General features: G+C 44.2%; 4 protein-coding genes across 13 annotated transcripts in view; 3 read left to right on the forward strand and 1 right to left on the reverse strand.

Annotated features, from left to right (window-relative positions):
• Positions 1-8,921: 8,921 nt before the first annotated feature.
• On the forward strand, positions 8,922-71,081 carry Pogz (pogo transposable element derived with ZNF domain). 7 transcript variants are annotated; one of them, XM_048356608.1, is made up of 20 exons: positions 8,923-9,224; positions 13,826-13,912; positions 26,136-26,257; positions 27,207-27,365; positions 35,791-35,966; positions 37,052-37,160; positions 38,477-38,767; positions 38,847-39,065; positions 47,590-47,696; positions 48,728-49,065; positions 49,439-49,593; positions 58,723-58,823; positions 60,648-60,794; positions 65,189-65,323; positions 65,438-65,607; positions 65,774-65,914; positions 66,309-66,365; positions 66,808-66,920; positions 67,218-67,242; positions 67,365-71,081. In XM_048356608.1, exons 3-20 carry the CDS (start codon positions 26,137-26,139, stop codon positions 69,034-69,036), a joined length of 4,236 nt encoding a protein of 1,411 aa, XP_048212565.1. In that variant the 5' UTR covers positions 8,923-9,224; positions 13,826-13,912; position 26,136; the 3' UTR covers positions 69,037-71,081. The 7 variants fall into 7 exon arrangements, with proteins under 7 accessions (XP_048212573.1, XP_048212565.1, XP_048212567.1 ...); XM_048356610.1 differs by having other exon boundaries at positions 38,874-39,065; XM_048356611.1 differs by lacking the exon at positions 27,207-27,365.
• A 1,360-nt stretch (positions 71,082-72,441) lies between these two features.
• Psmb4 (proteasome 20S subunit beta 4) lies at positions 72,442-75,038 on the reverse strand. Its single transcript, XM_048357676.1, has 7 exons — positions 74,848-75,038; positions 74,510-74,716; positions 73,783-73,929; positions 73,552-73,633; positions 72,944-73,060; positions 72,696-72,784; positions 72,442-72,562 (listed from the first exon to the last, which is right to left on the reverse strand). Exons 1-7 carry the CDS (start codon positions 74,985-74,987, stop codon positions 72,550-72,552), a joined length of 795 nt encoding a protein of 264 aa, XP_048213633.1. The 5' UTR covers positions 74,988-75,038; the 3' UTR covers positions 72,442-72,549.
• Positions 75,039-101,307: 26,269 nt separating this feature from the next.
• Positions 101,308-111,656, forward strand: Selenbp1 (selenium binding protein 1). Its single transcript, XM_048357073.1, has 12 exons — positions 101,308-101,435; positions 104,767-104,823; positions 104,977-105,089; positions 105,358-105,543; positions 106,429-106,549; positions 108,259-108,441; positions 108,647-108,825; positions 110,172-110,250; positions 110,336-110,457; positions 110,733-110,825; positions 110,984-111,102; positions 111,259-111,656. The coding sequence occupies exons 1-12, from the start codon at positions 101,432-101,434 to the stop codon at positions 111,419-111,421; spliced, it is 1,419 nt and encodes a 472-aa protein (XP_048213030.1). The 5' UTR covers positions 101,308-101,431; the 3' UTR covers positions 111,422-111,656.
• A 24,069-nt stretch (positions 111,657-135,725) lies between these two features.
• Rfx5 (regulatory factor X5) overlaps positions 135,726-141,772 on the forward strand; it is a 7,582-nt gene continuing 1,535 nt past the window's right edge. The window contains exons 1-11 of one of the 4 annotated variants that reach the window (XM_048357312.1): positions 136,283-136,336; positions 137,032-137,066; positions 137,308-137,442; positions 137,676-137,709; positions 138,134-138,216; positions 139,337-139,456; positions 139,624-139,743; positions 139,884-139,965; positions 140,429-140,630; positions 141,185-141,285; positions 141,425-141,772. The exon at positions 141,425-141,772 is cut by the window's right edge and continues 1,535 nt beyond it. In XM_048357312.1, coding sequence (XP_048213269.1) covers positions 137,327-137,442; positions 137,676-137,709; positions 138,134-138,216; positions 139,337-139,456; positions 139,624-139,743; positions 139,884-139,965; positions 140,429-140,630; positions 141,185-141,285; positions 141,425-141,772 — 1,206 coding nt within the window. In that variant the 5' untranslated portion in view covers positions 136,283-136,336; positions 137,032-137,066; positions 137,308-137,326. Of the gene's footprint in view, positions 136,337-137,031; positions 137,067-137,307; positions 137,443-137,675; positions 137,710-138,133; positions 138,217-138,960; positions 139,050-139,257; positions 139,457-139,623; positions 139,744-139,883; positions 139,966-140,428; positions 140,631-141,184; positions 141,286-141,424 lie in introns of those variants that run through there. The other 3 variants (XM_048357311.1, XM_048357310.1, XM_048357313.1) reach the window with 3 other exon arrangements.

Genomic DNA, 141,772 nt, shown 5'->3' on the forward strand with positions numbered 1-141,772 from the left:
AGGTTCAAGTCCTCAGCACCACATATACAGAAAACGGCCAGAAGTGGCGCTGTGGCTCAAGTGGCAGAGAGCTAGCCTTTAGCAAAAGGAAGCCAGGGACAGTGCTCAGGCTGAGTCCAAGTCCCAGGACTGGCAAAAAACAAAACAAAAAATCCTTAACTATAGGATCCTTAACTATAATAGAAAATGGCTTCTGGGGCTGGGAATATGGCTTAGCGGTAGAGTGCTCGCCTTGCATGCATGAAGCCCTGGGTTCCATTCCTCAGCACCACATAAACAGAAAAGGCTGGAAGGGGAGCTGTAGCTCAAGTGGTAGAGTGCTAGCCTTGAGCAAAAAGGAAACCTGGGACAGTGCTCAGGCCCTGAGTCCAAGCTCCAGGACTGGCAAAAAGAAAAGAAAAGAAAATGGCAATGGCTTCTATCTCTCCCTTTATGTACATACTCAACAATAAGAGGTAGGTGCTGGTGGTTTATGGCTGAAATCCTAGCTATAGTACTTAGAAGGCAGAGATCTGGAAGATTGAGGTTCAAAACCAGTCCTGGCAGAAAAGTTTGTGAGACTCAGTATCAAAAAATAACCATTTCTCCAAAATAACCAAGAAAAACCAGGGCTGGAGGTGTGGCTTAAATGGTGGCCCTCAGTTCAAACTCTGGTACAGGAAAAGTGAACAAACAACACAAGAAACAAAACAAAAGGGGAAGGGAGAGGGGGAAGGAGGGAGGAGGTAGCAAATTGTATAAGAAATGTACCCACTGCCTTACCTATGAAACTGTAACCCCTCTGTACATCACTTTGACAATAAATAAGTAATTATTAAAAAAAAATAAGAGATGACCCCTTATCTAGACCAGAAACCTTTGTAATTTAATTCTAAGGATGCTTCATTCTTATCTTTGTAGATATATCTTCATTCTTATCTTTATAGATATATTAGCCTTCAGATTAGTAAATTATTTCTTGTCCACGGTTCCATTCTGGAAATTATTCATGACTACAATAAGATGTAAACACTAGTAAATTTAAAAAGGAATATCTTAGAGAAGAAAACGTTATTAAATTTACTCTGTAGTCCATTATAATGAACAAGTCAGATATCAAGTATCTATAAAATTATGTAATTTATTTCTTCATAAAGGTTTATGAAATCAATTAATTACTAGATAAGCATACCTGGTCAGAACCATAGCAATAACTTAGATAAAACAAGTATAGCCTTGCTTTGGAGTATCTCTTAAATAATGATAATTTGATTGAAAGTTAATCTACATCATTATCTCCTATGAAATCAGGCAGTAACTCTGAAATCTCGATGACTAATGAAGTTGCTGCTCATGAATTTCTTACAGCATATATTTTGAAGCCAGAGATCTTTAATTGCTTCTTGCTGACAAGTAATAAGAATTTTTTTTCCCTCCCTTTAGAAGCGCAGTCAGTCTAAGGGATGAGGAAGGAGGACCGCCACCACTTGCCTCCTGCTCTGCATGTTCAGCTATAGGTACACATTCTGGACATAGCAGCTACTCTGGCTGTAGCCTAGCAGTGCCTATGAAGTTAGTAATGGCACTGGAGTCTGAGTTTTCTACATGACTGTTTTCTGTGTTCCTCTGCTCTGCTTTCCTCTGGGTAAGGAGAATCTGGACCTTGAGTTTGCTTTCAATTCAGGAGATGAAATCAAATGTATACAGATCAACTTCAAGATGGCAGCTGAAGAAAATAAATAGTCACAACATGATATGGTTTGGCCGCTGTTGTCCCAAAGCTGCAGGCATTATTCATCTTGGTGCCACCTCCAGTTAGGTCGGAGACAATACAGATTGGATCAGTCTAAGAAATGCATTTGACCTGCTTTTGCCAGAGCTTGCCAGAGTGAACTCTTGGCTTGCTCTTGGCTCTTTGTTGAGGAGTACACATATCTATCTACCTTAGCTTTCATGCATTGCAAGTCTGCTCAGCAAATCACAGTAGAGAAGTATTGCTGTCCTTGGATCTCTGAATGGATGATTGGCTCAAACACAATACTATCCCAGAGGAACCTCATGCTGAGAGCCTTGCTGAGCCTTGCTGAGCCTCATCATAGACCTGCTGCAGAGAATGGCTTGAATGGCTTATTCAGCACAAAATACCATTTTCAGGCCACAGACAACATCATCATAACAATGGTCAAAGCTGGGGGTGGGGGACAGCCAGCAAGATGGCTGTGAGAAAATTGGAGTGCTTTCCTAGCAGGCAGCTACTGTGGTTAAGCAGGAGGCCAGCAGGGGAGGGAGTGACAATGATCTCATCCAGTGCATCCAGGCCATGCCTGGTTTAGGCCCTTTCTGTCCCAGCTGGAGCATTTGCCAGATCCTCTTCCCTTCATTAGTCATGTAGTCCAGCAGGTACAAGGATTCTTAGAAGAGGTATGTCCCCTGTACCCACAAAATACAAAACAAATAAAAGCAAGAAGTAAGTGGAGGTGTGGCCCAATGGAAAAGCCAAGTAAGAATGTGAAGCCTCAGTGGCAGCCTAAAAGGTAGCAGTGGCTTCTTCCTGTAATCCTAGATACTCAGAAGGCTGAGGTCTGAGGATAGCGATTCAAAGCCAAAAATGAACTTTCTTTGATGCTCTGCTGTGCTTCCTGGTGTTATAGAGGGTGAGAAGTCTACTTTTTAAAGGAAACCTGACGTTATCTTTTCAAAATTGCTTTCTGCCCCAGCTGAACTCAGGATCTGTTCTTCCCCACTCCTCACTTTATTTTCCACTCCAACTCACACTGATCAACCAAAAGGGAGAGAAACAGTGTCTGTATATTAGCAAATGACACCACAGGAGTTTTATTTATTTATTTATCTATCTATTTTCAGTCATGGGGCTTGAACTCTGGGACTGGGTGCTGTCCCTGAGCTCTTCAGCTCAAGGCTAGAGCTCTACCACTTGAGCCACGGCACCACTTCCACTTTTCTGGTGGTTAATTGGAGATAGGAGTCTGACAGACTTTCCCAGGCTGGCTCTGAACTGTGATCCTCAGATCTCAGCCTCCTGAGTAGCTAGGATGACAGGCATGAGCTGAGCCACCAGTGCCTGGCTTAAAATGGTTTGTTTTTCTGTCCTGACACTTTCCAAGCTGCAGATGCTTCCAATTTTCAACTTGTGACAGAAACCATAAGCCAAAGAAGCAATTATTTCAACAATGGTAGGAAAAGAAACCCTGTCCTACTACCTAATTGTGAAAAGCCTCATTAGGACTGCCATTAGTCTTCGACTTTCACTTCTAGAAACCAGATGGACTTTGGGAGGGTAAGGGTAAGTGGGGACACAAATGGAAGGACAAAGGGTGCACAAATGCAGCAGTAGACCCTGTTGAAAAAGAACTATACAACTTGTGGGTGAGGACAGGAGGGGAAAACTGGGAGAGAGCGAGGGATGGAGTAACATTATCCAAAAAGAATGTACTCTACCTGACTAATGTAACTATAACCCCTCTGTACATCACTTTTATAACGATAAAAATATTAGAATCAAAAAGTTTCCCCCCCCACCAAAGAAACAAAATGGAAAGGATTCAACGTTTCTAAGTTGTTTACTGAAGACTGGGTAGAATTTTAGGATTAGGGCACAACTTCAACATACCAAACATCATTGACTTCCAGAGCCCTTTCCAATGTGTTATCAAGGCACAAGTGAATTGGTTTCTTTTTCTTTTCTCTTCCTTTCTTCCTTTCTTTTTTTGCTGGTCCTGGAGCTTGAACTCAGGGCCTGAGCACTGTCCCTGGCTTCTTTTTGCTCAAGGCTAGCACTCTACCACTCAAGCCACAGCCCCACTTCTGGCCTTTTCTATAAATGTGGTGCTGAGCAATCAAACCCAGGGTTTCATGTATATGAGGCAAGCACTCTACCACTAGGCCATATTCCCAGACTGTGAGTTGGTTTCTAAGGATTTGACTTCAATTATTTGTCTTTCTGCTTTGGTTTCCTGTCACTGTCACCACCATCAGTCCTGTTACTTCACTCAAGGAACCTGTGCATTAGCTGATGACACAGAATGTCCCAACATTACCCAAGTTAAATGGACATTCTGTTTAGCACAGGGATTCTGTGTCTGGAAGTGGGAGCATGAGCTATACAGTTTTGTTTTGTTTTTTGAATGCTGCACCAGGGCTTTTAGATGGCTGAGTTCAAACTTTATGATTCCTCTAAAGTTACAAAATACCTTTGACCACAATTTCATTCCAGCTGTCATTCAACTGTAAATTAATTCTGTCCATGGTGGCACGGTTAGGATACTGGAGAATGGTATACTACGCCACTACGCCACTCCTTAATCACCTGTTGATATTTACCCACTGTTACCTCACTCACTTCCTTGAAGCTGCCTCCAGAACTTGCAAAGCTTCCCTTTTTATATTTGGTACAATATTCTTCCTTTATTCCTTTGTGGCAAGCACTGTACCATCACTCACACCATTAGCCATTATATGTCAAAAGAGTCTCCCAGGGCACAAATTAAATGACAGAAAAATAGGTCACAGGGGAGTACGCAACAAACCAAAGGACTCACTCAGCTAACGTGGAAGCTTCAGCACCGTCACAATGGCCCAATCCACTGTCATAGGTCACCGGGATGGTTGCAATAGACTAATAACTGGTCTCCTTGCATCTATCTGCCCTTGCCCTTACCAGTTATCTACCAGCAACAAGAACAATCTTTAAAAATGCTCCTCAGAGCCAGATGCCAGTAGCTCATGCCTGTAATCATAGCTACTTGGGTTGAGATCAAGAAGGTCTCAGTTTGAGATTAACCTGCATAAAAAAGTGCTTGGGACCCTTTCTCTACCAATAAATCACTGGCATAGTGGTATGTGAATGTTATGCTAGCTGTATGTGAGGTTGGGGTTAGAAGGGTCATAGTTCCAGGCCAACCTGGGAAGTACAGTCCACAAAATTCCATCTCACAGAAAGGAGCCAATGTCATGGCACAAGCCTGTCATCACAGCTATGGCAGGGAGCAAACTAGTAAGATCAAAGTCCAAACTCAAACTTTGGATTAAAAAATAATCAGTGCAAAAAGGGCTGGGAGGATGATTCAGCAGTAGAGCACCAGTCTAGCAAATAAGAGACTCTGAGTTCAAACCCAACTACCACCAAAGAAAAGAGAGAGAGAGAGAGAGAGAGAGAGAGAGGAGAGGAGAGAGAGAGAGAGAGAGAGAGAGAGTTATTCCACTCATAGGCTCAAAATTCTCTAGTGGCTTTCCTTTCACTGGGAGTAAATCTTAAACTTTGTTTTACTTTCTTCAAGTTTTTGCCCAAATGTTACCCTAATGATGAGACCTTCTCCAAACACTCCACATAAAATAGTAACTTCTCCACTCCTCCCTGAACCAGAGTTATAACCACTGTTCTATCCTACTCCATATTTATTACAGCATCACATTATATCACATTATATATTTATATATATAATATGTGTCAAATTTCATTTCCTGGGAGGTAGATGGATTCCCTGTTCCACATGCTTTTCTTACAAAGTGACATGTCTACTGTTCCCGTGTGCATGCATGTGTGTGTGTGTGTGTGTGTGTGTGTGTGTGAGTGTATGTATGCATGCACATGCTAGTATGGGGCTTGAATTCAGGGCCTAACACAAGGCTGATTACATACCGCTTGAGCCACTTCTGGGGTTTTTTTGTTGGTTAATTGGAGATAAGAAACTCTTGGATTTGACTCTCTGGGCCAGTTTCAAAAATCAATTCTTAGATCTCAGCTGGGATTACAGGCATGTGCATCTGGTGCACAGCCCTCCTTGGAAAATGTGTGTGTGTGTGTGTGTGTGTGTATGTGTGTGTGTAATCTTTGTTTCCTAGGCTTTTGAACTAGAGTGGGTCTATACCTGTGGTAGAAGTGAAGGTAGGGAATCTTTGAGTATAGGTACAAAAAGTCATAAATTTATGCCTGGTTCTCTTGGGACACTCAGTCTTAGAATCCAGCCACTATGATCAGCCAAATACTGGGACATTTATAAATGTTCAGGCCAACAACCCATGTGTGGTCCAATCCAACAGTGATTATCAACTTCCAGACATATAAGGAAGATTTTTATATGCTTTCAGCACCAGCCATTGTATGTGAGACAAATAAGAACTATTTAGGTTAGCCTAATCAACTCCCAGAATCTTGAGAGACAATAAATTGTTCAGGCAGGTGTGGTGGCATACTTCTATTATCCTAGCATATGGGAGGCTAAGGCAAAAGGATTCTAAGTTCCAAGTTAGTCTAGGATGTATAGTGAGATACTCTCCAAATACCAGAAAACGGACATAAATCAAGGGGGGTGCTGGGTATGGTTACATTACTGTGATCCTAGCCACCGGAGAGGCAGTTAGGTAGATCACAACCTGAGATCCTTTCTGAAAAACTAAATGCAAAAGGACTGCGGGAATGGTTCAAGCAATAGAACATGAAGTCCTCAGTCAAATTCCTAGTATCATTTTTTAAAAATGCTACTTTAGGCCACTAAGGTTTGGGATTATTATTTAATAGTAAATAATAAACTAGGCACCAGTAGCTCACTTTTATAATCTTAGGCACTCAGGAGGCTGAGACCTGGAGGTTCAAAGTCCAAAGCCAGATTAGTCAAAAAGTCTGAGAGACTCCAATTAATCAGAAAAACATTGGACTTGAGGTGTAGCTCAAGGGGTAGAGCAACAGCCATGATCAAGATAGCCAAGGGAGAGTACAAGGCCATCAGTTCAAGCTCCAGGACTTTGAAAAACAGAACAGAACAAAAACAAGAAAAAAGAATATTAAATAATGGAACACTTGACATGCATGTTTGATTCCTCTTCCCTTCTTGAGTTTTAATATGTTCAATTACTGTAGTCCCAGCACCTAAAAAAGTACCTGGCAAATGACAAATACTCATTGAATATTTGTTGAATGAGTTAAATGATGCATGGTACATTTTCTTTTTCTTTTTTTTTTAAGTGTGAGCCTTTATTTGGTATGAGTACTGTTTTTTGTTTTGTTTTTGGCCAGTCCTGGGGCTTGGACTCAGGGCCTGAGCACTGTCCCTGGCTTCTTTTTGCTCAAGGCTAGCACTCTACCACTTGAGCCACAGTGATACTTCTGGCTGTTTTCTGTATATGTGGTGCTGAGGAATCGAACCCAGGGCTTCATGTATACGAGGCAAGCACTCTTGCCACTAGGCCATATTCCCAGCCCCGCATGGTACATTTTCAATATGCTATTGTTTTTTATTTAACAGTTCATAGGATAGTCTGATTAACTAGACTTCACTAGCAGAGAGCATACAATTGGCACAGAGAGCATGGGAACATATATTGGACTATTTCAGAGGTAAATAATATAAGACATATAATGTATATATGTACATTATAAACCAGGTTTCGGTGGCTCATGCTTGTAATCCTAGCTGCTCAAGAGGCTGAGATATAAGGATCACAGTTCAAAGCCAGCTTGGGCAGGAAAGTCTATGAGTTTTGTATCTCCAAATAGCCACACATACACACAAAAAAAGCTGGAAGAAGAGGTATAGCTGAAGTGGTGGAGTGCAGCTTTGAGTGAGAAAACAGAAGGACCGTGCCCAGACTCTGATTTCAAGCCCAATATAGGTACAGGAACACATACATGTGCGCGCACAGTTATTGCAGGACAGCAAAAAAAAGTAGAATTAGTGTTTCTGTAGAATTCATCTATTGTCAATTAATTTCATAATCTCACTATGGTCTTTCCCAGATTTGCTCAGAAAAAAGCTTCAGAAATATTGTCAGGAAGGTTATTCTCCCAACCCAATTCATGAGGACCCTGAGAATGACTAATTGGAAACAAGTTTTGGGGGGATGAAATTGGATGAAAATGGGTGTTGTCAGTATGAGTATGCATACACACATACCTGTGCGATTTGGAAAGCTTATTCTCATAGCCATTGGAGTGACGAATGTATACAAAGGAATAAGTATGGCTCTGGATCTCATTCTTGCATCAAGTATTTTAATTTCAAATTTGGTTTGGGAGCAAAGATCTGTGTATTGCTTAATGACCATTTGGTCATTCTCAAATACCCAAGGAAAGTGTTAAATTTTTATCAGGAGGAAAAAAAAAGAAAAAAAAAGGACAAACCTTCTTTAGCTACTTGAAGAGCTTAATTTATGATTGGGGGAAAAATAATAATGAATGGACTGATCAATTTATTTGGGCCAATTCATCTTGGTCTTGACAGGAGCAAATCACACAAGGGGATGTGGAATCTATTGTATCTTGCATTGAGGAATCTTTGACACAATGGTTTCAAAGCAGCTCCCCATCACAAGAATAGTCTCAATAGACAATCATGGGCAACTTCCTTCCAGAATATGGAAGGGCTTGAGGGTAAAAAAAAAAAAAAAAAAAGGTTTTTAAAAGTTCATCACTTAATCCAGGCCACTGCCACAAGGCCACTGGACGAGACAAGCATCTTTTGAGGCAGAAAATAAGTGTTATTTTGTTCTCTTTGTTTCAGTGATAATTGTTGGTGCTGCTGGGCCTCACCATCTTGCATATGGCAATGGAAGCTCTCTCCATTGGGTAGAAGCCTTGAGTGGAAGGTGGGAAAACTCCCCAAATTCCCCAGCAAAGTTCCAAGAAGCAAATTGTAAAATATCTTTTCTTTGGAGGTTCCATGTTTCTCACCAACATCCAGTCATTTGCTTCTATAGCTAATTTTATTTTCCCATTTTTTTTCCTTTAAATGTTATTTATTTATTTATTTATTTGCAAGCCCAGACAAACTTGGGCTAAAAAAGAAGCCCAGGCAAGGGTTAGGATGAGCCCATGACGTACCCCACTCTCCAGCCAATTAAAAGGCTAGGAGAGGGGAGAGCGGAAGTGACGCGCCGTATCCCTCCGCGGGGCGAGAGGGTCGGTGGGGGGAGTCGGCGTCTCTCTCCCCCGCGCCATCTCCCGTACACGGAGCCGCATTCCGAGGCCCCCCCACCCCCCTCCCTCGGGGCCCCCCCGCCCCCCTCGGGAAAAAAAATCCACCCCAAATCACTCGAACCCGAGGGAGGCTTCCTTTCACCCTCAGGGAGACGAGCTTTCAACGGCTCCCTCTTCTCTGTCTCCCCCCCCCATCTCAAGCCCCCGTCCCCTCCCCTTCCCCAGCCCCCTCCTCCCGGCGCCGGGTGCAAGGTCCCTTTAAGGCGACGGCGCCTTCCTCGGGTCAGACTACCGGCGGCGACGACCACGGGAGGTGAGTGAGCGAGCGAGCCTCGGCGCTCCCCACCCCCTGCTCCCGGGGGTTCCGTTATCTTTTCGCCCGGCGAGGTTTTCCGAAGCGAGACAATGGGGGGGGATGGGGCGGGCGCGCGCGGGAGTGGGGGTGGGGGCGCGCGCCCGGGCCCGTCTGCCCTCCGCTGCCGGCGGCGCGGGCCGCCCGCCCGCGGCGGCCGTGGGGCGCGGCGCGCGAGCGTGTGCGTGTGAGCGCCGTGCGGGCCGCGGGAGCCGCTCGGCGGGGCCGGCGGGCGGAGGCCCCTCGCCTGCCGGCGGACCGGCTACCCTCGCCCGCGCGCTCGCGCGCGCGCGCGCGGCCCCGCAGCCCCACGGTCCTGCACACCGCCCAACGTCCGCACGCACGCCCGGGTGCGAGGCGTCTCGGAGGAGTGGGCGGCGCGGGCGGGCGGTGGCGGCGGCGGCGGCGGCGGCCCCGCTGGGGAAGGGGCGGGGGCGCGGGCGGCTCCGGCGAGACGCGGCGGCGGCGGCGGTGGTGGGGCGGTGAGGGGCGAGGCCCGCGCCGGGAGGGGGCGGGGCGAGGGCCCGGCGGCGTCCGTGTCCCCGCGTGGGAGTTCCCGCCGCCCCGGCGTGGGCGCGGGGTTCGAGCGGGAGTCGGGGCAGGAGCGATCGCTGAGCCGATCCCTGGTGTTATGTAACCCGGGCTCTGCTTTTCCCGGGCATCCCGAGCCGCGTCGCGCGCCGGCGGCCTCGCTGGGCCTCCTCCCCTCGGCCCCCCAAATGTATGCAGGGCTGGCGCCGTGATTTATAAAATGAGATCTTTTTTTTTTTTTTTCCCTTTCTGGTGATTATGTCCTGCCGCTGTGGGCGCCATGTTTATCCAAAGGACTATTTTCTGGTTATGATTCCGAAAACGACTGGCAAGGAATTGTGTCCTGGGAGCCACCTGCACCCTCCTTCGCGCGTGTGGCCCCGGCTTCCCCCCCACCCCCTCGCGGGGTGTGAAGTTCCCTCAAACTGCCCGAAACTAACGGCGCGTCCCTCCTCCAGTCCACTGTCCTCCGACGCCCCGCTCAGCGGCAGAACTGAAGGTCTTGTTAGTCATCTGATCCAGTGAGCAGTTATCATTGATCATTACTGGAGAAAACTGGGATGCAGTTATAGCTCAGAACGGTCAAATGGTAGTCCCTCTCTCAGCTCTGCCTTAGACCCCACCTACCCACTCAAGCACAAAACTCCACAGAACATAGTTTTTGTTTTCAAAGGAATTTTCCCAACACGAAGAGGGGGAAACGGGAAAGACTTCTGCTTGGTGAGCAGCAGTGAATTTAGAGACCCCAGTTGTGGTTTGGGAAGCTTGGGCTGAGAGCTACTTATTTGGCATAAACCATCATGGAGTGCATAAAAAGTTCCTCGAACTGTTAAACCTGCATTTTCCGGGGACCTCACCCCCCAAACTTCTTTGGGTGTGGTAAAGAAGGGACATTGTCATCTCCACGTTTTTAACAGACACTCCTTCAGCTAACTGATTAAGAAAACAACTACAGTGAAAACAATCAGCATTATTGGCCTTACATAAAGATACTCCAAGTAATGCTATTAAAACACGGGCCGGCAGTCTGTGCTCTTGATTCCCTTGTCTTATGTGGGTGGTGTTATCTCAAACTGAAGTGGTATCTTTTGAGCCCCCCCCCCCCCCCCGTGTGTGATGAACTTTACTGCAGCGCTTCTAGCATCAAACCTCAATTGTCAGATCTCAGCCTCCTGAGTAGCCAGGATTACAGGTGTGAGCAACTGGCATCCTGCCTTTTTCCACTCCTATCATAAACCAGTAGTGTAATCACTAGGAAAGCAGTTTGAAAAAGTGTGGTCAGTTGTTGGGGATTCCCCCAAGGCCCTTTTAGGAGAGCCTGAGGTCATAGACATTTAAAAAACAATAACTTAGAAGTTGCACTGTGGCTCAAGTGGCAGAGTGCTAGCCTTGAGCAAAAAGAAGCCAGGGACAGTGCTCAGGCCCTGAGTTCAAGGCCCAGGACTGGCCAAAAAAACCCCCAAAAAACAGTAACTTGAAGCACTATTTTTTTCCTTATGTCTTTGCTGAGTGTCCAAAAGTAATACTACCAATAGTCAAACTACTGGCAAGGCAGTTGGTCGTAGACTCTGCTGTACTTGAGTATGTCCTTAATGAAGTTGTATTGAAGTTAATATTAAATCTCGTGGGTTTTTTGTTGTTTTTTGTTTTGTGATACTGGGCATTAAACTCAGGGTGCTTGCCAGACAGGCACTCTACCACTTGAGCTAACCCCTCCAACCCCTTTATTCCAGGTAGGACCTCACTCTATCTTGCCAGGTCTTTGGTCTTCCTACTTGTGCTTCCTGTGGGCTGAAAATAACAGGTGCACACCAACCACACTCAGCAGCTGGTTGAGATGGAGTCTCCCAAACTTCTTTTTCCCTGGCTGGTCTTGAACCACCAATGTTGACTTTCCAATCCTTCAGATTTTTGAGAATCTCTCTCCTACTAAGCTTATAAGCTAGACAAAAAGGATTTACAATATGTACAAAAGCCAGGTGCCAATGGCTTACCACTCCTGTAATCCTAGCTACTTAGGAGGCTGAAATCTGAGGATCAGGGTTCAAAGCCAGCCGGGACAGGAAAGGCTGATGAGTGTCTTATCTCCAATTAACCACCAGAATACCGGAAGTGGTGCTGTGGCTCAAGTGATAGAGCACTATCCTTGAGCTGAAGAACTCAGGAACAGTGCCCAGGCCCAGAGTACAAGCCTCTCGACTGACCAAAAGAAAAAAGTACAAAAGTATTACTTTACCTTATATTTGGGGGAAAATAGTAATTTTTCAATGTTTTTGTTTTTTTTTTGGCCAGTCCTGGGCCTTGGACTCAGGGCCTGAGCACTGTCCCTGGCTTCCTTTTGCTCAAGGCTAGCACTCTGCCACTTGAGCCACAGCGCCACTTCTGGCCGTTTTCTGTATATGTGGTGCTGGGGAATCGAACCCAGGGCCTCATGTATACGAGGCAAGCTCTCTTGCCACTAGGCCATATCCCCAGCCCTAATTTTTCAATGTTATTTATGTTAACATGTAATATATTTGTTTGAAAATGTGGTAAATATTTAAAACATGTTTTAGTGTCTAATATATTAAACTTGGAAAGCTACATGAACTTGAATCTTTGCGATCATCAATAAAGTTTGAGAATTCAAGAAACCAGAATATTGGAAAACCATTGGAGGGCTGGGAATATGGCCTAGTGGCAAGAGTGCTTGCCTCCTACACATGAATCTCTTGGTTTGATTCCCTAGCACCACATATATGGAAAACGGCCAGAGGGGACGCTGTGGCTCAGGTGGCGGAGTGCTAGCCTTGAGCAGGAAGAAGCCAGGGATGGTGCTCAGGCCCTGAGTCCAAGGCCCAGGACTGGCAAAAAAAAAAGAAAACCATCTATAAGCTCTCCACATCACCCAGATCTGCCTTATTTAAGAACTTTGTAGAAAAATGTATAAATGCTAGTTGGGTTAATAGAAGAATGACTTGGGGAGGAGTTGTAGGGAAAAAAAGAGTCTGATTTTAATTTCAGAAATTATCTGTAGCCTTAGTGAACTTACATGGATTCTCTATATCTCTGTTTTGACCTCATGTGTAAAAAGTAGTAACTGAATATATAATTATTGGGAGAATTCATTGAGACAATGAATGTAAAGTGTATAACAATGTCTAGCATATCACAATATGAACATGTACAGATCATAATTCAGTTTCTCCAGTTTAAGTTTTTAGCTTTTGTTGAAAGTAGAATTTCTAATTTGGGGATTTGGGTTAATGTCTTTGTTTTATCAATAGGCTAAGACTGTTTGAGTCACCGATATTCTAGCTTGTGATAGTAAGCCACATCTATAAAACCAAAGAAACAGACAGAGTTAAATTAAACTGGGGGGATAGAAATGGGAACTGTTGGGCTGGGAATATATATAGCTTAGTAGTAGAGTACTTGCGTAGCATGCATGAACCCCTGGGTTTGATTCCTCAGTACCACATAAACAAAAAGTCAGAAGTGGTGCTGTGGCTCAAGTGGTAGAATGCTAGCATTGAGCAAAAGCAGCTCAGGGACAGTGCTCAGGCCCTGAGTTCAAGCCCCAGAACTGGCCAAAAAAAAAAAAAAAAAGAAAGAAAAGAAATGGGAACTGTCAGAGAAGGAAAGCCATAGAAGATGGAAAAGGGACAAAGGATTATATAACAAAGTATTATACTATACCGTTCTATACTGTACAGTTAGAGTACTATGGACAAAATGGGCTATGTTTGGCTGTTTATGGAAACATAAATACCTTTTTTTCTTAGGATTATCATTACTTAATTTTAAACACTGGAGTTAGAATGGTATTCTTAAGATTTTGCTTATGTCTGTAGTTTCAGTTACTTAGGTTGCTTGAATCTACAAGTTCAAGGTCAGCCTGGCAACATAACAAGAACCTGACTCAGAAATTTAAAAAGATTGTTTGCCCTGCTCCAAATGTTCTTTTCATCTTGATTTATGGACAGATTTGTACTAGCAGAGAATTAAAGAATGATACACTGAATTCTTCATTCCTGGAATTTTTATTACAGTATGAAAAACAAATTGAAGTAATTCAGGGATGGAGTTATGGGTCTAGAAAGCATATGGCCCTGAGTTCAATCCCCAGTACCAAATAAGATAATTCAAAGCTTCAAGAACTGTGTATGAAGAAGATGTATAAATATTTGTTGCCCACTAAATACCACAGTAGTAGGCAGATATATCTGCAGGGTTTTTAATTTTTTTTCTGCTTTTAAATAGTAATTTGTAAAGGGTCTGTTAGTATCCTATATTTTTAATTATGTAGACTTATGCCAATTCATTGGTTATATAGGACTTGAGGATAGGTTACATATTTGCCCACTCTTAAGATATGACCCTTTACTCCTAAAAAGTATTTCATCTTGTACTTCCAGCTTGTGGGTAAGATGGTGGGAGCCAAAGACAGGTGACTGTGGGTATTTTCCTTTGTGAGCTACAGTTAAAGCCTTCTGAGTGCACAAAAATCATGTTACCAATATAATTACTACTATAACGTACAGAAAGCAACTAGATTTACAAGATGTCAATAGTGGATTAATGGGAAAAGTTGGTGTTCACCTCACAATCTCTTCTTGGTTCCCTATAGGACCTTTCTTTTTTTTTCTTTATCATTTGTTTTTTATCTTTTAAGAACTGTTAGGAGACCAAGTATAATGACATATTTGTAAATTCCAGCTACTAGGAAGGTAAAGATAGCCTGGGCTAAGGGCAAAGTTAGCTCAGAAACAAAATACAAACAGAAGAACAGGAGCTTGGCTCAATAGTGGCCTTCTTGTCTAGAATGCTCTGGGTTCAATCTCTAGTACCACAAAAACAAACATGAAGGGAAGCTGAGGCAAAAGAAAATGGTAAGTTTGAGGCCAGCAAAACCCTATCTCAAGAAATAAGCTACAGGGCTAAGGATGTGGCTCAGTGGTAGAGTGCTTGCCTAGCATTCATGAATCCCTGGGTTCGATTCCTCAGCAGCACCACATAAAAACAGAAAAAGCCAGAAGTGGGCGCTGTGGCTCAAGTGGCAGAGTGCTAGCCTTGAGCTCAAGGCTAGCACTCTGCCACTTGAGCAAAAAGAAGCCAGGGACAGTGCTCAGGCCCTGAGTCCAAGCCTCAGGACTGGCAAAAAAAAGACAGAAAAGAAAGAAAGAAAGAAAAGAAAGAAAGAAACTACATGAATATTGCTCCTAGAAATAGGAAAATTTAACAAATTTTTGCCAACGAGGCTATCAGCTAAATTAGTAAATGCCAAAAAGATAATGGTAAAATAAAACATTTAAGAGGTCACACCTTAGAAAATGTATTACTAAAAGCAATCTTCAGATTCAGTGAAATCCTCAAAATTCCACTTTCATTCTTCACAGAATATAAGTCCTGAAATTCTGTGATCTTTGAGGAAAACACTTCAAGATACAGTCATAGTGTCTTTCTGAAGATTCCAATAGTTCAAGGAAATAATTGCAAGAACTGACAAATAGGATAGCATTAAATTAAAAAGGTTTTACATAGGGGGCTGGGGATATGGCCTAGTGGCAAGAGTGCCTGCCTCATATACATGAGGTCCTGGGTTCGATTCTCCAGCACCAAATATCCAGAAGTGGCGCTGTGGCTCAAGTGGCAGAGTGCTAGCCTTGAGCAAAAAGAAGCCAGGGACAGTGCTCAGGCCCTGAGTCCAAGCCCCAGGACTGGCCAAAAAAAAAAAAAAGGTTTTGCATAGCTGGGCACCTGTGGAACCTGTAATCCTAGCTGCTCAGGAGGCTGAGATCTGAGAATTGTGGTTTGAAGCCAGCCTCAGCAGGAAAGTCTGTGAGACTTCTTAATGATTAAGATTAGAGTCATGAGCCACTAGCACCCTGCCAGACACTGACGGTTTTGTTTCGTTTTTTTGGCCAGTCCTGTGGCTTGGACTCAGGGTCTGAGCACTGTCCCTGGCTTCTTTTTGTTCAAGGCTAGCACTCTGCCACTTGAGCCACAGCACCATTTCTGCCCATTTTCTATATATGTGGTGCTGGGGAATTGAACCCAGGGCCTCATGTATACCGAGGCAAGCACTCTTGTTACTAGACCATATCCCCAGCCCACACTGATAGTTTTAAAGGGATCATTTTTTATTATTTTATAGAACATTCCACTTGTGTGCTTTTTTTTTTTTTAGTCCTGGGGCTTGAACTCAGGGCCTGAGCACTGTCCCTGGCTTCCTTTTGTTTGAGCCACAGCACCACTTCCAGCTTTTTCTGTTTATGTGGTGCTGGGGAATGGAACCCAGAGTTCATGCATGCTAGGTAAGCATTCTACCACTAAGCCACATTCCCAGCCCCCCCCCCTTTTTTGTGATAGAATGTTCCACCTTTGGGTTTATCTCATTTCTTTATAGTAGTACTCCATTTTTCCTTTATTGTATTTCTTGTAATCCTTTATTTTATTTTATTTTATTTATTTATTTATTTTGGCCAGTCCTGGGCCTTGGACTCAGGGCCTGAGCACTGTCCCTGGCTTCTTCCAGCTCAAGGCTAGCACTCTGCCACTTGAGCCACAGCGCCGCTTCTGGCCGTTTTCTGTATATGTGGTACTGGGGAATCGAACCTAGGGCCTCGTGTATCCGAGGCAGGCACTCTTGCCACTAGGCTATATCCCCAGCCCTTGTAATCCTTTAAATTAAATTTAAATGCTTGGCTTGATTCAGATAGTAAACATTGTCAATAATATTGTGAAGATTTGAGGGTCTTCTGTTTTTGATTTTACAGAAGAAACTACACCAAATAGCTCATAATTAACATTTGGATTATTAGATAATTGCTGACTCACATTTTTCTGTTTAAACTTAATATATGCTATGAATAATTCTGGAAGGACCAGAGAAAATAATTATCTTTCTGGAGCATCTTGGTAGGAATATTAAACGCAGTATATTGTCATGTTCTTGAAGAGTTTTTTGTGTTTTTTTTCCAGTCCTGGGCACTGTCCCTGGCTTCCTTCTGCTCAAGGCTAGCACTCTGCTACTTGAGCCACAGCACCAATTCTGGCTGTTTTCCATACATGTGGTACTGGGGAATTGAACCCAGGGCTTCATGTATACAAGGCAAGCTCTCTTGCCACTAGGCCATATTCCCAGCCAGTTCTTGAAGAGTTTTAAGAGTTGGTGTTTTTTTTTTTTTTTTTTTTGTAACTGGAAAACTACAAGAAGGTTGCTAAATTTTTTGCTTTCCATTTTTAAAATTTGCAAGGATTTAGATTGATATTTCCCTTGCTTACCCTTTTGATCTGAAGCTGTATAGATGCTGCCATGAAAGGAATCACTTACTTTCTGGATGGTAGTAGTCTAGGTCAGAATTGAGGATTAAATGTTTAAAATATTTGGTCTCAATGTCTTTGTTTTGGGGGTGGGGACACCGGGTACTGGGGGCTCAGGACCTTGCACTCTTCCTTGGCTTTTTCCATTCAAGGCCAGTGCTCTACCACTTCAGTCATCTCCACATCTAGGTCTTTCCTGGTTAATTGTAAATGAGACTCGCAGACTTGTCTGCCTGGGCTGGCTTTGAACCACAATCCCTAGATCTCAGCCTTATAAGTAGCTAGGATTACAGGTATGAACCACCAGTGCCAACTTGTGTTTGTGTGTGCTGGGATTTGGCCTTAGACCCTCGCTTGGCTTGAGCTACACCTCTACTTTTTCTTTTTCTTTTTTTTTTTTTTGCCAGTCCTAGGGCTTAGACTCCAGGCCTGAACACTGTCTCTGGCTTCTTTGGCTTCTTTTTGTTTAAGGCTAGCACTCTGCCATTTCTGGTCGTTTTCTATATATGTGGTGCTGGGGAATGGAACCCAGGGCTTCATGTATAAGAGGCAAGTACTCTTGCCACTAGGCCATATTCCCAGCCCCCCCCCCCCCTTTTTTTAAGGCATTAGTTTTTCTTTCTTTCTTTCTTTTTTTTTTTTTTTGGCCAGTCCTGGGCCTTGGACTCAGGGCCTGAGCACTGTCCCTGGCTTCTTTTTGCTCAAGGCTAGCACTCTGCCACTTGAGCCACAGCGCCACTTCTGGCCATTTTCTGTATATGTGGTGCTGGGGAATTGAACCCAGGGCCTCATATATATGAGACAGGCACTCTTGCCACTAGGCCATATCCCTAGCCCCAAGGCATTAGTTTTTCAAGGGGCTTCTTTTTGACATGTTCAGATATGCTTATAATACAGTGTGATGATCCCCTCTGTTGTACCTGCTCATCCTTTCCCCTCCCCAAAACAGTCTCGGTAAGCATCTCTTTTCCATTTTCACAGTATGCATAAAATATTTCAACCATAATCATCCTCTTTCTTCGCCTTCTGCCTCCCACTAGTACCCATGCCCCCATCTGTTTTACATTTTTTTTTTTTTTTTTGGCCAGTCCTGGGCCTTGGACTCAGGGCCTGAGCACTGTCCCTGGCTTCTTCCCGCTCAAGGCTTCCCACTCTGCCACTTGAGCCACAGCGCCGCTTCTGGCCGTTTTCTGTATATGTGGTGCTGGGGAATCGAACCTAGGGTCTCGTGTATCCGAGGCAGGCACTCTTGCCACTAGGCTATATCCCCAGCCCTGTTTTACATTTTTGTCATTCATTTTTAAGTATATGTTAACTGTTTAAAGGAGTTTTACCATGGTATTTCACATATAAATGTGTTGTATACATTAATCAGATTGACCTTTGATTATTTTGTGAGCAAGTGTAAAATATGCTGAGTGTGGCAGACTTATTTGCTGGGTAACCATCATTATTAACTCAATTTTTTATTTGTTATTTCATTTTTTGTCAGTCATGGGGCTTTAACTCAGGGCCTAGGCACGTCCCTGAGCTCTTTTTGCTCAAAGGCTAGTGCTCCACCACTTTGAGCTGTGGTGCCACTTCATGTTTTCTGGTGGTTATTTGGAGGTAAGAGTTTCAAAGACTTTCCTGCTCCAGTTAGCTCTGAACAGCAATCTTCAGATCCTCAGCCTTCTGAGTAGCTAGGATTGCAGGCATGAGCTACCAGGGCTCCCCGCTTGTATTAACTCCATTTTCTATACTGTTTTAAAAAGGACACACACACACACACACATTCTCTCTCACTCCCTCTCTCCCTCCCTCCCTCTTCCCTCCCCCCCCCCCCATACCTGGATGCTCCTAGCTACTCTGAAGGCTGAGAATTGCAGTTCAAAACCTGCTGGAGCAGGAAAGTTCTGTGAGACTCTTTATCTCCAGTTAACCACCAAAAAGCCAGAAGTAGAGCTGTAGCTTACTTAAGTGGTAGAGTGTCAGCCTTGAGCAAAAAGAGGTCAGGGACAGCACCCAGGCCAAGTTCAAGCTCTAGTAGTGGGATTAAAAAAAAATCATTTGGGGGCTGGGGATATGGCCTAATGGCAAGAGTGCCTGCCTCATATACATGAGTCCCTGGGTTCGATTCCCCAGCACCACATATACAGAAAATGGCCAGAAGTGCCGCTGTGGCTCAAGTGGCAGAGTGCTAGCCTTGAGCAAAAAGAAGCCAGGGACAGTACTCAGACCCTGAGTCCAAGTCACAGGACTGGCCAAAAAAAAAAAAAAAAAAAATCATTTGGACATGATGTTGGTTAGAACATTCACAATTATGATACTGAGAAAAAAATCACAGTTTGCATAGTTCTATTTAAAAAAAGTCTATAGATTGTTCAGAATTATTGTACAGATTGGAGAGTTTGCTTGTAGGCTGGTCAGGAATATAGTTCTTAAAAATGACCTGCAGAGGTTATTGTTGTAGGGAGTACAGCTGACTTCATCTTGATTAGGGAAACATGGTGGGAAATGTTGGGGGGAGTAGATTAGGTCAACCTGACCCCAAAATTATGCTTCTGTAAATGGCTTGCTTAACTTGTTTGTTGCTTGCTTCTACCCCATTTCAACCTCCTACATCTGTGCTGCGCTTGCTTGCTTGTTTGTTGCTTGCTCTACCTCCTGCATCAATTCCCTACATTTGTGCTACGCTTTTACCTTTATAAACCCCAATTTGAGGACTGCTCAGGGTCATGGTGTTAGCTCCAAGTCTGTGCTGTGTCCCTGACTGGTCAGCCCGCTTTATGCTTCCCCAATAAACCCATCTTTTTGCTTGAGACTGTCTCTGAATGGTAGATTCTTAGAGAGATGGGGAATCCCCTCCCTCGAACCCCATAACAGTTATAAATTATAGTTTTATTATATTCATTCTTTTGGGTGTTTGATTACTTATGCATTTATTTATTTATTTATTTATTTATTTATTTATTTTGGCCAGTCCTGGGGTTTGGACTCGGCCTGAGCACTGTCCCTGGCTTCTTTTTGCTCAAGGCTAGCAATCTGCCACTTCTGGCCGTTTTCTGTATATGTGGTGCTGGGGAATGGAACCCAGGGCCTCATGTATACGAGGCAAGCACTCTTGCCACTAGGCCATATCCCCAGCCCGTTATGCATTTATTATTTGTTAACACAAATGATTTATATTATTAAGAAAGTTAAGTGGCAAACAATGGTATAACTTTAAGTAGTTAGGACAAAGGTTTTCAGAATGTTAAATTTCTTACTAGAACTAGACTGAAAAATAAAGGGACCTGTTTTGTGGCCTTTGGCTCAAACAATTCCTGTGATATGTTTTTTTTTCTCTTTTCCCTCCCTTTCTTTTCCTCCCCGCCCCACGTGTGTGTGTGTGTGTGTGTGTCTGTCTGTGTCTGTCTGTCTGTGTCTGTCTTTGTCTGTCTGTCTCTTTCTTTCTTAGAACTGAGGGCCTGAACACTATCCGAAGCTTTTTTTGATCAAGGCTAGCACTCTAATCGCTTGAGTCACAGCTGTAATTTGGAGTCTCAGATCTTAGTCTCCCCAGTAGCTAGAATTATAAGCTTGGTTTCCTCTCTCACTCCTCTCTCCTACTCCTTCCCTCCTGCCTGCCTGCCTGCTTGGGGCCTAGGTGCTATCCCTAACCTCTTGTGCTCAAGGCTAGTCTTGTGCTCAAGGCTAGTGAGCCACACACAGCTCACTTCTTTTTGGTGTTTAATTGGAGATAAGAGTCTCATGGACTTTCCTGCCCAAGCTGGCTTTGAAACTTGATCCTCAGATCTCAGCTTCTGAGTAGTTAGGATTACAGGTGTGAACCACCAGTGCCTGGCCCATTTATATTCATATTCTCATTTTCTCTCTGTCTCTGTCTCTCTCTCTGTCTCTCGATCTCTCACCAGTCCTGAGGCTTAGGCACACTGTCCCTGAGCCCCTCTGTCCTCAAGGCTAGCACTCTACCACTTGAGCCACAGTGTGCCACTTCCAGTTTTTTCTGTTTATATGGTACTGAGGAATTGAACCCAGGGCTTCATGCTTGCTAGGCAAGCACTCTATCATGAAGCCACATTCCCAGCCGCCTATTTACTCTTTTTAATTCAGTTTCTGTAGTTCAATTTCTGACAACCATTGTGTGTGTGTATATATGTAAAGTAAGAAAAGAGAAATTTAAGGAAATCCTTTAGATGCTCTTCTTTCTCTTTTTGGTTTTGGCAAAATAGAAGATTAGAGATAAGTTAAAATCAAGGTAAACACCCCTTGGAACTGTGGTTCCCAAACTGGGAACCTGGTTGTAGCTAGCTGGGGCATTAAAGGATATTTTAAAATTTCAAAGGAAGCAGCACCATCTATTGGGCCTTGCCTGAATTACTACTGTCCTTTGGTTTAGTGGCTTGTGGATGTGGTGAAAAATTATTACTAAGAGCCTTTGCAATAAAGGTTTTGTTTGAGCATTGAATGTAATAATATTCTAAGACAAACTGACCCTTAGTTAACTAATATTGGACAGCGGAATAGCAGCAGTAGCTCTTTGTAGGGATGTTTTAGACTTGATTTACTTTTTATTTTTCAATAGTTTTATTATTAAGGTGTTGTGCAGAAGGGTTACCATTTCCTAAGTCAAGGAACAACTAAACGCACGATGTCACCCCTTCTTCTTTCCCCCTTTCGTGCTTACTACAATTGCCTAGTTCATTTTCCGCACAGTGTATACTGAATACCATGACTACATTTTCTTCCCTCCCTCCCTCCATCCCTCCTTCCCACATCCTAGGGCTTGGACTCAGCAACTGAGCACTGTCCCTGGCTTCTTTTTGCTCAAGGCTAGCCCTCAACCACTTGAGCCACAGCACCCACTTCCAGTTTTTTCTGTTTATGTGGTGCCAAGGAATCAAGCCCAAGGCTTCATGCATCCTAGGCAAGCACTCTACCAACAAGCCACATTCCCAGTTTTCTTCTTCTTTTCTTTTTTTTTTTTGGCCTTTCCTGGGGCTTGGACTCAAGGCCTGAGCACTGTCCCTGGCTTCCTTTTGCTCAAGGCTAGCACTCTGCCACTTGAGCCACAGTGCCACTTCTGGCCGTTTTCTATATATGTGGTGCTGGGGAATTGAACCCAGGGCTTCATGTATACGAGGCAAGTGCTCTTGCCACTAGGCCATATTCCCAGCCCCTTGTCTTGTTTTCTTTTCTTTTTTTTTTTTTTAGAGCTGAAGATCAAACTAAGGGCCTTGTCTTGCCAGGCAAGTGCTCTTCCACTGAGCTAATCCCCAATCCCATGACTACTTTTGTTCACCCTTCCTCTGTCAATTTCTGCATTCTTCCTTGGCACCTCAAAAAGACCAAAAAAAAAAAAGCAAAACAACATCACCAAAGCAGAACACATGTTTTTATTTCCTGGATTAATTTTTTTTTTGGCCAGTTCTGGACTTGAAGTCAGGTCCTGAGCACTGTCCCTGGCTTCTTTTTGCTCAAGGCTAGCACTCTGCCACTTGAGCCACAGTGCCACTTCTGGCCATTTTCTGTATATGTGGTGCTGGGGAATTGAACCCAGGGCCTCATGTATACGAGGCAAGCACTCTTGCCACTAGGCCATATCCCCAGCCCTCCTGGAATTAATTTTGATAAATAGTATTTTATTTTACATTTTGGGGCTTGAACTGCGGACCTGGGCACTGTCTCTTAAGGTTTTTTCCACTCAGGGTGAGCATTCTACCACTTAACCACAGCTCCACTTCCAGCTTTTTTGAGTAATTTATTGGAGATAAGAATTTCACGGACTTCCCTACCCCTGGCTTTGAACCACAATCCTCAAAGCTCAGCCTCAATAGCTAAATTTACAGGTGTGAGCTACCAGCACCCAGTGATAGTGTTAAATGTCCAGAGGAGTTCAAGTTCCTCCTCCTAATAGTATCCTACTTTAGTCTGACTGTGTGTGGATGCGCAGTCCTGTATAAGTTACAATGGCCAGTTACATTTTAGATCTAGAATCCACATGTAAGAGAAAACATGCGTCCTTTGTCTCTGAGCGTGGTTTACCTCACTTAACTGTTGTAGGGAGTACAGCAGACTCCATCTTGATTAGGGAAACATGATAGCAATTGTTAAAGTTAAATATTAGGTCAACTTGACCTCTAAATTCTGCTTTTGCAAATGGCTTGCTTAACTTGTTTGTTGCTTGCTCTACCTCCTGCATCAACCCCCTACATCTGTGCTACGCTTTTACCTTTATAAACCCAGCTCAAGGACTGTTAGTTGTCACAGTGTCAGTGCCCGAGTCTGCACTGTGTCCCTGGCTGGTCAGCGCGTTTTTCACTATCACAGTTCAGCTCCCAAGTCTGTGCTTCGTCCGTGGCCTGTCAGTTCGCTTTATGCTTCCCCAATAAACCCATCTTTTTGCTTGAGACTGTCTCTGAGTGGTGGACTCTTGGAGGGATGTGTAATCTCTTCCCTTGAACCCCGTAATGTAACATGGTTTGTTCTAGGTCCGTTCATTTCCCTGCAAAGGACATAATATTCTTTCTAATTGATGAGTAAAATTCCATTTGTATATATGAACCACATTTAATCAATCCACTCATTCATTATAGGACATCTGGGCTGTTTCCATAACTTGGTTATTGTGATAGTGCAGCAGTGAACATGTATGTACAAGTGTCTTTCCGGTATCCTAACTTGTAATGTTCTGGGTAGATGCCCGAGAATGGTTATAGCTGGATCATAGGGAAGTTCCATGTTTAGCTTTTTGAGGAACCTCCAGAGTAGGCTTTATTTTTCTTTTTTTAAAGACATATAATAAAAGCAATGTTTTTAAATTAAAGGTAGCTTCCAAATTCATGATGTAATAGCTTCTAGAATTTACTAGACTGGAAGTACACGATAGTAATAGAACTGGGTCTAGAATATGGCAAATGAATTTCTTATCTTAGGTGCAAAATTTAAAGAAATACAAAAGTCTCAATTACTAAGTAATATTCTATCACACTATTTTATTTTTGCCAGTCCTAGGGCTTGAACTCAGGGCCTGAGCACTCTGCCTGGCTTCTTTTTGCTCAAGACTAGCATTCTACCTCTTGAGCCACAGTGCCACTTCCGGGTTTTCTGTTTATGTGGTACTGAGGAATGGAACCCTGGACTTCATGCATGCTAGGCAAACACTCTACTACTAAGCCACACTCCTAGGCCCTGTCTCTGAGCTTTTATGCTCAAAGCTAGCCACTGTTCCACTTCCTGCTTTTTGGTGGTTAATTGGAGATAAGAGTCTCACGGGATTTTTTTGCCCCTCTGGCTTCAAACCATTATCTCTAGATCTCAACTTCCTGAGTAGCTAGGATTACAGGTAGGAGCCACTGGTGTCTGGCTTATTTATTTATTTTTGTGTGTGCCAGTACTGGGCTTTGAGCTCAGGGTCTAGGTGCTGTCCCTTAGCTTTTCCACTCAAGGCTGGTGCTTTACTGCTCAAGTCATAGCTTCATATCCAACTTTTTGCTGGTTAATTGGAGATAAGAATCTCATGGATTTTCCTGCCCAGGCTGGCTTTAAACTTGATCTCTAGATCTCAGCTTCCTGAATAGTTTAGGACTATAGGCATAAGCCATCATCGTCCAACTTGTTGATGATTATTTTTTAACTTTTAAATTGTTATTATATACATAGGGGTTATTATATACAGAGGGGTTACAGTTGCATAAACCAGATTAAAAGTATGTGTCTTTTTTGACAGTGTCATCCCTTCTCTCTAATTCATTTTTTTTGTTGGTTATGGGGCTTGAACTCAGTGCCTGGGTTCTGTCTCTCAGCTTCTTTGTGCTCTAGGCTAGTGCCCTGCCATGTGAACTACAGTGCCACTTCCACCTTTTTTTCTGAGTAGCTTATTGGAGATAAGAGTCTTCACGGACTTTCCTGCCCTGGCTGGCTTAGGAATACAAGCTTGAGCCACCAGTGCCCAAGTGATTTTTTTTTTTATTGGACCTTTGCATATGGTAGGCAAACACTCTACCTCCACCTAGTCCTAACATGTCATTTTTAGAAGGCAAGTAAGAGCCAGGTGCCAGTGGCTCACACCTGTAATCTTAGCTACTCAGGAGGCTGAGAGCTGAGGATCACCTTTCAAAGCCAGCCTCGGCAGGAAAAGCCCTTGAGACTCTTATTTCCAATAAACTACTCAGAAAAAGCTGGAAGTGGAGCTGTGACTCAAAGTGGTGTAGCACACTAGTCTTAAGTGACAAAGCTCAGAAACAGCACCCAGTCCCTGAATTTCAGCCCATGACTCCCCCCACCACACACACAAAGGCAAATATTAATGCAGAGTTGTTCATAATTAACAAAATAATGATTTTAAAGACTGGATGCAATCCTACCCTTGAGTGACTCAGTCATACCACTCACCTTAAGTTTGGCCCTGGAAATGTAATATTTTATAATCCTGAATGTTAAAGAACTTTCCATGAGAGAGACTTTATTATATTTTTAATGAGTTTGTGGGGCTTAAACTAAGAGCTTGGGCACTGTCCCTGAGTTGTTGTGTTTTGGTGTTTTGTTTTTTTTTTGCTCAGGACTAGTGCTCTATGACTGAGCCATAAAGCCACTTATGGTTTTCAGTGGTTAATTAGAGGTAAGTGTCTTACAGACTTTACTGCCCAGGCTGGCTTTGAACCTTGATTCTCAAATCTCAGCTTCCTGAGTAGCTAGAATTATAGGTATGAGCCACCAGTGCCTGGCTGAGAGATTGTAACACTCAGGAATAAAAGTTGTAATTCTGATCCCTTGGAAATGAGTTGGGATTCACACAGGGTGTAGATTGCTAATGGAGCCAAGAACCCAATTTCATATTTTGTAAAAATAGAAGTTTCTCCAGGGAGGAGGGAAGGTGGGAGAAAAACGAAGGAGGTGGTAACAAGTTTGATAAGAAATGTACTCACTGCCTTACTTTCGAAACTGTAACCCCTCTGTACATTATTTTGACAATAAATAAATAAGTAAATTAAAAAAGAAAAGTTTCTCCAGTTCTTAGGTTGATGCCTTATTAAACTTTTTTTTTTCTTGTAGCATGGCGGACACCGACTTGTTTATGGAATGTGAGGAGGAGGAGTTGGAGCCATGGCAGAAAATTAGTGATGTCATTGAGGACTCTGTAGTTGAAGATTATAATTCAGTGGATAAAACTACAGGTAACAAAAGCTCTTGATCTTAGATTGTTGTTCAGATTAATTTGAATGATGTTTTGGTTGTGAAATGTGAGGTGAAGGACTTTAAGGATTCATGAGTGCCTCATTATGGCATTGGTGCTATCTTCTTTTCCATGCTGTAATATGAGTATCTCGGTTTCTTCATCTGTAAAGCTAAGGGAAAACAAAATCTATTCATTAAAAACATTGAGAGGTTAAATTGACTAATGTTTATCAAACATCTAGCAGTCCTCGTACCAAATGATGCATGAACACAAATCTAAGTGATAGTGTGTGTCAGAACTGATTTACAAACCCAGTAAAAAACAGGTTGCCTAGTTTGTTTTACTTGAACTTGGTTTTCTTTGTGAGTTGAGTAGAAATTGCTTTGTGTTTGCCTTTATGGACATGGACAATTTATAAGTTGAGGTTTGCTAACTTCCCTTTTGTAAAGGTCACATTGCAGGGTTAAGTTGTAGATTGCCCTGAATTCAGAAAGTGGGTAGCAGTTCCTTTTTTTCTCTCATCCTAAATTGTTGCTTTTTATTTTTAATCATCTTTGCCTTGAGACCTGAAGAAGGCATTGATTTAGGGTGAAAAGGGGATGTTGTAGGGTTTTACAGATGGCTTTATGTGAATACCAGTAGTGGCAGTAATAAACCTTTGAATCCCAAAGATTGGCTAGTGTTATGTAGGCAGAGTATTCAGATTTTGGCTCAGTAGGGTCAATGATCTAACTTAATCAGAAAATGTGAGACAGAGAAGAAGGGATTGTGTCTAAATGGTGGACAGAAGGACAGTTAGGAGGAAAGATCAGATGAACAGCTGGATTTATGAATGAAACAGGAAACTTTTTGGCTATAGAGACAAGATGAAAAGGGAAGATTAGAGCAGTGTCCTTTAGTATCATCTGTCCCTATCTCCAAGTGACTATGCCTCCCCTTCCCCACAGTTTCTGTGAGCCAGCAGCCAGTCTCGGCTCCAGTGCCCATCGCTGCCCATGCTTCTGTTGCTGGGCACCTCTCTACATCCACCACCGTTAGTAGCAGCGGGGCACAGAACAGCGACAGTACAAAGAAGACTCTTGTCACACTAATTGCGAACAACAATGGTAAGTGAGATTATTGGGAATAAAAAAGGTTTTAGGGATACCTTTATCTGTTTGTGGTTAGATACTGATCTGGTTCTAATAGTTGGAGAATGACTTTGGTAATGTATTCCCTGAAAGTAATCCTGTTGGTGGTGCTGTTCCTTGTAAGATAGTGCTGAGTTGATGTTAGTGTTTCAAATCAGAGGCCATCACATTTTTGCTGCTGCTGATTTTCTAGGAGAGAAAAGTGTAAACCCAACACTCCTAACTATTGTAGAGATGTACAATTGTTGGTTCTTCGGTTTTCCTTATATGTTTTTAAATTAGAAGGGTCCTATTCATTTGGTAAGAATTTTTTCAGGACAGCTTTGATCTGTAGTTTCTCTGGCAAATTTGGTTTGTGATTGGTTCATGTGTGTGAAGGTAGAATTAATGTTCATTAGAAAGAAATGGTGAAGGAGTAGTGTTTTTATTGATTAGAGAGGCTAAATAGTATTCGTTTCTATTTCATTATTGATAGCTTTCTGTTCTAAAAATGAGTTACTGCCAAGTTGTTTTAGTATTCATAATGAAAATAAGTACTCTCACAGAATTATTGCATTGTTACAGGGACTTTATTTTTAAATATTTCTTTTTGCTTTAAATAAACTGCTGTTATAAAAAAATACATGCATTGTGGAAAAGTCAGGCAATAAAATTAAAAAAAAAATTAGCTGTGATTCTACCACTTGGAGGTAACTTACTTATAATTCTTCCCCTGAACATGTATATACTTTTTTTTCCTTTGGTCCTGGGGCTTGAACTCAGAGTCTGAGCACTGTCTCAGAGCTTTTGTGCTCAACCACCCTGAGCAATAGCTCCATTTCCAGATTTTTGGTACTTAATGGGAGATGAGAGTCTGTCTCATGGACTTTCCTGTCAGGTCTGGCGTCAAACCACTACAATCTTCATTTCAACCTCCTGAGAGCTAGCATTACAAGCATAAGCCACTGGTACCCTGCTTTTACATGTGTGTGTAGCAAACATATGTATATAAAAGTATATATCTAACATGTATATAGTGATTTGCTTTTTACAAAAATAGTTCATACAGGACTGGAACGTAGCTCAAGTAGTTGGGTGTAAGCAGAAGACCCTGAGCTCAATCTTTAGTACTGGCCCCCTCCCTCTCAAAAAAGGAATCATACAGACTCTAAATTGCCCTTTACCTACTTTTTGCCCTTGAGGGATAATGAATAACTTCTCATTTTTGGCAATTGACTTGACTATATTTCTTGTATTTCTTGTTACTTGTGTAGCAATAGATTATAAAAGGATTTATTGCTAAAGAGCTACAATAAATATATCAGTTGGGATCTTTTCTTGCATCCTTTAATTGAGACTACATTGCTAATAGTCATCTCATTGAATCCAAGCTTATCATAATTTTCATTGATTTGCTCAGTATTATTTCTGGGTTGGCCATCTAGAAAAGTTTACTTTTCTTTTAGAATAATAATGTCTGGTTTTCTTAATTTTGGAAAGTATCATTTATATATACACTTGCCTATTGTTGGACATTTTTTAGTTTCCCAGTTTTTCATTATTATAACAGTGCTGTGGTAAATATTCTCAGGTGTATGTCGTTGCCTATTATATAAGCTTATCTGCAAGATCTTAGAGGCAGATTGCTGAGTTCAGTTAAAACTGCCAGGAACTGGTGGCTCAGGCTGTAATCTTAGCTACTCAGGAGGCTGAGATCTGAGGATCCCTGTTCAAAGGCAGGCTGGGCAAGAAAGTCCATGAAACGTTCTCCAATTAACCACCAGAAAACCAGAAGTGGCAATGTGGCTCAAAGTGGTAGAGTACTAGCCTGAGTTGAAGAAGCTCAGGGACAGCACCCAGGCCCTGAGTTCAAGCCCCACAACCAACCAAAAAACCCCAAACCAGAACAAACAAACAAAAAATTAAAACTTAGTAGACATTGTCAAGTTGCCTTAATAGTTTGTTCTAAATAAGTGACCCCCAGTGAGTTTTTCCTCATATTGTTATGAACATTAGATATTTGACTTTCAAATCTTTATAGCTGTCAATTTTGGGATATTGAAAGTATGAATAATATTTCATGGGAAAGGAAACTTTTTGAAAACTTCTTCTTCTTCTTTTTTTCTTTTTGCCAATCCTGGGGCTTGAACTCAGAGCCTGAGCACTGTCCCTGGCTTCTTTTTGCTCAAAGCTAGCACTCTACCACTTGAGCCACAGAGCCACTTCTGGCTTTTTCTGTATGTGTGGCGCTGAGGAATCAAACCCAGGGCTTCGTGTTTGCTAGATAAGCACTCTGCCACTAGGCCACATTCCCAGCCCCTAGTAGGAATTCTTGTGTATATAAAGATGGGGAACCTTGCTGGACACCATTCACATCTATAATCTTAGCTTCTTAGGGTGCTGAGATCTGAGGATCGTGGTTCAAAGACAGCCTGGGCAGGAAAGTCCTTGAGATTGTTATCTGTAACCACCAAAAAGCTGGAAGTGGAAAGCTATGGCTCAAGTGATAAAGTGCTAGCATTGAGCAAAAAAGCTCAGGGACAATGCCCAGGCCCTGAGTTCAAGCCCCAAGACCAGTACCAACAAAAAAGAAAGAAAAGGAAAAGATAAAGAACCCTTATGTAGAGTTCTCTTGTTTCACAGATGTGTAAACTAAATCTTAGAAAATCTAAATAATGGGGTTGGGGATATGGCCTAGTGGCAAGAGTGCTTGCCTCCTATACATGAGGCCCTGGGTTCAGTTCCCCAGCACCACATATACAGAAAATGGCCAGAAGTGGCGCTGTGGTTCAAGTGGCAGAGTGCTAGCCTTGAGCAAGAAGAAGCCAGGGACAGTGCTCAGGCCCTGAGTCCAAGCCCCAGGACTGGCCAAAAAAAAAAAAAAAAAAAGAAAGTCTAAATCATTTGTTTAAGGTCAAATAGTTGGTAGGTTACTCAGGTGGATGGAAATTATCTGGATTGCAAGCTTGTGGTGTTTACGGTGTATTATATTGCTTCATGTGTTTCTCTTAACCTGAAGGAACCAATTTAGCTACTTTTCTTTGATCCAAGGGTTCCAAGACCCATACTGAGATGGCTGAGCATCTCATGACATGCTGAGAATCTCTTAAGTCTCCTTGACTCTTTGAATGTACCCTGATTCCTGAGCCTGCTTAGGGCAAGTGGAATAATTTTAAACATACATGAATTAATTTTCTTTACCTTAGAAACCGCGAGTATGTAGAAATGTTAACCCTTGTTCATAATAAATATCAATGGGTGTAGACTGACAGCCACATGCTTTTCGTGTATGTCAAAAAGTTTTATACATAGATAAATTGTCCAGTTGTCTAGCTATTTTTTTGGGTGGGTGGGGTATAACACATAGAACTCTTACCACATTTTTGTCAGATCCTCTTAAAATGGTAGCCCAAGTATAAGGATTTGTATTGAATGAAAGAAAAGATATCCTTTCTTACAATCCAGATTCTCTTTTATTTTTTATTTTTTTTATTTTTGTTTTTGGCCAGTCCTGGGGCTTGGACTCAGGGCCTGAGCACTGTCCCTGGCTTCTTTTTTGCTCAAGGCTAGCACTCTGCCACTTGAGCCACAGCGCCACTTCTGGCCATTTTCTGGGGAATCAAACCCAGGGCCTCATGTATAGGAGGCAGGCACTCTTGCCACTAGGCCATATCCCCAGCCCCCAGATGCTCTTTAAACTTTGAGTTTACTTGTATTTTGTCACTTATTACAATAATAACATAGCAAGGGAGAGTAACTTATAAGCATTTCAGTATTGATTTTGGTTTTGTTGTTGTTTGTTTCTGTGCTGGTACTGGGGCTTGAACTCAGCCTGGGAGCTATCCCTTAGTTTTATCATTCAAGGCTCTACCACTTGGGCCACAACTCCACTTCCCTTTTTTTTTTTTTTTTGTACTGGTAGTAGGGCTTGAACTCATCAGGGTCTGGGCTCCAAGGTTCCTTAGCGTTTTCACTTAAGGTTGGCACTCTACTTCAGCTTTTTGGTGATTAATTAGAGATGAGATTCCCATGAACTGTCTGGCCTAGCCTAGCCTAGGAACTGTGTTTCTCAAATCTCAGCATCCTGAGAAGCTAAGATTATAGATGTGAGCCACTGGCATCGGGCAGGGTTCCCATTTTTATACACACAAGAATTCCTACTAATTAAATTTTCAAAACGGAAGGACTTTCAGTATCCCAAAATTAAGAACTATAAGGATTTGAAAGTAACTATAAAGATTTAAATAATACCTGATAATACCTAATGTTCATAACAATGTGAGGAAAAACTCCCTAGGGGTCACTTATTTAGAACAACTTCATTGAGGCAACTTAACAATGTCTACTAAGGGAGATTGAATTTCGGGCTTTCTACTTGCTAGGCAAGCATTGTGTTCCTTAGCTGCAGCTTAAGTTAGTATCCAGGCCCTGAGTTTAAGTCCTAGGATTGGTACAAAACAAAAAACCTATGACCAATGCAGAGCCAGGTACTAGTGGCTCATGCCTATAATTCTAACTACTCAATAGATCCTGAGATTGAGACATATCTAATTAGCTGCTCAAAAGCTGGAGCTGGATAGTGATAGAGTATCAGACTTAAGCAAAAAAGCTAAGGGAGAACTCATGGTCCTGGGGTACAAGCCCCATACTGGTGCATGCACACACAGACATACAGACACAGACACACACACGAACAAAATCAAAAAAGAGACAGGTGGTGTGGGTCAAGTGGTAGAACTACCTTGAAAGCACAAGGCCCTGGCTCTAATTATCAATACTACCCCTTCCCCACACACAGAAAAGTTAACCATAAAAGATGAGATTAATAATTCAAGCTAATACATTAGTCAGGCATGGTGTCAGATGAATGATAAGTGTACAAGTGGTAGAGCACCTGAGTAGCAAATGTGAAACCCTGAATATTTAAATGGGCACACCTCTGAGATGAGTGGTAGATTTAAGAATGACTGGTTTTCTTTTCACTTTGTAAGTTAAATTTATGTAACATTTTATATGGATCAAATGTTAAGGTAAAGAAAATTATAAAAAAGAATAGGTGGCAATTGCTTGTGGGCACAATTTTGCCTTATACTCCACAGTCTTACTTGTTTCATGGAGGGTGATAATCAGTGATTAAGATTGTATAATCAATCCTAAACTGGGTATTGGTGGCACGTGCTGGTAATCCTAGCTACTCAGGAGGCTGAGATCTGAAGATCGCAGTTCACAGCCAGTGGGACAAGACAGTCTCCAGTTAACCACCAGAAAACCAGAAGCAGAGCTGTGGCTCAATGTGATAGAGCAGCGCTAGTCTTGAGCACAACAGCTCAGGAATAGTCCCCAGGCTCAGTTCAAGCCCCATGACTGACAAAAATCCTATCCTACTTGTTAGGAAATGTACATTTCAGGACACCACAATGCTCAATTTTGTGGTGGGCTATAATTTTATATTAATTGGACAGATTGATTTTTAAACAACTCTTTACTTGGGGAACAAGAAATTTATGGAAAAATATTTAGAAGAAAATGCCAGGAATTGCAAAATCAAAAAAAAAAAAAAGAAAGAAATATGAAGTTGGAGGCCCAGACTGCATGATTTTAGAACTTACCATACATATAGTAATTACAAGGTACTTTTTTTGGTTTAAGAATAGACAGTAGAATGGAGTACCACTGAGTGTCTATTTTTTGGTTAGTTGATTTTCAACAAGGGTGCCAAGATAATTCAATGGGGATTTTCTTTTTAAACAAATGATACTGGAACAACTGGATACTTCTTGCACATGGAAAAGAATGAAGTTATATCTATAACCTCACTTTACATACAGAATTAACTCTTCTTAACTGTGTGTTAGCTTTCTGACACTATAATAAATGCCTGTGGTAATCAACTTAACTTACATAAGGAAGTTTTAAAGTTTTCAGTCTATGCTTGCTTGGGCCTGTGGCAACACATCATGATTAAAACAAATGATAGAGCAAAACTACTCTGCTCATGGCTGGGAACCAAAACAGAAGAAGAAGAGAAAAGATTCCACAGTGCCTTTTGAGGGCATGCCTCAATAACATGAAGACATCTCCTGAGGCCCCACCTTTTTAAAGTTTTCACTACCTCCCAGTATTGCCAAACTGAGGACCATGACCACCATCCTTTAGCATACGGGCCTTTGGGGGACACTTATCCAAGCCATAACAAAGTAGATCAAAGGCCTTAAAAAGACCTGAAAAACCGTCAGTGCTGGTTGCTCATGCATGTAAACCTAACTACTCAGGAGGCTGAGATCTGAGGATCATGCTTCAAAGTCAGTCCTGGAAAACTGGGAGTAGAGCTGAGGCCCTGAGTTTCAACCCCAGGACTGGCATTAAAAAAAAGAACTAAAAGTACAAAAGTTCTAGAGGAAAACAGACTAAATCTTTTATTATTTTGTTTTTTTTGCCAGTCCTGGGGCTTGGACTCAGGGCCTGAGCACTGTCCCTGGCTTCGTTTTGCTCAAGGCTAGCACTCTGCCACTTGAGCCACAGCGCCACTTCTGGCCGTTTTCTGTATATGTGGTGCTGGGGAATTGAACCCAGGGCTTCATATAGATGAGGCAAGCACTCTTGCCACTAGGCCATATCTCCAGCCCCCAGACTAAATCTTTATTTATTTATTTTTATTATTTTTTTTTTTTGGCCAGTCCTGGGCCTTGGACTCAGGGCCTGAGCACTGTCCCTGGCTTCCTTTTGCTCAAGGATAGCACTCTGCCACTTGAGCCACAGCGCCACTTCTGGCTGTTTTCTGTATATGTGGTGCTGGGGAATCGAACCCAGGGCCTCATGTATACGAAGCAAGCTCTCTTGCCACTAGGCCACTAGGCCATATCCCCAGCCCAGACTAAATCTTTAGAATCATGCATTAGACAATGTTTTCTTTAAAATGACACCAGAAATCATAAGTAACCAAATAAAAATAGACTTTATGAAAAGTAAAAATCTTTTAGTGCTGTGAAGAATACAGTTAAGGAAATAAGATAATCTTCAGAATGAGAGGAGACATTTATAAACAATATCTGGGCCCTGGTGCTGGTGTCTCACACTTACACTAGCTACTCAGGAGGCTGAGATCTGAGAATCGAGGTCCAAAGCCAGCCTTGGGAATAAAGTCTGTGAGATTCTTGTCTCTAATTACACACCAGAAAACTGGAAGTGATGCTGTGGCTCAAAGTGGTAGAGCACTAACCTCAAGCGCAAAAACTCAGGGATAGCACTCAGGTCTTGTTTCAAGCCCCATGACCAACTACCACCACCAACAACAGAAATCTGGTCAGTGATACGTCTTTAGATATATGTAAAGCACTACTAAATATAATAGTAATAAGACAATCTAATTTTATTTTTATTTATTTATTTATTTATTTTTGGCCAGTCCTGGGCCTTGGACTCAGGGCCTGAGCACTGTCCCTGGCTTCTTTTTGCTCAAGGCTAGCACTCTGCCACTTGAGCCACAGCGCCACTTCTGGCCGTTTTCTGTATATGTGGTGCTGGGGAATCGAACCCAGGGCTTCATTTATACAAGGCAAGCACTCTTGCCACTAGGCCATATCCCCAGCCCGACAATCTAATTTTAAAATGGGTAATAAACATGAATAGGTATCTTCAAGAAAGATACACAAGTGGCCAGAAAGCACATCGAATGAAGATAGGTGATGGGACTGTGGTTCAAGAGGTGAATTACCTGCCTAGCAAGTACAAGGCCTTGAGTTCAATTTAGTTTGAACTCAACCATGAGATAAAAAAGATGAATAAGACAGGTGCCGGTGACTGACACCTGTAATCCCAACTACTAAAGAGGCTGAGATCTGAGGACCACAGTTTGAAGCCAGCCCAGGCAAGAAAGTCTATTAGAATCTTATCTCCAATAAACCTATACTCAGAAAAAGCTGAAAGTGGTACTGTGGCTCAGGTGGCAGAGCCTCTAGCCTTGAGCACAGAGAGACTTGGGGACAGAGCCCAGGCCCTGAGTTCAAGCCTCAGGACCAGCTAAAAAGAAAAAGATGAATATTATTAGTCATTAAGGAAATACAAATAAAAGCCCTATGAGATACCACTTCACATGATTTTTCCCATACCTGTAAAAAGACTTGAGTTTTTCAGATTGGACACACTACCTATGGTTAGCACTCATCCCTAGTTAATACATGGGTGAGATCTTAGTGAGCCACCTTGCCTCACTTGGGTTTTCTACTGGTTGTACATTTAGATAAAGCTTAACTTTTTGGTGTGTTTGGTATTGTTAAACTTGAGGTGAGTGGCAGTCTTCGATGTTTTAATGTCTGAGATAGCATTTCTAATACCATACATATTTCTTATAAAATATGGAGATAGCAATGTTTCTAACATTCCTTTTTTTTTTCTTCTTCTTCTTCTTCCTTTTACCCATTAGCTGGCAATCCTTTGGTCCAGCAAGGTGGACAGCCACTTATTTTGACCCAGAATCCAGCACCAGGCCTGGGAACAATGGTTACTCAACCAGTATTGAGACCTGTCCAGGTCATGCAGAATGCAAATCATGTGACTAGTTCCCCTGTGGCCTCCCAACCAATATTCATCACTACTCAGGTGAGTAGGACTCTCAGTTCTGGAATTGGTAGAGAGGTTAAAGACTATTGAACTTCCAGAGGCCTTGACTTAGACAAGGTCTTCAGGGCCATTAGAAATGGTTATGTCTTATCTCAAACTGGATTTTCTTACTGTTCATTAATTTTTTACTTTTGTGGAAAGCCCAGCAAAGCATTTTGGCTGGGTAATATTACTTCTTCATATCCTTTGAGGTCTGTTAATTGATTTGAGTAAGTCTTAGTGGGAATTAGTGGAAAAGCTAGGCTTAGGAAGCCTTCACATTGACTCTTAAGCCTTCTTACCCTTTTCTTGGTCTGCTTTTCTTCACATGGGGTAAGTTAAAAGACTTTCGTGGGTCTGCATATGAAATTAGTGATCTTTGAAAGAGAAGGAAGATGACTTATTTTAGGTTGAAAGCTTAAAATGTAGAATCCAAAGGCAAATGCTTCTCTTTGTCTTTGTCTTCCTAATTTATAAAACCTTCTCTTAATAATTTGCTAGTTGATTATGGCCTTTAAAGTGGACTTTGGGAACAATTTCTTAGGGCTGTTTACATGTTGAATCACTTCAGTGAATATTGTTAGTGTTTTTATTTTTTGTTTTTTCCCTTCTATGCTTTTGGCAATTTAGGGGGCCAGTCTATGGATACATTTTTTTTAAGCTGAAGCTCAATTAAGTGAGGAAAACCCTTTTTCATTTTGACTCATTAAGTCTTAAGTTTTACCACCCAAAAGTTTGCCAAACAAGGAGGACCACAAGTTCAAGAACATCCTGGGCTACATAGTAAAATCCAGGTCAACTTTGGCTACATAGTACCAAGACCCAGGTCAGCCTAGGCTACATAGCAAGACTTTGTCCCAAATAAAAAAACAAACAATGAAACAAAGAAACTCAAACAATTAAAAAAGAAAAGATTTTGCCAAATTTTCCTTAATTTTTTTTTTAATCTCAATCATTTGAAAGCTGTTAACTATATAGAGATAGAACCATTAAGTTAGAGTATGGGAATTTTTTTTGGATATACTGCAGTCAATGTTAGTGTTAGTTGTTCTCCTTATTAAAGATCACTTTGCTTTTTAATACAGGGATTTCCTGTAAGGAATGTTCGGCCTGTACAAAACGCAATGAATCAGGTTGGGATTGTGCTGAACGTACAGCAAGGCCAAACGGTTAGACCAATTACACTAGTCCCAGGTAAGGAAAAATTTCAATCCATTTGGACTAAGCTGGCATTAGAAGATTTGTTTCTTACTGTTTCAAAATACTCTTGTATTCAAAAGGTATATTTAAAGAAAATTTTGTTTTAATCTTCATGATTTAAGCCTAATTTAAAAAAAACAAAACTTTCTAACCTTTGGCCAGGGTGGTGGTTTTGTTTCTGTTTAGCTCTTCACCACCCTTTGTGAGGTAGTAAAACAGAATTTATCTAATAATTTTTTAAGAGCTGTTTAAGTCAGCTGTTAAATTTATTATCCTGAAAGAATTAATGGAAACTGCCAAATTCCCAAATGTATTCTATAAACATCTCCTTTAAGTGGTGGGGTTATAAATTTTACTTTATGGAATTTATTTTTAGCTATAAATTAAATGGTACGTTCTTCAAAGCTAACACTACCAGTGACTAGATAATACTAAAGATTGAGACTAGGAGTGTGACACAGTGATAGAGCACATTCATAACATTCAAGAGGAGGGCTTAGGTTGAATTCCCAGGAATTCGAGAAAAATTCTTTTCCTCTTAAGAAAAAAATAGAATCTTATAATTTTCTCCAAGTCCTCACCTTTCTTCTGTCTTAAATTTTCTACTATTCAGGCAAAAATAAAACAATAAAACTCTAGTCAGGGTACTACTATACTTGTCTTCCTAAGGTGTCTTTGGTTTGGTTTTGGGGTTTGTTTGTTTTTTTTTGTTTGTTTGTTTTTGTTTTCTGTTCTTGGAGTCCACAGTGGATTTTTTTGGTCATAAATCTGACAGTTTATCCTATCGTGTTCTAGTATTTCTGACTATTTATCCTATCGTGTTCTAGTATTTCTTAAATATTCTCAGTGGAGACATCCTGATGGACTGACAGCCTGTACCCTATTTGGATTTATAAGAGGATGGAGATTTTAGAGTTCTGAGAAATGAATCCCTTTTTTCAGAACCAAGTCTTCCCTTTAGCCTATATACATGCATCCAGACTGCCTTCTATTCTTTTCTAGTACCAAGGTCAAGCTACTGATTCTATTCACAGAATTTAAAAGGTAGTTTGGGAGGGTGTTTTGGAAGAAATTGATGGGACTCTTCAGTTTAAAATAATTTAGGTTACTTAGAATAATTTCTTTTGTCACCTTGGACACCTATTACAGTTTTCAATTTTAGAATCTATACTATTCTTGATTACCTCTGATGACCACCAGTTTGTAGAATCATTTTTTTTCCTATCCTTAGTATTTTTAATAAAGGCAAGAGAAGGTACAGGTGAGCTCATTGACCAAGATTTGATATTTTTCTCTGTCTCTTTTAAAAGCCCCAGGTACACAGTTTGTTAAGCCGACAGTTGGAGTCCCACAAGTGTTCTCTCAGATGACCCCAGTGAGGCCAGGCTCCACAATGCCTGTGAGGCCAACCACCAACACCTTCACCACTGTCATCCCAGCTACTCTAACCATTCGGAGCACCGTCCCACAGTCCCAGTCACAGCAGACCAAGTCCACTCCCAGCACTTCCACCACTCCCACTGCCACACAGCCAACCTCATTGGGGCAGCTAGCTCTTCAGCCTGCAGGCCAGTCCAACCAGACCTCAAATCCCAAGCTAGGTGAGGCTTGGGAAGAGGAGATGGCAGACAGGATGGGGTAATGGGTGGGTAACAGATGATTATCACTTGGCCAATGTAGCTCCCTCCTTCACCTCTCCACCTGCAGTGAGCATTGCCAGCTTTGTCACTGTGAAGCGACCAGGGGTTACTGGTGAAAATAGCAATGAAGTGGCCAAATTGGTGAATACTCTTAACACCATCCCTTCCCTGGGTCAGAGTCCTGGGCCATTGGTGGTATCCAACAACAGTTCTACCCATGTTGCTCAAAGAACCAGCGGACCTGAATCTTCAATGAAAGGTATAGTAACCCAAGAGGTCTTGAGTATCTAGTCATTCAAACCATTGACAAATATTTGTCCCATCAGAAACCTACATTTTAAAATTAGAAATAACAAAATCTAGGTGCTTTAACTTTTTTCTTACAGAAATTTTAGGGAAAATTACCAAGGAATTCTTGCTTCTCAGTTTGATTAGCAAATTAAATGGACTGATTGAAGATCGGTAGGATAATCAGTGTATAATTAGTGGTTTTGTGGGAGAAATATATTTGAAAAAAATTTTTTTGGGTCAGTCCTGGGGCTTGAACTCAGGGCTTAAGCACTGTCCCTGGCTTCTTTTTACACAAGGCTAGCTAGCACTCTACTACTTGAGCCACAGTGCCACTTCTGGGTTTTTCTGTTTATGTGGTGAGGAATAGAACCTAGGGCTTCATGCACGCTAGGCAAACATTCTACCGCTAAGCCACATTCCCCGCCCTCAACAATGTGTTTTTTCTTTTTCTTTTGTCAGTCCTGGGCCTTGAACTCAGGGTCTGAGCACAGTCCCTGACTTCTTTTTGCTCAAGGCTAGCTCTCTGCCACTTGAACCACAGCGCCACTTCTGGCCGTTTTCTTTTTTTTTTTGGGCAGGGGGGCCAGTCCTGGGCCTTGGACTCAGGGCCTGAGCACTGTCCCTGGCTTCTTCCCGCTCAAGGCTAGCACTCTGCCACCTGAGCCACAGCACCCCTTCTGGCCGTTTTCCATATATGTGGTGCTGGGGAATCAAACCGAGAGCTTCATGTGTAGGAGGCAAGCAAGCACTCTTGCCACTAGGCCATATTCCCAGCCCCTTAACAATGTTTTTATTTTTTTATTTTTTATTTTTTTTTGGCCAGTCCTGGGCCATCAACTCAGGGCCTGAGCACTGTCCCTGGCTTCTTTTTTGCTCAAGGCTAGCACTCTGCCACTTGAGCCACAGCGCCACTTCTGGCCATTTTCTGTATATGTGGTGCTGAGGAATCGAACCCAGGGCCTCATTTATACGAGGCAAGCACTCTTGCCACTAGGCCATATTCCCAGCCCCTTAACAATGTTTTTAAAGTAAGAATTTTTTAAAAAGAGGTTTTCAGATTCAGAAAGATAAGAGCATAGAAAAAGGGTTGGCACATTTTCTGTAAAGGGTCTCATGCAACTATGTGTATAATATGGCTTTGGGCATAATAATGGCCTCCATTTCAACTACTGAGCTGGGCTGTTGTAGTGCAGAAGCAGCAGCAGCAGAAAGTACATAAATAAATAAGGTGGGCTATGCTCCACTTTAACAATATATGGATTCTGAAATTTGAATTTCCTATTATTTTTATGTGGCAGAAATTTTTATTTTACTTTAACTCTTTAAAAATGTTAACGCTTTTAACAAGTAATGTTGAGAGACTGGATAGCCATAACCGATAAGTAGCAAATTGGACTTCCCTACATGAAATATAAAACTTAACTCAAAGTAGATCAAAGACCTTAAGTAGATGAGCTGATGTAGCTGCATATGTCTGTAGTTCCAGCTGTTGGGGGAGGCTGAGGTAGGAGAACTGCCTAGCTCAGAAATTCAAGGCATCCTGGGCAACATTTCCATATCTTGTCTCAAAAACAAACACAGGCTGGCTTATATCTCCCTATTCGAGCATTTGGCTTAGCATTCACAGGCACTGGTTCAACTCCCAGCACTATCAAAAAAACAATGGAGGGAGGAGAGACCTCTTTTAAAAATATAGAAAAGTGTCATGATAGTGGATTTGATAGTGATTCTGTCTCTTGGATATCAAAAGCACAGGCAAGAAAATAAAAATTACCAAATTGACATAAAAATGTTAAACTTTTGTGCATTATAGAATACTATCAAGGCTGAGAATATGGCCTAGTGGCAAGAGTGCTTGCCTCATATACATGAAGCCCTGGGTTTGATTCCCCAGCACCACATATATAGAAAAGGCCAGAAGTGGCGCTGTGGCTCAAGTGGCAGAGTGCTAGCCTTGAGCAAAAAGAAGCCAGGGACAGTGCTCAGGCCCTGAGTCCAAGGCCCAGGATTGGCAAAACAACAAAAACAACAACAACAAAAAGAATACTATCAGGAGGGGCTGGGAATATGGCTTAGTGGTAGAGTGCTTGCTTAGCATGCATGAAGCCCTGAGTTCTATTCCTCACCACATAAACAGAAAAGGCCAGAAGTGGCTCTGTGGCTCAAGGTAGAGTGCTAGCCTTGAGCAAAAGAAGTTCAGGGACAGTGCCCAGGCACTGAGTTCAAGCCCCAGGACTGGCACACATACAAAAAAATAATATCAGCTGAGTGCCAGTGACCCACACCTGCAATCCTAGCTACTCAAGAGGCTAAGATCTGAGGATCCAGAGCAAAGCCAGACCAGGTAGGAGTCATTGAGACTCTTATCTCCAATTACCCATTAGAAAACTGGAAGTAGAACTTTTAGCTCAAACTGGTAGAGTGATAGCCTTGAGCAAAAAGGCTCAGGAGCAGCACCCAATCCCTGAGTTCAAGTTCCAGAGTTGGCACCAAAAGAAAAGAGTACCATTGTCAGGTGCTGCTGCCTTATACCAGTAATCTAGCTACTCAGGAGGCTGAGACCTAGAGGACTGAAGTTGTTTTGTTGTTCTTGTTTTTTAAATATAATTTTATCATTAAGATGTTGTACATAGGGTTACCATTTCACAATCCAGATAATGAATACCTTTTTTTTTTTGGACAGTGTCACCCCTTCTTTGCTTTCTCCCATTTCCCCCCTCTTGCCCCTGCCCAGAAGTTGCATAGTTCATTTTCCACATAGTATATACCAAATATCATGATTGCATTTGTTCATCCTTCTTCCCTCCCTTTTACCCCCCAAAAGACAAACCCCCTAAAAAAATAAACCCCACCAACAACCACCACCACAAAAAAAGTTTCCATTTCCTGGAATTCATTTTGATAAATAGTATTTTAAATGTTTAGAGGAGTTCTTTGGTTATTTCCCCTAAGGAGAGAGATCTTCCTTTAGTCTGACTGTGAATGCCTAGAGTCCTGTCTAGGTTGCCATGTCCAGTTACATTTTAGATCTAGTTTTCACCTGTGCCCTTTGTCTCTCTGAGCTTGACTTACTTCACTTAACGTGATTTGTTCTAGATTCACCATCCATTTCCCTGCAAAGGACATAATATTCTTTCTAATTGATGAATAAAATTCCATTGTGTTTATGTACCACATTTTTTGGGTCCACTCATCTATTGTGGGACTTCTGGGCTGTTCCTACGACTGTGAATAGTGCAGCAGTGAAAGTGGATTTGGTGTCTTTACTGTATCTTGGCTTATAATGCTCTAGGTAGATACCCAAGGATGGTGTCTGGGTCATAGGGAAGCTCTATGTTTTTAGTGTTTTTAAGGAGTCTCCAGATTACCAACAATTACATTACATTCCCACCAACAATGCAGTAAGGTTCCTTTTTTCCCCATTGCTGCCACCATTGTTCCAGTTTTGTTTTGTTTTTTTTTTTTTTTTTTGTTTTTTTTTGGCCAGTTCTGGGGCTTGGACTCAGGGCCTGAGCACTGTCCCTGGCTTCTTCTTGCTCAAGGCTAGCACTCTGCCACTTGAGCCACAGCGCCACTTCTGGCCATTTTCTGTATATGTGGTGCTGGGGAATCGAACCCAGGGCCTCATGTATACGAGGCAGGCACTCTTGCCACTAGGCCATATCCCCAGCCCTGTTCCAGTTTTTTATGTTGTCCCAGAGTTCAAGTCCCCCGACTGACCCCCCACAAAAATAAAAGGCAACACCTTTTTTTTTTTTTATGTTGGCCAGTCTAACTGGGGTGACATGGAATCTCAAAGTTGTTTTGGTTTGCATTTCCTTTATGGCCAGGGATGTTGAACATTTCTCCTTATGTCATTTGCCATTCTTGCTTCTTCCGAGAAGTCTCTTTTTAGCTCCTTTGCCCATTTATTGATTGGTTTATTAGTTTTGGGGGGAGTTATTTTTTGAGTTCCTTGTATATTTTTGATATTAAGCCTTGTTGGATATATTGCTGGTAAATATCTTCTCCCAGTCTGTTGGCTGTCTTTCTAGTTTAGTAATTAGGTCCTTTGCTGTGCAGAAACTTTATTTTGATGTACTTCCATTTGTCAAGTCTCCTACGTGCTGTGTCCCTGGGGTACTTTTCAAAAAGTTTCTGCCTGTGCCTATAAGTTCTAATGTTTCTCCTATCCCATCTTGTAATAGTTCCAGATGTTTCAGGTCTTAAGGTCTTACTTCAGGTCTTACTTGATCCACTTTGAATTGATATTGGTGCGGGGTGACAAACAGGCATCCAATTTTAGTTTTCTACACATGAATGTCCTGTTATCCCAACACCAATTATTGAAGAGACTATCTTTTTTTCACCATACATTTTTGGCTCCCTTGTCAAATATCAGGTAACTGTAACTGTATGACTTTATTTCTGGGTCCTCTAGTCTGTTCCATTGATCTTTGCACCTGTTTTTGTGCCACTACCAAACCATTTTTGTCATTACACCTCTGTAGTAGAACTTGAAGTCTGGAATTGTGATGCTTCCAGCACTGCTTTTTTTTTTTTTTTTTTTGCCTAAAGTTGCTTTGCCTGTTCAAGGTCTTTTTGTTGTTCCATATGAATTTTTGGATTGTTTTCTCTATCTCAGCGAAAAATGCTGTTGGGATTTTTGATGGGGACTGAGTTAAATTTGTAGATTACATTTGACAGTATGGCCTTTTTCATGATATTAATTCTACCTATCCATGAAGATGGGAAGTCTTTCTATTTCCAGATGTTGACTTCCAGTTTCTTCAGCTGTTTTTTTTTTTTTAATAGTTTTCCCTATGGCGATACTTTGCTTCATTGGTTAAGTTTATCCTTAAGTATTTTATTTTATTTTTTGAAGCTATTGCAAATGAAATTGTTTTCCTGATTTCCTTCTCTTGTTGTACATTGTTGGCATATAGAAAGACTACTGATTTTTGTGGGTTGATTTTTGTATCTATTTTGCCAGTTATCAGTCTGCTCTAGGAGCTTTGAGGACAGCGCCTCTCAGGTCCTTTTAGATATAAAATCATGTTATCTGCAAGTAGATATAGTTTGACTTCTTTCCCTGTGTGAATCCCTTTTGTCTTTCTCTTGCTGTATTACTCTGGTTAGGCGGTCCAGAATTAGGTTGAAAAGGAGCAGAGGGAGTGTATGTTAAAAATGAGCAGAGAAAGTGGACATTCTTGCCTTGTTCCTGATTTGAGAGGAATTGGTTATAGTTTTCACCATTTAGTATGATGCTGGCTTTTGGTCTGCCATATATAACTTTTATTATGTTGAGGTATGTTCCTTCTTTTCCTGGCTTCTCCATAGCTTTAGAAGTCCTGCCAAATCCTGTAGCAACCTCGTGGTGATGCTTTGTTTCTGGATATGGCACTCCCAGTATGGCTGTGATGGCGGTGATAAGGGAAGGTGGTTTGGAAGGATTGATGTTTAAACTAGCCTGACAGAAAAATTCCAAGGAACTCCATCTCTGATAACCAGTAAAAAGGCCAGGCTTGATAAGTGACTTAAATGGTAGAGCACTGGCCTTAAAGCAAGCAAATCAAGCAAGAGTCTAGGCCCTGCGATCAAACCCTGATACTGGCACCAAAAAAAAAAAAAGAAAAAAAATAGTATCGGGGCTGCGAAAAGACTACTTACAGAATGAGAAAAGGTACAGTTTATGTACCTGTTAAGAGGTTAATATCAAGAAAGCAAAGATTTCCTACAGCTCAACAAAAATATAAAAACTTTAAAAAAATGGGCAAATAGGGCTTGGGGATGTAGTCAGTACTAGAGAGCTTACTAACATGGTCTTGTCTAGCACATGTGAGGCACTGCATTCCATCCTTAGTGGAGAATAAAAAAATTAGAAGAGACATTTCTCTAAAGAAAACTAGAAAATGTCCAGTAAACCCGAAAAGATGTTTAGTATCACCAATCACTAGAGAAATACAAATCAAAACTAAATTACCATCTCATATCCTGTAGAATGGCAATACCAAAAAGAAAGAAGAAAGAATATAGCCAAGTGGTAGTGGCTCACACCTATAATTCTAAGTGGCAGGAGGTTTGAGATCTGAGGACTGCAGTTCAAAGCCAGCTCAGGAAAGTCCACAAGACCCTTACCTTGAATTAACCAGCCAAAAGGTGGACGTACAGTCATAGCTCAAGTGGTAGAGTATACCAACTTTCAGCAAAAAAGCTAAGGGAAAAATCCTTTAGTTCAAGGCACCCCCCCACCCCCAGTACCAGCACAGTAAAAGAGAAAAGAAAAGAGGTGGTCAAAGCGGAATGTTTGTGTTCTGTTGGCAATAAAGTGATATAGTCATTATGGAAAACAGTATGTTGGTTCTTCTAAAAAAATTTTAAAAACAAGCATTTGACCAGGAGCTGGTGGCTCACGCCTATTATAACCGTAGCTACTGGCTGAGATCTGAGGATCGCAGTAGAAGCCAGCCCAGGCTGGAAAGTCCATGAGATTCTTATCTCCAATGAACACCAAAAAGCTGGAAATAGAGCTGTGGCTTAAGTGGTAGAGTGCCAGCCTTAAAGCACAAAAACTCAGGGACAGAGCCCAGTTCCAGGGTTCAGTTCCCCAGAACAGCATGCACACAAAATTTTTGCTCTGCGAATTCCACTTCTGGATATGTCCAGAAGAATTAAAAGCAGGAAATGGAACAGGTATTTCTATACCCAAACTCATAGCTGTGTTATTTACAATAACTGGAAGGTGAAAGTAAGCCAAATGTATAATGAATGAGTTACAAAAAATATGTTGTTTACATACGCAAATATAGATGTGTGTATATATATATATATATAACATATATATAATGTGATACATTCTCCGGTTTAAAAAAAAGGTTCTTCTGACATATGAGACAACATGGGAAAAACTTAGGACATTGTACTAAGTGAAATAAGCCATCACAAAAGAACAGGTACTATATGATTCCACGTATATTAGTTACCTAGAGTAGTATAATCATGTTAGACCGAAAAAAATGATTGTTAGCCTGGGAGAAATGGAGTTCGTTTGTTTGGGTAGTATTAGGGTTTGAATTCAGGGTCTCGCATGTGCTAAGCAGTTACTCTACCACTTGAGCCACTCTGAGGGCCCCTTTGTGCGTTGGTTATTTTCAAGGTATGGTATCACTTTATGCAGGGGGCCTGCACAGACTTCTGTCCTGCTATTTGTGTTTTCCTTTGTTATTAGGATAACAGTCATGAACCGTTGTGTCCAGCTATTAGCTGAGATGGAATCTCACAGACTTTTCTAAAACAAGTGTTCTTTGAACCTTGATTCTCCAGTCTCCACCTCTCAAGTAGCTAAGATTGCCAAGAAATTATTTATTTTGTCTTATTATTAAGTAGCTGTACAGAGTGGTTACAATTCAATAAGTCAGGTTATGAATGCAATGCTTCTTAGTATCAACCCCTTCTTTCATTCTGTTTCATTTTCCCCCCCTTGTATCTACCCTTAAGTAGTTTAATTTTCACATAATGTACATAATGACTGTGTTTGCTCACCCTTCCTCCCTGTATTCATGTGCTCCCCACCTTTGTCTACTCCCTCAAAACATGTTTCCATTTTGTGGTATTCATTTGGGGACTTTTTTAGTGGGTTCAAGAGTTTCAGTTTGGGGCTCAGTGGCAAAATGCTTGCCTAGTAAGTGCAACATCCTGGGTTCTATCCCCAGTACCAAAAAAAGAAAAGAAAAAAAAAAACAGAAAAAGAGTTTTGGGGTGGGAATATGGCTTAGTGGTAGAGTGTTTGCCTAGCATGCATGCAGTGCCACATAAACAGGAAAAGTCAGAAGTGGCGCTATGGCTCAAGTGCTAGAGCGTTAGCTTTGAGCAAAAGAAACTCAGGGATAGTGCCTAGGCCCTGAATTCAAGCTCTAGGACTGGCAAAAAAAAAAAAGTTTGTGTTTTAAGTTGAAGACTTCTGGAAATTGTATAATAGCGTGACTACTTAATACAACTAAAGCATACTTAAATAGTTAAGGTGGTAAATATTTTACATATATTGTTATGTATTTTTATATATATTTATCATTATTTTATACATATATGCATGTATGTATGTGTACATACACATATATATATTTATTTATCATATAGAAAAGAATTATCTGCCAGGCACAGTGGTTTACATACCTATAAACCCAGCACTCCAAAATCTAAGGCAAGAAGATTTTTAGTTCAAGGCCAGCCTATACTATATAGTCTGACCCTGTCTCAGGAACCAAAATAATTAACTAATAATCAGAAAAAAGTTTGCAGTAATAATGTTTTAGCTGCTGGGTCAAACAGAAACTGGTAGTTTGGCTGAATTTGGTCACTGGATTCTAGTTTGCCAATCTTTAAACCTAGAGTTAAAGTAGTAAAAAGAATGCCTTAAACACAATGATTTCTCATGCTTGCTTATTCTTGGATATTCCTCAGGGAATATTTGGTACTGTCATCATATTAATCTTAGCAATTCTCATTTCTTCCAGTGACCTCTTCCATCCCAGTGTTCGACCTCCAGGATGGTGGACGGAAAATATGTCCCCGGTGTAATGCTCAATTCCGTGTTACTGAAGCTTTGAGAGGTCACATGTGTGTAAGTGATACCTGCCTATAATAAGGATCTAGCTTAAGTAGTTATTGCTATATACCTCCTTACCTATTGGAAGCCTGAGAAGCAGGGTTTCTAAACTAACCTGGAAGCTTTTTAAAGAATTATTCTCTCTCTCAGTCTACTCTTGGGAATGTGTAATAGGATACATTTCCCTTCAATAGGACTAAAATATATATAACTTTATTTTCTTAACATGGTAGATTTTTTTAAACTGCCCAGGAAGACAGACAGGGTTCTTAGATCAGAGTACAAACCATGTTGACCTTAATTCATTTCTATTAATTACATAATTGTGTAAATTACAAACTGTTAACTGATTCCCATGTCCTAGCCTTTTCACTTTTTGATATTGTCTAAAGGCAAAGGGTAGAACTTCTTTCTGCCTGAGAGCTCAGAGTCAAATGATGCTAGTGAGAGGTTAAGTGATTTAAGACAGGCAGGAGAAAGAACTGTAAGGTTTGATGCTCAGAGTTAATATGGCTGGGGACATACACTAAAAAGAGTGAGATCTTAAAAAAATAAAAAAATGAGATCTAGAAACAGAAAACAGAAGGATGGGGCTGGGAATATGGCCTAGTGGCAAGAGTGCTTGCCTCATATACATGAAGCCCTGGGTTCAATTCCCCAGCACCACATATAGAAAACGGCCAGGAGTGGTGCTGTGGCTCAAGTGCCAGAGTGCTAGCCTTGAGCAAAAGGAAGCCAGGGACAGTGCTCAGGCCCTGAGTCCAAGCCCCAGGACTGGCAAAAAAAAAAAGAAAACAGAAGGATGAAAGCTTGATAAGGGTACCTTAAATAGTGACTGAGGATGTGAGCTTATAGTCACAGCTCATCAGGAAGCCGAAGTAGAATTGCTTTAGCTGAAAGGCCAGCCTGGGCAACAGGACCTTTGTCTAAAGAAAAAAGACAAAGAAAAAAAAATTTTATCACTTATGGTAATAAAACTGTTACCAAGATCCTACATCCTGGGTCAGAGGACAATTAGAATGATCAGACATCATCTTCCTTTATAGTACTGTTGCCCAGAAATGGTTGAATACCAGAAGAAAGGAAAGTCCCTGGATTCAGAACCCAGTGTCCCATCAGCTGCAAAGCCCTCATCCCCTGAGAAGACAGCTCCTGTCACTTCCACACCCTCTTCTACACCTATTCCTGCTCTGTCACCACCTACTAAAGTACCAGAGCCAAATGAGAATGTTGGTGATGCCGTCCAGACCAAGCTCATTATGCTAGTAGATGATTTCTACTACGGACGGGATGGTGGAAAAGTAGCCCAGCTCTCAAGCTTTCCTAAGGTCGCCACATCTTTCCGATGCCCACATTGTACTAAAAGGCTAAAAAACAACATTCGGTAAGTGTTTGAAGATTACCTGTCACAAAAGAAAACTAAACTGTCTTGGTTCCATCAGTGTTTGTTTTTGGAAAAGGATCCTAACTGTGATGCAGTCTTGCTTGGTGGTGGTAGGGTATCAATAAACAAGTCCTACTGTAGAAGCGGGAGAGGTATTGTAGTAATTTTGGATGAAGTAAAGGAAACCAAAGCATCCCCTTCCATAGAACTTTGAATTTCAAGAACTTGCTGCTTTTCTAGAATCAGGAAAGGTCTGTCCCAAGTAGAGAAAGTTGGGGAGCAAGAACTAAAGTAATGGTTGTTCATGGTTCTATCATTGTTTTTCTCAAAGGCTGCTGACCTTGTTTTCTGTACTTTCTGCTCTCTGCTACAGATTTATGAACCATATGAAACACCACGTAGAACTTGATCAGCAGAATGGTGAGGTAGATGGTCATACCATCTGCCAACATTGTTACCGCCAGTTTTCCACTCCCTTCCAGCTCCAGTGCCACTTGGAAAATGTTCATAGTCCCTATGAATCTACTAGTAAGTTTGGAAATTTAAACCCCAAGGGATGTATCTTATCAACCATTGAATGATACTAGAGGAGAGCCTTATATTTACTTATCTGAAGTAACAGTGTTTGTAGTCAACTTTTAACTTGACTTACTCTCTTGCAAGCCTGACTTAAAGGACTTGCCCATTAAAACAGTACTTAGAGTACAGTGTGCATGGGTTAGTGTGTGTATCTCACAGAAGAGGAACTATGTTTCAGGCAAGGTGCTGGTGGCTCATGCCTATAATCTTAGCTATTTAGGAGGCTGAGTTTTGAGGAACACAGTTCCCACCCCAAACAGAAAAGTCTGAGACTCTTATTTCCAATTAACCACCAAAAAAGTTGGAAGTGGAGCTGTGGCTCAAGTGGTAGAGTGCTAGCCTTGAGCACAAAAGTTCATGGCCCAGGCTCTTAATTCAAGCCCCAAAAGCCCCAGGCAAGACCAGCGCACACATGCACGTTTGTATGTATGTATGTATGTATACACACACACACACACACCTGCATTTCCATGAGCCACTCATAGCTATTCAGGTGGCTGACGTACACACAAACACACAACCACTTATGTTTCTATCCAGATGATATTGTAAGAATTTGAACCTAGTCTTCAGAATATTTTTAATGTCCTTTAAGGAATTTCCAGTTTTGTTGAAAAGATAAAGTTTATGTGAGTTGTAATTACAGCTTTTGAGACGAAGGCAATATATTGTGAACACATGTCCTCCATGATACCAGTCATAAAGGAGATAATTTAAAGATGGGAAAAGAACTTTGGCCAGGTTTCACAAAACGTGGTAGTACTTTTAGTCTTACTATAGAAAATATTTGGACCAATGGAAATGAGTAAGAAAAGCTTTTGGGTGATTGGAAGCAGTGTGATCTAAAGTATAAAGACAAAAAATGCATTAAACAAAGACATCAATTATGAGAGGTTGAGAGATAGAGCAGGCTTTAAGCCCAGAAGTTCTCTGCCTTGCTGATTCTTAATGGCTTATCTATGGTTCATGGCAGGTTGGCTGTGTTAGTCCCAGGCACTACATCTGTGTACAGAATTATCTAAATATATAGATCACCTTTTCCTCTGTCCTGAGTCTTTTTTTTTTTTTTTTGCTGAGCCTGAGTGCTGACCCTGAGGGACTTTTGCTCAAGGCTAGCACTCTACCACTTGAGGCACAGCGCTACTTCTGCCTTTTTCTGAGTAGTGTATTGAAGGTAAGAGTCTCACGGACATTCCTGCCTCAGATTTGAGGTCCACAGATCTCCGTGTCTTGTGTAGATAGCATTATAATTGTCAGCCATTGGCCCCTGCCCTTTCAGCCTCCTTTGAACTAGATGTATAATGTTTATTATAGCCCTAAACTTGTCCTGGTGTCCTCCTATTTTAGAAATAAGGACTCTGATACAGTGACACACGTTTTTTGGTTTTTGTTTTTTTGAGCAATTTTAATTGCACAAGGGAGAGTTTTATGCTACATTTCCACACATATATCCCAATTAATCGCACTCTATCATTCTCTTATTCTTCTTAAAACAATTTCCACTGGTTTTATTGTTCTACTTTGTGACAGGCAAACATCTTTGACTATATTCATTCTCATTCACACACTCCTGTTGGCCCAACCCACTTCTGCTGGTACCCTTCTCCCCTGCAAACCCTGCTCTGCCTTCTACAACTCATTATAGAAATCTTTACAAGCTCTACCTGAATACCAGAGGAATTATGTCCAGGAGGAAACACATTGGTGAACTGAGCTTTAAAAGGGGGAAAAGATGGGATGGGGATATGGCCTAGTGGCAAGAGTGCTTGCCTCGTATACATGAGGCCCTGCGTTCGATTCCCCAGCACCACATATACAGAAAACGGCCAGAAGTGGCGCTGTGGCTCAAGTGGCAGAGTGCTAGCCTTGAGCAAAAAGAAGCCAGGGACAGTGCTCAGGCCCTGAGTCCAAGCCCCAGGACTGGCCAATAAATAAATAAATAAATAAAATAAAAGGGGGAAAAGAGATTTATTTTTTGCCCTTATTTAAAACAAACAATAAAGAAAAACCTCACAAGAAATGTAGTAAATTTTATCTGTTGCTTTCTCTAAGGACTAGCTGGCATATGTCAAACAATTTCCCCTTTTTCAGAAAAAAGAAGGGATTAGAACATTAACTTTAAAAAGCACACTTCTGAATAAGACATCTTTAATAAAAAGACATCTTTTTTTTTTTTTTTTTGCCAGTCCTGGGCCTTGGACTTAGGGCCGGAGCACTGTCCCTGGCTTCTCTTTGCTGAAGGCTAGCACTCTGCCACTTGAGCCACAGCGCCACTTCTGGCCATTTTCTATATATGTGGTGCTGGGGAATTGAACCCAGGTCTTCATGTATACGAATCAAACACTCTTGCCACTAGGCCATATTCCCAGCCCAAAAAGACATCTTAAAGCAAAAAAAAAAAAAAAACAAATCTCAACTGGCTTTATTACATCTAGTGTTCAGTAACCATATGTTGCTGGTAGCTTCCCTATTGGATAGTGAAACTTGGGATTAATCATTTTGTTGTAGAATAAATGTTGGAATCAGTTATCATGACAAATATAGTGTGATCCAGGGTAGTCAATTTGGTCTAGTTTAGGATCAAAATTATTCACTTATCAGTGATGTGTATATGAAGCTACAATAATGCACTCAAACCTCCCAAATCAAAAACACCTACATTTCCTCTTCTATCCTCCAATGCTGAGGATCAAACCAGGGTCTTGCACGTTCTAGGCAAATATTCTGTCATTGAACTATATGCCCAGAGATGGGTAGGTTCTTGTTTCACTTATATATGGGTTCCACATAGGAAAGGTAAATTTTCTGTTGTGAAAAAAAGTTAAGGCTGCTCGGATTTTTTCTTCTCTTAACTTCCTACTCTCTTATCCCTGACTTTAAAATTTTTGAGTTTCTTCTGACAAAATTTGTTTTTATCAACAGCTTAATAACTTGTCAACTCAAGGAGATAAATACCTTTCATTAGTAGGTATCAATTTTATTCTTGGATTTCATTGTAACTTTGTTTGTTTTGGTGCTGAGTTTGAACTCCAGGTCTTCCACTTGACCCCTTGAGCCATGCCTCCACTTCTAGTTTTTTCCTTTCCTTGTTAGTCAGGTAGACAAATCTTGAGGATTTGTCTGCCTGGGCTGTAGTAGAACCATGATCCTCAGACCTCACCCTCTTAAGTAGCTAGAATTACATGGGCCTGTAATTCTAATAGTACTATGTTTTTTTGGTTGTTTTTTTTCCACACACACACTTGTTAAGGGCAGTAGATGCTTTAAGTGTGTGGCTCTTGGTTCTTTCATTGTTTTATTTATTTATTTTTTCCAGTCCAGGGGCTTGGATTCAGGGTCTGGTTACTGTCCCTATGCTTCTTTTTGCTCAAAACTCTAGCACTTTACCATTTGAGCCACTGTAATCACTTCTGGCCTTTTCTGTTTATGTGATGCTGAGGAATCAAACCTAGGGCTTCATGCATGCTAGGCAAGCACTCTACCACCAAGCCACCTTCCCAGCCAGTTTTAATATTTTTGTCGTTGGGTATTTCTTTTGTTTGTTGGATTATTTTGTTGTTGGTTTATATTATAATGGGGAGAGAATTTCACTGTCACATCTCCACACATTTACACTATACTCTGGTCTGTTTCATCCTTGGGTTTGTTCAATTGTTGGTGGTTATTTTTTGTTTTTAATGCCAAATCTGGGGCTTGAACACAGGGCCTGGGCACCATCAGCTTTTTTGCTCAAGGCTAACATTCTATCATTTGACCTACAGCTCCACTTTCAGCTTTTTTGGTGGTTACTTAGACATAAGACTCTCACAGACTTTAATGCCTGGGATGATTTTGAGTCCTGCTCCTCAGATCTCAGCCTCCATGAGTAGCTAGGATTACAGGAGTGAGCTACCAGCAACCTACTTGTTTTTGTTTTTGTTTTCCAAAGAATACTAGGTATCAAACTCAGGGACTTACATATGACATATTACATCCGATTAATATAAGATCTGTTTGTGCGTGTGTGTTGGTCCTGGGCTTGAACTCTGGGTCATGGCATTGTCCTGAACTTTTTTGCTCAAGGCTAGTTCTTCTACCTGAGTCACAGCACCACTTCTGGCTTTATTGAGTGGTTTATTGGAAATAAGAGTCTCATGGGAGTTTCCTTTCCGGGCTGGGAGGCTGGCTTTGAATCGCGATCCTCAAATCTCAGCTTCCTGAGTAGCTAGGATTACAGGTGTGAGCCACTGGCACCCAGCTTGGGTTAGTCTTCCAGTCTTAAAAAAAAATGTTGGTGGAAAGAAGAAAGAACAATAAAATGAGGAAGAGGTAAGCTTGAGGGATGTTTGCGTTAGGGAAATTAATCTTGTTCAGCTGCCAACAAGAGGAGCCTATGTTGATAGATATATTATTTTACTTTTTTGGTCAGTTGTAGGTCTTGGACTCAGGGCCTAGGTGCTGTCCCTGAGCTCTTTTGCTCAAGGCTAGTTCTTTACCACTTAGAGCCACTTTGGGTTTTTTGGTGGATAATTAGAGATGAGTCTCACTGACTTTCCTGCCCTGGCTGGCTTTGAACTGTGATCCTCAGATCTTAGCCTCCTGAGTAGCTAGTATTACAAGCATGAGCCACTGGTGTCCCGCCTACATGGGTAGATTTGAGAGGGTAAACTAGTTGATGACTGTCTTGAAACCATGGAATTGTGAGGTTAGATGAATCTTAGAAAGGCATACACATTTTTGGGGGGTTTTTTTTGGCCAGTCCTGGGCCTTGGACTCAGGGCCTGAACACTGTCCCTGGCTTCTTCCCGCTCAAGGCTAGCACTCTGCCACTTGAGCCACAGCGCCGCTTCTGGCCGTTTTCTGTATATGTGGTGCTGGGGAATCGAACCTAGGGCCTCATGTATCCGAGGCAGGCACTCTTGCCACTAGGCTATATCCCCAGCCCTGGGGTTTTTTTTTTTGGCCAGTCCTGGGGCTTGAACTCAGGGCCTGAGTACTGTCCCTGCCTTCTTTTTGCTCAAGGCTAGCACTCTACCACTTGAACCACAGTGCCCCTTCTGGCTTTTTCTATATATGTGGTGCTGAGGAATTGAACCCAGGGCTTCATGTATTTGAGGTAAGCACTCTACCACTAGGCCATATTCCCAGCCCAAGGTGTACACATATATTTTTCCATAATTTGGAGAGGGATGTCTTAGTTTATAATTTTCTCAAAGTAGGAGACTGTTGTAGGTGCTGAGGAGGTGAAGGTGACCCCCATGCTGATGTGTTGAAAAGGACAAGTGCTTGATAACTTCTGGGAGCCAATCTTCTTTAGTCCTTTTCATACATCTATATGGAATTATGTGTCAGAGATTAACAGATCTCTTAAACTCTCATCATTTGGGTTCCTCTGTCATTAATATTTTAGTTGTGAGATACTATGTGTAAATCTTTGAATAGCATTTATGCATTAAAAATTATATTAAGTGGTCTAGCATCTGGTGGCTTATGTCCGTAATCCTAGCTACTTTGGGAGGCTGAGATATGAGGATTGTGGTTCAAAGCTAGCCCAGGCAAACCCAGCTAACTAGTAAAATGCCAGAAATGGAGATGTGGCTCAAGTGATAGAGCTTTAGCCTTGAGCTAAAAAAGCTAGAGCACAAGGTTGAGCCCATGGCCCAACACACACACAGACACAAACAATTGCATTAACCTTTAAAAAAAATTACTGTTATTATAAAGATGATATACAGAGGGGTTATATTTATGTTTGTCAGGTAATAAGCACGTTTCCTTTGTACAGTGTCATCTGTTCCCTCATTCTCTCCCATTCCCACATTAACCTTTAATTATTGGTATTATGGTGACTATGATGTAGTCATACAATTGTGTAGGTAGGAAAAGCCTTTGAGATTGAATGATTTATCCAAGGGAGAAAAAGTAAGACACAGTTGAAGGTATTAACACTGAAAGATGTACTAGAAAGAGAGAGCTAATTGAAAAGACATGAACAAATTGAGAGGTAAGAGGAAAAGGATAAAGTATTGTGATGCTTCAGGTTAACTTTTCAAGCATGAATTTCTCTCTCTACATGTTTCTGCTTCTCTTGGCTCCTGTTTTTTTGTTTTGTTTTTTCGCCAGTCCTGGGGCTTGCACTCAGGGCCTGAGCACTGTCCCTGGCTTCCTTTTTGCTCAAGGCTAGCACTCTAACACTTGAGCCACAGTGCCACTTTGGGCTTTTTCTGTTTATGTAGTGCTGAGGAATCGAACCCAGGGCTTCATGTATGCTAGGCAAACACTCTACCACTAGGCCACATTTCCAGACCTTGGTTCCTGTTTTTTAATAATCTGTTCTTTGAAGGTTCAACTTGTATATCTCACAACCTTTCCTTATTCCTCAAGGCAGAATTTCTTATCTTTATCCTTGTAACACCTAACAATCCTTTAAGCAGTAGTTTTAAATGGGTGTGCAATCAGGTTTCTTTGAGAATAAGCACAAAGCCTTGGAACATTTCACCCTTTTGCATGTAATTTAAGAGGCTATCTTAAGTTTTCTGAGTTCTGTTGCTTGTCCAAAGTTAACAACTTTTTTTTTTTAAGTAATTATTCTTTTTTTTTTTTTTGGCCAGTCCTCGGGCTTGGACTCAGGGCTTGAGCACTGTCCCTGGCTTCTTTTTGCTCAAGGCTAGCACTCTGCCACTTGAGCCACAGCGCCACTTCTGGCCATTTTCTGTATATGTGGTGCTGGGGAATCGAACGCAGGGCCTCATGTATATGAGGCAGGCACTCTTGCCACTAGGCCATATCCCCAGCCCTAAGTAATTATTCTTTTTTTTTCTTTTTTTTTTTTTTTTTGGCCAGTCCTGGGCCTTGGACTCAGGGCCTGAGCACTGTCCCTGGCTTCTTCCCGCTCAAGGCTAGCACTCTGCCACTTGAGCCACAGCGCCGCTTCTGGCCGTTTTCTGCATATGTGGTGCTGGGGAATCGAACCTAGGGCCTCGTGTATCCGAGGCAGGCACTCTTGCCACTAGGCTATATCCCCAGCCCCCTAAGTAATTATTCTTAAAGCATTATTTCAACATGACTTTTTTTCCCCCCTCCTCCCCCAGTCCTGGAATTTGAACTCAAGGCTTGAATGCCGTCCCTGAGCCTTTTTACTCAAGGCTAGTGCTCTGCCACTTGAGCTCCACTTCTGGTTTGTTTGGTGGTTAATTGGAGATAAAAGTTTCATGGGCATTCCTGTCTGGCTGGTTTGGAACCACAGTCCTCAGGTCTTAGCCTCTGTAAACTAAGTTTACAGACAAGAATCACCAGCTCCTGGCTAAATCACTGTTTTTTGGGTTTTGTTTTTTTTTTTGGCCAGTCCTGGGGCTTAGACTCAGGGCCTGAGCACTGTCCCTGGCTTCTCTTTGCTCAGGGCTAGAACTCTGCCACTTGCCACTTGAGCCACACACAGCACCACTTCTGGCCTTTTTGTGTATAAGTGGTACTGAGGAATTGAACCCAGTGCTTCATGTATATATGAGGCAATCACTCTTGCCACTAGGCCGTATTCCCCGCCCTCACTTTTATTTTCTTTCTTTTCATTTTTATTTATTTTTGCGCCATTCCTATCCTTGACCTTCTTTTGCTCAAGGCTAGCACTCTACCACTTGAGCCACAGTGTCACCACTTTTTCTGTTTATGTGGTACTGAGGAATCGAACCCAGGGTTTCATGCATGCTAGGCAAGCACTTTACCACTAAGCCACATTCCCAGCCCATCACTTATATTTTTAATGGGTGAAGGAATTGATCATTGTCCATTCAATGCTTAAAACTTTAAGTCTGCAATTTCATATTTGCAAAAACCTGAAAATAATTCTGTAGGAAGTAAAAATCAAAACATTTTTGGGTGGGGGTCATACTTTATAATACAACACAATGAAAATTTTAACCAAAATTCTGAATTTTTAATATGACAAATTTTAAATTATCTTGATGTGCTAATGTCTACGGTAATAAAGACCATCTGTTCTAATTGTTAAATCTTTTGAGAGCAAATTCTTATTTGTACTCAAATTTTCAATAGATATTTGTTTTATTGCTTACAGATTCATTGTTCTTAAGGATAGGAATGAAGCATGTAGAATTTTTAAAAGAATTCATGCATTACGGGCTGGGGATATGGCCTCGTGGCAAGAGTGCTTGCCTCGTATACATGAGGCCCTAGGTTCGATTCCCCAGCACCACATATACAGAAAATGGCCAGAAGTGGCACTGTGGCTCAAGTGGCAGAGTGCTAGCCTTGAGCAAGAAGAAGCCAGGGACAGTGCTCAGGCCCTGAATCCAAGCCCCAGGACTGGCCAAAAAAAAAGAATTCATGCATTACTCCTGTGCCAGTGACTCACGCCTATAATCCTAACTACTCAAGACACTAAGATCTGAGGATTGTAGTTCGAAGCCAGCCTGGGCAGGAGAGTCCATGAGATTTTTATTTCTAATTACCCACCAGAAAACCAGAAGTCGTGCTGTGGTTCAAAGTGGTAGAACACCAGCCTTGACTGAAAAAGCTCAGTGACAGTGCCCAGGCTCCCTGAATTCAAGCCCCATGACCAACAAAAAAGAGGAAGTTTTCATGTGTCAGTAGTGTGTAAAGAATGAATGTACTGTGTAGATTTATTGGAGAAACTACTGATATTGAAAGTCAGTTGCTTATTAGTATTAGGAAGTAATAGGGATTTCTGTGACATTTTTGCCTAGAATAATGGATAAATAACAATTCCTAGATCATTTTGAAATAATGGTAATTGAAAATGGCTATGGAGTCTGAGACAATCCAGACTTTTATGGTAGAAAAAGGTGAAGTGAGGAAAGGGGAAATAGTAGGCCAAAGTTAGAATTGAAAATAGAATATTCAAATTAAATGTAAATAGTTTAAAATCTGTAGAGTGAAGCTGTAGTAAGAAGTCAGAACTAGAGAAACGTTAGTGATTAGCAGTTCAAATCCTGAAGCAGAAGGAACCAATTTAGAGAGACTAGAGGGAAAATGATTTATTGACTGTTGAAAATGAAAGGAACAGATCAGGAGGACTTCGGTTTTATTTTAAGGTCAATTTATTGATTCTTATTCTTACAGCCAAATGCAAGATCTGTGAGTGGGCATTTGAAAGTGAACCACTGTTTCTCCAGCATATGAAGGATACTCACAAGCCTGGAGAGATGCCTTATGTTTGTCAGGTATTGCCTTTTTCTCCCTCTAGTTTTAGCCAGTTTGTTCCTCTCAGGCTGAATGCAAACAATCCTTTCAGGAAGAAAATAAAAAAGCCAGGCACCGGTAGATCACGCTTGTCATCCTAGCTACTCAGGAGGCTAAGATCTGAGGATCATGGTTGAAAGCCAGTCCAGGCAGGAAGGTCTGTGAGACCCCTATCTCCAGTTAACCCCCCCCAAAAAACCTGGAAGTAGTGCTGTGGCTCAAAGTGCTAGAGCACTAGCCGTGAGCAAAAAAAAGCTCAGGGACAGCGCCCAGGCCCATGACTAACAATAAAATTAAAAGATAAGTGGGTTTGTGTGTATTTAGATGGTATACATAGGGGTTACCATTCACAGTTCAGGTAATTTCAGTACATTTCTCTTGGACAGTGTCACCCCTTCTTTTGCTCTCCCCCAATTTCCTCCTCATTCCTGTCCACAAGTTGCATAGTTCATTTTCTACATAGTGTATACTAAATAGCATGATTGCATTGGTTCACCCTTCCTCCATCTGTTTCTGTGCCCCCCCCACTACCCCCAGTCTTAAAAGAAGGAAAAGAAAAAAGGGGGGGCACACATAACACCACCACTAACAGCAGCATAAATAACCCGTGTTTCCATTTCCTGGAATTTGTTTCAGTAAAGTATTTCAAATGTTCAGGGGATCCAGGTGCCAGTGGCTCACACCTGTAAATCCTAGCTACTCAGGAGGCTGAGATCTGAGGATTGTGGTTCATAGCCAGCCTGGGCAGGAAAGTCCATGAGACTGGTATCTCCAAGTAACCGGAAGTGGCACTGTGGCTTAAGTGGTTGAGTGCTAGCCTTGACTTGAAGAGCTCAAGGACAGCACCCAGGCACAGAGTTCAAGCCCCATGACCACCACCACCAACAACAAAAATGTTCAGGGGAGTTATGCCTTTGGGATTCCTCCTCTCCTGGTATCCTCCTTTGATCTGTGTGTGAATGCCTAGAGTCATGGATAAGTTGTCATATCCAGTTATATTTCACATCTAGCTTCTGCATATAAGAGGAAACGTGCCATCTGTCTCTCTGAGCTTGGCTTATCTCACTTAACATAATTTGTTCTAGGTCCATCTTTCTCCCTGCAAATGACATTATCTTATTCCTTCATGGCTCTGCAAAATTCCATTGTGTGTAGCTACCACATTTTTGGGAATTCACCCATCTACTCTAGGACATGTGGGCTGTTTCCATAACTTGGCTATTTGTCAATAGTGCAGCAGTGATCATGGGATGTGCAAGTGTCTTTACGGTATCATGACTTGTACCATTCTGGGTAGATGCCCAGCAGTGGTGTGGCTGGGCCATAGGGAAGTTCTATGTTTAGTTTTTGGAGGAGCTTCTAAACTGCCTTGCAGAGTGGTTGTACTAGTTTACATTCTTACCAACAGTACACTTGGGAGTCCTTTTTCCTCACATCCCCACCAGCATTTGTGGTTGTTTGAATTCTTGATAGTGGCCAATCTAACTGGGATGAGATGCAATCTCAAATTGGTGTGAATGCAAATTCTTAAGGAATATTCCTACTGCACATGCTCAGTGTTGGACCTCAGAAGTATAGGAAAAATAATAAATACAGTTTCTGTCTTTAACATATTCCATGTTGGGGAAGAAATACATATAATAACCGCAGTATAATATTCCCAAGAGAAGATAGATAGACGAAGAGATAATTTGTTTTCCTGGACTTCTGAAAACATACAGAATGTTTTTATTTCTTAGTTATTAAATGTAGAAAGATCTCAGTTGTTCACGCTTAGCCTTTTTTTTTCCTCCTCTGTGACTCAGGTGTGTCAATATCGCTCCTCACTCTACTCTGAGGTTGATGTCCATTTTCGGATGATCCATGAAGATACCCGGCATTTGCTCTGCCCTTATTGCTTGAAGGTCTTCAAAAATGGCAATGCCTTCCAACTACATTACATGAGGCACCAGGTAGCAGGCACTAAGCCATTCATATGTTCTTTGTTTTATTTATAAATGCTAGGCAAATAGTTATACTAAAGAAGATAATATACATATGCGTGCAAAAATTACTCAATTTCAGCTATATGCCATCTTCTAAGGTAGTTGCTTGTAGTAGATAAACAATGGTACAATAAATGTGAAGAGTTTTGTTAGAGGAAAGTATAGGATACAGAAAAGCATATACTTCTTTTGGAACCAGAAAGTAGTGTTCAAGACCTGATGGATGACTGAAAATGATATCCAAGTAACATAGAATGGAAAATAGTGTACCTGGGGCACAGGTTAAGACTGGGGATCTATAGAATTAAGGTATATTTAGTGTAGATTATGAGGGTTAGAAGTTAGGAGGATCAGAGTAGGGAGGCTCTTGTTAAGACTTTATACTGATTCTTCTGAGGTGAATGTATTAAAAGAGATTAAGACTGAAGTTAAGAAGATGATCAAAAGGTTTTTTCAGCAGTCGGTGGGAGAGAATAGTGATTATTGGTTTTTGAAATGAAAAAAAGGGTATGTGAGATAGTGAGAATATATTGATATTTGTGACCTAGAGATGGACTGGAAAAAGTAGGAAAAGCTGAGTGTCAGTAGCTCATGCCTATAATCCTAGCTACTCAAGAGGCTGAGATCTGAGGATCACTGTTCAAAGCCAGCCCAAGCAGAAAAGTCCCCATGAGACCATTATCTCCAATTAACCACTCAAAAGCCAGAAGTGGTGCTGTGGCTCATAATGGTGTAGAGCACCAGGCATGAGCTCAGGAACAGCACCTAGGCCCTGAGTTCAAGTCCATGACCAAGAAAAAAAGAATGGAATGTAGTAACAACACTCAAGATGCTAAAGCGGAAGTATTGAGTTTGAAGCCAGCCTGGACTATACAGACTAAAAAAACAATCCATTGCCCTAAACTTCTATCTTTAGCAATGGAATGAATGAAAGGACTGTTAACTGAAATAGAAACTCTGAATTTGGGGATGGAAGCATGGCTCAGTGATGGAACACCTTCCTAACAAGCATAGGCTTGGAGTTCAAACCTGTTAAAAAAGAAAAAGTAAACAGAGCAAGAGGGGCTGGAAATGTGGCCTAGTGATAGAGTGCTCGCCTCGCATACATGAAGCCCTGGCATCAGTTCCTCAGTGCCACATGTACAGACAAAGCTAGAAGTGGTGCTGTGGCTCAAATGGTAGTGTGCTAGCCTTGAGCAAAAGAAGCTTAGGGGGCTGGGGATATGGCCTAGTGGCAAGAATGCTTGCCTTGTATACATGAGGCCCTGGGTTCAATTCCTCAGCACCACATATACAGAAAATGGCCAGAAGTGGTGCTGTGGCTCAAGAGGCAGAGTGCTAGCCTTGAGCAAAAAAGAAGCCAGGGACAGTGCTCAGGCCCTGAGTTCACGGCCTAGGACTGGCCAAAAAAAATAAAAGAAGCTTATGGACAGTACGCAGGCCCTGAGTTCAAGCCCCAGGACTGGCCAAAAAAGAGCAAGGTTGTTAGACTATTTTGAGTCAGCAGCATGTGTGGACTTCACGTATAGCTGTTAAATGATAAGGCTTATCCCTGTAATTCTAGATATTCAGGAGCCTGGAAGCTAGTCTGGGGAGAAAGGTCCAGGAGAGACTATCTCCAGTTAATTAAAAAAAAGAAAGCCAGGCTGGAAACATGGCTCAAGTGGTAAAATACTAGTTGTGAGTAAAAAAAAAAAAGAAAAAAAGCTGAACAGGTAGCTGAGTAAGTGTGAGACCCTGAGTTCAAGCCCTCATATCTGTAAAAATAGTAAGTTTAAAGTCTCGGACAAAAGTTGTTGAAAAGATACTTGGGAATCATTATTTTTCTCAAGTGTCACAGGCTCTCCAGCCCTGTCTGGAACAGAAAAGGAAAGGCTTAGGATTCCTGAAGTTTGTATCCACAATGCCAGCACCATAGTCTTAGAGGGAAGCAGAAAACTTGACGTAAGGGAAGCTGAGAAGTATTTTGAAAAAGAGGCATGATTAAAATGTCATAAACTGGACTGGGAATATGGCCTAGTGGCAAGAGTGCTTGCCTTGTATACATAAGGCCCTGGGTTCGATTCCTCAGCACCACGTATATAGAAAACGGCCAGAAGTGGCGCTGTGGCTCAAGTGGCAGAGTGCTAGCCTTGAGCAAAAAAGAAGCCAGGGACAGTGCCCTGGACCTGAGTTCGAGCCCCAGGGCTGGCCAAAAAAAAGTCACAAACTGCAAGAAGTTAGCAAGCAAGATAGACATTAATTTGTATTAACAAGAGTCATTTTATTTTTGAAGTAAAATTCTACAAATAAGAGGGAAGGAAACAGATAACCTAAAAGATGTTTGTTGGCCTGGGAATGTGGCTTAGTGCTAGAGTGTTTGCCCAGCATGCGTGAAACCCTGGGTTTTATTCCTCAGAACTACATAAACGGAAAAAAAGCCAGAAGTGGTATTGTGGCTCAAGTGGTAGAGTGCTAGCCTTGAGCACCGAGAGGCTCAGGGACAATGCCCAGGACCTAAGTTCAAGCCCCAGGACTGGCCAAAAATAAAATAAAAGGTGAGGAAAGGAGGGTAGTCGATCTAGGAGCAAGAAGTAACAGGAAAATTTAGGATTTTGTTGGTGGAGGTGTAGTTTGTTTATAAGATGGAATAAGTGTAACCTTGGTTTAAAATGATGTCAGAAGGCACTGGGAATATGACCTAGTGGCAAAGTGCTTGCCTCATATATATGAAGCCCTGGGTTCGATTCCTCAGCACCACATATGTAGAAAAAAGCCAGAAGTGGCACTGTGGCTCAAGTGGTAGAGTGCTAGCCTTGAGAAAAAAGAAGCCAGGGACATTGCTCAGGCCCTGAGTTCAAGCCCCAGTACTAGTAAAAAACAAAACAATGCTATCAGAAGGAACCGCTAAAACAGGAAAGTTAGGCATATAAAAGAATATAAAATGGAAGACAGAGTGGGTGCGTGGGTGCTCAGTGCTCACACTCAGATGGATGAATACATGTCACTTGCAAGTACCCCCTTCAGTTGTGCAGAAGTGATTACTGATAGTTTACCACAGGCATTTCCAAGTAGGGGTACAGAAATTGTTACATTTACTTGCTACCCAAGCAAAGAAAATTATACATACGAATCCTACTTTTGAAAAACTTGGGTACTAAGCAAACTCACAAGGATATATAATTAATATGTATTGATGTATTAAGAGGAAAAGCAACAAGATAAAAATGAGTGCACTAAATTATCGTTTGTGTTTTAAAGAGAAAAATAAGAAAGTAGTGATTCCTTATGAATGGTTATATGCACAGATTGCCCATTAAAAGGATTCAGAAAGCTAGCAATAAAAGCCAGGAGCCGGTGGCTCACTCCTGTTGTAATTCTAGCTACTGAACATCATGGTTCAAAGCCAGCCTGCGTACGAAAGTTCCCATGAAACTCTTATCTCCAGTTAACCACCAGAAAACCACAAGTGGAGCTGTGGCTCAAAGTGGTAGAACACTAGCCTTGAGCAAAATTGAGCTCAGGGACAACAGCCTGGCCCTGAGTTCAAGCCCTACAACCAACAAAAAAGACAACTAGTAATGAACTATCTACAACATAGGTTGAGTTGAAGTTATGAGTTGGTTTGTTTGCTTGGTGGTTTTACCATGTCCCATTTTATTGTCCTCTTTTTTTTTTCTTTCCAGTCCTGGAGCTTGAACTCAGAGCCTGGGCACTGCCCCTGGCTTCTTTTTGCTCAAGGCTAGCACTCTGCCACTTGAACCACAGCACCACTTCTAGCTTTTTCAGTTTATATGGTGCTGCGGAATCCAACCCAGGGCTTCATGCATGCTAGGCAAGCACTCTACCACTAAGCCACATTCCCAGCCCTATTGTCTTTTAAAGAGTCAAAAAAGAAGCACTAACTCAATGTAAAGATAAAGTTCTAAAAAGTAGGGACCAATAAGTTTATGTCACTGGCCCAAATTACTATAATTACTCTTAGTCATCTTGGCCTTGATTCCACCTTTCCTGCCATTGATTTTTTTTTTTTTTTTTTTTTTTTTTTTTTTTTTTGCCAGTCCTGGGGCTTGGACTCAGGGCCTGAGCACTGTCCCTGGCTTCTTCTTGCTCAAGGCTAGCACTCTGCCACTTGAGCCACAGCGCCACTTCTGGCCATTTTCTGCATATGTGGTGCTGGGGAATTGAACCCAGGGCCTCATGTATACGAGGCAAGCACTCTAGCCACTAGGCCATATCCCCAGCCCTCTGCCATTGATTTTTAATGGCAGGGTTCTTAATTCTCTTAAGAAAGGAAGAATGATGTAACACTGATCTACCTTCTCAGAGAAGAAAAGTCATTGGGAACCTTTAAGGAATTCTTGTCTTTCTTTCCTCCTCAGAAGAGAAATGTTTATCACTGCAACAAGTGCCGGCTGCAGTTTCTCTTTGCCAAGGACAAAATTGAACACAAGCTTCAGCATCATAAAACCTTCCGTAAACCTAAGCAGCTTGAGGGCTTGAAACCAGGCACCAAGGTAAAGGGTTTGCCAAAGTTTCTTTTACAGAACCAGAAAGGGGGAGAATAGAGATTTGCCGCATCCCAAAGTTATTGTGGGTAGACTCTCACTGTTTCTTCCCTCAACTCTCAGGTGACAATCCGCGCTTCACGAGGGCAGCCGAGAACTGTTCCAATCCCCTCCAGTGATACACTTCCCAGCACCTTGCAGGAGGCAGCACCACTGACGTCAACGGACCCCCTGCCCGTTTTCCTTTATCCCCCTGTCCAACGCAATGTCCAGAAGAGAGCTGTTAGGAAAATGTTAGTGCTTTCTAAATGCTGGGTGGGAGGGGTCTGGGTGGGCAGGGTTATTTCTGATACACAGTGTAAGTAAGCATCTCAGCAGGGTCGGTCATGTAAAATCTTACAATGTGGGGGTATTTGGAACAGTAATGAAATGTTTTGTTTGTTGTTTTTTTTGGGACAGGAGTGTCATGGGCCGACAGACATGTCTGGAATGTAGCTTTGAGATCCCAGATTTCCCTAACCATTTCCCTACTTACGTCCACTGCTCACTCTGTCGCTATAGTACCTGCTGCTCCCGAGCTTATGCCAACCATATGATCAAGTAAGTCATTATGAGTTCATTTTGTCCAGAATCATTTTATTCTCTTCCCTGCTCTCCTAGTTCATTTCCTTCTTGAACTCTTCAGAGAATTCTTTATTTCTTCAGGCAAGATAAGAGACCAAAGCCATGTTCACTTGGCTTTAGTTCCTGATTCTGTAGGATCTTTCTACTCAAAAGTGTGGGCCAAATACCAGCATTGGATGGAGCTTGTTAGAAATGCTTTCTCAGCCCCACCTAGCCTGGATCAAGACACGAATTGTAATCAATCCTGAAGTGATTTTGTGTTTGTATTAAAGTTTAAGAAGAATGATGCACATTGCACATTGTAATTGGTAGGGATCTCTAGCTTAGTGGGCAAAACCTCATGACTCATTTCACATTTTGTCTTTCTCAGCAATCATGTTCCACGGAAGAGCCCCAAATATTTGGCTTTGTTTAAAAACTCTGTGAGGTAAGGAAAAGCTTATGGTATTCTTTTTCTTTTCTAAGTCTTTATATGCTTTTTGTTGTTTTGTGGAGTGGTTGGTAGTGTGGATTGAGAGAAAAGAGAAAATATGTTTTCCTTCCCTTTTTTCCTTTTTTGTTGATCCTGGGCTTGAACTCAGGGTTTGGGTGCTTTCCTTGAGTGTTTTCAACTCAAGGTTTAGTGACTTACCACTTTAGCCACAGCTTCACTTCCAGTTTTTTGGTGTCCCATTAATTAGAGATAAAAGTCTCAGGAATTTTTCTGCCTGGGCTGGCTTTAAACCAGTCCTCAGATCTCAGCCTCCTGAGTAACTAGAATTACAGGCATGAGCCACCAGTGCGCAGTCTGGCTTTTCCAGCCTCAGAATTTAACTTTCTGTAGTGTCATTGCCGTATTTGTCTTATATGCTCTTGATTCTCTTTCACAGTGGAATCAAGCTAGCCTGCACTTCATGTACCTTTACTACCTCTGTGGGAGATGCCATGGCCAAACATTTGGTTTTCAACCCCTCCCACAGATCCAGCAGTATCCTGCCACGGGGTAAGTAGGAGAGAGGAAAGTTACTGGGCAAAAAGAGGCCTGTCCAAAAAAAAAAAGATGCCTGACATTCTTTGTAAGCCAGGAGCTCTCTTCTCCAGTGTCACCCATTCACTGTTTAGATAGACTGCACTAAATTAGAAACCTTCTAAATTAGAAACCTTCTAACATGAAGTTTATATAGGACTTGAAGGCACTCTGCAGCATGTATTTGTATGTGGGAGTTTGAAATGCTAAGACACCATCTTTTGGAGGACTCCTTCGCTGAGCTAACCTTTTTTATTGTCTCCTTTTCTCTAGGACTCAATTGGCTATCTCACTCAAGGTAACAAATTCTCACTTAATGATTTAATTGCTGTTTTGCAGTGTTTACAAATAGTGTTACTACACTATTTAAATTTTTGAGTTTAACTTACTTTCTTCTTTTCTCACCTACCTACCCCTTAGGCATGGTCAGACTCGTGACCGAGTACATGACCGGAACTTGAAGAATATGTACCCTCCTCTTTCTTTGCCACCTAACAAAGCTGCCACTGTGAAATCTGCAGGAGCCACCCCACCTGAGCATGAAGAGCTCCCAATGCCTGTGGCTCAAGCACTCCCATCACCAGCCTCAACTGCAACCCCGCCGCCAACCCCCACTCACTCGCAGCCTTTAGCCCTTCCACCCTTGGCCCCAGAGGGGACCAAGTGTCTGAATGTTGATGACCAGGATGAAGGTGGCCTAGTCACCCAGGAACCTGAGCCAGCATCAGGTGGCGGAGGTAATGGTGGAATTGGTAAGAAAGAGCAGCTATCAGTAAAGAAGCTTCGCGTAGTACTGTTTGCCCTATGCTGCAATACAGAACAGGCAGCTGAACACTTCCGGAACCCCCAGCGACGTATTCGGCGTTGGCTTCGTCGATTCCAGGCCTCCCAGGGGGAGAATCTAGAGGGCAAATACCTCAGCTTTGAGGCAGAAGAGAAACTGGCTGAGTGGGTACTGACCCAAAGGGAGCAGCAGCTCCCTGTGAATGAGGAGACCTTGTTCCAGAAGGCCACCAAAATAGGACGTTCTTTGGAGGGGGGGTTTAAGATCTCCTATGAATGGGCTGTGCGCTTCATGTTGCGGCACCATCTGACTCCCCATGCCCGGCGAGCTGTGGCTCACACCCTACCAAAGGATGTAGCAGAAAATGCAGGACTCTTCATTGAATTTGTACAGCGGCAGATTCACAACCAGGACTTACCCTTGTCTATGATTGTGGCTATTGATGAGATCTCTTTGTTCCTGGATACAGAGGTGCTGAGCAGTGATGACCGCAAGGAGAATGCCCTGCAGACTGTGGGCACAGGGGAGCCTTGGTGTGACGTGGTGCTGGCCATTCTAGCAGATGGCACCATCCTCCCAACCCTGGTTTTCTATCGAGGACACATAGATCAGCCCGCTAATGTGCCAGACTCTATATTGCTAGAAGCAAAGGAAAGTGGCTACAGTGACGACGAGATCATGGAGCTGTGGTCATCTCGAGTGTGGAGGAAGCACACAGCTTGCCAGCGTAGCAAGGGAATGCTAGTGATGGACTGTCATCGCACTCATTTGTCTGAAGAGGTACTGGCTCTGCTTAGTGCCTCTAGCACATTGCCTGCAGTGGTACCGGCAGGCTGCAGCTCCAAAATCCAGCCATTAGATGTATGCATCAAACGGACTGTGAAGAACTTTCTGCACAAAAAGTGGAAGGAACAGGCTCGGGAAATGGCAGACACTGCTTGTGATTCAGATGTTCTGCTTCAGCTAGTGCTAGTTTGGCTGAGTGAGGTGCTGGGTGTCATTGGAGACTGCCCAGAGCTAGTTCAGCGCTCCTTCCTTGTGGCTAGTGTTCTGCCAGGCCCTGATGGCAACATTAACTCACCTACTCGCAATGCTGACATGCAGGAGGAGCTCATTGCCTCCCTAGAGGAGCAGCTAAAGCTGAGTGGGGAACAGTCTGAGGAGCCCTCAGCTTCCACCCCCCGACTCAGATCATCTCCTGAAGAGACAGTTGAGCCTGAAAGCCTTCACCAGCTGTTTGAGGGGGAAAGTGAAACAGAGTCTTTCTATGGCTTTGAGGAGGCTGACTTAGATCTGATGGAGATCTGAGTGTTGGGATCATGAGAGTGGAGTCAGGTTGGGAAGGTGAGGGAGGGTAGAGGGAGTTAGGGAAAAGGGGGCATACCAGATGGGGTACTTGGTTTATATTTTTAATTTTATGCCATCATTTCCCCTGATGTTGACCTACACTTCCCTGTGAATTTGTGATTAGGAAATCAATAGTGATCATTTCTGAGCCGAGGAGCTGACTCCATTGGTCATTCACTTCTGCTAAAAACAGGCTTTTGTGACTTTTTTCTTTCTAAATTTAAATCACTGTGTTCAGTATTTTTCTGACAAAAATCAAAAAAAGAAAAAAAGAAAAAACCCTTTGTGGGTGGATGTTGTTTTGTTTCCCCTTTTACCTCAATTGTATCATAGTACTTCCAGGTTTTTTGTTCGTTTTATTGTGTGGCCAACGTCTTTGGGCATGATACTATCTAATAACCATTGTTAATGTGAGAACATTTCTGAAGATGGGAAAGACAAAAATATGTAGTTCAAACTGGTTTGTTATATATATGGATAAACTTTTTCATTGTGGTCTTAACACTTTTATATAAAAATGAAAATGCAAGGAAAAAAAAAACCACTGAACTCTTCTTCCTTCTCCTTTTCTTACCTTCCCTCTCCAGAGATGTTGGTTTCAACAGCTCTAGATATAAGATTGTGGCTTTAAAAATGCATGAAACCACCCTCAATCATCCAGAATGATGAATAGATTTGTCTTTTCTTCACCATCCTCCAACAAAAACTATTTTTTGCTCTTGGCGATCCTTGACCCCTCCTTGCCCCATTCTCACACTGCCCATCACTCTGGACGAAGGAGCACACATATCCTTACCGAGGCACTGAGGCCATCAGGCAGGGTGGAAGCCATTCCCAGCGTGTCTTCATCCTGCAAACCCTCCGGCGGTCCCTGCTTTTTGAACTTCATCCTGTTAAGTGGACAGCATGCCTGTTCAAGAGACCACAGATCCTACAGCCAGGAACTAATTGTGCAAACTTAAGTGCTGAACTTTAAAAAGATAGACAGCCTGTTGAAATTGTGCTTATTAACCTTGTGGCTTTCCCCTATTTCTCTTAATGCCTAGAGAAGAATCTGATGCGAAAGAAAAACACGGGAGTGTGCACAAAGAAAAAAAAACCATGAATTTTTATTTTTCACTGCCAGCTTGAAGGAAAATTTTTTCTACAATTTGCATGAGGGATTTTTAAAAAAAAATAAAAATAAAAAATTCACAGTTATAAGCCAAAATGTACTGTACCATACAGAGAAAAGGAGCAAAAAAAAAAAAAACAAACCAAGTCTACCTTTCCCGCAGCTACCCATTCTTCTGTCCATCCTGAGGCTTTCAGCAATGTTCTCCTCCTGTGAGCCAAGGAGGCAACCTGCACAAGCTTGTAAACGGTTCATCTTTAAAATGTACATAAGTGGAACATTTAATAAAATGAGCGGAAACAGATTTTATAAATTCCCCCAAACCCTAGGTGACCCTGTAGGCTTTCAGACTGGGAGATCTTCAAGCTGTCACACCGATGGTACAGGTGTGACATTTACCACCTGTTCCTCTCCCTGCTGTTGTTTTTTAAACACCCAGCACACTATAATATAGTGAACTGGAGCATTCCCTTCCAGAACAGCTTGGCCAGCTTTCAACCCATGGCACCTGAAAACTGAACTAAGGATCCATCTGGGCCTCTCTTCCCCAGCCTCTTGGCCCAGTGCCATTTTATTGAAGGACTGAACTTTCAAGTCAACCCTCTGCTTTTGAGAAATTCGGAGAACTATGATTGGTCACTCCTGTCTACACCCTAATCCTCTTTGGTAGTCTCTGCAGCAGCCACAGCCTTAGCAGAGCTGGGTTCCTTGTCTCTGCACTCTTTCTGGATGGGTAAATTTTTCTAAGATCATTAGCAATGGATCAACTGGGTTTTGGCCAGGAAGTTGTCTTTGTGGACTCCGCCTGCATGGCTTAGTAGTAGAAGGAAGTTTTTTGTTTTGTTTTTTTTTTATAATTCAGTTTAATCAATAAACACGTATTTATTGACTACTTTGTGTTACGAGTGAATGTGTGGAGGTTTTCAATTGAAAGTTCATAGTTCCTTGCCTAAGTTTGCTTATTTGCTGTTGTCTGTACCCATTTCTCAGAAAAAAAGGTTTGGAGAGGATATGCTAAAGAATCACTTAGGGCCCAGGCAGGCAGGGCACACTGGTATTAGCCTCGCCACTCAGTAGGCTGAGATCTGGGAGTCAGGATCAGGGTCAACACACAAGAGAAACTGGGGAGACTTACCTCTAATTACCTAGCAAAAGTCTGAAGTGGAGGTGTGGCTTAAGTGGTAAGAGTGCCAACCTTGAGTGAAAAAGCCGTGAGCATGAGGCCCTGAGTTCAAGCCCCAGTACTAGCAAGTCCACACACACACAAGCACCCCGGGTGCTCATTTTTAAAACCATTCTAGCAATGGCATGTGACTGACATGCAGTTGATTTGACCTACAGCTATATTTTGTACTTTCTAATGAACACGATTTTTCCCCTCAAACCAATTTAACAATGTCTAGGGGGTCAGGAATGCACAGTACAGATAGGTGATTCTGCATCAGTGTTTCTCAAACAGCAAAGCCCTTAAAAATCACACTTGAGGGCTCAACTCATAATGGCATATTCTCATAGCAGACATCCTAGTGGGTTTGAAGGATCTTTAGTTTCAGCTCCTGATGATCAGTTATGCAATCAATATTCTGATGCAGTGCTAGAATTTTAGATTCAAGCTATAGATATTTAGGTTAAATGTTTATACTGCTTCATACTCTCTGTATGAAGAGGCTGGACTTGGCGTGGGTTGGAGTGCCACTTCTAGGCAGCCTCCTTATAAAGAGCAGCTCCATAAAGACACTGCATGTCTTTGACATTGTGTTTAAAAAAAAAAAAATCACACCTGCCGCCAACATTAGCCAGAAGATCTGCATTCTTTTACAATCTAGCAAAGGGAAAATAGTACTGGAAAGTTTTAAACACAAAGAAACAGTTATGAGCTGGGCACTGGTAGTTCACACCTATAATCCCAGCAACTCAGATCTAAGGATCACAGTTCAAATCAATCAACAAGAAGCCAGAAGTGGAGCTACGGCTCAAGTGATAAGCACTAGTCTTGAGTAAGAAAACAGGGAGAGTGCCCAGGCCCTGAGTTCAAGCCTCCAGACTGGCACAATAAAGTTATGCTACCCATACAAATTTAAGTCTGGCTTCTACAAGAAGCTGCCTTTAGCACAGCATCAAATGAAGACTGTCCTGGGCTGTATTGGCATGTAGAGAGTGCTGTAGTTCTCCAACCAAGAAAGGTGGCACATGGCTGTACTGGGCAGTAGAGCTCTTGGTGTGACCCAGAGAGAATAAAACCACTCAGCAAACACTTTACAGGACTGATTTATTTTACAAAAGAAAGTCTACCTTTGAACTGGCCAAGTTCGAATGTAAAAGAAGGGTAAAACTTCAACTCTGGATAAGGCATTTGTATTTCATTCAAAACCACTAGAAAGAAAAAGAACATTAAAAGAATTGTGAAATATAAAAATCAATTCCCAAAAGCTTTACCCTCCCAGCTAGATATTTTTCTGGTTGAATCCTTTTAAAAAGGCCAGCTTAATGCAAACCACTATCTCACCTGATCATGTGGGCAATATCCCAGTTGGTCTCTGCAGACAGTGGGCCCTCGATTTCAACACCTTTCTCAGTTACAGTGGCAATTTGAAACTGAAAAGAAAACACCAACGAAATGCTTACTCTTAAATGAAGTCCAAGGCCTAATCAAAAATCAGATAGAGGATCTTCCCTCCAGTCACAGAGGTGAGACCTAGGAATTTAAGAATCCACAGCCTTAACAGTTGGGTTCCCAGAACCTTTGCTCCTCACCCGGTTATAAGAACGTGCATCTCGATAGTACAGCACTCGCATGCAGCGTTCCACCAGCTCTCGGGCCTCAGTCTGAGTCAACACAGGCTGCTTCTCCAGAACTTCTCGAAGCAGAGGCTAGGGAGATAGTGGGATAAAACATGGGAGATTTCAGACTGAGTTTGTTTGTCCCTAACAGCTGTAAATGAGTAAGTGGAATGGCAACTTTGTCTCAACAAAATGAAGTTGCTTACTAAGACCCTCTTGTTGTTGTTTTTGGCCAGTCCTGGGGCTTGGACTCGGGGCCTGAGCACTGTCCCTGGCTTCTTCTTGCTCAAGGCTAGCACTCTGCCACTTGAACCACAGCACCACTTCTGGCCATTTTCTGTATATGTGGTGCTGGGGAATTGAACCTAGGGCACTGTTGCCACTAGGCCATATCCCCAGCCCCCACTAAGACCCTCTTAAAGGGGAAGTTTTAAGACAATCAACTGACTCCCATTTATCTCACCCAAAGTATCTACTGTCTTCAGAATTCAAGAAACCAGTTGATGAGAAATAGGATCCCAGGAGAAAAACAAGCAACCAGGTAGGCCCCATTTTCTTTTTTCCCCTCATCTGCTACTCACCTGAGCCAAGTATGCACCATAACCAGTGGCCAGTGAAGGGGCTTCATAGGCCACACCAAGCATGTCCACATAACCAAGGAAGCTAACAGAGCAAAAGAGATCAAATAACTCATTTAATCTTAAATTTTCTGAGTTGAAAGAGGGGCTGGGGGGTAGGGGGAAGAATAGAAGAGTCCAAAACAGAGGTGGTCAGGTTGGAATCTCAGGGTAGTTATTTGTACTTAAACCAACCTTTCTCCATCAGCGTAGCCTCCAATGACCATGGTGTTCCACAGAGGGTTCATCTTGGAGCGGCGGCTGTACATGGCCCTGGTCAGCCACGAATGAATAGCTTTGGGACTATAGCTGTGTCCATCTCCCAACAGCTCTTCATCAATCCTTAAAGGAATTGATTGGAAGAAAAGAGAAACAGAAGGTAGGATGTCGACCCACATCCAAAAGAAATTGCCCGTCATCCTCATTTTATATGCCCTAAGGCCAAAACCCATTCACATTTTTTTTAAACTAATTGACTTTTTCAGACCTATCTATATACTTGTAGTTTGATCAAATACATCCCCTCGGCTGGGCGCTGGGGGCTCATGCCTGTAATCCTTGTTACTCAGGAGGCTGAGATCTGAGGATTGAGGTTTGAAGCCAGCTCGGACAGGAAAGTCTTATTTCCAATTAACCACCAGAAATCCAGAAGTGGCACTGTGGCTCGAAGTGGTAGATGGCTAGCCTTGAACAAAAGAGCTCAAGGACAGCGGCCAGGCCCTGAGTTCAAGTCCCACAACACACCAAAAACAACAAAAAACCCAACTCAACCCCTCCATTACTTTCTTAACCTTTCCCCCAGATTCCTACTTTTGAATCCCAACCGTTTTGTAGACTACGAAAGCCCCGAGTCCCTCCATCTTCCCAAAGGGCGTAACGGGGAGGGGGAGGAGGGGTCCCACTCCTACCCCAGACGACTTACACCATCTGGCCGAGAACTTGCTTCAAATACTGAAAATCAGCATAGTCTCCGGAGGCCCCGAGCATGGTGCTGTTGTTGACCCGCATGATGCGAGAGATGTTGCGGAAACGAGCGAGGGAGCCGTAGGAGCCCAGCATGTCGGCAGCAATCACCACTCCGCCCTCGAACTTGACGCCCAGCACCGAGGTCCCGGTCACCATGGGGTTCCTGGGGAAGGAGACACGTTCCTGGGGACGGGCGGCGCGGGGGATGGAGGCCGCGGGGCTGCTCGCGCGTCCCCGGGGGTCGCGGCGGCCGGGGGCCTCGTCCGGCACCGCGGGCCCGGGCGCAGCACTTACTGAGTCCGCGTGATGGGGGAGCTGTAGTGCGCCGAGACCGGGTCCGCCAAGGAGCCGGGAGTGGACGGGACGCGGTAAAACTGTCCCGGGGCCGGGCCCCCGGCCCAATGACCACAACGGGACTCCCAAAACGCTTCCATCTTAGTCACGGTCGCGGGAGGGAATGAAAGCGCTTGCGCCAACGGAAGCGGAAGTGGTCCTTCGGCGGCGCGACCTTCTTCCTGTAAGCTACTTCCCGCAGCCATGTTGGCGAGGTCACGCCGTCCGTCGCCCGAACGTCGCCACGCGATTGCGTGTCCACGCGGGAGAGTTTGCAGTAGATCTGTGGGTTTCTTTTTCCTTTGTTTAATCATCTGTGGGGCTTGAACTCACGGCCTGGGCGCTGACCCTGAGCTTTTTCACTCAAGGCTAGCGCTCCACCCTTCGGGCCACGGCGCCACTTCCGGTTTTTGAGTGTGTTCACTTTTCTGCCTGGGCTGGCTTCGAACCGCGATCCTCTAGGACTCAGCCTCCTGAGTAGCGAGGATTACAGGTGTGACCTACAAGTGCCAGGCTGATCCTGATTTGTTCCTGAATTTAGTCATTCCATCGTTGGCTTCCTGATTTTTACATTCCTTTTATTTTTCATTGTTTTCTCAGTAGCTTTCAATTCATTTTGAAATTGTGAATTGCATTTTGTTCACACATCAGTCTTGCTTTTGTTGGAAGTAGAGATGTTATTCTGCTCCTTATTCTATTCTTTTTTCCTGGTACTAACAGTATGAGAGCTGCCCTTCTCTTCTGTTGCTTATTTCTTCTGGGGAAAAAAATGTTTCCCCTAGCTTTAAAAAAAAAAAACAAAGTATGGTTTGTGTTTTGTCGTTGAGACAAGATCTCACTATGTAACTCATTCTCGCCTGGAACTTGTTACCTTCTGGCCTTCTAAATGCTCCATCATGCCCAGTTTAGGAGGTATGGTTCAAGGCAGCTCTTTTGAATGGCTCAGTGCTCCCTCTGCTGTTATTTTTGTGTAATGTTTCAGAAACTATCAGTTGCTAAGATTTCCTGACTGCTGCTGTGTGTGTGTGTGTGTGTGTGTGTGTGTGTGTGTGTGTGTGTGTGTGTGTGTGTGTTGGTTTGGTTCCTGACTGCTGCTGCTGGGTGTGTGTGTGTGTGTGTGTGTGTGTGTGTGTGTTGGTTTGGTTCCTGACTGCTGCTGCTGGTGTGTGTGTGTGTGTGTGTGTGTGTGTGTTGGTTTGGTTTTTGCCAGTCCTGGGCCTTGAACTCAGGGCCTGAGCACTATCCCTGGCTTCTTTTTGCTCAAGGCTAGCACTCTACCACTTGAGCCATAGCGCCACTTCCAGCTTTTTCTGTTTATGTGGTGCTGAGGAATCGAACCCAAGACTTCAGGCATTTAGGCAAGCACTATACCACTAAGCCACATTCCCACCACCTCCTTCTCCCCCTTCCCCTTTATTCCCCCTCCTTCCCCTCCTCTTTTCTTCCTTCATTATTGGTCCTGGGGTTTGAACTCAGGGCCTGGGTGCTGTATCTGAGCTCTTTTTGCTCAAGGCTAATATTCTACACTTTGAGCCACAACTCCAGGTTTTCTGGTGGTTAATTGGAGTTGTCTCATTTCCTGTCCAGGCTGGCTTTGAATTGTGATCCTCAGACCTTAGCCTCCTAAGTAGCTAGGATTGTAGGTGTGATCCCTAGCACCTTGGCTCTATTCTTCACTTTTATCTAGACCCTCTTTTCTTCTGTTTTTGGTGTTTTCTGATTCTTTTTATTGAACAGTTTCTCCTCCTTGTGTACTCTTCCTTAAACAAGAGCCATACAAGTCAGTGTACAGCAGACCTGGTCTGCCCCAGCCCCTTAGCTTCCACAGATTTCTGGCATTCACCAGTTACTGGATTAGGAGAAACTCCTGTTTGAATTACCACTTTCACACTAGCCTGTTAGGCTTCCAGGACCTCCCTACTGTCCACAAGCCCTCAAGATCTTAGTACAATTAGTTGCCTTGGCCTTCATGGGTTTTGCAGCTGTTGCCATTTGTCCCCACCTGCATCTATTTGGGATGTCATCAGGATACATTGTCACCTACTTTTGGAATTGTTATACATGCTGTTCATGAACATTTTTTTTTTTAAAGGTGAGGAGTTCATTTTTTTTTTTTTTTTTTTTTTGGCCAGTCCTGGGGCTTGGACTCAGGGCCTGAGCACTGTCCCTGGCTTCTTTTTACTCAAGGCTAGCACTCTGCCACTTGAGCCACAGCGCCACTTCTGGCCGTTTTTCTGCATATGTGGTGCTGGGGAATTGAACCCGGGGCCTCACGTATACGAGGCAGGCGCTCTTGCCACTAGGCCATATCCCCAGCCCCCCATGAACATTTTTTTTGTCAGTTGTGGGACTTGAACTCAGAGCCTGGATGCTGTCCCTGAGCTCTTCAACTCAAGGCTAGTGTTCTACCACTTTGAGCCACAACACCACTTCTGGTTTTTGAGTGGTTAATTGGAGATAAGGGTCTCACGGACGGGCTGGGAATATGGCCTAGTGGCAAGAGTGCTTGCCTCGTATACATGAGGCCCTGGGTTCAATTCCCCAGCACCACATATACAGAAAACGGCCAGAAGTGGCGCTGTGGCTCGCATGGCAGAGTGCTAGCCTTGAGCAAAAAGAAGCCAGGGACAGTGCTCAGGCCCTGAGTCCAAGCCCCAGGACTGGCCCAAAAAAAAGAGTCTCTCGGAAACGTTTCTGCCCAGGATGGCTTTGAACCATGACCCTCAGATCTCACCCTCCTGAGCAGCTAGGATTACAGGTGTGAGCCACCTGTGTCTGGCTTGCTCATGAAATTTTTATTTTGATTCAGAACAGTTGTTCTGTTTTTATAAGATAATTCAGTGAAATTCAGAGAATTCAGGGGTTAGAAGCATGTCACAGGTGGTAGAGGGCCAGCCAATGAGTGAAAGTGTCAGATGCTGAGTTTGAGTCCCAGTCTCGGACAAAAAAAAAAAAACCAAAAAACAAAAAATCTTCTGTACCATCACCACTAACTCAGATTCCTGTGATCATTTTTGCAGTGTATAAATACAGAAAGATGCAGTAAAAAACAATCTATTTGTGAATATTACTGTATGTAAGTTATAAGTTGACAGAATTTATTTAAAAATTTTAAAACAAACCCCAGGGGCTGGGAATATGGTCTAGTGGCAAGAGTGCTTGCCTCCTACACATGAAGCTCTGGGTTCAATTCCCAGCACCACATACACAGGAAACGGCCAGAAGTGGCGCTGTGGCTCGCATGGCAGAGTGCTAGCCTTGAGCAAAAAGAAGCCAGGGACAGTGCTCAGGCCCTGAGTCCAAGCCCCAGGACTGGCAAAAAAAAAAAAAAATCCTAACGGCCTAGTATTCAAATATGATCACATTTTGACATAGTTCTTTTTCAAGGAATTTACAGCATTTGCTCTTTCCTCTATGGATACTGCTTTTTTTTTTCTTTTTCCTGTTTTGGTTTGGTTTGTGCCAGTCCAATGGCTTGAACTCAAGGCTTGGACACTCTCCTTGAACTCTTTTGCTCACAACTAGTGCTCTACACTTGAACCATAGCTCCATTTCAGGTTTTGTGTTTTTGTTGTTGTTATTGTTTGGTGGCTAATTGTAGATAAGAGTCTCACAGACATTCCAGCCTGGGCTGGCTTTGAACCATGATCCTCAGATCTCAGGCTCCTTTAGTAGCTAGGAATGGGTATGAGCCACTGGCACCCAACTATTTCTGTACTTTTCTGTATTTCACTTCAGAGCAAATACAGTCAGGCAAAACAAATATGTTTTTTAAAAAGTAATAGTTGTTTTCTCCCAGATAGTGTTTGAATTTGGAATCAAAGAAAAAAAAAGCATAGGAGTGCATCCTCCTATACTTCCCACTCAATTTATAAATGTTGGAGATTTTTCTTGGGCCATATTTCAAGTCCATAATGTAAGCTTATAGAATGTCCCCTGGCTCATACATAAGATCTGCCCTTGGCAATGTGACTCCGCCCTCAGCTGATGATACCTGAGGGGTAGGCAGAGCACCTCCCATCTTAGTTGCATGAGGGTATAAAGAACTCCCTGAGAGAGAGTTCAGGCGCCATTTTCCTTTCCTCTGTGGGAACTTGGCCTTGCCGGTCCTGCTGGCAATAAACTCTTTTGCTCTACGTGACTTCGCCTGTGGTCTTTGGTTCTCCTGGGATAATTTTACTTTCATCGGTGCCGAAACCCGGCCTTTCACATAAAGGTAGTATTTTATACTCACTTTATCCTCTCTTCTCAGCAGTAAGCCTTTTTTAATATAATTCCTTAATATAGATGGATTCTTTTTTAACAGTTACATTATATTCCATGGAAGAATATAATTTGGTATTCAATAATTTTCACTTTAAGGATAATTCTAGGGCTGGGAATGTAGCTTAGTGGTAGAGTGCTTGCCTAGGATACATGAAGCCCTGGGTTCAATTCCTTAGTTCTACTACATACACAGAAAAAGCCAGAAGTGGCACTGTGGCTCAAGTGGTAGAGTACTAGCCCAGGGACAGTGCCCAGGCCCTGAGTTCAAGCCCCAGGACTGGCAAAAGAAAGAAAAGAAAGGATAATTCTTTGTAGCCAGAGTAATTAGGCAAGACAAAGAGTTAAAGGGTAGCTGGTGCCAGTGGCTCACTTGTTACATCTAGTAAATTGGCAGGCTTACAGGGTCATCAGACAATAGTGTTTGTATATACCAAGAGCAAACTGTTTGAAAAAGAAATCAAGAAGGTAATTTCATCATAAAAGATACAAAATATTACACAAGAATAAACTTAAGGAAGTGAATTAATCTCTTCAATAAAAAACTATTGCCAGCCTTACATATGTAACTGTAACCCCTATGTATATCACCTTGACAATTCAATTAAATTAAAAAAAAAAAAACTATAGCCAGACAATGGCTCACACTTGTAATCCTAGCTGAGGACTGCGGTTTGAAGCCAGCCTGGACTCAGAAAAAGCCAGAAGGGTACTGTGGCTGAAGTGGTAGAGTGCTAGCTAGCCTTGAGCAAAAATTGCTCAGGAACCCATGTGCTGGTGGCTCATGCCTGTAATCCTAGCTACTCAGGAGGCTGAGATCTGAGGATTGCTGTTCAAAGCCAGCCTGGGCAGGAAAGTCCGTGAGACTGTTATCTCCAATTAACCACCAGAAGGCAGGAAGTGACATTGTGGCTCAAGTGGTAGAGTGCTAGTGTTGAGATGAAGAACTCGGGGACAACGCCCAGATCGAGTTCAAGCCCCACGACAGACACCCCCCCAGACACCCCTCCAGAAAAAAATTGCTTAGGGACAGCACTGCCCAATCCCTGAGTGCAAGCCCCAGAACTGCCCCCCCAAAAAAGAAGATTAAGATAAAGAAAACTATAAAACATTGGTGAACAAAATTGAAGAGGACATAAAAAAGTAGAAAGATAGCCCATATTCATGAATTGGAAGAAATAATATTGCTAAAAATATCCACAGTACCCAAACCAATATGTAAATTTAAGACACTTCCAATTAGAATGTCAATGGCATTCTCCACAACAATTGAAAAAAAGCAGTCCTAAAATTCGTATGGAAACACAATAGACCCCAAAGAGTCAAAGCAATCTTGAGCAGAAATGAGCTAGAGGCATACTACCTGACTCCAAAATACACCTCAAAGCTTAATGACTTGGAAGACATTGATCTGAAGGCCCTGTGAATTCCCTCTTCTACTTGAAACACACCTATAATGCTTTCATGGGAATTTGGTTTTTGAGACAGAATCTCACCAACTTTGCCCAGACTTGCCTTGAACTCTTGATGCTCCAGCCTCTGCCCCCTGAGTAGCTGAGATTACAGGAGTGAGTCACCATGCCCAACTCCTGCTCCCTACTTGAGCAGAGAGGAAAAGCTATGTGAGTGCACAGAAATGAGGCAGCTGTTTGCAAACCAGGAAAAGATACCCACCAGGAGCCAACACACTGGACTTGACCTTAGACTTCCAGCTTCCAGAATTCAATAAATATACTGAGAAAAGAACATGTTGTTCAAGCCACTCAGTCTGTGGTATTTTGTTTTGGCAGCCCAAGCAAACTAAGAGGAAAGAGAATTTATATTCATCCATGGCGTATGATAGTGCATGGAGCATCCAGTTTTCCCTACAACCTCAAGTCAACTGGATATTATCGGTCTTGCAATTCTCGCCAATCTGATAGAAAAAAAAATCTGTGTATTTTCATTTCCAGTTTTCTGATGAAGTACAAGATACCTTCATGTCTCTTATATATTGCTTCCTAGTAATTTTTTTTTTTTTTTTTGCCAGTCCTGGACCTTGGACTCAGGGCCTGAGCACTGTCCCTGGCTTCCTTTTGCTCAAGGCTAGCACTCTGCCGCTTGAGCCACAGCGCCACTTCTGGCCGTTTTCTGTATATGTGGTGCTGGGGAATCGAACCCAGGGCCTCATGTATACGAGGCAAGCTCTCTTGCCACTAGGCCATATTGCCAGCCCAACTTCCTAGTAATTTTTATACTTTGCTTGATTTGCTTTGATTTTTTGGATCTTTATTCTCTTTTATTTGTGTGCGTGTGTGTTCTGAGATTCTGAATCTAATTTTTTTCCAAAAGCAATACACAGAGATTCCAACACTGTGTTATTAAACCACCTTTTCTTTTGCCCATTTTCGTCAAATAGATACTTACATATACTTAAAATCTGTTTGTAGGGTCTACTCCACAGATCTGTTTCACAGTGACTTAATAATAAGAGTTTTTGTGGTTGGTTTGCTTGCTTGTTTTGAGACAGGGTCTCTCTGTGTATCCAGGCTGGCCTCAGAAGTTTCCATCCTTCTGTCTCAGCCTCAAGTGCTAAGATTATAGCTGTGCATTACTATTTCCAGCTGTAATTGTTTTTTTGTTTGTTTGATCATGAGGCTTGAACTCTGGGCCTGGGTGCTGTCTCTGAGCTCTTCAGCCCAAGGTTAGTGCTTTACCACTTGAGCTACAGCACCACTTCCAGTTTTCTGGTGCTCAATTGGAGATAAGACTCTCACAGACTTTCCTGCCCAGGCTGGCTTTAAGCTATGGTATTCAGAGCTCAGCCTCCTGAGTAGCTAGGATTACAAGCATGTGCTACCAGCACCCAGCTTATAGTAGGTTTTTGTGTGTTTGTTTGTTTGTTTTGTTTTTTGCTAGTCCTGGGGCTTGAACTCAGGACTGAGCACTGTCCCTGAGCTGCTTTTTGCTCAAGACTAGCACTCTACCACTTGAGCCACTTCCAGTTTTTTCTGCTTATGTGGTACTGAGGAATCAAACCCAGGGCTTCATGCATGCTGGGCAAGCACTCTACTACTAAGCCATATTTCCAGCCCTGTATTAGGTTTTAGTGTAAAACAATAACCCAAAATATTACCATGTTTTCATAATTTTCTTGGCAATTTTCATACATTTATTCTCCCAAGTGAGCTATAAATTAATCTCTTAATAGAAACGAATTACTTATTCATTTGAAAGGATTGGCATTTTATATTAAAAACTTCCACCCAGGAATGTAATTTTCTGTATAGTCATTTCTTTTTTTTTTTTTTTGGCCAGTCCTGGGCCTTGGACTCAGGGCCTGAGCACTGTCCCTGGCTTCTTTTTGCTCAAGGCTAGCACTCTGCCACTTGAGCCACAGCGCCGCTTCTGGCCGTTTTCTGCATATGTGGTGCTGGGGAATTGAACCTAGGGCCTCGTGTATCCAAGGCAGGCACTCTTGCCACTAGGCTATATCCCCACCCCTATAGTCATTTCTATGTACTTATTTATTGCACTTGGGGCCTCATGCATGTTCAAGGATGTTGCCCCAATAACTTGTTCCCTAATAACTGAGCCTTTTCAAATGGAGAGTAAATGGCCTTGGGTTTTATAATAAGAACAGGTAAGTTCACAGTCATTATAATTTTCCAGTGCCATTTTGAAGACTTCTGACTTAATTACTCATTGAACTGTCTATTGAGTGCTTCCTCTCAAATGTTTTATATACAAAGATATGACTGTGAATAAAAATTCTTGCCTCTCTGATGGGCCTAACCTATTGAAAAGATCCTGTCCTTTATAATCTTCATCCTGCAGTCCTTCCCATAGAGGAATCACACTGCTGTGTTGTAGTAATTCACTGTGATTTATAACAAACCAGTGGTGTCATTCCATTGTGTTGTGTACCTCGTCAAACTCTGTATGTGAATTATTTATTTATTTATTTATTTATTTATTTTTGGCCAGTCCTGGGGCTTGGACTCAGGGCCTGAGCACTGTCCCTGGCTTCTTTTTGCTCAAGGCTAGCACTCTGCCACTTGAGCCACAGCGCCACTTCTGGCCATTTTCCATATGTGGTGCTGGGGAATCGAACCCAGGGCCTCATGTATACGAGGCCAAGCTCTCTTGCCACGAGGACATATCCCCAGCCCTCTGTATGTGAATTTAATGAACTTAAGTTTGCTGGCTGTACCAGAGGTCTGCTTGTGATTTATATATTACATGATATTTTCTGTAAGGTTGATTAAGGTAGCCAGCCGATAAAGGAGACTACCATGTGGTATTTAGGCAGGAAAGAAAAGTTTATTCCAGAACTGCTGGCCTGTGGCCAAGATGATGCATGGTGGGAGAGAAGGGCTGAACCACCGCAGGGCCCTGCCCTATCTAGGGCAGGGGCAGGAGGTATGGCCAGGTGGATTGAATGTGACCTCAGAGAAAGGGGAGGTAACTGCTTCCAGGTGTGCCAGTTACCTAAGTAACATAGGTACTGGGTGTAGATTTAAACAGGTGGGGGTAACTGCATGGAGCCCTCCCCAGGGTGGACCTTATAGTTTCCATTTCAGTTTGACATGTAGAATCATTTTTAATTTTATGGCAATTGGCAGTCCTAATAGCTCAGCTAACAATCTTGCTATGTACAAGGGAAAATGGTGTTTGTTTTCAATAAATGTTAAAAAAAAATCTTGCCTGTCACATGTTCTGTATCATAGGTGGAAGCTAGGTCTAAAATACAAGCATTTTTGGGTGCTAGTGGTCGATGTCTATAATCCCAGTTACTCAGGAGACTGTGATCTGAGGATCACAGTCCGAAGCCAGTCAGGGCAGGAAAGTCCATAAAACTCATCTCCAATTAAACACCAAAAAAAGCAGGAAGTAGAGTGGTGGTTCAAGTGGTAGAGCACTAGCCTTAAACAAAAAGCTCAAATCCCAGTGCCCTGAGTTCAAACCTCAGGACTGACACAAGACAAAAAGACCCAATAAAATAAAAGTATACATAATAACATATATAGGGTTTTACTCAAACACACAAACAAACTTACTAAAGAATAGTATACACAGGGAAGGAATCCAGAGGTGTAATGCCCCTGAATGATGAAGGAATGAATGGCTTAAAAGAATAAATATCAGGAAGCAGCAACATGTTTGAGGGGAAGGGGGCACCAAAATGGAGGGAGCAAACAAACTTGTTATATTCATTGTACATGATGTAAAAATTGAACTACTGCACTTGCAGGTAAGGATGGGAGGGAGAATAATGAGAGAGAACAATGGAAGGAGTAAACTTGACCAAGATTCATTGTCCTCATAACCTGACATATAGAATTGTAACCTCTTTGTACAACCACATACTACTACTACTAGTACTAATAATAATAGTAACTACATTCTTTTTTTTTTTTTTTTTGGCCAGTCCTGGGCCTTGGACTCAGGGCCTGAGCACTGTCCCTGGCTTCCTTTTTGCTCAAGACTAGCACTCTGCCACTTGAGCCACAGCGCCACTTCTGGCCGTTTTCTGTATATGTGGTGCTGGGGAATTGAACCCAGGGCCTCATGTATACAAGGCAAGCTCTCTCGCCACTAGGCCATATCCCCAGCCCCGTAACTACATTCTTGCCTCTATGGAGCTGAAGGAATATGATAAGAAAGTAAAAAAGTGGCATAAAAGTATGCGAAAAAGGCCAGGCACTACTAGCTCATGCCTGTAATCCTAACTACTCAGGAGGCTGAGATCTAAGGATCAGAGTTCAAAGCCAGCCCAGGCAGGAAAGTCTATGAGACTCTTACCTCACCTCAAATTAATCACTAGAAAGCCAGAAGTGGCACTGTGGCTCAAAGTGGTAGAGTGCTAGCCTTGTGCCTAAAGGAGCTCAGGGACAGTGCCCAGGCCCTGAATTCAAGCCCTACAACCAAGAACAACAATTTTTTTTTTTAGAAAAATAAGATCAGGTTTGCATTCAAATGTTACTGTAGTTTTAGAAATTCCAAAGAACTTTGGGGGCTGTGAATATGGCCTAGTGACAAGAGAGCTCGCCTCGTATACATGAAGCCCTGGGTTCGATTCTCCACCACCACATATCTAGAAAATAGCCAGAAGTGGCGCTGTGGGTCAAATAGCAGAGTGCTAGCCTTGAGCAAAAAGGAAGCCAGGGACAGTGCTCAGGCCCTGAGTCCAAGGCCCAGGACTGGCCAAATAAAAAAACAAAAAACCTGAATGCATTAAAGAAATTCCAAAGAACTAAACCGTAAGAGCCTAAAACTTGATAGTGTCTAAATGTACCCAAGGGCATTAGACTGAATGCTGAATGTACCCATTCAGCATTGGACTGCTTACTTAGTATTCAGAGGGCCCTGGGTTCCATCTCCAGCAAAAACACACACACACACACACACACACACACACACACACACACACACACACGTAAACATAATTTATGCAGTGCTAGAGATGAAATCAGAGCCTTGCGTACTTTTGACAAGCACTCTACCACTAGGCTTATACCTCTGGCTCTACAGGCTTTTAAAATTTGTATATTGGTCCTAGAGCTTGAACTCATCAGGACTTGGGTTTTGTCTCTGAGCTTTTTGCTTAAGGCTAGTGCTCTACCACAAGCCACAGTTTCACCCAGGCTCTTTCTGGGTTATTTGGAGATAAAATTCTCATGGGCTTTCCTGCCCAGGCTGGCTTCAAACCATGATCCTTAGATCTCAGTCTCCTGTGTAGCTAGAATTATAGGTGTGAGCCACTGGCATGTGGCTTCTACACACATTTTTTTTTGTTTTGGTGTGTGTGCACGTGCATGTGTGTGTATGTGTGTGTAACAGTACTAGGGCTTGAAGTCAGAACCTCACACTTTCGCTTGGCTTTTTCACTCAAGTCTCTACCACTTGAGCCACATCTCCAGTTTAGGCTTTTTGCTAGTTCATTGGAGGTAAGAGTTTCCCAGACTTTTCTGCCCAAGGCTGGCTTCAAATCCCACTCCTCCAATCTCAGACTCCAAAGCAGCTAGGATTGCATATATGAACAACCAGCAACCTCCCATGTTTCTCTGCCTTTATCTTGTTTTTGAGATAGGATAATAATAATAATAATAATAATAATAATAATAATGAGCAGACAATACACCCTACAGTTTCTCCTAGTGGTAACATCTTGCAGAATTCTGGTATAATGTCACAACTGAGACTTTTGTCATCAATCTAGCCAAGAGACAAAATATTTCTTTTCTTTTTTTTTCAGGGCCTAAGCACTATCCCTGGCTGCTGCTGCTGCTGCTGCTTCTTTTTTTCATTTCTTTATTGTCAAAGTCCCTGTCTTCTTTTGTTCAAGGCTAGCACTCTACCACTTGAGCTGCAGCTCTACTTCCAGCCTTTTCTGTATATATGGTGCTGAGGAATCGAACCCAGGGCTTCATGCATGCTAGGCAAGCACTCTACCACTAGGCCACTTTCCCAGTCCTCTTTTTTCTTTTTCTTTCTTTTTTTTTTTTTGGCCAGTCCTGGGGCTTGGACTCAGTGCCTGAGCACTGTCCCTGGCTTCTTTTTGCTCAAGGCTAGCACTCTGCCACTTGAGCCACAGTGCCACTTCTGGCCATTTTCTGTATATGTGGTGCTGGGGAATTGAACCCAGGGCCTCATGTATACGAGGCAAGCACTCTTGCCACTAGGCCATATCCCCAGCCCCTCTTTTTTCTTTTTTTTTTCTGCCAGTCCTGGGGCTTGGACTCAGGGCCTGAGCTCTGTCCCTGGCTTCTTTTTGCTCAAGGCTAGCACTCTGCCACTTGAGCCACAGCGCCACTTCTGGCCGTTTTCTGTATATGTGGTGCTGGGGAATTGAACCCAGGGCCTCATGTATACAAGGCAAGCACTCTTGCCACTAGGCCATATCCCCAGCCCCCCCTCTTTTTTCTTATATCTTGATTTTCTGTCTTCCTTCCTCCTTCTTTCCTCCTTCCCTCCCCCATTTCCTTTCTCCTTCCCTTTTCTCTTCCTTTCACCCTTCCTTCCTTCTTTTTGTTTGTTTGGTTTTGTTTTTGTTGCGAGTCCTCGGACTTGAACTCAGGACCTGAGCACTGTCCCTGGCTTCTTTTTGCGCAAGGCTAGCACTCTACCACTTGAGCCACAGCGCCACTTCCGGCTTTTTCTATATATATGTGGTGCTGAGGAATCGAACCCAGGGCTTCATGTATACGAGATGAGCACTTTACCACTAGGCCATCTTCTCAGCCCCCTTCCTTCTTTTTGACTTTACATAGTCCAGGCTATCCTCAAACTCCTCCTGCCTCAGCTGCCCAAGGGCTACAATTACAATTACACAAGGTAGAAATTTTCATTACAAGGATCCCTCATTTTGCCTTCATAACCAGACTCTCTTCCTTCCCTCCCCTGTATCCCCTTAACTCTTCAACCTCCACTTTGTTCTTAGTGCTCTAAGTTTGTCACTTTGAGAATCATTTGGGACGAGGCTTTTGTCACTCAGCACAGCAGTCTGGGGACTCACCCGGTATTTGTTCTTTTCTAGGGCCAAGGAACAACAACACGTGGATGTGCTATGTGCAGTCCATTTCCTTGATCACATGTTGACAGAGGTCTGGGTTGTTTTATGTCTAGTTTGGGCTATTACAAATAAAACCAGCACAAGCATTTCTGTGCACGTCTGTGCTCATTGCTCTCACTTTCACAATGGGCCCGGGGGCTGCAAAGAGTTAGTATTTCCTCTTTTGCTTCTTATTCCTATACCTTATATTAATACTTACATTTATAGAGTGTTTATTACATGCCAGACCCTGTACAAAGTGCATTGAAAGTACCACTTAATTCTCACAATTACCATTTGAGGTATGAATTATTATCGCCCCCCTCCCCCTCCCATTTAACAGATGTGGGAACTAATGAAGAGAGAGGTACACAGCCAGCATTTATTGACAGGTAGGGTTGATCCCAGGTAATTTGGGCTGCCTCTTAAACTGCCGGCTATAAGGCCAGGACCTCAGGCAGCCCCAGGGCTCTTTCCTGTGGAGTAAGCTAAGCCTTCACTCCGGGGGTGGAGGTTCTGGACGCTCAGTTTTCTTATTCTGGCTACTTTGACCTTCTGTTAGCTTTAACTATTGGGGGTTTCCTTGGGTTCCCCCATCCTACTACTGGACCACCATTGTGTAACAGTGACACTACTTCCTCTAAGTCATGGTGCTCTTAGGATCAATCCTCCAGCTAATATGTCTCCCCTCCTTTCCGCCTGCTCATCCCATGGTTTGAAGAGAACAAACTAGTCAGCTAGTTGTCCCTCAAGTTCCAGCTCAACAAAGCAACTCTGTCCTCTGCAGGCATTTTCTTTGTTTTTCTTATAGAGAGGAAGAAGCTGAGGTGTAATCATTTGCCTACATTCATCTGGCTAGTAACTGGTGGAACTAGAATTCAAACATGAGAAGGCTGGTTCTCAACTGTGTGCTGTTAATCTCTTAATAATAGACCATCTGATGGGAGATGGGGGCTGGTGAGAAGCTAGCCACCTATAAGCCAGGCTAGAATGGGCTTTTTTTTTTCCCTGATCTCTTTCATGCATGACTTCTCAACCTCTTTGCAGTGGCTGGAGAGGTTGTTGGTAAACTAGGGCAAGGTGGGGATGAGCCATCTTACTTATGGGGAGATTGACAGCTTCCTCCTGCCCTCAGCCTGTTCCCAGGCTCAGCCCAGTTTACCTGAAGAAGACCTGCTCTGGTGTGTCCTTGGGTTCCTGGCTACATCAGATTATCCCTGGTTTGGGAAGAGGCCTGAGTTTCACAGTCACCTTGTGTCCCATAGTCCTGTGCTTCGATTCTTTTTGGGAACAAGAAGCATCCAAATGGCTAATTTATTCTTTTTTTTTCTTTGCTTTTATTTTGTTGTCAAGGTGATGTACAGAGGGGTTGCGGTTACATAAGTAAGATAATGTGCACATTTCTCTTTTGGACAATGTTACCCCTTCCTCCACTTTCCCTTAACTTTTTTGCTCGAGATTAAGCACTCTACCACTTGAGCCACAGCCCCACTTTCCAGCTTTTTTGGTGGTTAACTGGAGATGAGTCTCATGGACTTTCTTCCCCAGCTGGCTTCAAACTGGGGTCCTCAGATCTCAGCCTCCTGAGTAGCTTGGGTTGTAGGTTTGAGCCACCAGCAGCCAGGCTGGCTGCTTTGTTCTTGCTGTGTGGGATGGGCTTTGGACATTCTCTTTCTCCAGAGTTTGCTCGCCATGGTCTCATAGATCACCCCAGTGTGCTAGGCACTGTCTGAGTCATAAGACCCCAGCTGGGAACAGCCAGAGCTTTTCCTGATCCAAGATCTCTCTCAGAAGACACTGTGCCCCTGCCCCAGAATGGCAGTCTGGGCCCTGGGAGCTCCTGCAAACCTGTGTAGCCTCCTCCCAACATCAGCCAAAGCTCCACTCCCCACTGCCCCTACTTTTGTGGGTTAGAGTCCTCAGGGGGCACAGCTGCATGTGTTCAAGGCCGGCCACAAGCTGGCTGTTCTCTGCAAAGATGCCAGAGAAGGAAAGTGTATTTGGCCTTTTGCCTCCCAGCAAATACTCTAAAAACAATAAACAGGAACAATGAAAGACAGAAAACATATGGCTCAAGGGCTGCTGTGAAGGTAGTACAACTTAATGCACTGTAGTGCAGGGGTTATGGACTCAAGAGTTTAAGACTGACTGCCTGACAACCAGATTCTAATGGTTCATGCCTGTAATCCTAGCTACTCAAGAGGCTGAGATCTGAGGATCACAGTTAAGAGCCAGCCCAGGCAGGAAAATCTGTGACACTCTTATCTCCAATTAACCACCAGAAAACCAGAAGTAGCACTGTGGTTCAAAGTGGTAAAGTGCTAGCCTTGAGTGAAAAAGCTTAGGGATAGCACCTGGGTCCTGAGTTCAAGTCCCACGAATGATAAAAAAAGGGTGGGAGGCTCAGAATGTGTCTTAGTGGTAGAGTGCTTGCCTTGCAAGCATGAAGCCCTGGGTTCAATTCCTCAACACCACATAAACAGAAAAAGCCGGAAGTGGTGCTGTGGCTCAAGTACTAGAGTGCTAGCCTTGAGCAAAAGGAAGCCAGAGACAGTGGTCAGGCCCTGAGTCCCAAGCCCCAGGACTGGAAAAAAAATTAAAAAATAAAAATGAAATAGGACATAAATTGATATTCTTATCAGTATCAAAAATTTGTCTTTCTGGGGCTGGGGATATGGCCTAGTGGCAAGAGTGCTTGCCTTGTATACATGAGGCCCTGGGTTCGATTCCCCAGCACCACATATACAGAAAATGGCCAGAAGTGGCACTGTGGCTCAAGTGGCAGAGTGCTAGCCTTGAGCAGGAAGAAGCCAGGGACAGTGCTCAGGCCCTGAGTCCAAGGCCCAGGACTGGCCAAAAAAAAAACAACAAAATTTGTCTTTCGGGGCTGGGGATATGGCCTAGTGGCAAGAGTGCCTGCCTCATATACATGAGGCCCTGGGTTCGATTCCCCAGCACCACATATACAGAAAATGGCCAGAAGTGGCGCTGTGGCTCAAGTGGCAGAGTGCTAGCCTTGAGCAAAAAGAAGCCAGGGACAGTGCTCAGGCCCTGAGTCCAAGCCCCAGGACTGGCCAAAAAAAAAAAAAAAAAATTTGTCTTTCCTTCATATTCTCACCAACACTAGGATTGTGTGTGTGTATGCGTGTGTGCACACACACTCGTGTACCTAGTACTGGGCTTAAACTCTGGACTCCATGTTCTAGCCTCCTGAGTAGCTAGAATTACAGTTATGAGGCATCAGTACTTGGCCCCCAGGTCGTGGGGCTTGAACTCTGGGTCTGGGTGCTGTACCAGAGCTCTTCAGCTCAAGGTTAGCACTCTATCACTTGAGCCACAGTGCCACTTCTGGTTTTCTGGTGGTTAATTGGAGATAAGAGTGTCACAGACTTTCCTGCCTTGGCTGGCTCTGAACTGGGATCCTTAGATCTCAGCCCCCTGAGTAGCTAGGATTACAGGTGTGAGCCACCAGCACCCAGCACCACTACCAGATTTTAACTATTAAATGTAATTGACAATAACATTTTTGTATTCTTTCACTATTTCAATTCTTAAATTATGCATGCATGCATGTTGAACTTAATATAAAATTTGAGTATATCACTGGTTATGAAAATAAGAAAACTAAAAATTGCTTCTTACAATACAAATCTTCCAAAGAAGTGACTATTAGTTATAGTTGTATAAGGGAATGTTTATGGGGCTGGGGATATGGCCTAGTGGCAAGAGTGCTTGCCTCATATACATGAAGTCTTGGGTTCGATTCCTCAGCACCACATATAGAAAACGGCCAGAAGTGGCGCTGTGGCTCAAGTGGCAGAGTGCTAGCCTTGAGCAAAAAGAAGCCAGGGACAGTGCTCAGGCCCTGAGTCCAAAAAAAATAAAAAAAAAAAATAAGGGAATGTTTATGAATCCTTTTCCATGAACATATAAGTAAATCAATAAATATATCATTTTTTGTTGGATCTTTGAACTTGGGATCTTCTGCTTGCTCTGCTTTCTTACTTGCCGAACTGGGATTCAAACCCAGGATGTTGTACTTGCTAGGCAAGCACATTGCCATGAACTACATCCTGACTCTCTCACAGACTTTTCTGCCTGGGATGACTTTGAGCCCTAATTCTCATATCTCAACCTCCTGAGAAGCTAGGATCACAGGTATGAGCCTTTTAAACTTTGGTTTATTTTTCAAAGCAAGGACAAGAAATCTTGGACTCCCATATCCCACACAATTCATTTCCCATGAATATTTTTTTCTAAGTTGTGTGAATTTTTCGAACTTTATTTATTTTTTATGTTTTTGTGGTACCAATGAATCGAGCCCAGGGCCTCATGCATGCTAGGCAAGCACTCTACCGCTAAGCCACATTCCTTGCTCCATCCCAGGAGCATTTTTAGTATTTCTGAGTCAACAACAATCTTGGAGAAATCTTAGTGGAAGCCAGCAACTAAAATGGCATAGTGAATGCTGAACAAATCCAGGACAGGCAATGAGACTCCCAGCAACCTTCTGACTCTGTGGAGAATTAAGGACAGGCGCCCAAAGTCTCTAGAGTCCTATCTTTGGCATACCGGAAAAAGGATCTCTACTTTCTTCACAGGTAGCATCCGGGTACTGAGGTGAGAAAGTGGTGGCTCTGGGCTCCCCCTGAGAAGTAGGAGATTCATTTCTGCCCATCCTGAGCCTTCATAGAGAAACTGTAACTCAGGAGATGACTCTAGGAACCAAAGGCCCATTCCAGCCCCAGAGAGAAGAGCTCTTTCCCCCCCCCCCCCTTTGGATATTTTATTTAAGTTTTGTAACATGTTCAAAATGGAAACCTTATTAGGAAGGTTGATGGTTTCATTTGGACGGTGAACCAAGACTGATGTAATTCTTTCTTAAAAAGGGTGTTAGCCAAGGAGGCCTCTGCAAAGGTGCAGACTGTTGCATAAAAGCCATTTTATGGCTCTTGTCCCAGCTCTTCTGGAGCCAGGCTTGGCACAGGAGGCAGGCTGGAGGGAGGGTGCTGGTGCTGGCAAACTTTTTACTTATGTTTGCTCCTGTAATCAAAGTTGCTGCTAACTGGGCACTCTAACGAAGGTCACCCTCTCTGCCTGTCCATTGGATGTATAACAGAAGATTTTGCTTCTGCCCTAGTCAAGCCCTTCTTTATTTACACAGAACAATCAGTACTTAGGGATCCTCCCTCTCTTACCAGTAGACTAAAGATCATATGAGATTATCAGAAAAGATAAGAAAAAGGTATAGACCTCTTTTCACTAGATTCAAATAAACAAAGACAAAATATTACCTGACAAGAGGAGAAATTTGACACTGAATATCGAACCACTGTAAAGACCTTTAATTAGTTTAGTGGAGGTACCGTTTGGAGAGATAGGTAAAATTTAATATTAAAACATTAATGCAGAAAATAATTTTTAGGACTTGTTTTGTTTTGGGTTATTTTTTGCCAGTCCTGTGACTTAAACTCAGGGCTTGAGCACTGTCCCTGGCTTCTTTTTGCTCAAGGCTAGCACTCTGCCACTTGAGCCACAGCGCCACTTCCAGCTTTTTCTATATATGTGGTGCTGAGGAATGGAACCCAGGGCTTCATGTATATGAGGCGAGCACTTTACCACTAGGTCATATTCCCAGCCCCTAGGACTTGTTTTAAAAAATTCAGGATGGTGGAAGTCTATCAGATCCAAACAAAACAAGATTGTCATCTGGTGAGTTTTTTAATTGAAGATATGATCATGTGACAGGGGTTCCTTATATCACTCTGTGTGTGAGTGTGTGCATGCATGCATGTGCGTGTGTGTGTGTGAACTGAAGCTTGAAATCAGGGCTGTGGCACTGTCCCTTAGCTTTTTCTCTCAAGGCCGATACTCTGTCACTTAAACCATAGCTCTACTTGCACCGTTCTGATGGCTAATTGAAGGTAAGAGTCTCATGGACTTTTCTGCCCAAACTTGCTGAGAACCTTAATCCTCAGAACTCACCCTCCTAAGTAGTTAGGATTACAGGTGTGAGCCACTGACATCCGGCCCGCCAGTCTCACCTCCAGCTTCCCAAGCTGCTGGGTTTTGTGTCTTTTAGACATTTTACATACATTTGGTTGTTGTTGTTTTTTTTTTTTAACCAATCCTGGGCCTTGGATTCAGGACCTGAGCACTGTCCCTGGCTTCTTTTTGCTCAAGGCTAGCACTCTGCCACTTGAGCCACAGCGCCACTTCTGGCCGTTTTCTGTATATGTGGTGCTGGGGAATCGAACCCAGGGCTTCATGTATACAAGGCAAGCACTCTTGCCACTAGGCCATATTCCCAGCCCCTACATTTGGGTTTTTGAGGGAGTGGAGGGTTGCTATTGTTTCTAGTTTATGTTGTATATTTGCATATAAATTCTTGAGTGTATTTATCAGACAATCCTATGGAATACTGAATTTTGTCACCCTTGCATTACCCTACCTCCTGCCTTAAGTGAAAAAGCCAAGCAAGAGCATGAGATTCTGAGTTCAGTATCAGCATGCACACACACACACACACACACACACACACACACACTTGTAACTTTTATAAGTTATATAAAGGTTGGGTATCAATGACTCATGCCTATAATCCCAGATACTCAAGAGACTGAGATCTGAGGATCACGGTTCGAAGCCAGCACAGGCAGGAAAGTCTATGAGATGCTTATGTCCATTTCACTATAAAACATACCACACACACACACACACACACACACGTATATATGTATATATACACATATACATATATACAAAGGAAAATGGAAAATCATCCCCTTTCTGATACTCTCTCTTAAGGTGACTAGCACTTGAGATATATATCCTTTCAGCCCCTTTTATGTGGTCTAGGGTCTCCCCATTCCTACCTGTGTCCCTCCCCCATGAGGATCTCACTGTTGAGTTCAGCACACAACTCCTTCTTCATTCTCTCCCACTCTCTGTCCTGGGACTTCCCAGAAACAAAATCTATGGCTTTTGTCATTCCTTCCAGTCCTTCTGCCTCCTCTCTTTCCTTCCCTCTCCCCCCAACCCAACAAGTCAAAGCAAAGCACAAAACAGCATGGAGTGCCTGCAGAAAAACTCTGAGCCCTGGAGTCCAGGGTCTGGCTGAGAATCCAGCTCTGCCATCTGTCAGCAGTTTGGGCCCTTTCTAAGCCTGTTTCCTCAGAGGCAAAATGGAGATGATATTGAAACTGAGATTTTAGATCCCAGGCCCAAAGCTCAGGAGTCCCAAGTCAGGTCCTGCCACTCGCTCTCATAAAGATGCACAGAGAAAGGAGACTTATTACCTGGCAGCCAAGGGTGCACAGCACTTCAGCACATCTTCCGCCATCTTCAGGAGTACAGACAGTGGCATCCAGTTAAATAGGGAGAATTGGAGGGATGGGGTGAGAAGAATATGCATAGTTAAAATAGTCCCAAGTCACAGGTATGACCTAATTGACCATTATCTCCTCGGAGTTCTGGAGACCTTATATTTTATCTCCACAGTGGGAACAGAAGTAAGTGGTCTGGCCTGTGGTCTCCTGACTTTTCAGCTATTTCCTTTAAGATAATAAGAAGGCATTGACAGTTTGAGGGATATGTCAAATGCCTTTCTGTACCAGTTTTTTTTTTTTTATCTTTTTTTTCCTTTTGTGCCAGTACTGGGGCTTGAACTCAGGGCTTAGGAGCAGTTGCTTAACTTTTTTTCCCCCCTCAGGGCTAGTACTCTACCACTGAGTCACAGCTCTACTGCCAGCTTTTTGGTAGTTAATTGGAGATAAGAGTCTCAAGGTCTTTCCTGCCCAGGCTTGCTTTGAACCACAATCCTCAGATACTCAACCCAACTCAGTTAATGCTCAGCCCCAACTAATTTGGCTTCCTTCCTTCCTTCCTTCTTCCTTTCCTTCCTTCCTTCTCTCTTCCTTCCTCCCCCCCCCTTCTTCCTTTGTGCCAGTACTGGGGCTTGAACTAAGGGCCTGGACACTGTCCCTTACCTTTTTTGCTCAAATATGGCTAGGATTACAGATATGAGCCACAACGTGCCCAGTAGTGAAGAACTAGGACGACTCCATCTTGAGGCTGCAACCATCTTGTTGTTTGTGTTAAGCTAAGAATAACCCAGCACATACATAAAACCCGGGAAATGGCTTGTTTATGGTGAAACTAGCCAGAAATTGTACATATTCCAGGAACAAAGGTGTTTGTGCGGATATTTATGCCGAAACCAATTGGCCATAAAACCCATTTCCCAGATGGCCCAACCAGTTTGGGAACGTTCCGGTCACGATGACCACCCTGGAATTTCCTCAAACCAATTTCAGAAATCTGGAGTGTCCTTTGATCAATTTTAGAAGAACCCCTAGCCCCGAGCCAATCAGACTTGTCCTCGCAACCCTGCTTGCACTTCTGGTTTATGTAACTTTGTGGGTTTTTTCCTTTAAATACCCATGTAAAACTCTGCTCATGGCCTTCCTCCTAACCTCTGCTGCGTCAGAGTGTAGGACGAGGTCCAGGCTGCAGTTCACCTAAATAAAGCCTTGCTTTTGCATTTTGGAACGTCTGGCTCTCGGTGGTCTTCTTGGTCTTCTAGGACTTGGGCACAACAGTAGAAAGTAACTTCATCATCTCCTTCTCTTCTCTTCACTGGATTTAGTTTGTTTTGCCTCACTTTTCTACCACCTCTGTTAAAAGATTTGAGATCTGTTGAAAGAAGCCCCAAAAATCTGGCTGAGGGTGAGTATAAAGGAGAGGAGCCCCCAGAAGGTGAGTATAAAGGAGAGGAGCCCCCAGAAGGTGAGTATAAAGGAGAGGAGCCCCCAGAAGGCTGACCTCCTACAGAGTGCCCTCCCTTCATCTCTCACCTCCCCCCCCCCCCCCACATCATTGCTCACATTCCACTTGCTGTTGAAGGAAGGGACGAGGCCAAAGTTCCTGTGTGCAGTTACACAATCACCAACCTTCCTGCTGTCGGCCTGATAACCAGCCTCCTCTGATGATTTCTTGAGTGCCTATGAGCCTCACACTGCACCCGCCCGCCCGGGGAGAAGGTGCCAGCATGGAGGCAGCACCCCACCGTCAGCTGGGAGTGCTCCCTGGCCTCTTGCTTGGGAATCCTGAGTTGGTTTGCATAGCTTCTTCTGCTAGAGAAAGGCAAATCCGACTGGAGAGGAAGTGCTTTGGTCCTGCCAAACAAAGTCAGGACTTAGCAGATGCTGCTGCCAAAGCCCACGCTCTTTTGTCTGTGGCAGAAGGGAAGACCCTGGGGCATCAGCCGCCTCCGCTCCTCAGCCTGGATGGATACCGCTTCCTCCTGCCAGTTGGCTGGCTCCACAGCGAAATGTGGTTGAGTTAGCAGCAGGCCAAGGTGAGGGGTGCTGCGGAGAAATCACTGAATCAGAGATCAGGAGCATGAAAGAAATGGTAGTCAACAACAGACCCAAGGACAAACAAAATAAGCTTCTTTTTGGGGGAGTAAATGACTCAGTAATTTTTGTTGTTGTTGTTGTTGTTCCAGTCCTGAGGCTTGAACTCAGGGCCCCTGGCACTGTCCCTGGCTTCTTTTGCTTACGGCTAGCACTCTATCGCTTGAGCCACAGCTCTACTTCCAAATTTTTGGTAGTTAATTGGGGATAAGAGTCTCACAGATTTTCCTCTCTGGGCTGGCTTTGAACTACGATCTTCAGATCTTCAGCCTCCTTAGTAGCTAGGATCACTGACAGACGTGAATCACTGGCGCCCAGCTCAAGAACTTGTATTAAGAGGGTGGGGATGGGATTTCTTTCCCTTGGAGATTGTAGGTAGTGAGCTACCTCAAACTAAAAGCAGGAGAGTAGAGAGAAGGTAGGAGATGGAGACCTCGAGAGAGGAGAAAGCCAGAGGTCTGGATGAAGGCAGGGTGAGTAAAAGTAGCTAGGAGACCAGGAAGATGGTAAGCACAAAGAATCATCTCCGTGAGGCTTCCCCAGTGGGGCAACTGCATGCGAGAGACTGATTTCTATTTTTTAGTACTGAAATTTAAACTCGGGACCGTTTACTTGCTAAGCAAGTATTCTACCACTTGAGACACACATCCAGTCCTTCCTCCCCAACCCCCCCTTTGTTTTTTTTGCCAGTCCTGGGGCTTGAACTCAGGGCCTGAGCAGTGTCCCTGGCTTCTTTTTGCTCAAGGCTAGCACTCTGCCACTTGAGCCACAGCACCACTTCTGGCCGTTTTCTATATATGTGGTGCTGGGGAATCGAACCCAGGGCTTCATGTATACAGCCCCCTTTTTTTCCCTTTTCTTAGACCTTTTTATTTTTCAAATAGCCTCTCATATGTTTTTTTGTTTTGTTTTGTTTTTGTCAGTTATGCGGCTTAAACTCAAGCTCCCTGAGCTTTTCTGCTCAAGGCTAATGCTCTACCAATTTGAGCCACAGTATCACTTCCAGTTTTCTGGTGGTTAATTGGAGATAAGAGTCTCACTGACTTTCCTGCCCAGGTTGGCTTTGAACTGTGATCCTCAAATCTCAGCCTCTTGTGTAGCTAGGATTACAGGCATGAGCCACCAGTGTCTGGCTCCACCCAGTATTTTAAAAGTTAGCAAGTAACTTTAGTTGTATAGTTATTCCTACAAAGCTGTACCTTGACTGATGGCCCCTGTCCCCAGGGTAGCAAGGGTCACACGTGTTACCACACCCAGCTATATAAGGCTGACTTTGATGGCCTCATTCTGACTCTGCATGACAGACAAGAACTTGGCACTGGTGGTCCATACCTATTATTCTAAGCTACTGAAGAACCTCAAATCTGAGGATGAGAGTTCAAAGCCAGCCCAGGCAGATAAGTCTGACACTCCTATCTCCAATTAACCAATAAAAAGCTAGAACTAGAGGTTGGAAGAGGTGGTAGAGCTCCAGTTGTGAGTAAAAATGCCAATCAAGGGCACAAGGTCCTGGTTCAAGTCCTAATATAGACACACACACACACACACACACACACACAGATGACAGAGGGCAGAACCAAGAGGTGCTGAGGAATATTAGGAATAAGAGAAGAGTCCTGCCTGGGCAGCTACAGTCTTCCTTGACCAGTACATGATCATTCACTGAGGGGAACCAGGGGAACAGAGACCAAGGCCTAGGTTTCTTTGTTTTGTTTTTGTGCCAGTACTGGGGCTTGAACTCAGAGCTTAGGCACTATCGCTGAGCTTTCTTGCTCAAGACTAGTGCTCTCTCACTTGAGCCACAGCTCCACTTCTTTCTTTTTGGTGGTTACTTTGAAGTAAGAATCTCACAGACTTTCCTGCCTTAGCTGACTTTGAACCGTGATCCTCACATCTTAGCCTCCTGAGAGAGCTAGCATTACAGGCAGGAGCCACCAGCACTTGGCTTCTTCCTTCCTTTCTGGACACAAATTTATAATAGTGATCCATATACAGTTATCTAGTTCAAAGAGATTCCTCACTGGGCACTGGTGGCTCGTACCTGTAATCCTAGCTAGTCAGGAAGCTGAGATCTGAGGGTCAAGATTTGAGGCCAACCTGGGCAGGAAGTCTGTGAGACTATTATCTCCAATTAACTACCAAAAAGCTAGAAGTGGAGCTGTGACTCAAGTGGTAGAGTGCTAGCCTTGAGCAAAAAAGCCCAGGAACAGTGCCCAGGCCCTCAGTTGTCTGAGAGAGAGAGAGAGAGACAGAGAGAGAGAGAGAGAGAGAGAGAGAGAGAGAGAGAGAGAGGTGTCTAGGCTTGTTAGAACTCTAGCTTCTTGCATCAGAAACAAGTAGTTCACAAAGCATCCCATAAGCTGCATTTGTCCCCTTGAAGGTCTCTCCTTTCTTGTAACGATACCTGTAGCCCTTTCTCCTGGCAATGCTCTCAAGCTCAAACTGTACCCTTTTCCCTATCCAATAAAAACCTCATAATAGAGCTTTCATCCAAGGAGATGAAAGCAGCTTCTGCAGACACAGCGTCAGCAGATTTCCTGAAGAGTGGGGACAGGGGATCCCCTGGGCAAGCAGCCAGCGCTGAGGAAAGGGGGCCCCTGGCTCTAAGGTGGAGACCAGTTCGGGAGGATTCTCTTGTCCTGTCTCTGGTCCAACCCTTCCACCACTGGCTTCTCCGGAAGGACAGCCCTGGAGGAAGTTAACGGAAGCAGACCTCATACCTGCCTTGAATAACCCTGCATCCTGCTCTTCTGCAAGCAGTGGGCATGGGCCTCTCCCTAGCAGGGTATGCAACCTGGACAGCCACCCACTCTTCTGGCTGGAGGAGCTGATCTTTTCCAAGATAGACAGAGGCCCCCAGGGTTTTCTAACTGTCCCAGCTCCTCTAGGAACAGTGGCATGTGTTGGGCTACCCTCAGACCCTGTCCTCCAGCCCCTGGGGCCTGTTGTAGCACTAGACTGGGAGATGAGGGGGAGGCACTCCACCTTTACCTCCTGAGGTTTATGAGGGTAATCCAGGATAATAATGGGCACTGCCTCCTTTCTTCTACTTCAAAGCTCAGCTTGGGGCAAACAAACTGAATGGTTCTGGGAAAAGCAGAACCTGGATCCACCCTCAGCTCTGTTGGGGCAGCTAGGGCAGGAAGACAGAGTCCTGGCTGGAAGACTGTGTCTTTTGGAGCATCAGCATCTGAAATAAGGACAAGGCAGAGCAGGCCCTGGTTGTACAAGACAGACCAATGGCCTCATAGCCCTGGGTACCCCACAATGCCAAGAGACCTGACCAAATATGTAGACGACCATTTGAAGACACACAAACATGTGTGTACATGCTCACACAGGCATTAATACCCTGACAGGCATGCACTCACACACAACATACACAAATCCAGACACAGGTATGTTCACACATACAGTCACTCATAAGCACATGTTCATGCTCAAGCACAGACACAACTCATGTAGGTACCTACACAAATGCACACACAGGGGGCTGGGAATATGGGCTAGTGGTAGAGAGCTCGCCTCGTATACATGAAGCCCTGGGTTCAATTCCTCAGCACCACATATATAGAAAAAGCCAGGGCTGGGGATATGGCCTAGTGGCAAGAGTGCCTGCCTCATATACATGAGGCCTTGGGTTCGATTCCCCAGCTCCACATATACAGAAAACGGCCAGAAGTGGCGCTGTGGCTTAAGTGGTAGAGTGCTAGCTTTGAGCAAAAAGAAGCCAGGGACAGTGCTCAGGCCCTGAGTCCAAGCCCCAGGATTGGCCAAAAAAAACAAAAATAAAATAAAATCAGAAAAAGCCAGAAGTGGCGCTGTGGCTCAAGTGGCAGAGTGCTAGCCTTGAGCAAAAAGAAGCCAGGAACAGTGCTCAGGCCCTGAGTTCAAGCCCCAGGATTAGCAAAAACAGAAAACAAAACAAATGCACACACATAGGAACACATAGGTACCTACTAGGAGCATGCACACACACATACACACACTCACACACACACTTACAGCATACCCAGGCATCCACTGAAGGCACAGACCTAGCTGCATAGGCCCAGGTTCCAACACATACACACAAACACTCACACCCCTTAACTCAGATACCAGCAGCCAGGCCACTTGAGCCCGCTCTGGCTGGCTGCCCAGGGAAGTTCATGCTGGACAGCAGCCCAGTCCCGCCCCTCGCCTCGCCCCGCCCCCCTATCGCTTGTATAAATTCCCTTCCTTTGCCCCTTCCACAACACAGCAGGCCTGTGACACCAGGACAGCACCTCGCCTGGCTTCTGCCCACTCCTGGCAAACCAGTCAAGGCCAAATTGCACCAGCCAGCAGCAGCATGGGTAAGACTGTACATCGCCCACCCTGTGCCTGCCCCTCGTTTGAGGGGTCTTCCTCACGGAAATGACCCAAATCCAGGGGGAGGGAGCACTTAGAGGAGGAAGAGCTGGGCTTATCTTTGTACCACAGACAGACAGGCATACACACTCACACACATACACACACATGCACATACGCGTCTGTGCACGCTTATCCACTCAGAGGCAAGCACAACTCACGGAACCTAGACGGCTCACACACACCAGCTTAGCCCAAGTTCTGAAGAAGGGTAGAGGGATGGCTGGGGAGGGTGGTCCTGGACTCTTCCTGCTCATTCAGCAGGAGAGGGGCTTCCTGTAGCAAATGAGGGGGGGACCCATAAAGGGGCTGCTATGTAGGAGATGGACAGTCCTGGTTTCAGCCCTAAGCTGGCTTCTGGCTGGGAGGATTGTAGGGAATGCTAGCCTTTGGGGTCCAGGTCTCTAGCTGCTCCATGACAACCAGTCACATTGGGAACCAAATGAGCCCCCCATCCCCCATGCTTGCTCACAGAGGACCTGTTTCTTTGTCCCCCTGGAGCTGGCTTTTCTCTGGGCTGGCATAGAAAACCCACTGAATGTTCCCTGAGTTTACTGCAAACTCAGAATTGTCAGATACCTGAGATGCTGGCCGGGGATGGAGTGGGGCAGTTGAGATACTCCCCCAAATCAGAGTAGCCTTAGAGGTCTGACCCTAAGAAGATGGAGAGGACAGAGCTGCCTGGGCAGGAGCTATGGAAAGGGCCATGCTTTCATGGCATCTCTCTCTTTATTGTGTTTGTCTCTGTCTTAATGTCTTCAAGTTTACGAATCTCCCTCCTGTTTCCAGCAACTTCTTTCTCCTCCCTCTGGAATCATAAGCCAAGCCCTGCTATAGCAACAAGCCTCTCTAATTCTATTCCTTGAGACTGGTATTTCTCTCTCTCTCTCTCTCTCTCTCTCCTCTCTCTTTCTGGCTTTCTCCCCTCTCTCTTCCTCTTTCTCTCCCTCTGCCCCCCCACCCCCACTTTCTCCCCTCTCTCTGGCTCTCTCTCTCTCTGGTTCTCTCTCTCTGTCTCTCTCTCCATTTCTCTCTCTCTGTCTCTCTCTGTCTCTCTGTCTCTGTCTCTCTCTGTCTCTCTGTCTCTGTCTCTCTCTCTCTCTCTCTCTCTCTCTCTCTCTCTCTCTCAGCATGGAATATTGCCTAACATGCTCTCCCTCCTCTAGCAACCTACTCATATTTTTACCACTTCTATTTCAGCCGCATGAAAAACTTGTTGCTTACATTGTCTCGGTAACTCATAGTTCTACACAATTCTTTTTTATATTTTCTCTTACTTGGAACAGTGCCTGTGACTATGTTATTTAAAATCCATCTGGAGAAGTAGGTATGTTATGTTATTACCTCCTTTGGGGAAATGAAGGAAGTGGAACTGGAAGTCAGGCTTCTGGAATTGAGTACCATTGCTGCCTCCTGGTCTTCTAAGCCATCTGGCCCCCAGGCACCAGTAGAGGCTGCACTCTCGCTACTCCTGGATTCCCACTTGTGGCCATGAGACCTGGCAGGAGCTGGTGCCGAGTCCTGTAAACTCCACTCCAGGATTTCTTTCAGCCTGCAGCCAGCAGCCTCCCAAGTCAAGTCGTTCCACTCCTGCTTCTGGCAGGTCCCAAACTTCCCAGCTTAGGGTCCTGGCCACTGTCCTTCAGCGGCAACTTTGGTCCTGTGGGTCAACATGACCTTTCTTCCCAGACTCTAGGTTCCAAGAGGGCTGCTCCCCTATGGGTGTTGGGGAGGGGACAGAAAGTGGCGGGAGAACACCCAGTCTTGACCTCTGGCCTCCTCCCCCTGGATGGGTTATGTAATACAGGATGTGGCCAGCAGCCTGGCTCAGGACCAGGGAGAGAGAAGCAGGAAGCCCAGCCTCTGCAGTGGGAGTGGATTGGTGGAGGTTGTTGACCCCAACACCACCCTACTTTCTTTCTTTCTTTTTCTTTTGCCAGTCCTGAGTCTTGAAGGACTCAGGGCCTGAACACTGTCCTTGGCTTCTGCCACTTGAGCCACAGCGCCACTCTGGCCTTTTCTGTATATCTGGCCACTTTTGGCCATTTTCTGTGTATGTGGTGCTGAGGAATCGAACCCAGGCCATATTCCCAGCCCCCACCACCCTACTTTTTTTCTTTTTATCAGTTGTAGGGCTTGCAGCCTGGGCACTGACCCTGAGCCTTTTTTTTTTTTTTTTTTTTTTTTTTTTTTTTTTGTCAGCTGTGGGGCTTGAACTGAAGGCTTGGGCACTGTCCCTGAGCTCTTTTGCTCATGGCTAGCAATCTAACTCTTGAGCCACAGCTCTACTTCCATTTTTTGAGTGGTTAACTGAAGATAAGAATCTCAGCCCAGGCTGGCTTCTAACTGTGATCCTCAGATCTTAGAGCCTCCTGAGTAGCTAGGATTACAGGTATGAGCCACCCATGCCTGGCTCAACACCCTACTTTCTCCCTAAGTGCTGCTCACATCAGGCTGCAGGAGGCTACACGTGACTGTCCCACCTTGTTTAAAGCCTTCTAGAACATTTTGTGGGTGTTGTTTGCTTGCTTGCTTCTTTGTTTTGTTTGCTTTATGGTGGTAGGGACTAATCTAGAGTCTTGCATATGCTAGGCAAGTTCTCTGTCCCTAAGCTGTATCTCCAGTCCTTATGTTTGTTTTTTTGCCAGTCCTGGGCCTTGGACTCAGGACCTGAGCACTGTCCCTGGCTTCTCTTTTGCTCAAGGCTAACACTCTGCCACTTGAGCCACAGCACCACTTCTGGCCGTTTTCTACATATGTGGTGCTGGGGAATCGAACCCAGGGCTTCATGTATACGAAGCAAGCACTCTTGCCACTAGGCCATATCCCCAGCCCTATCTATCCTCTTGCCTCAGCCTCCCCAGGGATGGGATTACAGGAGAGCACTACCACACCTAGTATATTGTGTGGTATTCTCATTATTCCCTTTCCACAGATGAAGTGGCAATTGAGACTGGGTGTTAAGTAACTTGCCCAAGGGCTAGGCAGTGATAGGCTGTTAGGACCTGAGCTGTTGTCATAACTGCAGCATATAATAGTAGGCACAAGTGGGCATAAGCACAGCCTCTACTGTGCTTGGCCTGGCTTGGCTCTATTGTTCTAGGCCCTACTAGAGTGTCTATCTACCTTCAGGTCAGAACCCTCAGCTCTTCTGCGCACCCTCACAGGGAACAGGGTGGTGGGGCTGGCGTGGGGACCTGGGCAGCCAGGAATGGGGAAAAGGAGCCTTCATCCTCCTGAGCAGGCCCCTGCCAACATGTCCCATTGTTTCCACAGCTACAAAATGTTCCAAGTGTGGCCCTGGCTACCCCACCCCTCTGGAGGCCATGAAAGGTAAGTGCCTGATGTCTGAGAACCAGTGTCCCTCGACTGACCCCAGGGCTGGTCGGGCTGGGGAGCCTAGGCCTGGCTTCTGTTCCCTGGCACATGCAAGGTGGCCATCCTCTCCTCTCCTACCATTCCTACTGGCTGTTTTCTGCCCCCCAGGACCCCGAGAGGAGATCATCTACCTACCCTGTATTTACCGGAACACGGGCACTGAGGCCCCGGACTATCTGGCTACGGTGGATGTGAACCCTAGGTCTCCCCAGTATAGCCAGGTGAGGCAGGGCTTGGACGTTGGCATCTATGAGACCCCACCCCCACCTCTGCGCCTGGTGCCGGGGGACTTCCCTCCCTTAATTCCATCCTTCTTTGCTCTTGCGGTTCACTGTACAAGGGTGCCCCCCTCCTAAGGGATAAGGGGGGGGGGTGCTGAAACCCAGCCTGTGCTGTGCTGTCAAGTCAAAATGAGGCAGGAGCAGGGGTGGGGGGAGAGGGAGCACCTGTTCCAAGAGAGCCCCTCCCTCCTTGCCACCTGCACCTTAGGTCATCCACCGGCTGCCCATGCCCTACCTGAAAGATGAGCTGCACCACTCGGGATGGAACACCTGCAGCAGCTGCTTCGGGGACAGCACCAAGTCCCGCAACAAGCTGGTGCTTCCCTGCCTCATCTCCTCCCGCATCTACGTGGTGGACGTGGGCTCCGAGCCCCGGGCCCCAAAGCTGCACAAGGCATGTCCTCTGCTCTCCCAGCTGGGAGACCCTAACCTCTCATGAGCGGGAAGTCACCCCTAACCAGGCTGCTGCCTGCTCTGGCCCAGGGTCTGGCTCAGCAGCGGGGAGGGGGAGGGAGGGCAGGCTTGAGAAGTTACCTGGGCATGATGAGCTGGCATCACCCAGTTCTTCAGCCAAAATGCCAGAGAAGACCAAAGAGGCTTCTTTTATAGAGAAGAAAGAGATCCCCTTTGCCCTCCACCCCTCCCACCCCATTAAGAGCTCAGAGTTTCCCTGAGGCTGGAGGCTCCAGACCTTCCCCTTCACACAAAGGCCCACTGGGAGGACATCTTAGCAGTCTGACTTGCCCTTGCTCTTCTGTAGAAGTTACTAGATTGAATCTATAGCGTGCTCCTGCAGGGAGAGAGCTGTTGAAATTTCCTTCCGTTTTTCTTTTTTTTTCCTTTTTGTTGAAATTTCCTTCAATTTTTCTTTTTGTTGAAATTTCCTTCAGTGTGTGTGTGTGTGTGTGTGTGTGTGTGTGTGTGTGTGTTGCACACGCACCAGTCCTGGGACTTCAACTCAGGACCTGTGCACTGTCTCTGAGCATTTTTTGCTTAAAGCTAGAACGCTATCACATGTGCCACAGCTCCACTTCTGACTTTTTGGTGGGTTTATTGGAGATAACAGTCTCACAGACATTCCTGCCTGGGCTGGCTTTGAACTGGGATCCTCAGATCTCAGCCTCTTGAGTAGCTAGGATTACAGACATGAACCACTAGCATATGGCTCCTTTGATTTTTTTTTAAAGGAAAAGTGCCAATAAAATAGGGGAGTATGGGGACGGAGAAGGGGGCCTCCAGGCTATGGAAAGCTCTGACCCCATTTCCCGCCCCTATCCAGGTCATCGAGGCCAAGGAGGTTCAAGCTAAGTGTGACCTGAGCTACCTGCACACCAGCCATTGCCTGGCCAGTGGGGAGGTGATGATCAGCACCTTGGGAGACCCCAAGGGCAATGGCAAAGGTACTCGCTGGCACTGGGAGCTTGTGAAAACTTCTGCAGCTGTGAAGTGGGGTGGGGGCGTTGGTATGTGGGGAACAGAGCCCAAGCGTGGGAGCCATGGGATAGAGAATGGGGGAGAGCCAGCCAATGAGGCCCATCCAATGTTTTAAAAGTTAGCAAGTAACTGTAGTTGTATCAGTTATTCCTACAAAGATGTACCTTGGGGCTGGGAATATGGCCTAGTGGCAAGAGTGCTTGCTTCGTATACATGAGGCCCTGGGTTTGAATCCTCAGCACCACATATACAGAAAACAGCCAGAAGCGGCGCTGTGGCTCAAGTGGCAGAGTGCTAGCCTTGAGCAAAAAGAAGCCAGGGACAGTGCTCAGGCCCTGAGTCCAAGGCCCAGGACTGGCCAAAAAAAAAAGATGTACCTTGCCTCATGGTTCAGTCGGAAGTATAGCCAGAACGCTGGATGCTGATGGCTCACACCTGTCATCCTACCCACTTAGGAGGCTGAGATTAGAGGATCACAGTTCAAGACAAGCTTTGGTAAGAGAGTTTGAAAAACACCTCAGTCAACCGCTGGACACAATGACACATGTCTGTTATCCTAAGCTACTTGGAAAGCTAAGCTCATGAGGCTCGTGGTTCTAGGCCAACCTTAGTAGACATGTCTGTGACACTCCATCACAGCAGATGAGGCTAGATGTGGCATTGCTCACCTGTCATACCTGAGCAGAAAGGAAGACCCTGCCTCAAAAATAACCAGTGCAACAAAGGACGGGAGGAGTGGCTCAAGTAGTACAGAAACTGCCCAGCAAGCACAAGGTCTTGAGTTCAAACCCTAGCTGGTACTACCACACACCAAAAAAGTTCTGTTGTGAGGAATGCAAATGTAGACATGGCCCCAGAGAATACATACACTTAATGCCAGCCTTTGTGGATTACGAGCAAGTTCTCAGTCCTTGAGAGTCTTTATCTCATTTATGGTCATGATCGAAGTTGACACCTACAAAATGTCTACTGTGTACCAGAGACAACCTATGGGGCAGGTGCCATTATTTTCAGGTGAGAAAATGAAGTCACGGACTGGTTAAGTCACTTACCCAAGCTCACACAGCCAATAAATTAGAGCTAGAACTCAAATCTAGTGATCAGGCTCCAGAATCATTTTTTGGTAGTACTGGGGTTTTCAAGTCAAGGTCTCCTGGCTCAACAGGAGACCACACCCCAGCTTTTCTTTTATTCTTTTGTGAGAGCTATGCTAGCCTCAAACTGTAAGATCTTCCTTAGTGTTAGGATCACAAGCATGTGCCCTCACGCTTTGCTTCTGGCTCCAGAATCTATGTCCTACTCGCCATTATATACTACCTCAGTCAGATCTCACCAGAGACCTCCATCCACAGGCCCGGATGGGGCATGGATTAGCGTCACCCAGCTAAAGGCTCTGCACTAGCTGTCACCTGACTGCCTTGTCCAGATGCAAAGGATGCAACCTCAGTAACACCTAGGAGTAGACAGCTGTTTGCATCTGCAAGCATGTATCAAGGCACCGTAACATATTCAACCAAGAACCAACATATTTTTGAATGACAAAGAAGTATTTGCTCTATGGGGGTGAAATGCAGGGAGCAGAGTGGAGTTTAGACTGGGAGGAAACTTGCTATGGCTGTGGGAAACCGGGCAAGAAAAGCCCTCGACCTTACTCTCCTCCTTCTCCCGTGCACAGGGGGCTTTGTACTCCTGGATGGGGAGACCTTTGAGGTGAAGGGGACGTGGGAGCGGCCTGGGGGTGCTGCACCCATGGGCTATGACTTCTGGTACCAGCCTCGACACAATGTCATGATCAGCACCGAATGGGCCCCTCCTAATGTCTTAAAAGATGGCTTCAATCCAGCTCACGTGGAGGCAGGTACGAACCACCCCAGGGGGCAGGAGCTCCCTGCCAAAGGCAGGAGCCTTTGGCCAGTGATCCTTGTTTCTTTCCCCAAACCCCGCTCCAGACCTATGGATCCAGAGGAATAGGAGATTTGCTCGTGTCCTCTGAACCCATTTTCCACCCCTCTGCCCTATGGCCCTGATTCTGAGACCAGTCTTGGGTCTCCCCCTCACTCCAGGATTGTACGGAAGCAGCATTCACGTGTGGGACTGGCAGCGCCATGAGATCATCCAGACCTTGCCTATGAAGGACGGGCTCATTCCCCTGGAGGTCCGCTTCCTGCACAACCCAGCTGCTGCCCAGGGTTTTGTGGGCTGTGCCCTCAGCTCCACCATCCAGCATTTCTACAAGAATGAGGTAATCTATGCCCCTCTCAGCAGGCTCAGCGCCTGTGCCCAGGCTTCGGTGCCCATGTTCCCTGGCTCCACCAGCTCAGGCTTCTCCAGGAACAAAACCATGGCCACATGCCCTGCCTCTATTCTATCGGTGCCAGACTCATCTCCCCCTCATGTGAGTCTGTTTTCTGTTGCCACAATTAAACATCACAGACAAAGGAATGAAGAACAGAGGTTTATTTAGCTCATGAGTCTGGAGGTTGAAAGTTTCAAGGTTGAGGAAGGGTATCTGGTAAGATACCCTTAGTTAGTGGTGCACACACACAGATCCTGAGGCTTAAACTCAGGGCCTGAACTCTGTCCCTGAGCTTTTGTGCTCAAGGACAGCACTCTACCACTTGAGGTACAGCTCCGCTTTTGGCTTTTTGGTGGTTAGTTGGAGATAGGAACCTCACAGACTTTTTTTCCTCGGTCTGGCTTTGAACCATGAGCCTCAGATCTCAGCCTTCTGAGTAGCTAGGATTACAGGTATGAGCCACCAGTAGTTGGGCTAGGGTCCTTTGCAGGGTCCTGAGATAGCACAGGGCACCACCTGGTGACAGGGGCAAGTATAAGAGAGAAACTGGGGGGAGGGGGGAGGGGGTAACAAACAGTACAAGAAATGTATCCAATGCCTAATGTATGAAACTGTAACCTCTCTGTAATTCAGTTTGATTATATATATATATATATATATATATATATATATATATATATATATGAGAGAAACTGGCCTTTGTAAGAAACCCATCCAGGAAATAACTCCCTAACCATCCCCCAGGGATGGGGGACCATTTCTTTGCCAAAGGCCATCTGGATACTTATAATGATCAATACAGGAAGGCAGCCAATAAACACAGGAGGAACAGGATATGTCTACCTATTGGACCAAATGCTTTTGAGGGCTTTACACGGCCCACAGGCTGGATGTTCCCCTCTCAGAGGTCCTACCTGTACCACCTCTGCATGCTTCACAATGAGGATTACATTTCAACATGAGCACACTTGAAGCCAGGCTTGAGCAAAAAAGCCAAGAGATGGCACAAGGCCCTGAGTTCAAGCCCTAGTAGTACTATCACACACAATAAAGCACACTTGAACCCTAACTGGCCATATTAATCGGCTGATTGACAAACAATTTAGTGATCTGTGTGTCAGGCACTTCTGACAAGAAGCACCAGCCATGTCACAGGAAGGCAGTCTCTTTCCTGCCTCAAGGGGGGAAACCCCACGGGCAAGAAGACCCTGTTTCTGCGGGCTTCTGCCTAGCTCCTGACTGATGGGCGCCCTTCTCTGCCTCCTAACCTCACCCTCCACTCTCTGATGCAGGGAGGTACTTGGTCAGTGGAGAAGGTGATTCAGGTGCCACCCAAGAAAGTGAAGGGCTGGATGCTGCCAGAAATGCCAGGTGAGTGCTTAGGAGGGGCGGAGGCAGAAGCCTGACTCCAGCCCAGAAGCCAGAGGCCTTCAAGCACCTGAACCCACTCTCCCAGGCCTGATCACCGACATCTTGTTGTCGCTGGACGACCGCTTCCTCTACTTCAGCAACTGGCTGCACGGAGACGTGCGGCAGTATGACATCTCCAACCCCCACCAGCCCCGCCTCGTGGGACAGGTAGGGACCAGGCAAGAACGGGGAAGGAGGGGGAGTCTGCAGGTGGAGAGAAGGCTGTGAAGGAGCTGATGGAGGAGGAGGGAGGAACAGGAAAAGTACAACTGTGGGCCAAGGGAAGAATCAGGCTCAGAACTGTGGAGGCCATGGGTGGACAAAGGGTGGACATGGGGGGGGGAGTGAAGAGCCCTCCAGGAGGCAAGCTGCTTTTCCTGCCATGTCTGTGCCTCCCACTATTGCTCCCCCCCAACACTCTGTCCCTGCACCTCCCCATGCAGATCTTCCTAGGGGGCAGCATTGTGAAGGGAGGCCCTGTACAAGTGCTAGAGGACCAGGAGCTAAAGTGCCAGCCGGAGCCACTGGTGGTCAAGGTGAGGCTGCCCCCTCTCTGCAGGCCTCCTCACCTCCATGCTCCAGGAGGAAGCAGGGCGTGTGGGAGCACGTGTTGGGGATGAGGGTGCTGCTCGCAGTTCCCTGCTCAGATCTGGGTGCTATCTTGTGGTCTGACCCAACCCATGGTTTCCCCAAGGGAAAGCGCGTGCCTGGAGGCCCGCAGATGATCCAGCTTAGCCTGGATGGCAAGCGTCTCTACCTCACCACATCCCTGTACAGTGCCTGGGACAAGCAGTTTTACCCCGACCTCATCAGGTGAGAGGTTCACCTCCCCCACCTTCCTCTCCCAGAGGGGTCATTTGGGGAGCCTCACCTACCCATCTCCAGGAACCCATCCCATATAAGTCAGAATCTTGCCGGAAGGAAGCAGCCACCTCTAACCCCTCTTTACCCCCTGCCTCACTCTACCAGGGAAGGCTCTGTGATGCTGCAGATTGATGTAGACACCGTAAATGGGGGCCTGAAGCTGAACCCCAACTTCCTGGTGGACTTTGGGAGTGAACCCCTGGGCCCAGCCTTAGCCCATGAACTCCGCTACCCAGGGGGTGACTGCACCTCTGACATCTGGATCTGAAGTCTGGCCTCGGAGTCCCTTCCTCTACATCCTCGGCCTCCACTGGAGGATGAGCTTGGCTTTACTCTGCTCGCTCTTGACCCTGACCGGGGGCAGTGTGCCCCACCAAAGCCAAACAGAGACATTTCAAACACGTCACGTGCCATCTCCCTTCCTGACCACTGTTGCTTGTTGTTCACTGTGCTGTTTTTACACAAGCTCTCAGAAGCACTGGGAAATAAACTGGTGAACCCCTCTCAGGTTGTCTTGTCTCTGGGAGCACCTGACTCTTCTTCTGCCCCCATCCTTTCCTGAATGGAGGGGCCTGGAGAGGATCCCAAGGAAGTCCATGATAATTCATTCTCACCAGGGATGCTAATGACACCCTAACTGAGATTGGGGGGGTCATCTAAACCTTAACCATTTGGACTGTGATTGAGACGAGACCCGAAGACAGAAAATGTCAATTAGTGTTTCTACCCTGTTTTAAATTCATGTACAGAGGGGTTACAGTTACATAAGTTAGGTAATGAATACATTTCTTTCTCCCTTTTTTTTTCTTTTTGCCGGTCCTGGAGCTTGAACTCGGGGCCTGAGCACTGTCCCTGGCTTCTTTTTGCTCAAGGCTAGCACTCTGCCACTTGAGCCACAGCGCCACTTCTGGGCCATTTTCTATATACGTGGTGCTAAGGAATTGAACCCAAGGCTTCATGTATACAAGGCAAACACTCTTGCCAGTAGGCTATATTCCCAGTCCATGAATACATTTCTTCTTGGACAATGTCACCCCTTCCCTTGCTGTCTCCCAGTTTTTCCCTCCCACCCCACCCACAAGTTGTATAGTTCACTTTCAACATAGAGTCTAGTGAGTACCACTGCTGCATTTGCTCGCTGTTTGTCCCTCCATTTCTGTGCATGCTTTCTTTTAACATCCCTAAAGGAATATAATGTGCCTCTTCACACACACCCTAGACCTCTCCTATAGGCAGTTTAAATGATTTCCACCATGTGTGAGATTGCTGGGAAAACTTTCTATTGTTTCTATCTCCCACTTGGAAGACAGGTACATGACGACCCAGGAGGTCTGGGAACACCAAGGTAAACCAACCAAACAAGTGATCATGGTAGTTTTGCCTACACCTGTACAGTGCTTTGGAACCTTGCCTAAATCAGACATTCAAACATGACTCTGGAGGTGGAGGTGTGGTTCAGGAGGTAGAGTGCCAGCCAGTGAGAGAAAGCGTTGAGTCCCAGTCTCAGAAAAATAAACAAAAAACACGTCTCTGTTCTCTGTGCTATCCTTTCCTATCCTTCTAGTTAGCCATCTAGTTGTCTGTCCGTCTCTTTTCTTTTGTTCCTTTCCTTCCTTCCTTTCTTTCTTTCTTCCTTTTTTTTCCTTCCTTCCTTTGTCTCCCCACTTCTTTTCTTTTTTCCTTTAGCAGTATTGGAGTTTGAACTCAAGGCCTCACACCTGTTAGACAGGAAAAAGAGATAGAGTGAACGGTTCCATCTGTACCATTCTTTGTATGTTGGTTAGATAGAGTTAGATAGAGTCTCCTCTATGCCCCTTGGCATAGAGGAGTGAGTATGTGCCTGACAGTACTGGGGTTTAATCTCAGGTTCTCTTGCTGTCACTTGGCTTTTTCACTCAACACTGACATTCTTCCACTAGAACCATACCTCCGCTGGTAGCTTGTGCTGTTTATTTTATTTTATTTTTATTAAATTCTATTGACAAGGTGATGTACAGAGGGGGTACAGTTACATGATAAGATAGTGAGTACATTTCTTATCATATTTGTTGCACCCTCTCTCATTTTTCTTTCCCTTCCCTAGTTCAGATAAGCATATACCCAGTGTCCCAAAATCATATACAGTGACCACAGGGAGTACACCACAGGAAATTCACCTAGTATGTAAAACCTAATGATGATAAAGTCCTCCTGCTTCCATCTCTTGGAGTTCATTTTGCTTAGCCTCTTCTTATATAATCATATGTACATATATGCTGTTTATTTTTTTATTTTTAAATTTAATTTATTAATTGAACACAAATTTTTCGACAAGGTGTTGTGCAAAAAAGGTACAGTTACATAGTAGGGCAGTGTGTACATTTCTTGTGATATCTTACGCCCTGTTTTTCTATCCCTTCTCTAGGTCAGGTAGACATATATACAATATACAATGTATCAAGAACATATACAGTAGCCACGTGGCCACGCCCAAGAAAGTTCGCCTAGGGCTTTAAATGTAATGTCGATATTAGACAATATGTCGACAGTAGTCTTATATGAACGTACAAACATAGCTTTTGAGCTATTGTATTCCCCTGAGAGGTCAATTTTTGACCATTATATGTTAAGTAATTGTTTGGTTTTAGTTACATACTGTTGGGTCGCTGCCCCAATCCTGTGGGGAATACTATTTGACAAGCAGTTTTTGGTTTCACAGACTTGGTCTCTACTGTCTCTCCATCTCCCTTTGTTAACAGTCATATATCAGGGAGATCATGCCCCTTTGTTTTCTGTGTTCTAGGCTTGTCTCGCTCAACATTATTTGTTCGAGTTCTGACCATTTCCCTGCGAATAACAATATTTCACCATTCCTAATCGCTATGTAGTATTCCATTGTGTATAAGTACCATATTTTTTGGATCCATTCATCTGTGGAGGGACATCTGGGTTGTTTCCATATTTTGGCTATTGTGAATTGTGCCACGAAAACATGGAAGTACAAATGTCTTTTTGATATCTTGGGGTTTGCTGTTTAGGATAGATGCCTAGGAGTGGTATGGCTGGGTCATAGGGTAGGTCTATATTGAGCTTTTTGAGAAACCTCCATACTGGGCTGGGGATATGGCCTAGTGGCAAGAGTGCCTGCCTCATATACATAAGGCCCTGGGTTCGATTCCCCAGCACCACATATACAGAAAATGGCCAGAAGTGGCGCTGTGGCTCAAGTGGCAGAGTGCTAGCCTTGAGCAAAAAGAAGCCAGGGACAGTGCTCAGGCCCTGAGTGCAGTCCCAGGACTGGCCAAAAAAAAAAAAAAAAAGAAACCTCCATACTGTTCTCCAAAGTGGTTGTACTAATTTGCACTCCCACCAACAATGGAGAAGGGTTCCTCTTTCCCCGCACCCCCTCCAGCATTTGTTGTTGCCTGGGTTCAGAGTATAGGCCATTCTAACTGGGGTGAGGTGGTATCTCAGGGTTGTTTTTATTTGCATTTCCTTTACTACCAGGGATGTTGAGCATTTCCTCATGTGTTTCTTTGCCATTTTTATCTCTTCTCTTGTGAAGTCTCTCTTTAGCTCCTTTGCCCATTTCCTAATTGGTTTATTGGGCTTGGAGGGGCTTAGTTTTTTGAGTTCTCTGTAGATGACAGATATTAGGCCTTTGTCTGTTGCTGTGCTGGTAAATATCCTTTCCCATATTGTTGGCTGTCTTTCTATTTTGGTGGCTATGTCCTTAGCTGTGCAGAAACTTTTTAATTTGTAGTAGTCCCATTTGTCAAGTCTTTCCCCTATTTGTTGTGCCCCTGGGACTATATTCAGGAAGTTCTTTCCTGTGCATAAGTTCTAGCGTCTTTCCTACTCTGTCCTTCAGTAGTTTCAAGGATTCAGGTCTGATATTGAGGTCCTTGATCCATTTTGAGTTGATCTTGGTGCATGGTGATAGGCTTGGGTCTACTTTGAGTTTTCTGCATATGGCTGCCCAGTTCTCCCAGCACCAGTAGTTGAAGAGGCTATGTTTATTCCATTGTATGTCTTTAGCTCCTTTGTCGAATATCAGCTGACTGTAAGAGTGCGGTTTTATTTCTGGATCTTCAATTCTAATCCATTGGTTTTCCGATCTGTTTTTATACCAATACCATGCTGTTTTTGTTATGGTAGCCTTGTAGTAGAGCTTGAAGTCTGGTATTGTGATACCTCCTGCACTGCTTTTTTTTGCCTAGAATTGCTTTGGCTATTCTAGGTTTTTTGCTGTTCCATATGAATTTATGGGTTGCTTTCTCTATTTCAGTGAAGAATGTAGCTGGGATTTTGATGGGGATTGCATTGAATTTGTATAACAATTTGGGCAATATGGCACATATGATATATATCTCCTTGTGTCTTCTTTGATTTCCCTTATTAGATTTTTATAGTTCTCATTAAATAGGTCCGTCACATCTTTGGTTAAGTTGATCCTAGGTACTTTATTCTTTTTTTGGCTACTGTAATGCAATTTTTCCATAATTTCATTTTCTGTTTGTGTATTGCTGGTGTACAGAAAAGCTGCTGACTTTTGTGGATTGATTTTGTATCCTGCTACTTTGCCAAATTGGTTTATTAGGTGTAGGAGCTTGGGTACTGAGTTTTTTGGGTCCTTCAGATATAAGATCATGTCGTCTGTGAATAGAGATAACTTGATTTTTTCCTTGCCGATGTGGATCCCTTTGATGTCCTCCTCTTGCCTTATTGCTATGCGTAGGGATTCCAGCACTATGTTGAACAGAAGTGGGGAGAGTGGGCATCCTTGTCTTGTTCCTGAGTTTAGGGGAATGATTTAAGTTTCTCTCCATTTAATATGATATTAGCAGTTGTCTGTTGTATATGGCTTTTATTGTTTTGAGGAATGTTCCATCTATTCCTGTTCTCTCCAAAGCTTTTAATAGGTATGGATGTTGTATTTTGTCAAAGGCTTTTTGGGCATCGACTGAGATAACAATGTAATTCTTAATTTTAGATCTGTTTATGTGGTGAATTACGTTGATTGATTTACGGATGTTGAACCATCCTTGTGACTGTGGATGAAGCCTACTTGGTCATGATGTATGATTTTCTTGATCAGTTTCTGGATCCTGTTAGCTAATATTTTATTGAGGAGCTTTGCATCTGTGTTCATTAGTGATATTGGTCTGTAGTTCTCTTTTTTTTTTTTTTTTTTGGCCAGTCCTGGGCCTTGGACTCAGGGCCTGAGCACTGTCCCTGGCTTTCTCCCGCTCAAGGCTAGCACTCTGCCACTTGAGCCACAGCGCCGCTTCTGGCCGTTTTCTGTATATGTGGTGCTGGGGAATCGAACCTAGGGCCTCGTGTATATGAGCAGGCACTCTTGCCACTAGGCTATATCCCAGCCCTGTAGTTCTCTTTTTTTGTTGGGTCTTTGCCTGGTTTGGGAATGAGTATGATATTAGCTTCGTAGATGAGTTTGGGATTTCTCCCTCTGTTTCTATTTCGCGAAAGAGTTTGAGGAGTATTGGTAGTAGCTCATCACTAAAGGTTTTGTAGAATTCGTTGGTGAATCCATCTTGGCCTGGGCTTTTCTTTGTTGGGAGGTTCTTGATTATCTCCTGTATCTCACTGTAAGTTATTGGTTTATTTAGTTGATTTATTTAGTCTTGGTTCAGTTTTGGGCAGTTTGTACTTCCTAAGAATTGATCCATTTCTGTAAAATTATTGTTTTTTGCTGAGTAGAGGTTTTGGAAATAGCTCCTTATGATTGTTTGAATATCGTGTGTACTTGTTGTAATTTTTCCGGTGGAGTCCTTGATTTTACGTATATGAGTCTCTCTCTTCTTTTTTTTGTAAGTCTTGCGAGGGGTCTGTCAATTTATTTATTTTCTCAAAGAACCAGCTTTTAGTCTTATTTATTTGTGGAATGGTCTTTCTATTTTCAATCAGATTTATCTCTTCTTTTTTTTTTGGCCAGTCCCTGGGCCTTGGACTCTGGGCCTGAGCACTGTCCCTGGCTTCTTCCCGCTCAAGGCTAGCACTCCGCCACTTGAGCCACAGCGCCGCTTCTGGCCGTTTTCTGTATATGTGGTGCTGGGGAATCGAACCTAGGGCCTCGTGTATCCGAGGCAGGCACTCTTGCCACTAGGCTATATCCCCAGCCCATGATTTATCTCTTCTTTAATCTTTGTGATCTCTCCCCTCCTAGTCGTTTTAGATTCTGTCATTTCTTGTTTCTCCAGTTGTTTTAGTTTCATCGTGAGGTTATTCACCTGCTCTGCTTCCATTCTTTTAATGAGAGTGCTGAGGGCAATGATCTTGCCCATCAGTACTGCCTTAGCTGTGTCCATAGGTTTCTTTGTGATGTGTTTTCATTGTCATTGTGGCTTATGAATTCGTTGATTTCATCTTTATTTGGTCTGTGGCCCAAGTGTTGGATAGCAGTGTGGGGTTTTAGCCTCCAAGAGTGTGTATAGCCTCTGTGGTATCCTTTGTTGTTGAGGGTTACCTTTAATCCACTGTGATCAGATATAATACATGGGATGACGTCATTGTATTTGCTGAGGTTCTTTGTGTGGGCTATGACATGGTCTATTTTGGAATATGATCCATGGGCTGCTGAAAAGAAGGTGTATTGGGTCTCTGTAGGGTGGAAGATTCTGTATAGGTCTGTCAGATCCATTTGGGATATGGTGTTACTTAGGTCCTCAGCTCCTTGCTAATCCTCTGGGTGTTGGATCTGTCTCTTGGAGAGAGTGGGGTATTAAGGTCACCCACTATGATTGTGTTTGCGTCTATCTTGTTCTGTAATTCTGTGAGAATTTGCTTGACATATGTAGGGCCTCTTTTGTTCGGTGAGTATACATTTATCACCGTGATGTATTGATTCTGGATTTTTCCTTGTATTAATATGTAATGTCCTTCTTTGTTTTTTTGAGTTGATTTTAATGAAAAGTCCAGCTTGTCTGAGATCAGGATGGTTACACCTGCCGTTTTGGTAGGTGCGTTTGCTTGGTAGATCTTGCTCCATCCTTTCATTCGGAGCCTGTTTTTGTCTCTTGCTGTAAGGTGGGTCTCTTGTAGGCAGCAGATGTCAACTTTTTGTTTGCGGATCCATCCTGCCAGTCTGCTCCTCTTTATCGGAGAGTTTAAACCATTTATATTTAAAGAGATCAAGGATAAGGGTGTTTTTTCTCCTTCCATTTTCTTTTTTTTTTTTTTTTTGGCCAGGCCTAGAGCTTGGACTCAGGGCCTGAGCACTGTCCCTGGCTTCTTTTTGCTCAAGGCTAGCACTCTGCCACTTGAGCCATAGTGCTACTTCTGGCTGTTTTCTGTATATGTGGTGCTGGGGAATCGAACCGAGGGCTTCTAGGCCATATTCCCAGCCCTCCTTCCATTTTCTTGTAGGGCTGTTTTTCCTCTTTTTTTTTTTCCTTGTCTTTAGTGAGCTGTTCTTTCTGTTGGACTTTGGCTATTGTAGTTTCTTTCTGTTTCTGTCTGTGTGTCTTGTACGATCTCTGTTGGGTGGGGCTCCCCTCTTAGAATTCGCTGTAGGGCTGGTTTTTTATTCACAAACCCCTTTAGCTCCTCTTTGGTGTGGAAAGATCTGGTTTTCCCTTTGAATGTGAACTCCAATTTCGCTGGATATTTGATCCGAGGTTGCATATTTTTAGCCTGAAGTACTTGGATGGTGTTCTTCCACTCACTTCGTGCTTGGTAAGTTTGTGTGGATAAGTCAGCTGTTATTTGAATCCTCTTCCCATTGTAGAAAATTTCTTTCTTCGCTTTGGCTGAATTCAGAATTTGCTCTTTAATCTTGAGGTCTGAAGTCTTGAATATTATGTGCCTTGGGGTGGCTTTTCTGGGGTCTGGCCTGCCAGGTGTCCTATAGGCTTTGGTTACCTGGATGGGGTCCCCTGTGAGATTGGGGAAGTTTTCTGCAATAACTTTATTGAGAACATGTTTAAGCCCTCTGCTCTGGTATTCGGCTCCTTCTTCTATTCCAATTATGCGCAGATTATATCTCTTGTCTTTGTCCATTAGTTCCTGGATTAGTCTGCCCTGAAGCTTCACCATTTCTTGGAGTGTGGTCATTTTCTGGTTGTTGTTGGCTGCTTCATCATCCAGGCGAGAGATTCTGGATCCCATATGGTCAACTCTTTGTGTTATGGTTTCAATTGCAGAGTTTATGGATGTCAGAGAGCTATTTATAGTTGTCAGATCAGCTCTGATCGTGGAAATTTCTTCCTTTAAAGAGTTGTATTTTAAATCTATTTTTTCATGCATTTCAATTCTCATGATGTTAAGATTTTCTTTAAAGCAGGCTTGCATTGTATTCATTTTTGCTTCCATTTCTTTCTTGGCTTCCTGGGTGTCCTTCAAGATTTCCGCTCTAAACTCCTGGAATTGTTTTCTGATTTCATTTCTGATGCTTTCCATCATTCCTGTTAACATGGCCTCATTTGCTTTTTTAGTCTCCATCTCCTCTTCAGTCGTGCTGCTTTTTGGAGCTGGCGAGCTGGCTTGCTCTTTGATGAACTGTGTTATGTTTCTTTGTGATTTGCGCATCTGGAGATCTGTGGGTAGCTTCTCAGGTTTGGTTTATAGCTCTGCCCTCCTTCCTGTGTAGGCGCGTCTACCAGAGCAGGTGCTGCCGCTGTGGCCCCGCCCACCTGTGCAGGGTACGCCTACCAAAGCGGTCACTGTCGCCGGGGGCCCTGCCCACCTGTGCACTGTGCGCCCGCTACAACAGGCGCTGGCGCTGTGGCCCCGTCCACTTTAGTGGGGTACGCCTCCCAGAGCGAGCCCCGGGTTGTTGGGTTGTGTTTGCCCCCTCCCGTGAGTCCGTTGTGGGGGGCAGTATGTGTGGGGCCCAGTGGGATCAACTGTCGGGGTGCGGATTGGTGCCCTCAGACCTCACCTCTGCTGCGAGGGGGGGGGGCGTGATCAGGCCCAGGTGTCCCTGCTGTGCTGGTATTGCCCACCAGCGCCTGTGATTTTAGTCGTAAGAGTCCACAAGGTCCAGGTGCCTCGGGTGGGGCTTGCACTGCTGGCCGTCCCCCAGCCCCTGTTGGGAAGGGGGCAGGGCCGATTCTGCCCGTTCAGGATCCTGTGTGGCCTTGGGGCTGCTCTGCCCTTCCCCTGCTAAACTGACTTCCCAGTGCCTGATGGGAGCTTCCCGCCTGATTTGGGGGTTCTTTGTTCCCTCGGGGTGGGGAGGGGGAGGGGGGAGTTCTAGCTTCTTTGTAGGGCCTGGGTCTCTGATAGCTGGTCTCCCATTGAGTGAGGGGGTAATGGGGGACTCACTGATCCTGGATTGTGTGTGTGTCCCACGCAGCCGTTGGTCCTTCAGGGGGTGGCTAAGTGTCGTGGTGGCGTCCCCGGTTCCCCCCTTCTGCTGCGCTGGGTTCCCCAGCCGCTGTCCGTCCAAACCCGGTGTGGACCCGAACTTCTCGGCACCGCCGTCTTATGTCTTGGTCCGCACCCTCCCTAGTGACCGTGGGGTCTCCTGCTGTCTGAATTCTGCGCTCCCAGCAGCCTGTCTGCCGATCGCCAGGTCCCCTTTCCCAGCCTGGCCCTGTTCGAGCCAGGGTCGACTGGTGGGGGGAGGGTGCCCCGGAGTTTCTCCGGCTCCGTGTAGGTTTTCGACTCTTCTTTTTTACTCCTTTGTGTTTTCCTGCGTATCTCCACTGCTTCTGGCTGCTGGTTTTGCTGGGTTCTTGATGGGGTGCTGGGTGTTGGAGTTCCCAGCTCGCTATTCAGTTGGAGTGAGTCGGGGTGCCTCCCTACTGTGTCGGCGCCATCTTTCTCCTCTCAAAATGTGCTGTTTATTTTAAAGATAAGAGTCTCACGGACTTTTCTGCCCATGGCTGGCTTCAAATTATGACCTTCAGATCTCAGCCTCCTGAGTAGCTAGGATTACAGGCCTGAGCTCCCGCACTCAGCTCAAGGAAACTATTGAAGATAATTGGGTTACAGCTAAAAACACATGATATATCTGACAAAAAGATATATATTCTGCACCCTGAATGCATGGAAAACTCTCAAAACTCAACAGTAGAAAATGAAACTATAGGGGCTGGGGATATGGCCTAGTGGCAAGAGTGCTTGACTTGTATACATGAGGCCCTGGGTTCGATTCCCCAGCACCACATATACAGAAAACGGCCAGAAGTGGCGCTGTGGCTCAAGTGGCAGAGTGCTAGCCTTGAGCAAAAAGAAGCCAGGGACAGTGCTCAGGCCCTGAGTTCAAGGCCCAGGACTGCCCCCCCCCCAAAAAAAAAGAAAATGAAACTATAATTAACAAATGGGCAAACCATGCACAGATATTTTACCTAAGAAGTTGTACACATGGTAAACAAGCACATAAAAAGACAGTCAACTTATGATCCATTAGGTAAATTCAAGTCAAAACTACGATGGGGGCTGGGATTGTGGCTTAGCAGTAGAGTGCTTGCCTAGCATGCACTGGGTTTGATTCGTCAGTACCATATAAACAGAAAAGGCTGGAAGTGGTGCTATGCCTTAAGTGGTAGAGTGCTAGCCTTGAGCAAAAGCAGCTCAGCCCAGGCCCTGAGTTCAAGCCCCAGGACTGGCAAAAACAAACAAACAACAACAACAACAAAAAAAAAAAACAAATGATGATAGGGCTGGGAATGTAGCTTAGCACTTGCATAACTTGTGATTGAACCTGCTTTGATGCCTAGCACTACAAAAAAGCAAAATAAACATGTACTATCACTAAATATCTATCTGAATGGCTATGATAAAAATAATGAGGCTGGATGTATAGCTCAGGTCCAGCACGTGCTTAGCATGTGCAAGATTCTAGGTTTAATCTCCCTAGCATCAAAAAATTGATGGTGATAATGATGACGCTGATGTGAAATAGCAACAATGTATGGAAACTAGATCATTTATATATTGCTGGTGAAAATGTTAAAAATAAAAGAAGCAATAACTCTTAAAATAGCTTTTTGTTTGTTTGTTTGTTTCATTTTTGCCAATTCTGGGGCTTGAACTCAGGGCCTGGGCGCTGTCCCTGAGCTTCTTTCACTCAAGGCTAGCACTCTACCACTTGAGCCCTAGCACCACTTCTGGCTTTTTATGTTCACGTGGTACTGAGGTATGAAACCCAAGGCTTCACATGTGCTAAGCTAGCACTCTACCATGAAGCCACATTCCCAGCCCTGAAAAATAGTTTGAACTGGGAGAGAGTACGGGAAGGGGTGACACTGTCTAAAAAGAAATGTACTCATTACCTAACTTACATAACTATACCCCTTCTGTATATTACCTTTATAATAACAATTAAAATTAAAATTAAAAATAGTCAGGTGCTGATTGCTCACATCTGTAATCCTAGCTACTCATGTTGTGCCAAGTCGCAAGACCACCACCAAGAAGACCACCGAGACTCAGACATTCCGAAATGCAATAGCAAGGCAAGACTTTATTCAAGCGGGGCTGCGGCCCGGGCCTTGTCCTACCCACCGACACAACAGAGGTTAGGAGGCAGCCTCGAGCTACGATTACACAGGGCTTATAAAGGCAAAAAACAAAGTTACAACAATCAGGTGTTCAAGCAAGCAAGATTAGGACACAGGTACAAATCTGATTGGCTCAGGGTTCAAGGCATTCTAGGGGTGGTCAGAGTTATGCATTCCCAGTGGTTAGAGTTCTAGACCGACTGGGCCCTAATGGGCTTATCCTGGGTCTGCTCACAGGGCCTGCTTACCTCAGGTTCACGTGGTAAAGTGGGGTTCACGTGGTAAAGTGGGGCCTGACTTCAAAGTCTGGCACTTCACTCAGGAGACTGAGATCAATGAGGATCATGGTTCGATGCCAGCTTGGGCAGCAAAGTCCATGAGACTCTTATCTCCAGTTAGCCACTAGAAAACCAGAAGTGGTGATGTGGCTCAAAGTGGTACAGCGCTAGCCTAGAGCAAAAAGATCTCAGCAACAGTGTGCGGTCCCTGCATTCAAGCCCTATGATTTACAAAAAAATAAGTAAAAATAATTTGGCAGTTCTTTGTAAAACTAAACATCCATTTGTCATATGACTCAGTAACTTCACTTTTGACCATTTATTTTGATCAGAGATTTGAAGATGTATGTTCATATAAAAACTAGTACACCATTTATAAGGTTTTGGGTTTTTTTTTAGGAACTGGGGTTTGAACTCAGGATTGCACTTGCTACACATGTGCTCTATCACTGAAGCCACACCTCCAGGCCCATGTCTATAACATCCTTGAAATGACAGTCACAGAGATGGAGAACAGATTAGTGGTTGTTGGGGGCTGAAGAAGGGAGTGGTGTGGGAGGTGAGTAAGGCTTTTAAAGGGTGGCATGAGGGAAAGTGTTCTGTGTCATAACTAAGGAGTTGGTTACACAAATCTATAATGGGATAGAATTACACAGGACTAAATACATATGCACACAAATGAGTGCTTATAATAATGGTAAAATCTGAGTAAGCTCAGTGGACTAATTGTGAATGCCAACTTCCTGATTGTTATATTATACTATGGTTACATAATATGTATCACTGAGAGAAGCAGGGTAAAGGCTACATGAGATCATTCTGTATAAATTTCTGCAACTGTATATGAATCTACTATTATCTCCAAATAGAAAGTATCACAGATGACAATTAGAAGGAGCATCCACTGGCCAAGGATGGAACAACTTTAGTATCAAAAAAGTAGTATTCAAAGAGATTGCAATACACAAATATGTTAAAAATCCTAAACTTTGTGATAACACTCACATAGTACTCTCAGGCGTCTCTGGAAGGTGTTAGGATATCATCTCATTATTCTGAAAAGTAGAATATAAAGAGAAAAAAATCAAGGCCTGGTGCTGGTGGCTTACACCTGTAATCCTAGCTGCTCAGGAAACTGAGATCTGAGGATTGCAGTTCAAAGCCAGCCAATGCAGCAAAATCTGTGAGACTCTTATCTCCAATTAACCACCAGAAAACTGGAAGTTGAGCTGTGGTTCAAAGTGATAGAGTGCTAATCTTGAGCAAAAAAAGCTCAGGGACAGCACCCAGGCCCTGAGTTCAAACCCCATGACTGACTAAAAAAAAAAATAAAGAACTTGCCTTTGGATAATGAATGCTGATTCGAGTACGTTCTTTGTAGAGTTCAGCTAGTAAATCAGAGTGAAAGTAGTGTTTGAACAGCACCAATTTGTAACTTCTGAAAATAAATGGATCTAGGTAGTGACCAACAATGGTTGCTAAAACTACTCAATCAAAGACTAGGATGGAATCTTACAACACTGGATTAAAATGACCAACCCCAAGGCCACTGAGCCATCTTTACACCACCAAGAGACAATCAGACATTACATGCACCCAAATGAGATGCAATAACCTACATCATAACAGCTAAAATAGGCTCACCTAAAAAAATCAAAATGAATTTGATAGAGCCTCAAGATCTGGCAACCCACTCACAGGAAATACAGCGTGTTACAGACGCACAATGGGAGCTCTATTCCCTTCCCACTTCCTATTTCTGGTCTTCAGGTGGAAGACTCTGGAGTAGATAGCTTTCTAAGCACTTGGTTTCTGTCCTTGGAAAACAAGCTACCACAGAGATGTGCTAGAATAATTAAAAGAGAGATTGAATTAAAAAGTTATTTAGGGGCTGGGGATATAGCCTAGTGGCAAGAGTGCCTGCCTCGGATACACGAGGCCCTAGGTTTGATTCCCCAGCACCACATATACAGAAAACGGCCAGAAGCGGCGCTGTGGCTCAAGTGGCAGAGTGCTAGCCTTGAGTGGGAAGAAGCCAGGGACAGTGCTCAGGCCCTGAGTCCAAGGCCCAGGACTGGCCAAAAAAAAAAAAAAAAAAAAAAAGTTATTTAGTTGGGGGCTGGGGATATGGCCTAGTGGCAAGAGTGCTTGCCTCGGATACACGAGGCCCTAGGTTTGATTCCCCAGCACCACATATACAGAAAATGGCCAGAAGGGGTGCTGTGGCTCAGGTGGCAGAGTGCTAGCCTTGAGTGGGAAGAAGCCAGGGACAGTGCTCAGGCCCTGAGTCCAAGCCCCAGGACTGGCCAAAAAAAAAAAAAAAAAAGTTATTTAGTTGTTGCAGATGAATCACATCTGTTAAATGACAGAAAGGTAGAACCAAGGCCAAGTGCCACTAGCTGCTTGAGAGGCAGAGATAAGGAGGATAGCAATTCAAGGTCAGCCTAGGCAAAGAGTTCCGGAGACGATCTTAGCAGAAAAAGCTGGGTGTGGTGGCACATGCCTGTCCTGGGAGTACATATCTGACATCCCAGCGATGGCAGGAAGCATGAAATAGGAAGATTACTGTCCAGGCCAGCTCAGGCAAAACTAGACACTATTAATACGCACACACACACACACACACACACACACATATTTTTTTGCCAATCCTGGGCCTTGGACTCAGGGCCTGAGCACTGTCCCTGGCTTCTTTTTGCTCAAGGCTAGCACTATGCCACTTGAGCCACAGTACCCCTTCTGGCCATTTTCTATATATGTGGTGCTGGGGAATCGAACCCAGGGCTTCATGTATAAGAGGCAAGCACTCTTGCCACTAGGCCATATCTCCAGCCCCCTTATATATATTTAAAAAATAGTTATCAAAAACAGCAAGATTATAAAGGACTGGAAATACGGCTCAAGTAGTAGAGCACCTGCCAGGCAAACCAAAGCTCAGTAATGCTAAAAAAGAATAAGAAAAATATAACTAAACAAAAAGTGTCTATTTTTAACTGAGAATTATGTTTGTATTTCTGTCCTCTATTATTGTAATTGACTTACGTACTTAGGCCATGATAGCCTAGCCTAGGAATCGTACTTTGAAAGTCTGTGTTGGGAAGATTTCCAGCCTTCATGTGACACTCAATTAAATAAAACTGTTCATCACCTTTTTTCCCCTTGCTCTCTCACAATCTTAATCATACTTTTGTGTCTCACTAGAAGATAATCAGTAGATAAACTTTCATTCTATTAACAAATCTGGAGGAAAAAATATGACTGATGCTTAAAATGTCATGACTTGTTTACCTTTATGAGGAAAATCTAGAGAAATGGTAGTTGAAAGTATTCTCTTGATAAGGCTATGAGTCCAATGTATTATTGTGATTTTAAAATATTACATGGGAAATTGTAGAAATAATAATAAATAATTCATACAATTGAGCTCCATTCTGAGTACCATAATGATTTTTTAAAATTTAGTTTTATTGAGAAGGGTTACAATTACATACATAAAGTAGTAAGTACATTTCTTGTCAAACTTGTTACCTCCTCTCTCATTTTTCTTTTTTCTTTTTTTTTGGCCAGTCCTGGGCCTTAAACGGCCTGAGCACTGTCCCTGGATTCTTTTTGCTCAAGGCTAGCACTATGCCACTTGAGCCACAGCGCCACTTCTGGCCATTTTCTACATATCTGGTGCTGGGGGATCGAACCCAGGGCTTCATGTATACAAGGCAAGCACTCTTGCCACTAGGCCATATTCCCAGCCCTATCCTCTCTCATTTTTCTAATTTTTTTTTTCTAGTCCTGGGGCTTGAACTCAGGATCTTAGCACTGTACCTGAGCTTTTTTGCTCAAGGATAGCACTCTACCACTTGAGCCACCATGCCACTTCTGGCTCTTTCTGTGTATGTGGTACTGAGGAATCAAACCCAGGGCTTCATGCATGCTAGGCAAGCACTCTACCACTAAGCCACATTCCCAGCCTCTAAAATATTTTTTAAATTACATTTTTATTGTCTTTAGGTAGTAGTTGTACAAAGTGATTACATTAAACATGTCAGTTTATGAGTGCAATGGATTTTGATCAATATTACTCTTTTCAGCATGACGAAATCTTGAATTGTCCTGTTCTTGAATGTGGACCATCCTTTTGTCGAGTATTTATACCATATTTACCACCAACATAGTAGTTACTTAGTAGCCCTCTTGTTTTTCAATATTTTCACACTACGGAAAACACATTCATTCAATGTATCTTAAGTAATTATCACTGTGCTGTGCATATAGTAGCCCCCCTTATCCACAGGGACTTCAGCGACACTCAATGGATGCGTAAAGTCTTAGATTATATGCAGGTCATTCTGCATATACTACTTTTTTCTTCTACATACTTATCTGTGACAATATTATTATCTATGATAATAATTAGATAGAAAAATATATGGTAATAAAATACTGTATGGTCTCTCAAAAAAGAAGTAATAAAATAGAAAATGCACAATGACTCTCTGGTGTTAAAAATAAATAGACACACAAGCAAAGATATAGGGTTTATGAGGTTTTTATCCCAGTCCAAACTGTCCCTCGTCCTGGTCAAGGAGTTAGGCTCACATTCAAAGCACAATTGATTAACAAGGTTAGAGAGGAGCTGTTCTTTAACTTTTACCTTTTCCCCAGCTGGCCAGGAGCGCGGCTGGGAACAGGGTGGCTGGCAGACACAACTGGAGGAGGTTGATGGGGCTAGTGGACAGCGCCCACTGGAAAGGGGGCCTCATTCCTTCTAACTACATGATAAAGATTTCTCTTTCTAACAAGCAGCACACTTGGCAGTGGAAGTCTAATTCTTTTAACTCCTTTGACAAAGATTTAGCTCCCTAACTTGGCTAGCTGGTCATAAACAGTACACCTAGTAATTACAGTTTCTTTTTTTAACTCCTTCGAACAAGATTCACATTCCCCACACAGCTGCTGATCACAAACAGTACAAAAAATAGTTATAATTGAAGTCAAAAGGCAGATCCTCAGTTCAAGCCTCACAACCAACAACAACAAGAAAACAATCCATGATAAAAACTTTAAACAGAAACATTGTTCATCTTCATGCGGATCCTGATCTCATCTCTGTCCAGCTCTACATACGAAAACAGATAGTTCGAAAGAGGGGCCCTCCTCACTGCTGATGCAGGCATCCGCATCTGTGTAAGGCCTGCTTTGCCCACCCTGCCATCGCTCTGTGCCATTTGCTGCACCCACTTATATACCCTCAACACACCAGCACCAGGCTAGACAAACCAGAGTAACAGAGATGAGCCTGCCGCTAACAAAGGCTCTCCTGATAGCACCATGGCCAGCTCCATGGGTGGGCCTGGTAGGCTTTGTGGAAGGTTCTAGAGAGTTTGTTAAGTTTAGGAAAAGGTACCCTAAACACATGAGAGAGCATTTAGAGAACTGCAGCCCATCGGGCAGTTGGTCCTGTAATCAGGATTAGCTCTCTCACGTGCTGCCATGCAGCTAGTGTTGAAAGAAAGGCTGTAGGTAACTGCTCACCCTGAGGATGATGGAGCGCCTTCCTCCTCTTTGCAGACCTGCATGCAGTTCTCCCTACCTCGCATCTTCCAAGTGTTTGCTTGGCCCACTGTATGCGCTTAACTAACCTCTCCTGGTCATCTTTCTGGCATGCTATTAGGAGTCTCTACCCTGACCCACTAGTTTTAATGCCTAGCAGTCTCTGCTCTGAGCACTACCTGACCTTTAGGAACACCTATGAATTATCCAGTGTACTATGTGTATAACAGAGTAGGATACTGGAGATCAAACCCAGAGCTGCATTTATGCTAGACAAGTGCTCTACTATTGAGATAATTCCCTATCCCTTAGTCCTTTGGCCCCACCTGTGTATGTGTGTGTGTATGTGCACACATGTGTGCATGTGAGAGTGTGAGCAAGTACTGGGGCTTGAACTCAGGACCATATGCTCTCATTTGCTTTTTTTTTTTTTAACTCTAAGCTGTGCTCTACCACTTGAACCACACCTCCACTTTTGGATTTTGCCAGTTAATTAGACACGTGTCTCTCAGAATTGTCTGCCCAGGTTGGCTTCAAAGCACAATTCTCAGATCTCAACCTGGGGGCAGAGAATCTGGCCTAGTGGTAAAGGGCTGGCCTTGTATACATGAAGCCCTGGGTTCAATTCCTCCTTCTGAGAAGGAAGGCTTACAGGCATGACCCACGGGTGCCCATTCCACTTTAGGATTAAACTCAACCACAACATCAACAAAAATCTTATGTGTTTGTAAGAACATGGAAATGAGTATGGGAGGGTAGTTTCCTAAACATATTAGCTCTGAAGGGTGAGGAGTTTCTATTGAAACTGGACAAACTGTTCTAAAAGCAATCTGAAAATGTAAATACAAAGGGTTTCAATGATGTAGAGCTGTGTCACAAAGCCACCTCAAAATCGAGACGCCTTTAAAGCAATGACATAATTTTTGCTCACACATCTGCTGGTTGGACAGGGTTCAGTGGGACCAGCTGGCCTTTGTTCAGCTCGCCGTGGCCTGGGGCGGTTTAAAGGCTGGAGGAAGAATCCTCTGCTGCTCACTCACTCTCTCACTTGTCTGCCCACTCCGCCTGCCTGTCACGTGCTGCCTCAGCTGGAACTATGGTCAGAACATGGACACATGGCTTTCCCATGTGACTGCTTGGCTCCCTCACACCATGGTGGCTGGGCTCCAAAGGGGCTTGTTTACTCACCAAGAGCAAAGAGGAAGCTCTGTTGACATTCTCAGACCCATTCTGGCACATTCCATTCACAAAGGCATGCAATGTCTTGAATAGGAAATTGCCTCCCCTTTGGTCTCCAGCTGGTGGCACTTTGAGGGAGGTTCTGGAAACTTGGAGGCCTAGTTTTGGGAGGTAGGCCACCTGGGGAAGTGCCTTTGAAGGTTATACCTGTTCCCTGTCTGGCCCCTTCTCTCTGCACCCTGGCTGCCATGAGATGTGCCATGTGCTCCTAATAATAACTCTAAATTCATCAATATTTTCCTTTGTGTTTGTTCAGTAAGTTGATTGTCAATATTAGAAGGCAAGGAGAAAATTCTGGATCTAGTTGGTCTAAATTCTGATTCGGACTCCATGGCCTACTAGTTGTGTAACCTTGGGCAAATTATTAACCTCCCAATGCCTCCCTTTCGGCTCTGTAAAATGGAGGTAACCTTAGCACAGATCTGATAGTTGCCATGAGACAACAGGTAACACCTGTGAGCTCTCTATCCCTTCTCAGAACATAGTAAGCCCTACATAAATAAATATTTGTCATTATTGTGATGATGATTATCAGACAATGTTTATTCTTTTTTTTTTTTTTTTTTTTGCCCATCCTGGGGCTTTAGCTCAAGGCTTGGGCACTGTCCCTGAGCTTCTTTTGCTCAAGGCTAGCACTCTACCACTTGAGCTACAGCACCACTTCTGGCCTTTTCTGAAGAGTTTATTGGAGATAAAAGTCTCACAGCCTTTCTTGCCCCAGATGGCTTAGGACTGCAATTCTCAAATCTCAGACTCCACAGTAGCTAGGATTATAGGCAGGAGCCACCAGCACCAATCCTTATTCATTTTTTATTCATTCATTTATTTATGGTGGTACTAGGGTTTGAACTCAGAACCTCATACTTGCCAAGCAAGAGCTACACAATTTTAGCCATGCACAGCCCTTTTTTGTGCTAGACAGGGTAGCTTCCTACCCAGGTGAGCACCTGGCAGGATCCACCGATTTTAGGCTTCCTGTCATTGCTGGGATGATACATGTGTACCACTGTATCCATTCCCAGTTGGGAAAAGGGTCTTCTGAATTTTCCCCCAGGCTGGCCTTGAACTGCAATTCTCCCAGTCTCAGCCTTCCAAGTAGCTAGGATTTCAGCTACAAGCCAGCCCAGCGCTTGGCCACATTCTGTTTTGCTTTCTTTCTCTCTCTCTCTCTTTCTTTCTCTCTTTTTTCTTTTTGCCAGTCCTGGGTCTTGAACTCAGGGCCTGAGTACTATCCCTGGCTTCTTTTTGCTCAAGGCTAGCACTCTACCATTTGAGCCACAGCACCGCTTCTGCCTCTTTTTGTTTATGTGGTGCTGAGGAATCAAACTCAGGGCTTCATGTATGATAGACAAGCACTCTCCTACTAAGCCACATTCCCAGCCCCACATTTTTTCTTTTCAGTTCTCGGGGCAATGCGTATCTTATTTAGCTTTATGTCCCCCAGCTCATGGTACAATACCTGGTATCAATGATAGCCTTTCCCCAATCAACTTTAACTTCTAGAGTGTTGCCCAAATAATCTGTGATACTTTCTCTCCTCTTAGTAAAATTTTGAACCATTCCCTATTTCTTGGAAATCCGTTTATTATTGTTGTTATTGGTATTACTGGAACTGAATTCAAAGCCTCACTCAGCTGGTACTCTATCACTTGAATCACAACTCCAGTCCCAGCCCTGGTTTTTGTTGGTTATTTGGAAGGTAGAATTCCACGGGCTTTTCTACCTGGGCATCTCAGTCTCCAGTTATTAGGATTATAAGTGTGAGCCACGTCCTTGCTCCTTGCAAGCCTTTCAGTAGAAAAATGTATCCAAAATTCTACATGTAAAGTGTTATAGATTTGCATTTACACCAAAAACATTGGGAATTGGGTACTTTTCCATCAGTTTCTCCCCATATTTGTACATGAGCCACCTGCAAATACATCTACATGCAGTCTGGGACATGGTGGAAAGAACAGGCTCTGGAGACTACCTGCCTTCAATTCCTGACTCTGGCACCTACTACATGTCATGGGACACAGGCCCTTACTCTCCAAATCTCAGCTTACCTATTTGTACCATGGAGACAATAATTATAGCTACTTCAGACAGTTGCTGTGAGCATGCCATGGGTGTTCAGAGATAGGTGGTAACAGCTAACCAGGAGTGATGGGTCTATATAAAGAAAATTTCAAATGGAGGATGGGATCACAAAGAGAAAACACTGTACTGTAGGGGCTAGGAATATGGCCTAGTGGTAAAGTGCTCGCTTCCTATACATGAAGCCCTGGGTTCGATTCCTCAGCACCACATATATAGAAAAAAGCCAGAAGTGGCACTGTGGCGCAAGTGGCAGAGTGCTAGCCTAGAGCAAAAAGAAGCCAGGGACAGTGCTCAGGCCCTGAGTCTATGCCCCAGGACTGGCAAAAAAACAAAGCAAAAAAAAAACAAAACACAAATAAACACTGTACTGTAATTAAAACTTCCCCACCAGGGCTGGGGATATGGCCTAGAGGCAAGAGTGCTTGCCTCGTATACATGAGGCCCTGGGTTCAATTCCCCAGCACCACATATACAGAAAATGGCCAGAAGTGGCGCTGTGGCTCAAGTGGCAGAGTACTAGCCTTGAGCAAAAAGAAGCCAGGGACGGTGCTCAGGCCATGAGTCCAAGCCCCAGGATTGGCCCCCCCCCAAAAAAAAAACAAAAAAACTTCCCCACCCACAGGTGGCCTCAGCCCGGTAGACTGGACCTAGGGAAGGGCATTTATCACAATCTCATTAAGTGCTCACAACTGCAAAGGTGAATGCTGATGTTCTCTAGAGAGAACTGCTTTCAGTCTATGGAAAGGGTATTTGTAATAGGCACTTAAACTGTTTGAGTTGTTATGAATTAATTAAAAGCAAGAGAAAAGCCTGGCATCTCTGCCTCCATGTTGTCTTTACTCTAAGCTATTTGTTCTATAGTCACTTTGCAATCACCTTTGGGGTTCCAGAAAAGACAGGACTGACCATAGTTAGTCCCTTATAGCCAGATCACCGGATTGAATGAGAACAATGGAGTGGGAGGAATCATCTTTCAGGAATCAGACTACAGCCCTCAAGGGATGACAGCAATAACAACTTCTATGCAACAACTCCTATGAAACCCCAGAGAACCAGAGCTGATATATATAAGATCAACCAGGACACACCTGTAAACTGGGACTCCTTTTTTTTTTTTTTTTTTTAACTTTAATATCAGTCCTGGGTGTTGAATTTAGGGCCTAGATGCTGTCCCTTAGCTTTTTTTTGCTCAAGGCTAGTAGCACTCTACCACTTGAGCCATAGTTCTTCTAGCTTTTTGGTTATTAATTGGACATAAGAGTCTCATGGGGCTAGGAATATGGCCTAATGGTAAAATGCTCGCCTCGTATACATGAAACTCTGGGTTCGATTCCTCAGTACCACATATATAGAAAAAAGCTGGAAGTGGCACTATGGCTCAAGTGGCTGAGTGCTAGCCTTGAGCAAAAAGAAGCCAGGGACAGTGCTCAGGCCTTGAGTTCAAGCTCCAGGACTGGCAAAAAAAAAAAAAAAAAAAAAAAAAAGTCTCAGGGACTTTCCTGCCAGGGCTCTCTTCAAACCATGATGCTCAGATCTCACCCTCCTCCTGAGTAGGTAGGATTATAGCACCCAGCTGCAACTGGAACTCTTAAAGGATGCATACTGTTGCTACCTTCCCCTATTTCTTCCTGTATCTAAACCTACCACTCAAAGAAAGGTGACAATGAACTGAAGTGTTGTGTTTTGGTGGTATCAGGCCATGCAAAGATCTCCGTTCTGTCATATTCCTTTCCTAATAAATTTTCCTGACACTTTATTTTTTTTTAATTTTTATTGTCAAACTGATGTACAGAGAGGTTACAGTTTCATACGTTAGGCATTGGATACATTTCTTGTACTGTTTGTTACCTCCTCCCTCATTCCCCCCTCCCTCCTCCTTTCCCTTTCCCCCCATGAGTTGTTCAGTTGATTTACACCAAACAGTTTTGCAATTTCATTATGTTTTGTGTCTTGCTTGAATTCTGTCACTGAACTCAGGGACCAAGTTAGCTTTTTGCAGGTTAATTAGGGATAAAAGTGTCACTGACTTTCCGGTCTGGGGTGGCTTCAAACCTGGATCTCTAGATCTCAGCCTCCTGAGCAGCTAGGATAACAGGGCACAAACCACTACCACCTGGCTCTGTAGGATTTACCCAGCAAAAAGTAGGAAGTAGAGGTGTGGCTCAAATGGTGAGCTGAAAAAGCCAAGCTAGAGTTTGAAGGCCTCAGTTCAAGCCCTAGTACCAGCACACATGCACACACACATACATGCAAGAAAACCTTCTTCATTTTGTGAGTATTGTTTTCTGTCAAACTAAAGTGAATTTGCTATTGTACATTAATGTTTCCTGGGATGATTTGCTTTATTTACTTCAATTTTAACTATTATCTGTACTGTTTGTTTTTGTTTTTACCAGCTAGCCATCTAAGGGAGATAAATCTTAGGTTGAAGTTAAAATAATAAACCATAATTGCTAAGTGGGGAAAAAAAGTAAATTCTGGGGTTGGGAATGTGACTTAGTGGTACAGTGCTTGCCTAGTATGCATGAAGCCCTGAACTCGATTCCTCAGTACCACATACACAGAAAAAGCTGGAAGTGGTGCTATGGTTCATGTGGTAGAGCTCTAGCGTTAAGCACAAAGACGCTTAAGGACAGTATCCTCAGGAACAGCAAAAAAAATAAGTAAATAAAAGTAAATCTTTGACAGGAATTAAACAATGGCCCACTTTCTAACCTTGGTAATCAATTGTACTTAGACTATGAGCCTAACTCCTTGACAAGGAGGAGTGACAGTTTGGATTGGGATAAAAGCTTAGCAAATTGCCCTGCACAGTGTGACTGGTGACTGCCTAGCTCTGGAGAGAGTAATGGCATTGGGCTCTTTTGTGCAAAAGGAAATTGCCCTGACAAGATCTCCTATATCTCTTGTGTGTCTCTTTATTTCTGACACTGGAGGGTTATGCATTTCTTAAGTTTGGGGGCCTGGCTCAAGTTACAGATATTTGATCTTGCTAGTACAAGGCCTTCAGTTTAAAACCCCTCATATAGAAGCTGGGAATATGGCTAAGTGGTGGAGTATTTGCCTAGCATGCATGAAGCCCTGGGTTTGATTCCTTAGTACCACAGAAAAAAGTGGAAGTGGTACTGTGGCTCAAGTGGCAGAGTGCTAGCCTTGAGCAAAAGCAGCTGAGGGACAGTGCCCAGGCTCTGAGTTTGCATGACTGGCAAAAAAATAAACAAAAAACCTCCCATATAATGAGTAATGAGTGTGGTTCACGGTTCAAGAGCCTGCAACTTGGAGTCCATGAGCTCTCTGAAATCACACACAAATGTGCTCTTCATGTTCAGTTTTCACAGCTAGAGATCCATTGCTTTTACCTAATTTATGACCTTAAAAAAAAATCTTAACTATGGTTAAGCCTAGTCAGGTGCTAGCTGAAGGACCTTCTAGTGGGAGTTGATTTTGCTCTCCTTGCTTTCATTCTCCTCTACTAAAATTCTTTGCTAAGCTTCTACCTCGCGAGATCCTCCTTTTTGTCAGGCTCCCTGAAATTCCTTCCACGCGTGGATCTTCAGTAGCTAAAATTTTGCTTGGAAACTGGGAAGCTCAAGAAACAACACCTTCCCCCCCTGCAGTGTCTCTCAGGGTGTCAAGTTCAAGGGCGCCTCCAGCACGTCCCCCCCTCCACCCTTAACGCCCCCCCCACGAGAGACAGCAAAATTTCCACGGTTCAGAAACACACGGCAGGCACGCACGTGTGGGGTGCCGATGCATGTATTAGCAACCCTTGGGGAGGAGATAAGGTACACCCGGAAACCAAGGGGTCCTCAGGGGGGGAGAGGGGAGCATGGCAGCTCAATGCAGTACCAGTGCGGGGGGGGGGGGGGAGGGTGCGAGGCCTCCCCTCTCGGAGGGGGGGTGAAGGTGTCCGCAGATGGCGCGTGGAGGGGGCGCCCGTGGAGAGAGGCGCGGGGGGGGGCGCCCGTGGAGAGAGGCGCGGGGGGGGGGGCGGGGGGGGCCGAGGGGGGAGGCCCGGGATGGTTCACCTTCTTTTACCTCTAAAGAGAGTTCTAGGAGTTCATAAAGAACTCCCACCATTCCTGCCAACGATTGTGTCTACGGTTCCTTTTCTTCCAGCAGGTCTGACATCCGAAGGCAAAAACAAACAAACAAAACCGGAAACGACATCGGAAACTGCGTGAAAGCTCCCCAGGGAAGCGGAGCCCGGGGCCTCGGGGCTCCCGTCCGGCCGCGGCCCCTTTAAGAACCTCTCGGGGGACCGTCGTCCGCCCCACGCGGACCCCGGCTCTCACCGAAGCCGGAGCCGGACTTCCCCCTCTGGACTCCGAGAAGACCAACTTTGGATTTTCCCTCCGGTGCGGACCAATCAGCTGCTGTTGCCAGGCAGACTTCGGCGGCCACCCGTGCGAGTCCCCCGCGCCTTCCCGTCTCCGGGTGGTGGCGACGGCCAATGAGCGAGCAGGCCGGCCGTGTATCCGGGCAGACCCCGGCTCTTACAACCATTCAGAAAAAGGAAAATAAAGCAACGCGCGAGCCCGCCGCCGAGCCGGGACGGCGGGGCTGGGCTGGAGTGAAGGTGGCTGCCAGGTAGTTTCTCTTTTCTCCCTTCTCCTAGATTGTTGCTCCTGTCGGAAGGCGGTGGTTCAGAGGTAGGGGTGGGGGTGGGGGGCGGCGGCACCGGAGTTGGGAGGAGAGCAAGAAAAATAAATAACAATAGTAATCATAGCTTCGGGCTGTATTTTCAACAGCTTCTTCACCCATGTGCACGCAGTCCCCCCTCCCTCCCCAGCCGAGTCCCCTCCTCCTCCCCCCCACCGAGAGCCCTACACCCAATTCCAGGCTTTCCGCACCGCCCCCCCCCCCCCGACACTTTGCAGCAACGCGGGTGGTGGTGGTGGGGTGATTGAATGGGGAAGGGGGGGGCAGGGAGGGAGGGCAGGGCGAGCATCAGGATGGTGGGGTGATGACGTAGGAGCTGGCCCAGCGGGAAGGGGGCAGCGGGGGAGGCCGGGGCAGTCGTGCGAGAGGAAGTAATGACAACTTGGGCCCAGTGTGTGTGTGTGTGTTTTCCAAGCCTGGCAGGTCCGAGTTATGTTCATCTCCTTTCTGACCTCCTAAGCGAAATAAATATATAAATAATCTATGGTCAAAGAGTTATATTAAGAGAATTAGAGAACTTCGTTTTGTCGTTGTTTTTTGTTGGGTGGAGAAGGGCTGGGTCAAAGAAGGGCACATTTCTTTCTAAGGTAGATTCCCCGACCCCCTTATCTCTTCCTTTATAGTTTTCCAGATTTGGGAGACTTCAGAAAGGGGACAGGTAGAAAGGAGATGGCAGAGATCTGTTTGGGTATACATGGGCCTGGCAAAGTAATGGAATAATTTCTAAGTTTTGGAGAAAGCAAAGGGTAAGGGTGGGGGGAGGGGAACCCCACAAGGAAAATCTGGCAGCTTTGTTTCTATTTCTGCCTTTCTGGGTAGAGAAATGAGGACTTTCTTGGGGTCTTCAGAGGAAGGGGCAGCTGGTAGGAGTTAAATCTTAATACCTTCTCCCCTCTCAGCTCTAGCCTTCATGCAGGAATGGCAGAAGATGAGCCTGATGCTAAGAGTCCTAAGACTGGGGCAAGGGCCCCTCAAGGTGGTACTGATGCTGGGGAACCTACCACACTTCTTCAAAGGCTCCGGGGTACCATTTCGTAAGTATTCATCATCTCCCAATCCTATTCCAGACCAGGTAGCAAGCACTTCACCCCTCTGCAGACAGATTGCCTCCCCTCAGGCAAGTACCTTGGGGCAGGGGAACAGTATACAAGCAATTCTTGAGCTCTTCTAGGCACTCAGGTCCTTTCCCCAAGTTGGGATTAAAACAAAAAACAGACACAGGGATGGGAAAACCTCATGACCTCTAGCTTTCTCTTCTTCTCCACAGCAAGGCCGTGCAGAACAAAGTAGAGGGAATTCTGGTAAGCACATTGGGAAGAAGGCAATCTAGAAACATCATTGGTGGGATGAGGGTGGTGGGAAGTTACGGGTAAATGAAAGGTTTGCGCGGGAGAGGCAGTGTGGTCTACCTCATCAGAAGATGGTTGGCTTTACAAATTGCTGCCGGTTTGACAGTGAGCATCTCACATGATCCATCATCCCTCTCTGACTTCTCATGTAGAAGCCTGAAGAGAGAAAATCAAGAGCTGCTCCCTTTCTCTCCACGATAGCCCACAAGAGTTCCTTGAGGCACAGTGAGCACTTGGCCTCAAGTTATTTGAGTTCCCCTTGTCATAGTCTGACAACTTATGAATCATCATGACTTAGGTTATAAGGACCAAGAGAACATAGGATTGGTCTTTTCTGCATCATATTATTTCTCTTTCCTCTTCCTTCCTACCTCAGCAAGATGTACAGAAATTTTCAGACAATGACAAGCTCTATCTCTACCTTCAGCTACCTTCAGGGCCCAGCACTGGAGACAAAAGGTGGGTTAAATGTCAGAGGCTCTGGGTTGGGTGAGTAGGAAAACACACAGCTGCTATCTATGATCAAGCAAAAGGCCCTTGGCTGGACACTGGTGGCTCACACCTGTAATCTTTTTTTTTTTTTTTTTTTTTGGCCAGTCCTGGGCCTTGGACTCAGGGCCTGAGACTATCCCTGGCTTCTTCCCGCTCAAGGCTAGCACTCTGCCACTTGAGCCACAGCGCCGCTTCTGGCCGTTTTCTGTATATGTGGTGCTGGGGAATCGAACCTAGGGCCTCGTGTATCTGAGGCAGGCACTCTTGCCACTAGGCTATATCCCCAGCCCTGTAATCTTAACTACATAGGGGGCTGAGAGCTGAGGATCTCTTGTTCAAAGCCAGCCTGGTCAGGAAAATCTAGAAGATGTGGGCTGGGAATGTGGCTTAGTGGTAGAGTGCTTGCCTAGCATGCATGAAGCCCTGGGTTTGATTCCTCAGCACCACATAAACAGAAAAGGCCAGAAGTGGCACTGTGGCTCAAGTGGTAGAGTGCTAGCCTTGAGCAAAAAGAAGCTCAAGGACAGTGCCCAGGCCCTGAGTTTAAGCCCCAAGACTGTCAAAAAAAAGAAAAAAAGCCAAAAAGCCATAAGTGGAACTGTGGCTTAAGTGGAAGAGTGTCAGACTTGAATGAAATAGCTAAGGTACAACACCTAGATCCTAAGTTCAAGATCCACTACCAGCACCAAGAAAAAAAAAAAAAGGCCTGTAAGGCCTGTGCTCTGGCTTGGTTAAGCAGGGAAAGGTGGATTCCGGGGGGACTAATCTGAATTTGGTTCAGCATTACTGAAATAGTAGTTGTGGGGGCTGGGAATATGGCCTAGTGGCAAGAATGTTTGCCTCATATACATGAAGTCCTGGGTTCAATTCCCCAGCACCACATATATAGAAAACGGCCAGAAGTGGCAATGTGGCTCACATGGCAGAGTGCTAGCCTTGAGCAAAAAGAAACCAGGGACAGTGCTCAGGCCCTGAGTCCAAGCCCAGGACTGGCAAAAAGAAAGAAAGAAATGAAATAGTAGTTGGGGAAGAACCAGGACAACTGTTGGCCTTTTACTAATGCTGGTCTCTATAACTTCTCTTACAGCTCAGAGCCAAGTACACTCAGCAATGAAGAGTACATGTATGCCTACAGGTGGATCCGCAACCACCTGGAAGAGCACACAGACACCTGTCTACCAAAACAGAGCGTTTATGATGCTTATCGGTGAGTGGAGGGGGTGGGCATAGGATTCATCCCGCACTCCTGCAGAGCCCCCTGCCTTGCTAGAGTCTGACATCTTGAATGGTTCCCCACACTTGACCTCTAGGGACTCTCAGAACCCACCCAATAGCCTCCTCTTCTGAGTGTCTTGCAATCTGCCCCTCACTCAGGAAGTACTGTGAGAGTCTTGCCTGTTGCCGCCCACTAAGCACAGCCAACTTCGGCAAAATCATCAGAGAGATCTTTCCTGACATCAAGGCCCGAAGACTTGGTGGCCGGGGTCAGTCTAAATATCCTTGACTGGAGGGGTTGAGACCTGAGGACCTGGGGAGGAAATCATAGGCTGTGGAGAGCCAGGTGGAAATGGCCTAATTTGCCCTCAAGGGACCTAGAGTGCCCCAATGTTGGCTGCTCCTTAACTTGGCATCAGATATTGCTACAGCGGCATTCGAAGGAAAACCTTGGTGTCTATGCCACCCTTGCCTGGACTTGACCTAAAGGGTTCAGAAAGTGTAAGTAACAGCCCTCCAACTCCATTCTTCTTTCCTAGGTTTTTGGAATGCTAGGTATTGAACCCAGGGCCTTACACATGTTAAGCAAGCATGCTAACACTTGGGCTCCCAGCCCTTTAGTTTTTATTTTGTCTTGAGACAGGATTTTGCTACTTTGCCTAGGCTGGCTTCAAATTCAAGATACTCTTGCCTCTGCCTCCTTGGTAACTTGAGGTTACAGGTATACACCATGATACCTGACTTTGGAACATGTTTTGAGGGCTAAATCTAGGTCATTTGCACATTGCTTCCAGGTGCCCTTCTAATTCCTCTATGGCCAAAGGAAAGCGAGAAAGAGTTTGTGGATTTCTGGGTTGGGATGGTCTCAGACCGGTCTCCAATTTGGTCTCAGCTTTATTCAGTAGAAGTGTCGAGGAAAAGGTTCTGTTGTTTGTAATGTGATTAGGCACTTTTGCCACCACAGCCAGAAATGGGCCCAGAAGTAACCCCAGCACCTCCGGATGAGTTGGTAGAGGCAGCCTGTGCCCTGACCTGTGACTGGGCAGAGCGGATCCTGAAACGGTCCTTCAGTTCCATTGTTGAAGTTGCCCGCTACCTTCTCCAGCAGCACCTCATCTCTGCACGATCTGCACATGCCCATGTGCTTAAGGCCATGGGGCTAGCCGGTGAGTGGACCTGCTCATGTACGTGAAATTCTCAACCATTGGCAACTTTTTCTTTTTTATTTTGGCCAGTCCTGGGGCTTGGACTCAGGGCCTGAGCACTGAGCTTCTTTTTGCTCAAGGCTAGCACTCTGCCACTTGAGCCACAGCGCCACTTCTGGCCGTTTTCTAGATATGTGGTGCTGGAGAATCGAACCCAGGGCTTCATGTATACAAGGCGAACTCTCTTGCCACTAGGCCATATTCCCAGCCCAACTTTTTTTTTTTTTTAAATGAGTCTCACTACGTTGCCCAGGCTAGTCTCCAACTCCTGCACTCAAATGATCCTCCCACCTCAGCCCCCTTAAGTAGCTAGGACTACAGGCATGCAGCACAACATGCCTGGTTTCACACTGAGCCTTAAAGTCCACCCCATGGACCAGAATGGACACTTTGGATTGCCTTCTATTCCTGGAGTCCCTTTGTAGGCATGATTCGACCACCTGCCTTGCCCTGTCTTCTCATTCTTCAGTGCTCTTCTCACCCTCATTTTATTACCTTTTCTGACACCTCTGCAGAAGAGGATGATCCTGCCCCTCGGGAAAGGTCATCTAAATCCAAAAATGGTGCAGAGAATCTGGAAGGTGGAGTCCATAAGAAACCAGAGAGACTGGCTCAGGTAAGAAAGTTGATGACTCTGACTTAGCTTTTCCCCTGGTTAGTCCCTCTACTTTTTCTCTTCTGGTGCCTCGGGCGCCTCCATTTCCTTCCACATTCATTCTCTGAAACCTACTGTGGTCCTCTCTTTTGCTTTTTAGCCTCCTAAGGAGCTGGAAGCCCGGGCTGGGGTGAGCCCTCCAGTGCGTGGTGAGCGGAAGAAGAGTGTAATTGAGAGCTCAGCCTCAGCACCCAGTAATCCACAGGTCAATGCCCTCGTGGCCAGGCTGCCTCTGCTCCTTCCCCGCGTCCCTCGAGCACTGATTCCACCAATCCGAGTCTCTTCACCCATCCTGGCCCCCAAGATTTCTTCAAGCACACTGAAAGTGGCGACACTGCCTCTGCCCAGTAGGGCTGTAGGACCACAAGCAGCGGTACCCATTATTAACATGTTCTTACCAACTGTTCCTGCTTTGCCTGGGCCTGGACCTCAATCTGGGCCAGGCCCA

Source organism: Perognathus longimembris, chromosome 11 (assembly GCF_023159225.1).
Source record: "Perognathus longimembris pacificus isolate PPM17 chromosome 11, ASM2315922v1, whole genome shotgun sequence".
NCBI classification, from domain to species: domain Eukaryota; kingdom Metazoa; phylum Chordata; class Mammalia; order Rodentia; family Heteromyidae; genus Perognathus; species Perognathus longimembris.

What these genes read in the sequence shown, in the direction of transcription:
- Psmb4 (XM_048357676.1), bottom strand. Translation starts at nt 74,987, where the DNA reads ATGGAAGCGTTTTGGGAGTCCCGTTGTGGTCATTGGGCCGGGGGCCCG. An exon ending in GGCTACGCTGATGGAGAAAG is followed by an intron (nt 73,634 to 73,782) that starts GTTGGTTTAAGT and finishes TTGCTCTGTTAG; the next exon opens with CTTCCTTGGTTATGTGGACA. An exon ending in ATGCACGTTCTTATAACCGG is followed by an intron (nt 72,785 to 72,943) that starts GTGAGGAGCAAA and finishes TTTTCTTTTCAG; the next exon opens with TTTCAAATTGCCACTGTAAC.
- Selenbp1 (XM_048357073.1), top strand. An exon ending in AGCATTTCTACAAGAATGAG is followed by an intron (nt 108,826 to 110,171) that starts GTAATCTATGCC and finishes TCTCTGATGCAG; the next exon opens with GGAGGTACTTGGTCAGTGGA. An exon ending in GATGCTGCCAGAAATGCCAG is followed by an intron (nt 110,251 to 110,335) that starts GTGAGTGCTTAG and finishes CCACTCTCCCAG; the next exon opens with GCCTGATCACCGACATCTTG.
- Pogz (XM_048356608.1), top strand. Translation starts at nt 26,137, where the DNA reads ATGGCGGACACCGACTTGTTTATGGAATGTGAGGAGGAGGAGTTGGAG. An exon ending in ACTAATTGCGAACAACAATG is followed by an intron (nt 27,366 to 35,790) that starts GTAAGTGAGATT and finishes TTTACCCATTAG; the next exon opens with CTGGCAATCCTTTGGTCCAG. An exon ending in TATGCCAACCATATGATCAA is followed by an intron (nt 65,915 to 66,308) that starts GTAAGTCATTAT and finishes TGTCTTTCTCAG; the next exon opens with CAATCATGTTCCACGGAAGA.